The sequence below is a fragment of the Anomaloglossus baeobatrachus genome, chromosome 3 (genome assembly GCF_048569485.1).
Source record: "Anomaloglossus baeobatrachus isolate aAnoBae1 chromosome 3, aAnoBae1.hap1, whole genome shotgun sequence".
Taxonomy (NCBI): domain Eukaryota; kingdom Metazoa; phylum Chordata; class Amphibia; order Anura; family Aromobatidae; genus Anomaloglossus; species Anomaloglossus baeobatrachus.
This window is the reverse complement of record NC_134355.1, coordinates 346,824,429-346,968,607: the sequence shown is the minus strand read 5'-3', so window position 1 is coordinate 346,968,607 and position 144,179 is coordinate 346,824,429. Positions and strand designations below refer to the sequence as shown.

At 45.6% G+C, this 144,179-nt stretch overlaps 1 protein-coding gene across 1 annotated transcript; it reads right to left on the bottom strand.

The window, feature by feature from the left end:
* Positions 1-47,293: 47,293 nt before the first annotated feature.
* Positions 47,294-116,683, bottom strand: FAXC (failed axon connections homolog, metaxin like GST domain containing). Its single transcript, XM_075340107.1, has 6 exons — positions 116,220-116,683; positions 99,235-99,370; positions 58,025-58,221; positions 57,648-57,865; positions 53,586-53,702; positions 47,294-47,779 (listed from the first exon to the last, which is right to left on the bottom strand). Exons 1-6 carry the CDS (start codon positions 116,480-116,482, stop codon positions 47,490-47,492), a joined length of 1,221 nt encoding a protein of 406 aa, XP_075196222.1. The 5' UTR covers positions 116,483-116,683; the 3' UTR covers positions 47,294-47,489.
* Between the last annotated feature and the right edge of the window lie 27,496 nt (positions 116,684-144,179).

The following is a 144,179-nucleotide window of genomic DNA, read 5'->3' as shown; positions in this document are numbered from 1 at the left end:
ACAGCGTTCTGTGTACATTGTATAGTGACAGAGAGCTGCTAAGCAGTGCTGGGGGCGTGGTTGGACTAGGAGGTATGAGGTCAGTAGTTCTGTAATGATCCTGCAGATAAAACACACATTGTATTGAAACAGCAAAACACAGTCCAATAAGTGACATCCCTATAATAATCCTACATTACATGCTTTCAAATTATATAGCAAAAACTTGCTGACAGATTCCTTTAATATATTTCTATCAGTTTGTGATTTATTCCATAATAATAAGATACATATGTCTGACTCAGATTCCCTTAGTTTTTTATTATAGTTTTTACTATCTTAATTGTGAACTTTTTGCAATTTTACTATTTCGTGCAGCCATAGCTATGTCCAGCCTAACACTTGTATGAAACAATGCAGAGACATATAGGCTTGTGTTATCCGTTCTTCAATAAAGCTATTTATGCAACTAAATGTATGCAGATTTCATTATTGGAGGACACCACTCTAATCATTGAAGATCTGTTTATTTTTATTTATAGGCCTAATTATCCAGCTATTGCCTTGCACATTAAAAGATGCTTAATTCCCGTGGCTGTGGTTAGTCTCCATTTGCGGTAATGCCAATATTGTTTAGAGATACTAGATCCATGTAGATTCTTGTTTATGGACTCAGTAATCCTTATTTTAGTATTATTGGGTTTGTACAACATGAAAAGCTGATTTCCTTTTAATCTAAGTATACATAAACCATCATATCCCTGATACCAAAATCCTGTCCAATATAGAACAGGTGCCTAATGTTTATTTTCTAAATAGCTCTATAAATGTTCCATTCACCCAATGCTTTAAAACTATGTAAGCCATAAAAATACATAACTCTTCCATGAAGTTGAATAATAATCTATGGGTTCTTAGATACTTTGAGAGGCAAAGTGAGGCTTTAAGTGTTAAGTTAATGGGAAAAAAGATAATACCTCTGACATGGGAGTTATATCAATTATTACGTACCAGAGACAAGTGAATTGTTTTGCCTATTTCACCAATTTGCATGATCACATATTTCCAATGCATACATCATATCATATATATAATATCACAAAAGTGAATACACCCATTACATTTTTGTAAATATTTTATGACATCTTTTTATGGGACAACACAGAAGATATGACACGTTGATACAATGTAAAGTAGTCAGTGTCCAGCTTGTATTACAGTCTAAGGCTGGGTTCACATTTCTGTAGCCATCTTTTATCACGGATCCGTTAGATATCCGCTTGCAAAAAAGTTGTGCAAACACATATTTTTTGTGCGTGGTTAAAAAATGGATGTCAGCCAGCAGTCAGATGATAGCGCCAGTAGCTACACGGGGGGGGGCACTCCTGACCTGGAGGCATTCGGAGCTTATGAGCTGCAGCGTGACAGGGGCAGAGCAGAAGCTCCATCCGTGAGGAAGAAGATGCATTCTAGTGGTGGATTAGCTAGGACCTGTGATGACTCATGCCCATGTGACCGTGTGGGAGGAGCCGGGCAGGATCTGCCGACCAAGGATGTGTCGGAGGAAGAAGTGTCAGGTAAAAGAGGGATGAGTGGGACATAGTGGGTGCAGGGTGAGTGGCATATGGGGAGGGTCCAGACTGTGACAGAGGGGTGTTAAGGGATACAGGGTATGTGGCACATGTGATGTCAGTGTGTGTGAGAGAGGGGTAATATAATAATAATATATGGAAAAGGGTGTGTGCCGTGTGTGATTTGGGGGGTGCAGGGTGTGTGTGATTTGGGGGTGCTGGGTGTGTGTGATTTGGGGGTGCAGGGTGTGTGCACCAGTCCCTGCTGCATGATATCAGTGAAGTCCATACAGTAACCATATATCAGTAGGGATTAGGGAAAGAGGAATAGCAGCAGTCAGAGCATGGGATGGGATGGGATTGGGAAAGCTGGGTGCTGAGCTGAGAGAAAGAGGCTCTTTACCTCATCATCCATCTTTTCTATGGTCTGATATCCATCTTGTCCTCAGCTCTCAGCTTTCCCATTCTGTGATATCAAGTGTCTTATCCTGTACCCCCCAGTGTCAATGTCATTATCCTGTACCCCCAGTGTCAGTGTCATTAACCTGTACCCCAAGTGTCAGTGTCGTGCCAGCATCATTATCCTGTACCCCCAGTGTCAGTGTCATTATCCTGTACTCCCAGTGCCAGCGTCATTATCCTGTACCCCAGTGTCATTGTCATTATCCTGTACCCCTTAGTGTCAGTATCCTGTACCCCCAGTGTCAGCAGCATTATCCTGTACCCCAGTGTCCTGAACCCTCAGTGTCAGCGTCATTATCCTGTACCCCCAGTGTCAGTGTCATTATCCTGTACCACTCAGTGTCAGTATCCTGTACCCCCAGTGTCATTATCCTATACCCCCAGTGTCATTATCCTGTACCCCCAGTGTCAATATCCTGTATCCCCAGTGTCATTATCCTGTACCCCAGTGTAAGTATCCTGTACCCCCAGTTTCAGCATCCTGTACCCCCAGTGTCAGTGTCAGTATCCTGTACCCCCAGTGTCAGTATCCTGTACCCCCAGTGTCATTATCCTGTACCCCCAGTGTTATTATCCTGTACCACAGTGTCAGTATCCTGTACCCCCAGTGTCAGTGTCAGTATCCTGTACCCCCAGTGTCACTATCCTGTACCCCCAGTGTCAGTATCCTGTACCTCCAGTGTCAGTATCCTGTACCTCAGTGTCAGTATCCTGTACCCCAGTGTCAGTATCCTGTACCCCCAGTGTCAGTATCCTGCACTCCCAGTGGAGTATCCTGTACCCCCAGTGTCATTATCCTGTACCCCCAGTGTCATTATCTTATACCCCCAGTGTCAGTGAAATTATCATACGCTACATGTAATTACTCTTCAGGGGGCCTCTATATGTGATGATAGTACAGGAGGGGCCTCATTCCAAATATACGAGCTGTATGTTAAAAAAAAATCGTGATCTGCCTATAGAGCAGTATTGTCAGAATACACAGGACTAGTGAAGGGTTTATCCAACATGTAAAACTAGTGTGGAAACCATAGTGAGGCTTTTATAGGCCTCTGTCCCCACAGAAAGACTATCCACATCCAGTACAGACATTGGGGCCGATCATTACCTGGTAATTATGCAATGTGTGAAGGTGGAAAGAGAAAAGAATTCACTAGATACTCCAAATGGAAGAGTATATGGAGGGTAATGCCTTACACCTCCACATACTGACTCTTAAGGGTACTTTACACGCTGTGATATCGGTACCGATGTCGCTAGCGAGCGTACCCGCCCCCGTCGGTTGTGCGGCAAGGGCAAATCACTGCCCGTGGTGCACAACATCGCTAACACCCGTCACACGGACTTACCTTCCTTGCAACGTCGCTCTGGCCGGCAATCCGCCTTTCTAAGGGGGCGGTTCGTGTGGCTTCACAGCGACGTCACACGGCAGGCGTCCAGTAGCAGAGGAGGGGCGGATATGAGCGGCAAGAACATGCCGCCCACCTTCTTCCTTCCTCATTGCCGGTGGACGCAGGTAAGGAGATGTTCGTCATTCCTGCGGTGTCACACATAGCGATGTGTACTGCCGCAGGAACGACGAACAACATCGTACCTGCAGCAGCAACGATATTTTGAAAAGGAGCGATGTGTCAACGAGCAACGATTTTTCACGTTTTTGCGCTCGTTGATCATCGCTTCTTGGTGTCACAAGCTGCGATGTCGCTAATGGCGCCGGATGTGCGTCACTAACGACGTGACCCCGACGATATATCGTTAGCGATGTCACAGCGTGTAAAGCACCCTTTAGGCCCTGTGCGCACTGGAAAATGGCATTTTCTTAAGAAAATTCCACACCCGCGGCAAAAAGACGCACCAAAAACAGCATGTGGATTTGCTGCGATTTGTTGCGTTTTTGGTGCGGATTTGCCGCGGTTTTTCCGCGGGTTGGTCCCTGCAATTTTTAACCATTATTTAATGGCAAAAACGCAGGTACCTGCTGAAATTAAGTGACATGCTACTTCTTTTTGCTGCAGAAATTCTGCAGCAAAACCTGGAGAGAAAAAAAACGCAGTGTGCGCACAGCATTTTGATTTTCTCATAGATTTTGCTGGAGAAGGACTGCAGGAAGGTTATGAAAAAAATCTGCAGCTGTTCTGCAGCAAAATCCGTGGCAAAAAACACAGTGTGCGCACAGGGCTTAATAGGGGATTTCCCTATATGGTGGGTAGACAGGGCAGAGGTGGATTAATTTTAGTAATTTTTCCATGTGAAGATGCTGGATAACATTTTGCTTCTCTTTTAATATTATTTGGATGATGGACTTGGTGGTTTTTCTAGGACAATGTATGTCCTTGTGTAAGAAAAACTGCGACTGATTGTAAATAATAGATTCCATTATTATCTACAATAGATATGAGGCTGACCAAGAAATCCTGTGATATCTGCAGGGCACAATACAGGTTTCTTCTGCACGTACTGTTTTGGGTATGGAATTCAATAGAGCTTCAGACGTTTCCCCAGGAATCCTCTTTCACTCTTCCCTGATGACATCACAGAGCTGTTGGATGTTAGAGAACTTGTGTTCATCCACCTTCTGTTTGAAGTTGCCCACAGACGCTCACTAGGGTTTAGGTCTGGAGACATGCTTGGCCAGTTCTGCACCTTCACCCTCAGTTTATTTAGCAAGGTAGTGGTCATCTTAGAGGTGTGTTTGGTATTGTTATCAGGTTGAATACTGCCCTGTGGCCAAATTTTCAGAGGGAGGGGATGATGCTCTGCTTCACTATATCACAAAACAATGACTTTCATGGTTCCCTCAATGAACTGTAGCCCCCCACAGCTGGCAGCACTCATTCACCCAAACCATGACACTGCCATCAAAATACTTGACTGCAGGCAAGACAGATTTGTCTTTGTACTCCTTACCTGGTTGCCACCACACATGCTGACATAATCAGAACTGAATAAATGTATTTTGGTCTCATCAGACAACAGGACATGTTTGCAATAATCCATGTGTAGCGCCCCTGAATACATCAGGGTGCTACAGGGAACTGCATCCTGTCTCCCAGGGTGCAGGGCCTACCCCCCATGGTTTCAGGTTCCCAACAACGGTGTCACTAACATCCACACTACAAATCCCAACCACACCTCACACCATGACCTGTACAGACACACCAGTGGGTTGGTCAAGTGGGAGCACGGCTGCCCACCTAGGGGTCAGGCAGACTGGTGGGAGGGGAGACTGGGTTGTTGAGAGTTGGCTCTCAAAGAGTGAGGAGCTGTGGAGTTGTAGCTCCCTGGGAGGCGACAGGTTGGGTCGCAGATGGTGGTCCAGGACCACAGGAGTCGGGGACCGGTGGCAGTGACATTGGAGAGGGTGTGACGGACATAGTCTAGGAGGACTGTCGGCATCACGACCCTAAAAGAACTGACCAATATCGAGCACGGCAGGGTACAGGACCCTAGATCAGGGAAGAGCTTCAGGCACCTTAATAATTAACCTGTGTAGGATAGTCTCTTTATTAACTTTCCCCAACAGCTCATGGATTGAAGGCATTAGCACAACGCAGGGGATAGGGATCTCCAAAGCAAACAACCCACTAAAATCCCAAGTGCCAGACATCAAGAGCACAGCTGCCACACGGGTAGAGGGGCCTCAAAATATTCAAGGCAAAGGGCCACAACAGCCAATCAATTTGTGCACGGAGGCAGGGCTCCGGACTTACCAAGTGACACCGGTGGGAGTGGGACCTGGACAAGCTCCCCTCCGCAGAGATTGCGGTGCCTAAAGACTTTGGTTTGCCATCTGTGTTGGTGTCTGCTTATTCCACTTAATCTAGCACCAAGACTACCGCAGTGAGTAATCTGACCCCTGCATCCTGCTTTCCCAAGGCCAAGCCACCCGATCACCAAACCTCCTTCCCCCCACCATCTAGGGCCTTCCCTACCTGCGGAGGGACTGACACCTTGCTTCCCCCCCACAACATCTACCCAGGTACTCCCTTTGGCAGCGGCGGTACTCCCCTTACCGCAACCCGCAGGTGGCATCATGAACATTTATCCCCTGTAAATACTCCCTTTACATTTGAGTGGCCACAAGCCCTCGGGTCCGGAGACCCTCGAGCCACAGCAACCCTGGATCTGATCAGTTTGACTGCTGCAGGGGCGACACACATGTCCTTAGACTGCTTGTGTTTAGCATCTTTAGAGAAAGTTTCCTTCTGGGACGAAAGACATGCATACTAATTTGATGCAGTGTGCAGCATATGGTCTGAGCACTGATAGGCTGCCTTACCCCCCCCCCCCCCCGCCCTTTTATCCTCTGCAGCAATACTGGTAGCACTTATGTGTCTATTTTGAAAAGACAACCTCTGAATATGATGCTGAGCATGTGCACTCCACTACTTTGATCGACCATGGTGTCACGGGGTCCTTCTCCCATATCACACGATCAACAGAGCGAGCGATGACTGTTCAATCCAATAAGCATTGATTCCAAGCAAATCAAATGGTTCATAACATAATCCACAAAACAGAGAGTAAAATTGTCCAGTAATAGCATAAATGTCCCAGGGATCAATCCTCAAGCAGTCCTTTTCCAGGCAAATGGGGTTTCTCACAGTCTCTCTGGCATGCTGGCCACAGCCTCAGCTATTCCCTCCCAGAGGATCAATCTTCTTTCTTCAAGTTCCCAACAGACTGACCCAATCTCCCAGGTAAGCAGAGAGTTTACAGTAGGTGAATCTCCCGCCCCCTCTCCCAACTTAGGAACAAAAGGCTGGCAGGGGAGGTATTAAACCTGCAAATGGGACAATGTACACATAAGGAATACAGAATGGTCAGTGAACCACGCCCAAACATTAACCCACACGAAATGGTATACAATCCACAATATTCCACCATCACACATGGTGAGGCTTGTTCTGAACCTCTCTTGTTTAACTGCTGTATGGTCTTGGCCACTGTGCTGCAGCTTAGTTTCAGGGTTTTGGCAATCTTCTTATAGCCTTTGCCATCTTTATGTAGAGCAACAATTTTTTTTTTTCAGATCCTCAAGAATTATTTTCCATGAGGTGCCATGTTGAACTTCCAGTGGCCAGTATGAGAGAGTGTGTGAGCGATAACATTAAATTCCCACACCTGCTCCCCATTCACACTTGAGACCTTTGAAAAAAACGGAGAAACCATAGTAATGAAGTGCAAAACATATAACAATATTTATTAATGTATGAAATAGACAGAGACACACAAAGGAAAAATGGCCATGATATAAAACACCATAAAAACACCAATGGGGGGGGGGAAAGAATGTAACCCCAAGATGGAACAGGGGGATGATTGCAAAAATATACAGAAACAACATAGATTAGTGTAGAGTCAAATAGATTTGTGTGTCTCTGTCTATTTCATACATTAATAGATATTGTTTTATGTTTTGCACTTCATTACTCTGGTTTCTCCGTTTTTTTCATATGGCTTGGAGTATGTGCTGGGCACGAGTAGTGCCCCCTTGTGGGCACCCGTGTTTCTTAATATAGTAAGTTATGGTTATGAGGTATTTTTGTCTCATACTTGAGAGCTTGTAACACTAATGAGTCACATGACACCGGTAAGGGAAAATGGCTAATGGGACACAATTTAGCCAATTTCACTTAGGGGTGTTCTCATTTTTGTTGCAAGCAGTTTTGACATCACTTTAAGTTGAATTATTTAGAGGGCACCAAATATACACTGGTATACAAGCTGCACACTTACTACTTTACATTGTATCAAAGTGCCATATCTTCAGTGTTGTCCCAGGAAAGGATAAAATAAAATATTTACAAAACTGTGAGGGGTGTACTCACTTGTGATATACTGTCTTTGTATAATATATACGGTATATATATATATATATATATATATATATATATATATATATATATATACAGTATATCATAATTACACGTGAGATAACGAGTACAGTATATAACTGCAAATTATTGAAGAAAGTGACATTTTTAAAAAAAAGAATTACATTAAAGCATTTTCATTAAACTGTGATAGCTTTCATGCTCTTCAATTTGCTGCTATAGATTGCCCACTGACATTACACCATTCTGTTTAAAGGCCCTAATATTATGTGCTGATTAATATTGTAATCTATTAGCTCTGCTTTTTTACATCATATATTACATACTGTAATTGTGGGATCAGGTATCCATCATGCCACTAGAGGGAGCTAAATCTACATAAAGTTTAACAGCATTTATATGACGGAAGCTTTATATATATGATTTTTCAATGAGCTCCCCCTTGTGGTAGCTGCAGATTACTGCTATGACTGTCACAGTGAAGTATTGCAACGTCATGGTCCTCCCACGAGGATCCACATACCAGCCGTATACCCTGCCTCCTTGCTATTCATTGCTGTGTAAACAGAATAGTTTTTTCTCAGTGAAGTTTTCAGATCACTATACCAGAACTAAAAATACATATTTCGTAATTACTAGGGATGATGGAATACTTCGATTATCCGGCTTTGCGAATATTTTCAGAATACCTCGCCGCTATTCGACTATTCGATGCACAATGTAAGTTTATGGGAAGCCCAAATAGTTCCGAATAGTTGTTATTCGGGTTTCCCATAGACTTACATTGCGCATCGAATATTCGCGAAAAGTCGAATAGCGGCGAGGTATTCAGAAAATATTCGCGAAGCCGAATAATCAAAGTATTCGATCATCCCTAGTAATTACTAATGATGCCTTATTCATTTGATATGCTTTTCCTATCATCTTCCATTAGTGATTAAGTATATTCAATATTAACCTATTTTACTACAGGACATTATATTTCCCCTTACATGCTGCATACTGTTTTTCCAAAGGAAATAAATATATTCCATAATCTCTTGCTATTTCATTACATGGCTTGCAAGACATGTTGATCAGGGGAATGCTGTGAACAATTGTAAGCAGGTATATACATGGTTCTACACTGTGGTTTATAAATGTATCGTATTAATTGCTTTTGATCTAATGATCTTTTGTATTTACCTTTAAAGAGCTTTGTCTCCCTCTTGTGTTCAGCACTGGTCTTACACAGAAAGCACATTCCCCATAAAATATTGATACCAACCTTGTGTGCTGCTAATCTAAATATTGCTTTATAATGATACCATAAAGATAAAAACAATATCTTTATCAGTGGAATTTTTCCTATGAAGAGCATGGCTCAATCGGAGAGTGATATTATTGCCCCTTACATTTCAATCTGTTAGCAATATTCTCAGGCTTTTGCAAAGCATCCTGTGATTAGTAATAGCCGTCCATAAAGTCATGGCTTGGGGCTGGACTGTTAGTTGTCAGGTGTGCATCTGTCTTCTCTGCTTAGTGTTCACACAGTACCATTGTTGATTATACAGAAATATAACATTGAGTTGTCACTGCTTTGGAGGGTATCGGGGCAGAATATCAGTCATATCAGTCATCGCAACTGCTATGGGGCCTGATACCATAGGGGTACAAAAAAATAAATGAATCCTAAAATAGAGTCATAGCATGCACAAAGACAATAGAGGTTTCAGTGCTCCGCACCAATCTTCTGCACATTGGGGCACTCTACTTAAAGGTAAGGTGTTGCGTTTTTTTCTTTTTGTATTAAGGATTAGGAAATCAAGTATTTTTAATACAAAATTAAATTTACTGTTTATTTAGTTTTTATTTAATTCTAGTTTTACTGAAGCACTGGGGGCTGCCATCTTGGATTTGCTGTGTGTAACGACAGCCCATGTGCATAGGGTCGGAGAGCTACAACTGTCTTCTATCTCCTGCACTGTGTCTGTTTCCTGCTGTGAGCTGGACACGCCCCCTGTGCTGTCCAGAACAAAGCAGAGGGAGGAGATCACTGCCATCTTTCTGGAGATCACAGCGTATGCTGTGTGCTGCACTTTCCTACTGTCACCTGCTGGGATGTGTGAGTACCGATGCCGAGCCTTGCGGGTGGGCATGCAGCAGAGCATTGCGAGTGTGCATGCATGCGGCAGAGCATTGTGGGCGTGCGTGCAGCAGAGCATGGCGTGCGTGCATGTGGCAGAGCATTGCGGATGGGCATGCGGCAGAGCATTGCAAGCGTGCATGCAGAAGAACATTGCAGGCATGCATGCGGTAGAGCATTGCGGGCATCTGTGAGGCAGAGCATTGAGGGCGTGCGTGCGGCAGAGGATTGCGAGCGAGCGGCAGAGCAATGTGGATGGGCGTGCGGCACAGCATTGCAGGCGTGCATGCGGTAGAGCAATGCGGGCATGCGTGCTGGCAGAGCATTGCAGGTGGGCATACATGCGGCAAAGCATTGCGGGTGCGAGTAGCAGAGCATTGCAGGCGGGCATGCATGCGGCAGAGCATTGTTGGTACGGGGCATGCAGAGTGCTATGTTGGGAGCACTATGCAGCTGTCCTTGGTGACACTTTAGAAATTAGGATCACTTTGCAGTCACCAACAAAATGGCTCCGCATTGTGATCCTGCACTTCATCTTCCCTTATCCTTTTGGAAACATCCAGATTGGGAGGGGGAGGTGTAACACCACACACAGGAGAGTAGATTCCACCAACTTTTAATGCAGTTGTAATGTGAGCTAGTTCTACAATAGCTCTACAGCAGGATTTCAGCAGCTGCTCCCCCTAGTGTTTAAGAGTGGAAAATATCAAAACTTTTTTTTTAAAAAAAAAGTATATTTTGCTCAATTAAAAACAAATAATAATATTTAAACAAAACATTAAAACATTAATACTTTACATTTTTTCAGTTATTTAATTTTTTTGGGGGGGACAACACCTTCCCTATAAGAATCGGGTGGAAGATACCACTGTAAGTTCTGTAAGTTCCCATAGGAGATAGTGAGTACCCGAAAGCGGGCTTTACACGCAACAACCTCGCGTACGAGATGTCGTTGGGGTCACGGAATTCATGACGCACATCCGGCCTCGTTAGCGACGTTGTTGCGTGTGAAACGCACGAACGACCGTTAACAATCAAAATTACTCACCCAATCGTTGATCGTTGACAGGTCGTTCTAATCCGGATTATCGTTACTGTTGCAGGACGCAGATTGTTCGTCGTTCCTGCGGCAGCACACATCGCTATGTGTGACACCACAGGAATGAAGAACATCACCGTACCTGCTGCCACCCGCAATGAGGAAGGAAGCTGGTGGGCGGGATGTTCGACCCTCTCATCTCCGCCCCTCCGCTTCTATTGGGCGGCCGCTTAGTGACGCCGCTGTGACGCCGAACGAACCGCCCCTTTAGTAAGGAGGCGGTTTGCAGGCCACAGCGACGTCGCTAGACAGGTAAGTCCGTGTGACAGGTGTAAGCGATGTTGTGTGCCACGGGCAGCGATTTGACGGGGGCGGGTGCGATCGGCAGCGATCGGCAGCGACATCGCTAGCGATGTCGCTGTGTGTAAAGCCCACTTTAGTCTTGTGGAAGATTGCCACAATCATCCTTCTTTTGACAGGCCATTCCTTCAGAGAACATATGGGTAATCTTTGTTCTGAGTGCACTTTGGTTGTCACTTATGGAAGGGAGGATCTATGGCTTTGCTTATTAAAGAGTGCTCACTGGATTTTTCCAATAGAAACTGAGTAGCTCCTCATATTTCAGCTGTTCTGCCTTTTTTATTTGTCCCTCCATTCCAAAGTTATGTTCCTGAGAAGTAGTGGTGCAACTATTTCCCTTCAACCAATGGCGCACAAAGAACAGAACTTCTCTGTGTTTGCTTTTTCTCTGCTATGGCAGAACTTCTGTGGAATACACCCAGGTGGTTGAAGGGAAAATCTGCATTTTTGTTATACGGAATGGAAGGGTACACAGAAGAAAAGGGAAGCCGTTCATCAATCAGCGAAGCACTGAAAATTAAAAAAGGTACTCAGTTTAAATGAAAAAAATCCAGTGAAATGTCTTATTTAAAGGAGTTGTCCACTACCTAGCAAACCCCTTCTCATTCCTCATGTGAGCCCACATAAAAATAAAAGAGCTTATACTCCCGTTCCATGCCAGCGCCCTTCCAGCAGTTTCGGAACTCGCATTCGTGGGGCTCATGTGACATTGTTATTGTTATGTCTCAACCGAGCCCCGTGACTAATTATTGCCAGCTTCCTTCTCCCCACCTTCGGACACAGGAGTAATCAACAGGAAGTGAGTGAAATCAGCAGCGCTTGCTTCTTGTTAACTACTTAACCGTCTGAAGGCGGGGAGAAGGAAGCAGGGCCCCGGGAACACGAGTTCCAACATCTCCAGACCCTGGTCAGCACCGGAGGTGAGTAGAAGCTTTTTTTTATGGGGAATGAGAAGGAGTTGTCCAAGTAGTGGCGTCACAGCTGTCACAGCTGATTTTGAGAACTTATTGTCACTGCTTTGAGAACTGTAGCTATGATTATGAGGATATGTGTGAATACAATGTTGAGAGGGTACATTGGGTATGTATGTCTTGGATTCTAAGAGGATTCCTACCTCTACCCATGGGAAATTACATTAAAGTGTTGTTAAGGTGATACTATAGGCACATGCATATGTCAGAAACTCTGCCCGTAATGATGCCCAATGGCCACAAGATTTTTACACCAAATCATGTAGTCGTTGGTGACTATGGCTACCATGATGCCCAATCAACTCTGTTTTCTATGTTAATGTCTTACTAATAACTTTTTTTTTGTTCTCTGAATGTTATATTTTAATTGTCAATACATTTCATTGCTTTTTCATGAAATTTTTTTCTATAAGTTGTATATTTACAGTAGGTTACATTATTTTCGACTTTTGTTCTTTATTTCATAGTTGGAAACTGCTCTTGTTTTTTACCTATGGCTGTGTTGCATTTCAGTGGAAAATTGAGTGGCCATAAAGAAAACCTGTCATCTGATTCATGCTGCCCAAACCACAAGCAGAATGAATCAGATCCTGGCTACACAGTTGGAAATATAGCTAAGAGATCGCCTGACTAGTCTGGTCTCTGACAATGGTACCTGGCTGGCTCTTCCCAATTCTGCTCTTGGTAATTGACAGTCAATCACCTGCAGCCCTTGATTTAGGCAACATCAGATGACAGGTTCTCTTTAATGGGAATCTGTCAGAGGGATTTCACACCCAAACTATGTATATGTGCATGTAGTTCTTTCAAAGACAAGTCAAGTAATACGTTTCCAGGGCCAGTCCATTGGCCTTTTACTCCTGTTTGAATGATGGCTCCCTTGCCTGAAGTCACACAACATAGGGCTGTCAATGAATCAGGAGGAGGTGGCTCTGGATGTGGAATAGAGCTGGAGTGACAGAGGCTTCAGATCTACAAATTTGCTTTTCAGATGCATTTGCATATCAATTCAAACATTGATTTCTCATGAATGAAGGAACAGACTGGCCATATAAGGTCGGAGTCACACTTGCGAGAAGCTCGCACTAGTCTCGCATCGCATTACCTGGCACAGCCTCACACTCTGACAGGAGCCTCTCAGGTGCACAGAAATACATGCAGCTGGCCCGCTCATGTCAGGAGAGTGTGCGGCCGTGTCGGGTAATGCGATGTGAGACTAGCGCGAGTCTCTTACAAGTGTGACTCTGGCCTTAAGGTATTGCTGGATTTGCCTTTGAAGGAGTTACATATGCATATAAATAGCTTAGCAAGGAAATCCTGCTGACAGATTCACTTTAAAGTTAACTCATCAGAATATTACCTATTAGGGCTGGAATTACATGGCAATGTGCTTAACAGCAACTCTTAGGCTACTTTCACAGTTGCGCTAGTCGCAATCCGCCGCTTTGGAAAACAGCACAATCCGTTAACGGCTTGCGCTGTTTCCCATAGACTTGTATTGACGATGCATTGCGACTAATGTGTCTGCGTTGCATCTGCTGCGTGCTAGATCAGTTGTGGAACGCCTGACCATCGGGCGGCAGGATCGCAGCATGTAGCGTTTTTTGAGCGGCGGAATCCTTTTTTTTCACTGCGCATGCTTAGCTCTTATGCTTAATCATTGAAATCAATGTTTCTCTCTCTCTCTCTCTCAGCTGATCGGCCGGCTTTTGAGAGCGATCAGCTGATTGGCCGGCTTATGTGAACGATCAGCTGATCACCCAGCGGCCGGCCACCGGGTGATCAGCTGATCGTTCACAATAGACTGCCGCCGGTAAAACAGTGAAAAAAAACAACAATGGATCGTTGTTTAGCAGCATCAGTCACATCAGTTGTGCCACTATCTGCAACGCATCCGTTGCATCAGTCACACAAGTGATTGTGACGGATGCAAAACAACGCAAGTCTGAAAGTAGCCTTAGAGACTTTTTTGCTGTAAGAAAAAGTTATAGACAAGTTACATACAAATCGAAGTCACAAGCAACTTTCATTGAAGTTTATGGCAAGTGAGTCTCGTGTGACTTGCAACCACCCCTATGGAAAAATATGAGACTCTATCACAATCGCAGTGGATTGCAGGTCGCAATGCAAAAGCATAGGAAGTCATTAGATGCGATCACAATATGACACCGTGACACGTGACACATAGGTACAGGCCTAGTATATTTCACTACCTATGCCCTTATCAAAAAACAAGTTAATTCATTTTTTTCCAAAAAATTAATTTTAACCTCTTCACGGCACATGACGTACTGGGTACTTCATGGATCGTGTTAGGGTAATCCCCGCCGGCTACCGTAGCTGATTTGAACCACCACCCATGCCTGTTAACCACCTACAACATGATGTCAAACTGCGACAGCCTGATGTACAAGCTCAGCACGGTAGGCGCGTACTCACTGGCCGCCATCGAAGGTCACGTGACATGATCACGTGGAGCCTATGGTTGCCATGGCATGGTAGTGTGACACCCTGGCAAAACCAGGTACTCACACAGTTTAGCCCCCACACAACACCGCTCCCACACAGGGTTAAAGCAGCCGACCTGAAACCCTAGTCACCCCCCTCAGGGAAGGACAGACACACCAGTGGGTGGGACAAGGTGGAAAGGAAACGCCCACCTAGGGGTCTGGAGAGCCCGGGGCGGGAAAAACAGCAGATGAGTTTTGAGGTTCAAGCTGAGAGGAGTGAGAAGGAGAAGCTGACAGGTGTCAGGGTCGGAGGCCTCACACGTTGGCTAGGTGGCAGACGGTGGTCACCGCCAGTAGGAGACGGGAAGACGGCTCGGCAGATTCGAGGTGGACCGGAGCAGGGTTGTAGCCCGCTGATACCAACACCAAAGAACTGACCTGGAAACCGTGCACACAAGGGGGTACTCGGACCCTGAAGCCAGGACCGGCACCGACGGCCTAGCTAATTAACCGATTGAGGGCAGGATTCCAGGTCCTATCCAAACCTAAGTCCTGAAAAGTAGACAACCACCCACAGAGAGGGATAGGGCATCCGCCAGGGCCTGGGAGATCCCACGGGTCAGACTAGCACGGCTCCCAACCAGAGGACCGAGAGCAGACTCCTGTGTTACACACCGGGAAGTCTACATAAAAGAACACAAAGTGCAGAGGAAAGGGGCAGTGACCATCAGCCTGGGTGTGGGACCAGATACACCCGTCTGCAGCAGCCAGCCACCATCACTTTGGTTTACCAAAAGACTTGTGTGATTGATTCAACAGTAAGTAACTTTCCCGGCCTGACCGGGTGCGCCGGCCCCTGCCGTTATCATCCTCTGCACAGAGACACTGTCCACGGAGGGGTTAACATCCAGCTGTCAGCCCATCGCCCCTGGGGGCCCCACAACCGCAGCGGTGGTGGAACATCTCACCACACACCGTGGGTGGCGTCACAGACAATTTTAACAACCCCCGTACAAATACGTCCCCCCGTTTTATTCGAAATGTCTGCGTGACACCCGGGTCCGGTAGAGTCCCTCGAGCCATACCGCAGATCCAGATCCGAGCAGCACGGCTGCTGGCACGGAGGCGGCACAATAGCACAGGGTCATGTGATGACTCCTGTAGCTATCATGAATCACTTCCTCTTACTGCCGGCAGAGCGCCGTGTGTCAGAGTAAGGCCGGCTTCTCACTTGCGATTAACTCGCACGAGTGCATTGTGAGAAAATCTCGCATTGCACTCTGACACATGTTAATCAATGAGGCAGCTCCCATCTGCTATGTTTTTCTCAGTCCAAATCGGACTGAGAAAAAAATCGCAGCATGCTGCGTTTTGGTGAGTTTCTCGCACGAGTCTCTTCAATGCAAGTCTATGGGTGCATGAAAAAAAACGGATGTCACACGGACGGCACATACACAATCCTAGTGACATCCGTTTTTCTCAATACATTTCACGCATGTAGCAGAGAACAATATAAATGCTTCTGTACATAACATTACATGAGTAGCAGCTGCTGAGGGTAAAAACTGATTGCACACTGACAGGACACTGATAGCACACTGATGAAAAGTGAACTAAAATCGTCCAACTTTCTAGCATGAGACTCGGACCGATTTTACACGCACAAATGTGTTTCCAGCCTCAAGCAGCTTTTCTGCAGATCTCAGCTGTGCAGCTGTGATGTACAGAAATGAATGAGCGATCAGACTGCTGATCCTCATAGTCCCCTAGTGGGACAAGTAAATTAAAAAAAGAAAAAAAAATTTTTCAAAAAATTAAAAAAAATAAAAAACCTAAAAGTTCAAATCACCCCCCATTTACCCCATTGAAAATTCAAAGGTTAAAAAAATAAAAATATACACATATTTGGTATCGCTGCATTTAGAAACGCCCGAGCTATCAAAATATAAAATAAATTAACCTGATCGGTAATCTGCGTAGCTGCAAAAATAATTCCAAAAGTCAAAATTACATTTTTTTGGTTGCCGCAAATTTTGTGCAAAATGCAATAACGTGTGCAAAATGGTAGTGTTAAAAATGTCAGCTCGAGACGCAAAAAAGAAGCCATCACTGAGCCATAGATACCAAAAAATGAGAACGCTATGGGTTTCGGAAAATGGCGCAAAAGTGTGCAACTTTTTTTTTTACAAACCTGTGAATTTTTTTAACCTCTTAGATAAAGTAAACCTATATATGTTTGGTATCTACGAACTTATTCCGACTTGAGGCATCACACCAACATGTCAGTTTTACCATATAGTGAACACGGTGAATAAAATATCCCAAAAACAATTGTGCGATTGCACTTTTTTTTGCATATTTTTCCAAACTTGACATTTTATTGCTGTTTTCCAGTACATCATATAGTAAAACTCATGGTTTCATTTAAAAGTACAACTCGTCCTGCAAAAAATAAGCCTTTATATGGCAAGATTGATGGAAAAATAAAAAAAGTTATGGATCTCGGAAGAAGGGGAGCAAAAGAAATTTAAACAAAGAACAAAAACGGAAAATCGCCCGGGGATGAAGGGGTTAAATAGAGTTGGTGTGGTGTCTATAACTCACCTACAATAATCAGCAGACTAGCTTGAAATCATGGAAGAGCCATGGCAAATCTGCAGCAATCACTCCTTTTTTTAATCAGTCTTTAAGGGTATGTGCGCACGTTGCTTTTTACCTGCTTTTTACCTGCTTTTTTGCTGCTTTTTCTTCTGCGCTGTTTAATGCCAAAATGGATGTGTTCTTCTATTCAAGCAAAGTCTATGGGAATTTGGGTTTCTTGTTCACACTATGTTGTTCAAAATGCTGCCTTTTTGAGGCAGAACTTTGGTCAAAAACTCAGCTTTTCAAAGAAGCAACATGTCAATTGTTTTTGCCATTTGGGTTTTGCACTGCAAAGCTGAGTTTTTGACCAAAGTTCTGCCACAAAAAGGCAGCATTTTGAACAACATAGTGTGAACAAGAAACCCAAATTCCCATAGACTTTGCTTGAATAGAAGAACACATCCATTTTGGCATTAAACAGCGCAGAAGAAAAAGCAGCAAAAAAGCAGGTAAAAAGCAGGTAAAAAGCAACGTGCGCACATACCCTAAGAGATGTGATTGACGTACCACTAACAAGATTTCCAGTGCAATAGTGTGGGCCGGTCAATCATTCTGCATTCCATGATGAGGTTCTGCCCCAATAACTGATGTAGAAGAGCTCGAGATACTCTGATTGTGGGAAAAATTAATTTAGTGTTTTTTTTTAAAATGAGCATGCTAAAAATACTATTGAAGAGGCAGATAATGCGCTGATGGTATGTGCACACATTACGTATTTGTTACATATATTTCTCCATCAAAAACATATCTTTTGGCAAAAAAAACCTGCATCAAAAAAATGCACATTTCCACTGTGCTTTTGATGTGCATTTTTGATGCATATGTTCACAGTCATTGGGTTACAAACTATGCTAAAACTCAAAAAAAATGACAGATGTGAAACATTCAAATCCACAAGGAAAAAACAGCGTGTGCCTGAGATCTCACAAATATCATTCACTTTACCTGGACAGTAAAATTAATGCATTTTTTGTTGTGGAAAAAACACAGGAAAAAAGCGGCAAAAACATAACATGTGTACATAACTTGAGCAGGAAAAATCCTGATGACAGCTTTATTTATTTATTATACACTCATATATAGCTCTATTAATTCCACAGCGCTTTAGAGATGTGATCATCACTGTCCCCATTGGGGCTCACAATCTAAGGTCCCTATTAGTATGTCATATCCAATTACCATTAAGCCAAGGTCACACTTGCAAGTGTCTCGCATTGCATCACCCATCACAACCGCACACTCTCCAGACAGAAGCGGGTCAACTGCATGTATTTCTATGCAGCTGAGGCGCTCCTGTTTTGAGAGCATCAAGCTGTGCTGAGTGATGCATCACGCGAAAGTGTGACTCCGACCTAAGATGCACGCTTGGTTTGCTTGAGTATGCATGTTTGTTGCAGTGTGGAGGAGGTGATATGCTGCCACTGACCTTTCTTTCATCAGTTGTGTATGAGAACCCTTTGTAGGTCTTCGAGCTCTTCCTGAACCCTTACGGCTTTTCATTTGGCAATGCAGTTTGTTTTTATAGTTCTGGTACCTATTCTCCTTTCTGCACCTTAAGCCTGCTTTACACCTTACGATCCAGCATACGATATCGTATGCGATCATAACCGCCCCCATCGTATGTGTGGCACGTTTAATTTGTTGAATGTGCCGCACATATGAGTAACCCCCGTCACACGTACTTACCCGTCCATACGACCTCGATGTGGGCAGCGAACGTCCACTTCCTGGAGTGGGAGGGACATTCGGCATCACAGCGACGTCACGCGGCAGCCGGCCAATAGAAGCGGAGGGGCGGAGATGAGCGGGACGTAAACATCCCGCCCACCTCCTTCCTTCCGCATTGCCGGCGGGAGCCGCAGGACGCAGGTAAGATCTGTTCATTGTTCCCGGGGTGTCACACACTGCAATGTGTGCTACCCCGGGTACGATGAACAATCTGACATTCAATTCATCAGGAATGAACGATGTGCGTGCAATGAACGTTTTACCTTTCAATCGCAATCGCACGTACCTGTCACACACTGCAATGTAACTTACGATGCCGGATGTGCGTCACTTACGACGTGACCCCGCCGACACATTGTAAGATACATTGCAGCGTGTAAAGCGGGCTTAAGTCCTGTGTTGTTCCTCATCTCTCTGTTTGATTTTTACTGATATATCACAAATACTCACATGAATAGGAGCCCTCTTCTGTTTTGTTCTTTAGAGAAATCATGTTTTCTGTATTTATTCCTTAGTCCATAATTTTTCCTCACAGTAAAAAAATTAAAGGCTTACTTCAAAAACATTAGTGTATCCTACTACAAAACACCTTGTGATAAATCGCGTGTACATTAAAAAATTAATGATGATGAGTTGCCCAATGAGACCCTTATCTGTGATATCCTTTATATGGGGGTACTTTCCCCTGAAATATATTTTGGATGAGCTTTTAGAATTGCAAAATCTTTGTCCAGCTCAATACTTGTTAAAATGAATGATACATGTGAGTTTATTTTCATCTGCTTATTTATTGAATTTTCAAAGACCGGAGGGGAATTCACAGCCATCATTAAACATAAAGATAACTTTCTTCTATGTGAAAAAAACATACATGCTTTGAATTTACAAAATATCATCAGACGTAATTCATGAAGGGACGAAACAGACTGTAAATAATCAGGCAACAAGAAATATGGGCAAGAGAAACGTGGAGTGTAATAGTGCACTGACATCTTCTGGAGGCTTGTGGGATAGAATGTCACATTACACAGTACCATTTAAAGGGGCCATATAATTAGCCATGCGCACAGATCTATTTGTAACCCCTAACCCATTTTGTAAATTGCTTTAGTGGAAAATTCCTATACAGCTATATGTATGTGTGTGTATATATATATATATATATATATATATATATATATATAAAGTATAAATAAAAATGGAGTCCGTCTTATACTCCGCTGTTGTCTTAGTGTTGTCTTACCGGAGGGGGGCAGCAGTGGTGGTGAAGCGGGTCACAGGAGGCAGAGGTTCTGCTGGCACACGTGGCGGGTCAGTGGCTGCAGGTGCGGCGGCGTCCGTGGCTGCAGGTGCGGCGGGTCAGTGGCGGCAGGTGCGGCGGGACAGTAGCTGCAGGCGCAGCGGGTCAGTAGTGGCAGCGGAAGGCGCAGCAGGTCAGTAGTGGCAGCGGCAGGAGCGGCAGGTCGGTAGTGGCAGCGGCGGTGGGACAGTGGCTGCAGGCGCGGCGGTTCAGTGGAGGCAGGTGCGGCGGGTCAGTAGTGGCAGCGGCAGCGGTGGCGGGACAGTGGCTGCAGGCGCAGCGGGTCAGTAGTGGCAGAGGAAGGCGCAGCAGGTCAGTAGTGGCAGCGGCAGGCGCGGCAGGTCGATAGTGGCAGCGGCGGCGGGACAGTGGCTGCAGGCGCGGCGGTTCAGTGGAGGCAGGTGCGGCGGGTCAGTAGTGGCAGCGGCAGCGGTGGCGGGACAGTGGCTGCAGGCGCAGCGGGTCAGTAGTGGCAGCGGAAGGCGCAGCAGGTCAGTAGTGGCAGCGGCAGGCGCGGCAGGTCGGTAGTGGCAGCGGGGGCAGGACAGTAGCTGCAGGCGCGGCGGTTCAGTGGAGGCAGGTGCGGCGGGTCAGTAGTGGCAGTGGCAGCGGTGGTGGGACAGTGGCTGCAGGCGCAGCGGGTCAGTAGTGGCAGCGGCAGGCGCGGCAGGTCAGTAGTGGCAGCGGTGGCGGGACAGTGGCTGCAGGCGCGGCGGTTCAGTAGTGGCATCAGCATGCACAGCAGGTAAGTATTGGCAGCGGCAGGTGCGGCGGGTCAGTAGTGGCAGCAGCAGCGACGGTGGGTCAGTAGTGGCAGCGGCGGCAGGTGAGTGGTGCAGCAGATCGGTGCGGTGAGTGTCCCAGTGTGTCCGCAGTCCTGGTTCAAATGATGGCGCCTGGAGCGGCGCAAGCGCAGATGGAGCTCTCATCCAATGGCTCCATCTGCGCAAGCGCTGACTCCCGGAGCGGCGCCTGCGCAGATGGAGCTCACATCCAAGAGCTCGATCTGTGCATGCGCTGTCTCCGGCCGCCATCATTTGAAACTGGGACTGCCGACGCACTGGGAAACCTGCTGAAAAGCAGCCCACCAACACAGAGAGGCAGCCGGCACTGACAGGCACCTGGCTGCCGCCCGCACGCAGGTACAGGTACCCGGCTGCCGCCCGCACACAGGCGCTCGGCCGCCCGAATGCACCAGATCGCCGCACAGACAGGCCCCCCAGGTAAAGCTATATTCGGATTTTAAGACGCACCCCTAATTTTCCTCCCAAAATTTTGGGAGGAAAAGTGCGTCTTATAATCCGAAAAATACGGTGTGTGTGTATGTGTGTATATATATATTTATCTTTTTTTTAAATTTTTTTTTTTTTCTTTCTTTACTTTACTTCCTGAGACATTTCACATCAGTATCAAATAAGACCTCATCAGGAGTATGGCCCCACAGAGACTTCCCCACAGCTTCTATCCCACCCACTAAAACAGGACATAATCATGGGATGATTCTGCGGTCATCTACCACAGCTTCTTTCACTTCCGTCCTCTGATGACATCTGGATTTAACCCTTTAATGACCTAGAACATATATATACATCCTGAGGCTATGTCCGCACGTTGCTTTTTACCTGCTTTTTACCTGCTTTTTTGCTGCTTTTTCAACTGCAGCGTTTAATGCCAAAATGGTTGTGTTCTGCTTTTCAAGCAAAGTCTATGGGAATTTGGGTTTCTTGTCCGCACTATGCAGTTCAAACTGCAGCCTTTTTGTTGCAGAACTTTGGTCAAAAACTCAGCTTTGCAGTGCAAAACCCAAATGGCAAAAACAACTGACATGTGAATTGTTTTTGCCATTTGGGTTTTGCACTGCAAAGCTGAGTTTTTGACCAAAGTTCTGCACCAAAAAGGCTGCAGTTTGAACTGCATAGTGCGGACAAGAAAACCAAATTCCCATAGACTTTGCTTGAAAAGCAGAACACAACCATTTTGGCATTAAACAGCGCAGAAGAAAAAGCAGCAAAAAAGCAGGTAAAAAGCAGGTAAAAAGCAACGTGCGCACATACCCTAAGTCTCCCTCCCTTTGATGTGGGCATGCCCGCTGAACCCACATGTTTCCCCGCACATGTTAGCTCATCTGATGTGCAGTAGATCCACCCGCACCTGTTAACCCCTTAAAGGGAACCAAACATCAGGACTTTCGTATATAAGGTAAGGTCAGTGCAGTACTGGCACTATCAGGCACAGTCTGTACATACCATTAGTGGGCAGCTCGGATGTTTAGGCTTTGAAATCCAAGTGTGTGAAGTTTAAAAATTCATCATCTTTTTGACTGACAGTTGCACCTCTGCTGATAATATCCGGACGGGTTATGCACATGGATTCCCGCCCTCCCCCGCCGCCTGTTCCTCTCACTGGCTCTATGCAAATTTTTCTATTCAGTAACATGGTGCCGGAGTTGGTGCCTGCACATAGCGCTTATCTCCGGGCCATGTTTCTAAAGTCCGCATTACCTAGTCTTGGGCTTGATAGGGCGGTGCATATGCCCTCCCTTATTTAGATCTCGTTGTGACCACCGGAGCGCGCGCGGTCACAACAGGACTGGATAACAGCTCATCTTACCGATTAGCTGCAGCAGACGATTTCGTAGCAGACATCTGCTGCAGCTAATCGGTAAGATCTTTATCTTGTCTTGTGTGTGTTTTGAATAAAGATTTTCACCTTTTGCACAAAATACTCTTGTCCTACTATGTTGATATGTGCCGCCCCCGTGGAAGCAGCCGAGCTGCTCGGATCCAGGTTCTCAGTGGCTTGAGGGTCTCCGGACCCAGGGGTCATGCGGCCGCTCAAATGAAGGGGGTATTTACAAGGGATTATAGAGTTCGTGATGCCACCCGTGGTGTTTGGTAATTAGGAGTACCACCGCTGCAGTTGGGAGTACCTGGGGATGATGGAACGGGGCAGCAAGGTGTTGGAACCCACCACGGGTAGGGGGGAATGCCCCGGGACTCGGTGTGGGGATAAGGCCGTGGGATGCAGGGGTCATTCTTGTACTCACTCATCCATTAAGCAGACACCGACAACCGGGTAAACCAAATCTCTGGATACTGCTGCCGCTGAGGGGAGCTAGTTCGGGTTCCGTTTCCAATAGTGCTGCCTGGTGATCCGTGACCTGCCTCCTGGCACTAAGTTTACTTCTCTTGTGGTCCCGGTAGTGTGAAACTTGCCGGGTTCCGCTCCCCACTGTGCTAAGTGAGGGGAGCTTGCTCTCAGGGCTCACGCTTGGGATTTTCTGGAACATTTTGGGTGGAAAGTCCTATCCCCCTCGTTGCGCTAGTGCCCCGATTTTGGAGCGGTTGGGAACAAATCTTGAATGCTCTACACGGGTAAATTATCGGGTTGCATGCAGCTACTAACCGACCTAGGGTCCACGTACCCCGTCGTGCCTCAGTCCCGGACCGGTGATGGTGCAAGGCTGCCCTGCTCGACAGATCCAAGCCTCTTGTTATGATCCCCTGCGACTGGGGGTCCGACTCCTCTAGGCTTAAACCACCGTCTGCAACCTAGACAGTTTTCTTATAGGAGTCACTGCTCCCGACCTAAGAGCTCCTCACAGCTCGAGGACTATTCTCCACCACCACTCACTACTTCCTCCACTTCAGACTACCAACTACTACTACTGGCTACATTCCTCACCTCCCCTCCCTGACCCCCCAGGTTGGCGACTCTATTCCACTCAAGCCATCCACTGGTGTGTCTGGTGGGTGTGTTGCAGGGTGTATCTAGGATTTGATTTGCTGTTGTGAGCTACACCATTTGGTTAGGGACCCATAACCAAGAGGGAGGTGGATACTGCACGGGAGGGTAGATTGTGCAATACCCTGTGTCACGCTCCCCAGGTCCCGGCGCCGTCTGTCACTCACCGCTCCGGTTGCCGGTCCTTCTGCCCGTGGCTGCCCTCCTCACTCTCCCTCCTCTGCGTCCTCCGTGCCTCCTGCCCGCCGGTCCCGGCGTCCCCCTGTGACCCAGGACACTCTGTCTGGTCCCCCTGCATCTCCAGCACCACTTCTTGATCTGGTCTCCGGCACACGAGCCTCGCGCATGCGCATTAGGGTGCGCGCGCGCTCACTCACCTCTTCTTAAAGGGCCAGCGTCCCGAAAACAGGATATGGTCAATTACAGGTACAGGGTATATTAGGACTTCCTTTCCATGTGGGCGGTGCCTGATTAACGTGTTCCCATAGCTAGGTCTTCAGGTCCCTTTGTGCCTTGCCCTGTTTAACTCTGTCTCTTCCACAGAACCTGTCCTGCCACCATAACCTGGTCCTGACTGCTGATTGCCCAGGAAGTCTCCCGTTGATCGTCTGCTGAGGATCCCGCCATCTACTGTCAGCTTGAACCCGTCACCGATCCCCGACTTCACATGGTAACATCAGCCTTCACGTCTCGCTGGACCCGGACCCCGTCTGCGGTTCTTACCCGGCACCTAAATCCGGTTCCAGTCATCCGTCCGGCCTCCAGTGTTCGTTGGACTCTGAGACATTCCCATACAAGATCCCGGAAGGACTCTGATCCTGTACCCCTAGTGTTCTGGCTACCGTGCATCTAGGCCCTCTGGTGGGGTGATCGGACAGTCCCTGTATAGGGGTTAGCTCCGGGTTGCCTCACTGGGGGAGTCCGGTGCACGGTCCAGTGAATCCACCTCCAGGACGCTACACCCTGTGACGACCGGACAGTCCAGGGGTGTCACAGATATCTACTATGATTAGTGCTGGCACTGATTCAGCCTTATTTGGGTTGACTCTGTGTCTATTTTGATGGCTCTGTTTATGAGAATTGTGTTTCTAATGCTTCTTTTTCCAGCAACAAAATCTGCAAGGAGAAAAGAGGCAGCATGTGAAGAGAAAGTCACGATTCTCATAGACTTTACTGAGATGGTTTTTTCCTTGCTTTTACTGATTACAAAAGCAAGGAAAAACACTAGAAAAAAAACCGCAAGGCACAAGGCCTTATAGAAATGTGAAATGTAAGGTATAGTAATGTATAAGATGTAGCAAGAGGTGTTGATAATATAATGTATGTGCATAAGGCTAAGGTGTAAAGCATAGCAGTGTTGGTTCTCCCAAGTATCCGCTGTCCTCTGGAATTTGGTGCCTCAACGCGTCAGATTAGCTGCTACACTTGAAAACTCATCTGTACAAAAAAGGCCTACGGTCTGCAGTGACTCCATTGCCTCACCACCTCCGGAGCTGCCGCCTCACTACCCCATCTACTGTCTCCTCCCCATTGTGTTACAGAATGTAAGCCCGCAAGAGCAGGGTCCTCTTCCCTCTGTACCAGTATGTCTACTATAACTTGTATATGTATTTTGTATGTAACCCCTTCTCATGTACAGCACCATGGAATCAATGGTGCTTTATAAATAAATAATACTAATAATTTAATAATAATAGGTATGTTTGCACAGAACTGGGTGAAAGATTAACTCTGCCCAGCAACAGACTGCAGTGACATAGACAGTTAACAATTGGGATTAGCCAACAGTGGAAGGGGCTAAAGTGCAGAAAGAGACTGTTTTTCCAGTTAGGGAGTGTGTAGTGCAGACCTGTGATATCCCATAAAGTGGCCATCTGTGCCGCCCCTGCAGCGGTCAAACCACTCGGATCCGGGGGTTGCTGCTGCTGTGGCTCGAGAGTCTCCGAACCTGGGGGCTCACGGCCACTCTCAAATGAAAAAGGGACTATTTACAGGGGAGAGAGTTTGTGACGCCACCCGTGGTTTGCGCTAAGGAGAGTACCGCCACTGCCGATGGGAGTGTGTCGCCCTGGGCAAGCCAGGGGACACAGGTCACAACACCACCACACCCCACACTCCAGGTAGGCACATCTGCTAACCAGAAATCCTTGTTGCCTTGCTCCAGGAGTCTGTTGATGCACAACAGGGGGTGGGCCAGGCGGTTGGCTCCGCCCACCAAGGAGCTCACAACACTGGAGGCAGGAAGTTTCAGGCAGTCTAGTCAGGGAGGAGGAAGTGAAAGGAGTGAGGAGTAGCCCAGGCAGGGGCTAGAGTAAACAACCAAGAAGTGAAAGTGGAGGAAAGAAAAGGAGTAAAGGAGGAAAGCAAGAAGTGGTGACAGCGCAGAGAGTGTGCAAAGCCTGAGAGCCCAGCTGTGTGTAGGGCTAGAACAGCAAGGTCAGCGACGGCGGTGACTGTTTGGAGGGGGACAGTTTGGAAGTTCCTGGAAGGACCCCGTTGGCTGTGTGCCCGGTGGTCTGGAGCAGTGTTCCGAAGGACAGTCAGCACCAGGGCAGGGGCCTCTCGGACCCCGGCAAGGCTAGGAGTCGCCAGATTTGCCAAATCCGTCAGTGACGGGGACGCAGATCCCCCAGCAACCAAGTCCCGATTGACGGCAACAGCCCGACCATTACCGGGGAGACACCGCCACCGCCAAGGCACCAGTTTCCTCAGGGCCAGCGCCTGCGGGCAAAGTGTAGAGCTCCTCCGGCCCAGATTGCAGTCGGGGAGCGGGTAACCGGAGGGAATCCACCGCTACCATCAGACAACATAGGTGCAAGGAAGAGTAACGTCACCGTCACCTACCGGGAGTGCAGGTGCAGCCGTCTGTGGGACCGTCCTACCAGCCGTTGGTTTACCGTACAAACTGTGTCCGTGTGTCAGGCTGAGTGAGTACCACAGTGCCGCAAGGCACAGCGCTGCCCCCGCGTCCCTGCGCCCTCCAGGCCCTACACTTCACATCTCATCACCGGGCCCCGGGATCACCAACCCCTACCCACGGAGGGGCAACACAACACCTGGCTGCTCCGCATCACCATCCCCGGGACCCCCACACTGAGCAGCGGTGGTGCAATCACCACAACCGTGGGTGGCGTCACGAACTATAACAATCCCCACACCCAACAAACACCCCCTTTCACTCACGGGCGAGGAGTGTCGCTCGAGACACCCCGGGATCCGGCCCACGGCTCGAGCCACCAGGAGCAGCTGCTGGACCCGAGCAGAAGGGGTGAGCGCGGTGTGCTGACACCCTCCTCCCCGCCCGCGACAGGAGTACCTGGGGAAGATGGAGTGGGGCAGCCCTTCACGGGTAGGGAAGGCCCCGGGACTCTGGATAGGGGAACGCTGGTGCAGGGGAGTGCAGGATTAGTGGAAACCAGGGGAGGACCATGTACTCACTCAGGCGGTGTCAGACATGCTGCGGCCGCAAAGCAGACTCTGACAACAAGGTAAACCAAGTCTCTGGGTGCCGCTGTCCTCTTGGGGGAGCCCGTCCGGATATCTGTCCCCTATTGTACTGCCGGGTGGTCCGGAGCCTGCCTCCGTGCACAAATTAAAAGTGTTCTGGTGGCCCGTTGGCCTAAATATGTCCGGGCCCCGCTCCCTACTTGTTGGAATTGGAGCTGTGCTCTCAAGGGCTCACGCTTGGGATTTTTGTGGGCTGCGTGGGTTGGAAAGCCCTATCCCCCTCGTTGCGCTAGTGCCCTGATCTCTGAGCTTCATAGGGACAGTCCATAAAGTCACTATCCCCCACAGGTTAATTGCCGGGTTGCCTGAAGCTACTCCCCGAGCTAGGGTCCAGTACCCCGCCGTGTGTTCGGTCCTGGACTGGTTATTAGACTCGAGCTGGTGACCATCCTCTAAGACCAGACCAGGTCTAGGCACCCAGCCTCAATACCCTGCGATTGGGTCTCCGACTCCTCCGGTCCCAGACCACCGTCTGCGACCCAACCTGTTGCCCCCTGGGAGCCACACACTCCCAGCTCCTCACTACTCGAGGGCTACTACTATTCTCCTACTTCCTCTCCCTTTGCTCCCCTAGAGCTGACTACTCTGTCACCTCCCACCAGTCTGCCTGACCCCTAGGTGGGCGGCCCTATTCCAGCTCAGCAGCCCACTGGTGCGTCTGACATGATGTGGTGTGAGGTGTGATTGGGATTTGGATGCGGATGGAGGCAGTACTATAGGTTGGGAACCCAGAACCATGGGGGGTTGAGTCCTGCACTAAGAGGTAAAGTGCGTGCAGTACCCTGTGACGCCCTGACTAGCCCAGGGGCATCACACATCTCCATGGGATGCAAGAAGTGTAGAGTATTTCACACAAATGCTGTCATTTTCTATGTATTTTGTATACTGTAGCACAGGCCCGGACTGACCATAGGGCAATTCTGGCAAATGCCATATGGGCCGATCCCTGTAGTGGGCCGGTGCCTGTGGTGGGCCGCTGTATGTGCAGTCACCGCCGCGCTCCTCAGCATTGTGTGCATGCCAGGCACACTAGCTTCAGCAGGAGGCAGCGCTGTGCTGTGCTGGCCCTGTTGTGTGCTGCTGTTCCGGCCCGGCATGCACACACTGCTGAGGAGCGCGGCGGTGGCGGTGCCGGTGACAGCATCGTCCTCCTTCCTTCCTATGCAATTGTCTTCGCGTCTGAAAGATACAAGGACAATTGATCAGTGGGACCCAGTGCGCTGCACTTTCTCTGAGTCTAGACTGTCAGCTTGACAGTTGTAATCATAGAATGGCCAGTTCCTACTCCGTGGCGGCAAAACTCAGTCAATGAGGAAACTCACAGCACCACATCAGGCGGCCCGACAATGCCCTCCTGATCGTTGTGCCTAGGGCACATGCCCCCCCCCCCCCCCTAGATACACTTCTGCATTGATTCACAATTTGTTATGCTCCTTAACTGAATAGATTGATATCCTTAAAGTTTAACTGACATGGGGATACTGTGGTGTGCCAATGTCGCATAAGAGAGTTTTTCTATTGTCAGTAAAATAAAATTCAGACCCAAATGTTTGCAGGTACGTAAGGCAAAGTCTGATGGTATTCACGTTTTCACATTCCAGCACGTGCTCTTCGCCGCGTCTTTGCATCTTCGCTACAATCACTAAGCTCAGCAGCTTTTCAATAAAGATGAACTATAGTTTTTTTAGTGTCAGAAACTTCTACATTTGTTTTTGCAGGGTTTAACATGCTGGAACTCCATTGACACATATTGGATGTAGCAATCCTAAAAGTTAATATCAACCCAATTAAAGGGCCTTGTGACAAGACTTAGAATAATAGGAGAACCAGATGAGAAACACCATTTGCAGACATGTTTCAGGGTTTTTTCTGCTCATCAGTTCACAGCAGAAGAGAACTGGTTTCACTAGGTGAGAGGCTTTTACATCGAAGCTAAGGGGTATTTGTGGAGAAATGGCATGTAATCAGGCACTTTTATATGGGTCCATATTGGATTCTTGGATTGCTACATCCAATAGGTGGCGCTAGAGTTTCAGTCCTCCTTCACTCTAAAGAAGCTATTTGCATATTATTATTATTATTATTTATTATTATAGCGCCATTAATTCCATGGCGCTTTACAAGTGAAAGAGGGTATACGTACAACAATCATATTTAAATATTTAAATTCCCAAAGGAGCACTGCATTGCATATAAGTATTGGGTCCTCTCCCTCCTCCTAAACTCCCCCTGGCATTCACTTACAGCTAAATTTACTTGATACCTCTTTACATATGGCTTTCCACATGCTGGTCATTAGAAAAGGGGCACAGGATAGTATGGAAGTAACAACCTTTTTTGTCCTATATATTCCTTTTGTTTATTGTGTCCTATGGTTGCACATGTGCTTTAACATCTTGTCTTCCCCAGCATCCTTTCGGATGTATTCTTATCCACCAGTCATTTTTATTAGAAGTGACTTTTTGTTCTAGTGTCTATATATCCTGTATTTGCCATATGCTTTTGTGTGACCAATTAGCATTTGTATTTTATTTCTGCCTACTGTGAGTGTTGCCTCTCTTGTGAGGCTTTGTGTTTTGACTTATCATAGCCAATGTGGTACATTGTAGCCCAAGGGCTTTTTAAAAGCTTTTAACCTATTATGTCATGTGTATTGTCCTATACTTTGTTGAATACAGATTATTATTTTTGGTGATCCCGGTTTAGTAGGTTTTTTTTAACTCATTATACTTATTAGTATGCTTACTGGTTGATCCTTGATCCCTGAGTATTTGTAGTGCCCTAAGTCCTTGATCGACTGATGACATGAACAAGCTCACAACCCGTACCCATGTGTCCCGGCGCAGAAATAACAACTACAACTTCATAACCTTTAGTGGACGGGGTCGGCCACAGCTTTATTTTAACCTTAAACTTGTTTTAACCAACTTCCACTCAACACGTGAGTGACATCTCTCTTTGAACCGAAACGGTTGCCCCTCCAGCTCCTGGAGGGCATGTGCGTCCTCGGTCCCTTAACTGTTGAAAATACTGCCTGCTGTGACTTGTATCATAATCGTTAGCAAATTGAAACCACAAACAGGGAGGGTGGGTGGGGAGCTCTCGTCAGCCGATGCCGGAAGAGGAAGAAAACGGGGGTGGGGGAACCTATAAGCCCAAGGGCTGCCCCCTGCCACATTCCACAATCCCTCCTCTTTTTTTTTTTTTTAAACAAACTTTAATCATGTGCCCCTTGGTACAAAACAGCTGCCGGACACCACTCCATTCCTTCTCCTCCAACCTAGGCCCTCAGTCAGGGACTACTTGCCCATAAAGGGCTCGTACTCCATCAGACTGATGACATGAACAAGCTCACAACCCGTACCCATGTGTCCCGGCGCAGAAATAACAACTACAACTTCATAACCTTTAGTGGACGGGGTCGGCCACAGCTTTATTTTAACCTTAAACTTGTTTTAACCAACTTCCACTCAACACGTGAGTGACATCTCTCTTTGAACCGAAACGGTTGCCCCTCCAGCTCCTGGAGGGCATGTGCGTCCTCGGTCCCTTAACTGTTGAAAATACCGCCATGAAGGGGCTTGTGTACCCCTACACCAAGCCCCGACCGCCACGTAACAACAACAGTGCCTGCTCGACCCCGTCCTGAAGGCCTGACAAAAATATGTCCAAGCCTATCTCATTTAGGTGGACACCATCCGTTCCCATTAACCGCCGATTATCTCCTTCCAGTTGCCTATGACGGATCGCCACCCCAGACTTGGACCGCACAAAACGTGATAGACGACAATTAATCGTGCGGCGAGACCGCTCTATTGCCTCCGCATCCCTTGCACCCTGCCATACGACCCTGGGAATCAACTCCGACCAAACTAAAATGACCTCGCTGAAAAAATTGATGATTCTCTCAAGATCCGCCCGCATTAAGGTCATCAATTCAGCCATCTTGAGAAAACAGAGGTCATTACCGCCAGCATGAATTACTAAAATGGTCGGTGGCCGTGCAACCCTGCTGATTTCCATTGCCTCTAGCAACACCTGGTTCCATACCAGCCCACGGGTCCCTCTCCAATACACATCGATGTCCCGTAGCCCGAGCTCTTTTCCACCGGGTCTGCACGCCGCTCTTTGTGAGGCCCAAAATATGTATGAATGGCCAATCAGCCACACGTTCGGGCGACGGTGACCTGTAGAAGAAAAACCATTAGATCAAAAGTTCCGGACGAACATAACTATTTACACAGTCCGATTTCCACCTGCCAATCTGCTTCACTTTACCTATCGACAACCCTGCTCTGGACGCTTCTGTCGCTGCTCCAATTCTGAATGAATGAGTCCCGAAATCTCCTGGTGGAACCCCAATAACCGCTAAACATTTCCGCAAAACCGAAATGAATTGAAAACGCGTTAAAGGGGACCCATCAATATCGGATAAAAAGACCTGACCCTCAGTTCGACATGCTAAATATTCCGTGATTATTCTCAGTGGGCACGTATGCCCCCGTACTGGTTGCAAAACTACCCAAGAACCCAGGCCTCCTTGGTCTGTCTTTGAACGCCGAATTCTCATCTGAACCGTGCCATTGCTTACCACTACGTCATTGTGCAAAAGGCCACCAGGACGCAATTTTGAGACTGATACCAACTCCCCTACCCGCAGCGTGCCGAAAAAGGCTAAACAAAAAGCCGCACTAAAAAGCGACACTTCAAAAGGGTCCGTGCACACAGATCCCAAAGCCCCGATCAATTGACCCATCAGCTCATACGACACCGGCCGTCGATTCTCACGCCGCACATGCTGCTTCCTCCAACCCTTTAGTGCCTGCTGCACGAGAAAGATCTTTGTTACATCCGTCATTCCCCTCAGCCGTAGGTGAAAGCTAATACCCGACACCTTTTTAACCGCCGACGAGTATGGAACGCCTTTTTCCCGGAGATGAAGCAAAAAACCCACCACAAGCTCGCGGAGCCGAGCCGGGGGAAGGACCTCGGGGTTCTCCCCCGCCATGACACACCACTCCCTCCACGCCTTACCATACGAGTTCCAGGTGGATTCTGCAACTGACGCTCTGACCAGGGACATCATTCCTTCGTTACCAAGTCCCACACCAACTGGGGGCAGGGTTTGCCCACCCTGAATGCTTCTGGCATTAGACTGTGGAAATCCTGCCATTTGAAACGAGAAAGAGCATCAGCGCATTGGTTTTGAACACCTGGCATATGCCTAGAACGAAAAAACACGTTATGTTGAAGGCAGCGAAGAACCAAATGACGTAACAAATACAAAACCGGCAAGGAGCTGGATGACAAACTGTTCAGCATTTGGACGACTGACATATTATCAGACCAAAAACATACCCTCTTGTTGCTCAGCTCAAAGCCCCACAGTTCTATGGCCACCACTATTGGAAAAAGTTCAAGGAAGGCAAGGTTTCTACACAGCTCACCTTGCAACCACTCAGGGGGCCACCGAGCAGCACACCATTCCTTACCCAAAATGGCGCCAAACCCAGTGGAACCTGCTGCATCCGTAAATAATGCCAATTCCTTGTTAGATACTTGCTCCGCCTGCCAGCACGTCCGGCCGTTGTAGCTCTCCAGAAAAACCCGCCATATTTCCAAATCCGCCTTCATTGCTCTAGTAACCCGAATCCGGTGCTCAGGCCTGGACACCCCTCTCGTTGCCAATGACAACCGCCGAGAAAACACTCTGCCCATAGGCATGACACGACACGCAAACACCAACATGCCTAACAGTGACTGCATTTGTTTCAAGGTGACCTTGGAAACCGCCAAAAAGCCCTTGACCAAACCCAGCAATTTACTGATCTTATCGGGTGGAAGGCGAAAAACCATTTGAACAGAGTCCAGCTCGATGCCCAGAAAGGTTAGGCACCGAGCTGGACCCACTGTCTTTTCTGATGACAAGGGAACTCCAAAGCGTTGCATTAGGGAGCAAAAAGAATTCAAAAGATAACTGCACCTGGAACTGTCCTGTGCAACAAAAAAAAAATCGTCCAAGTAGTGAATGATTGCTCTAGATCCCGCTTCATAGCGAGCAGCCCACTCCAGAAAAGTGCTAAACAACTCGAAATAAAAACAAGAAATGGAGCAACCCATCGGCAAACATGTATCGTAATAGAATGCATCACCAAAATGACAGCCCAGTAGGTGATAACAGTCAGGGTGGACCGGGAGAAGCCGGAACGCTGATTCAACGTCAGACTTTGCCATGTAAGCACCTTTCCCCGCTTCCCTAAGAAGGGCAACTGCTCTATCAAACGATACATATGATACTGAGACTTCATCCTTAGCTATCCCATCATTCACCGAAGAACCCCTCGGGAATGACAAGTGGTGGATAAGGCGGTACGTGTTCGGCTCCTTTTTAGGTACCACACCTATGGGTGACACTCTCAAGTTTGAAAAAGGAGGGGAACTGAACGGTCCCATTACCCTACCCAAAGCGACTTCTTTTGCAATCTTATCTGCTACCACCTGGAGGTATTGAACGGCAGACTTCAGGTTCCTTGAAAACATCGGACAGCTAGAGAATACGAACGGAATAAAGAAACCGTAAGTAAATCCTACTCGTAGGCATGCCGCTGCGGACTTATTGGGGTATTGGTCTAACCATGGCCCCATCTCTCCCACTTTCACCGGGGTCTTTTCCTTCAACTGCACCTGCCGGGCGGACCTGTCTGCCAGGTTTTGTACACTTTGTCGCGGCATGCTGCCCGCCACACGACGAACACTAGTGCCTGTATTTACACAGGCCAAAGAAACGGCAGTGGCCCTCGTTAAACAGCCAGCATGCCCCCGGTCTACGCACGGCCGCTCCCCCTTGACCGTGGGATGCTGGGGGGGCAGCCGCCGGCTGAAAAGGCCTCTGTGACATCATTAAACGCAGCCACACATCTGTTGCTTTTACTCCCCAACCTATCTCAGGCTGCAAGGCGAGGCGCCTGCGAAATTCCTCGTCATAGCGGTGCCAGGCTGTACCGCCGTGAGATTTGTAAGCGTTATAAATCAAATCCATATACGCAAAAAGCTCGGAACAGCGCTCTGGGTGTTTTTGACCCATTACGTGACCCAGCACCGAGAATGCCTGCAACCATTTACCCATTGTTCTGGCTACCTTTGGTTTTCTGTCAATCCACCTGTCCGTGTTTGGTCTCCGCTCTCTGTCGATCGTGTGTTGATCAACAGACACCAGAGACCAAATATCTATATATTGGTTCGCCCATATTTTAGCTTTAGTGTCATCCTCCAAATGTGAACCTAAGGGACTTATTCCACAGAAAAAAGCTTCTTTATGAACTGAAGCCCGGGTTAAACTCTCTGACTGTGAAACCAAAGGGGCAGGGGGAGGGGGGTCACTGGAGGCTAACCTTGCTAACAGCGCTTTCACCGCTGATGCTAAACTATCCTCACTATCCCCCGTACCCCAAGCCCCAGCATAGTTAAACTCACCATCTCCAGACGCTGGAACCGGCGTGAGCCCATGCAGGGAAAGCGGCACCGCGCTGGCTTGTGATGCCTCGCGGAACGGCCCACTGGCCGACATCGACGACCTGTGTCTTCCTCTCCGCACCGACCCTGCGGAGCTAGCGGAGCTGCTTGAAGGCGACCTCCACCTCGACGAACGTGAGCGACGGGACCTGCTGCTTCCTCCTGATGATCTAGATCTGTGCCTGCTGCAGCACCTGCAGTTTGACGCCGGTGTCCTGTCCCGAGCCGTGGCGCGAGAGCGAGACCTGGAGCGATCCCTCCTGCGGTACCTCCGCTCCCCTGCACCTTGAACCGGAGACCCCTCGCCTGGGGCTGCTCTGCTGTAAAACTCGGCCGATGGGGGGGTGGAGTAGTTATCACTGTGGACCCCTGCTGTACAGTTTCTTGCTCCTGTGTGGGAGGAAGGGTTAATGTTTCCTTTGCAGAAGAGGTTGCCTGTGCAGAATTTCCCATAGTAATGTGCTGTACAGTGACTGAGCCCAATGCCAGCACTGCAGCTGTTTGTGCCTCCTCCGTGCTATGTGTGGCCCGTGAGCTAATAACACTGTCAGTGTTACAAGCCAGGGCTGCAGCAGCACACGTGTATGGGATAGACTGCACAGGGGGCGGGATTCCGGGGGGCGTGGCCACGACGCAAGAAGCAGAGGAAGCCCGAGGCTGTCTCACACTTCCCCCATTACCTCGCCGCCTGTCAGGGGAACTGGGACTCAAACGCTGAGGGGGGCGTGTCCTCCTTGCCGAGCGCCTGCCCCTCTCTACCAAAGTCTGCTGAATATTAGAAGCAAGCGCGCCGCTCACCTCACCACCTATGATATTCAGGAGGTGCTCCCTGAAGCGCGGGTCGCCGGACTGGAGGCGTGCAGCCAGCACCGCCAAAAGCTCCCTGTCAGCCATCACTGGAGAGAGGTAACGACACGCGCTGAGCTCTCGTCAGCCGATGCCGGAAGAGGAAGAAAACGGGGGTGGGGGAACCTATAAGCCCAAGGGCTAAACCATAAACCCACCAACTATAGGGTGAGCACCATGCAGGGGAGGGGGAGGGGCCCAAGCCCTAACCAGCCCATTAACACCAGGGCGCCCCCTGCCACATTCCACAATCCCTCTTTTTTTTTTTTAAACAAACTTTAATCATGTGCCCCTTGGTACAAAACAGCTGCGGGACACCACTCCATTCCTTCTCCTCCAACCTAGGCCCTCAGTCAGGGACTACTTGCCCATAAAGGGCTCGTACTCCATCAAGCATATAAGTTTTCATACAATAACTTGCAACTTTCAATAAAAAAAATGTTATCCCTTAGAACCTTATAAATTTATGGCATTTGGTCCTTATGAGGTTAATTGATGACCAGAAGCAATGTTGATGATGCCAAACTGTATGTATATGCGAATGCTTATACATTGCTTACAATGCTTATACAAGGACTACCAGAGTTGCCAATCATCTGGAAATTGCAGTACAGTCCATAAAGAAAGGAATTTATTTTGCCCTGTCTGTAAAAAAATCTTTAAGGCGTACAAGATTTGTTTTTAAGCTGAAACTTTCACAGATATTATTATGGTAATTATCTTAATTTTACAGTAAATGCAACTAATGTCTTCATATTAGAATTATGGGCTGTAAACATGTATCGCTTACAATTATAATGACTTATTATGATTTTCCAATGTTTAAAAATATACTTTATGTCCGTGCTTTTTGATTTGACTACCCAGTTCACAACATTGTGCCTCATCATCACTAACACTTCCCTCACCATCAAAATCCATGCCTTTATCAGGACCAATTCAACAAGCTCAAATACTCTATACTTATTTCCAACACCTAGTAGGACAATTTTTCTTCACTATACCAATGGGTGTAGCCTTCCCTGGGTCGAGGAATTGAGAAACAAAGTGATGGTAAGACATTAAACCTGTGCAGTAAAATGGCTATAAAATGGTTGTAGTAAGGGCTAGGGGGCTACAAAAGGAAGCAAAATCAGGCCAATTACCTTGCAAACAAATATGAATAGGGATAGATAAGAAAAAGATGTAGGATCAACCCTCAGCCTTGGCTGTTATCAAAAAGAGAGGGGATCCCACACCGTTTTTTTAATTATTTATATATATATTTTATTTATTTTTTTAAAGCCCTCTTTTGATAACTAGCCAAGGCAAAGCAGACAGCTGGATGCTTGTATTTTCAGGGATAGAAGGGCCATGGTTATTTGGCCTCTCCCAAACTAAAAATAGCAGACTGCAGCTGCACCAGAAGTGGAGCATCCATTAGATGCGCCAATTCTGGTACTTTACCCGGCTCTTCCCGATTGTGCTGGCGCTGTGGCAATTGAGGTAATACATTTGGCGTTAATGTTAGCTGTGAATTGACTGCTGACATAAAGCCCAGGGATTAGTTGGTGAGTAATGGATCAGCGTCTATCAGACACCCTCATTATTAATTCTAAAACAGCAAGTATAAAAAAGACAGATACAGGGGAAAATAAAACAAAAAATAAATAAACACTCCCCACAGTTACTCATTCACCAATTTATTACTTAAAAACATATCCTCGAATTTGAAATATAAGCCAAAGTGCAATGTCCAACAGTGTAATTTCAGCGGCAGACCTGGAATTCCTCCCAGTCGTGAGAAATTTTCGGGCTAAGTGGCAGTGACTTAAGGAGCATTGTTCTGAGAAAGTTCTCGGAACGATGCTCCATAGGAATTGAAGGGCATCGTGGGACATTACACTTTGGATTATGTTGGAACTTCTAGGATTCTGAAGTAATAAATTAGTGAACAAGAGTGTGTGGGAGGAGTCTTTATTCACTTAAACTTTTTTTCCCTGTGTGTCTGTCTTTTTAAACTCTATACTTACCGGGTTGTAATGGGGTGTCTGATAGACTCCTATCCATTACTAACCTCTAGGCTTGATGTCAGCTGTCAGTTCACAGCTGACATCAACCCCACAAGTATTACCCCGATTGTCACCGTACCAGGGCAAAGTGCCAGAATTGACGCATATAAGGGATGCGCAACTTCTGGAGCGGCTCCTATTTTAAGATAGGAAAAGCCAAATAACCAATCGTCTACCAGCCTGATAATACAAGCCCACAGCTGTCTGCTATACCTTTGTTGGTTATGAAAATTAGGGAGTAACCCACCTTGTTTTTTAAAATTATTTATATGAGTAATTTTAAAAAATGGCTTGGAATCCTCTCTATTTTTGATAACTTGCCAAGTTAAAGCTGGCAGCTGACGGTTGCAGCCCGCGGATGTGTTTCTACCTGTGCTGGTTATCAAAAATAGGTTTTAATTTATTTTTTTTAATTATTATTTACAGCAGCATACAGTAATCCCTGCATACAATAAACCTTGTTGATTGGCTGCACTGCAGCCTTTCAACAAACTTTATTAAAATACAAACAGCAAACGTGAAAACTGCGAAAACTTACTTTTTTTTAAACGTCCATGTTCATGTCCGAGCCCTGGACAACCAGTGTCTGGTATGAACCCCAAACTTTGCAGTTCAGGTTCACTCATCCCTACTCTGCCATTACCATGTCTATTACCACCTTTGTTACCTCCATGTTTGTGCTGCAGACGTTTTAGTGTGTAACATGCGCTAAATGACAATGCAAGTGCATCAGAAACATTAGATTAGATATCACATTTGCCCTAAGATTAAAGCTACACTATAGCATTAAATTTAAATATATTTATTTGGTGAGAGTGGCAGTAACGGTATACAAAGACATCTGTGAGTTTCCTTTCCACCAGGGGTGTTGCTAGTATAAAAGTTGAGGGGATTTGGCCCCCAACGTTTTGCCCCAGAGCCTGAATCTATGGGAGCAACAGTTTGATTTGTGTCAGTGCCAATGATGATGTCACTGCATTTTGCGGCCTGTGCCAGCACACTGTTCTTACATGGGAAACAAAGAGATAGAAGCTGTGGCGGACAGGTAATTAGGGGAGTATAATCTTTATTGTTTTTATATTCTGTGGTCTCAGGAAGTGAAGGAGAGGCTGCAGGAGAAGTGTACAGACGCAACGGAGCCTCGGTAAGTATGAAGCGCTTGGTTCATTCTTATTTTCTTTATTTTTCCTTTATTTTTGCTAATTTATTGTGTGCCGGATCAAACACCCAGAATCCCAGGCCCGGGCCCGACACCCGGATATCCTTTACAGTCCGCTGCACATTACTAATAGGGAAATGAAGGGGAATAATACTGTATATAGGGAGCTGTGGGGCCATCATAGTTTATACAGGGAGTTGTGGAGGCATCTCACTGTATAAAGGAAACTGTGTGGACATCATACCGTATACAGGAAAGTAAGCGGATATCATATTGTACAAATGGACAAATTTGTTGGGGTGTTCTCATTTATGCTGAGCACTCTATATACAGTACATATAGATTTTCTTTTAAGTTGAAGGGAGTGTTCATATAATTTGGGGATTAGACCTCTAAACATTTAATAGTCTAGCAATACATAGATTCTGTGATGCTTGAGTTCATGTACTGTGAATAATGCCTCTTCCAGACATCTGAGTCTTTTTTATATACAATAAAAAAAAAACAGACCATTAAAATCCATAGCAATTAATAAAGAAAACAGTACACAAGTGCAGTCACCTCTGTGTTCATTTTCCACCTCACAAAGAGGGATGAGCGTCAGCTAAACCTAGTTTTGAAAATAGGAATAGGTGGATTATAATGAAGGCAATCTGGGCTACCACCCGGGGCCTGAAGCTCCGGGGGGGCCCATGGCCAGATTGCCCTCATTGTAATGTTTTGTGCAACAACACATACCTCCTTCCCGTTCCCTTGACGCACATCTCTGGGCAGGATCTTTCCTGGAACTAGGCTGCCAACAATAGAGTACGACAGTGCTGCTCCAGGGGAGCTCCTATCATCAGTGCCATAATGTACATATTGGTATCAAGAAGTGGATATATATACCGTATATATGTATATATATATATATATATATATATATATATATACCGTATATAGAGCTATGTGGGGTCTTTATATATTTTGTATATAGGAGGCTATGTGGGGGACAATACTGTATATAGGACGCTGTGTAGGGGCTCATACTCTATATAGAAAGCTATGTGAGGCCTCCTGCTGTTTATACCAGGCTATGTGGGGGTTCATGCTGTATATTGGGGTTATGTGGATGCTCATATTGTATATTGCGGGGCTATGTGAGAGCTCATACTGTAATTAGAGGCTATATGGGGGCTCATACTCTATATAGGGGGCTGTGTGAGGGTTCATACTGTATACAGTATAGGGGGGGCTGTGTGACGGCTCTTACTATAGATAGGGCGTATTCTGTGTGGGCTCATGCTGTGTATAGGGGGTGTCAGCATACTTAATTTTGCTCTATATTAAGTGCTACAATTATTATCAATATAAAATGATAATTAGAATAAATATGCTAATATTAAATTTTAGCTGAATTACAGCCATTTGGTTCATCCTTGCTCATCAGTGTCTCAAGTGGCCGCTTGGGAAAATTAATTTCCCACCGCTGTTCTATTATGTATGGTGCTATGTTATGTATAGTGCTGCTAAAAAGGAAAAAAAAATTGCACAGCACGCTGTGCATGTCGCTGTTTTCCTCGTTTTATGTCTTCAGATGTGCACATGTGCATTAATCATGTGACCTATATGAGGGGTTGTCTGACATATCACATGATACATCAGGCCTGGGGGTCCTCTTCTAAATTGCCCAAGGCCCTGGACACTCTTAATCTGCCCCTGGGTGTAGGCTCCAAAGATGGCAATGTGATAAAGGCCTTTGATGGAAAACATTTGGGGACCCACTTTGCAGATAGCTTCCTCATGTCCAAATGTTCATGAATAGTGACACAAACACGTTCACAGGAAATCCCCATGATGTCTGCTATTGCTTTAGCAGAAAATTTGTCGATTCTCCAGTATGAGGTTGTGACAACATTGACGATTTCAGGAACACCCACTCTCGGTCGTCCAGGATGTTCCTCATCATTGGTGCTGGCCCATTATAAATTTGGCAACCCAGTCCTTAACTGTGGAATATGAAGGGCATTGATCCCCCAATGTCTGTGACATATCACCATAAATATCCTTCCTGGACTTTCTTTGCAGAAACAAGAATTTTATCACTCCTCTGCTCTCAGTTGCTGTGAAGATTGCATTAGACTCCGCCATTTTGTTTTCCCGCGTGCGTAGAACACTGTTGCCATAAGCAACAAACACAGAATTTGGAAAACATATATTAGACACATAAGGCTTTCATGTGATGTAATATTCGCTACCATACAAACAAAAAAAGATCACAAAGACAAAGACAAATCATCAACCCCTTGTATAGGTTGGAATATTGTCCTCCTTATAGGATTACTATTCTGTGTGTTGAACCAAACTAGTTTTGGACCAGTCTCCGATTTATTTAGTTGATAGTTGCCCTCACTGGTTTGACCCTTGAATTATCTGACTTTTTTCTGCCTATTAGTAGAATAAGGTTTATGATACACTTGCAATTTTTTCTGCCTAGTGTTTCTGATTGACCTCTTGGTCGCTGACTGTTTGTTTGTCCCTATGTGTTTTTATTAGATTTTTATTCTTGTCCCTATCTTTTTGATTTTTACCCAGCTTGTTAGGTTTAATCCTACTCATTATAATGGATGACATCTACTCTGCAGACACAGTGATAGGCCTCCATGACATGTCCGTGTTTCTGGTACATGTGACGTCCGTTTTCACACATACCACAGACACGGACACACGTAGAGCCATTAAAATCAATGGGTTTGTGCACACATGTATGTTTTCACACGGACTGTGTGTCCGTATTGGGCATACGTGTGTCTGTGTGCTCCATACGTAGACATGTCCGTTTTTGTCCGGTAGTATGGAAATCACACAGACTGCACACTGATGTGCTCCACGTGATAGTGTGATACGTACCGGAGAAAACACGTGTTTGTGAAATAAAATGCTTTTCTATACTCACCTGTCTCCACCGCTGATGTCTCCAGCACTTGACCTCAGACCAGAAGCAGCAGCAGTGCTGGACACAGCAGCACCATGAACAGGTAAGTATAGAAATTCATGCTGTCAGTGTCACACAAATAGTACACTGGCAGCACACGCTGAACACACACACGGACACACGCACACACATACGCACCTACACCACGGACCTTGCAAAATGTGTGTGTTTTGCATGGACGTGTGAAAGAGACTAGAAGCAGAGTGACTTGCCCCACGCCTTTGAAAGGTAACCCAGGTTTGGACTGGCCTACCATACCGTCATAGGAGCTTGTGGGCCTGGGTTGTGATTCAAGAATCGGCCCCAAAGGTTTGATAGATGACAGGCTTATTTTGCGCTGTGTTATAAGCCAAACAATTTACACTAGGGTATATATCTTTTGGGATAATTAACACAAAAATAACTATTTGACCTTCTTAAATCTATCTTGTCTGTGCAATGTAGAAATAAACATGGACCCTCAAGGTGATCATCAGGACTTCTGCTGGACTCCCATACCAAAATTAGGCAAGAAGATAACTATTAACAATAATAAATCTTTTATTCTTATAGGACTATCTATTTCTTTAAGCCAACAAAGTGATACAGGCATAATAAACATCTGTAAATTAAAAAAATCTCCTCAATCTCTTTCCCATTGCATAAAGAGTTGTATATAAAGTCTATAAGGTTCTCTTTTCAGTAGATGATACGCATATGTGACCACACACTTCCTATTATGTGGTAGACTAGACCTCTATCATGTGTGTCCTCCTAGGAAAACAATGAACCACAGTTAAAAAAAAACTGCTAGTGCCAAAATCTGTTTTTCACCATATGGTGCCTCAGTTTATAGAGATGTGACAAGACTTAATTCAAAAGTGGTAAGCAGAACAAAATGGTATTACTTGTGTTGACAAAGAAATTGTGTTTTGGCAAAAGAGGGTGGGAGAGGAGAAAGGATTTTCTTAGCAAGCAATGGCAAACTTCCTCAAGGATGATCACTACCAACAAGACAGATCAGGGATTTCTTCATGAAATAAACAGGAGACTTTTCGTGCCGTCCGCAGTCCATGCTGGTTTTTGAGTAGTGATGTATAGATCTTCACTTCTGAGTCCTGCATTGTTCATGCATTCGCCCAGTAAAGCAGATTTTAGGGATCACATCCACACAATGATAATAAAAGCATCAACACAAATGTGTCACATATTTCTAAAAAATTCTCAAGGAATGGTGTATGCCTCGTGAAAGAGGCAGTTCTAAAGCAGCAGGAAATTCAAACGCATTCCGCCCAACATCCTTTTGTCTGTTCCAACACCTAAGAGCACTATTTATAGGAATGGCAGTGCATAGAACAGAATGTAGGTATTCCAATTACTGGGTGGACCTCTGCGGTGTCCGAGCTAACAAAAATCTGCACTGGATCCATTAGGCTATCATAACTCTACTAGTAGAAGGAGTCCAACGATTTGTTAAAAAATAATTCTAAGTAATTAAAAAGGTTGTCTGGGCATATTACACTGATGACCTATCCTATCCTAAAGGCCATCCATATTAGATCAGTGGGAGTCCAACACCCCACCTATCAGCAGTAGTGATGGGCGGACCCGGACTGTAAAAGTCCGGATCCGCCCGATTTCAAAGGTGCCCGGGTGCCAGGCCTGGGATTCCAGGTGTCTGATCCAGGTGTCTGAGAATGAAGCAAGCACTTTATACTTTCCAAGGCTCCGTTGCAGCTGTACACTGCCGCCCACATGGCTGTACACTACTTTTGCAGCCTCCCTGGGCCGCTCATCATTGCCCATCCACGTGCACTGCTTTCCCCACCCAACGGCCGGCCTGGCGTCTGTGATTGGTTGCAGTCAGACGCGCCCCCAGCTTGTGTGACAGCATCTGCCTGTAACTAGTAATTGCTCATCACGGCTCAGTTATTGTCTGTCTGCATTCACAGCGGGCAGTCATGCTCTATGGCCGCTCGCTGTGACTGAGATGTAGCAGAGCTGAATCACCATGGAACCTCATGTGGATTACGTCGTACCTACAGAGATGTTTAGGGGGTTAATAAAGTGGTGAACGAGGGTGTTTTTTGCATTTTATTCCAAATAAAGGATTTTTTTGTGTCTGTTTATTTACTTTCACTTACAGATTAGTGATGGGGGTGTCTCATATATGCCTGCCATCACAAATCTAGGACTTAGTGGTTGCTGTGGGCTACCATTTACTTCTTATTACCCCGATTGTCACCCCACCAGGTCAATCGGGAAAAGTTGGGTAAAGCGCCAGGCTTGTCACATCTAATGGATACGACAACCCTGGGCGGCTGCAGGTTGCTATTTGGCCCTCCCCAGTCTGAGAATACCAGCCCCCAGCTGTCGGCTTTATCTTGGCTGGGTATCAAAATTGGGGGGGGGGGCGCATCCTGTTTTTTTTAATTATTTAAATAGTTAAAAAAAAAGCTGCATGCGGTTCCTCTTATTTTGATACACAGCCTGTGGGCGAGGGCTTTATCTGTGCTGGGTATCATAATATGGGGGGACCCTACGCCAACTTTTTTATATATTTATTTATTTTTAATGTACAGGTAGAGTCACACTGACATTGCACTAGGTCCTATGTAAGGCTGCTTTTTTGCATCCGTCACAATCAGTTGTGTGACTAATGCAATGGATGCATTGCAGATAGTGGCACAACTGGTGTGACTGATGCTGCTGCAAAAAAAAACGATCCGTTGTTTTGTTTTGGTTTGGGTTTTTTTTACAGTTCTACCGGCGGCCAGCTTTTCTGAATGATCAGCTTATCGCCCGGTGGCCGGCTTTTCTGAACGATCAGCTGATCGTTTAGAAAAGGCGGCCGCTGGCTGATCAGCTGATCTTTCACAAAAGGTAGCCGCCAGGCGATCAGCTGATCGTTCCGGCCGCTAGAACTGAATTTACAGTAGATCATGGTTTTTCACTGTTCGCATGCTCACAGTAACAAAACGATCCACCTTACACAAAAAATGTTACATTCAGTGTTGCTCCCATCTGACAGTCGGTAAACGACTGATCCGTCATGCGGCGGATGCAACGCAGGACCATCAGTCACAATCCGTTGCTAATAGAAGTTTATGGAGAAAAAACGGATTCCTGCAAAATATTTTACAGCATACCGTAATTCCTCAAGGCGACGGATTGTGACTGATGCAAAACAACGTAAGTGTGAAAGCAGCCTAAGTCAATGCTGCACCTCAAATTTGTGAGTTTTTCCTCAGCCCTACATGGACTGAGGAAAAAAAATCGCAGCATGCTGTGATTGTCTGCGAGTCTCCTATCACTCGCAGTCATACAAGTCTAAAGGCTACTTTACACGCTGCGATATCGGTCCCGATATCGCTAGCGTGGGAACCCGCCCCCATCTGTTGTGCGACACGGGCAAATCGCTGCCCGTGCCGCACAACATCGCGCAGACCCGTCACACATACTTACCTGCCCGGCGACGTCGCTGTGACCGGCGAACCGCCTCCTTTCTAAGGGGGCGGTCCGTGCGGCGTCACAGCGACGTCACTGAGCGGCCGCCCAATAGAAGCGGAGGGGCGGAGATGAGCGGCCGGAACATCCCGCCCACCTCCTTCCTTCCTCATAGCGGCCGGGAGGCAGGTAAGGAGAGGTTCCTCGTTCAGTACAATATACGCACAGGCTGACAATGGAGGAGATGGGGGATTAATCCTTCCCTCTCCTTCATAGTTGTGATCCAATAGCAGGATCGGGTCACAGTCACATGCCAATTGGCTCACACGAGCAACAGAGCCTGAGCCAAGGGTCATTAGCATATTGCATTTGATGCTCTTGCATAGCGCCTGGGTGGATCCTAGAATGTACGAGCTCCTTCCAGGTATGATGTAATTTGTCAAGTTATAGGGAGGCGTGTTCAAAATGCAGCCCGATGTTTTCCAGACTGAATAAACATTGTTTCTTTAAGTCTACGCTACGTGGGCGGGGAGTTCTTTATAATAGAAGCAGGGGACTGGGGGTAAGACCCCCAGGTGGGGGGGAGGCAGGTGAGGGCGCACCCTTGCATGATTAGAGTGGACAGGAGGAAACATGTCCACCAACCAAGCTGGTCACACCCACTAACCTGGAAGCAGCCTGTACATTCTAGGCTCACCCATAGCGCCTGTGAATGGAAGCAGTCAGCTGACATACTGCCATTCAGTGTGAGGGTGCGGCTGACTGCAACAAATCACAGACGCCGGTGGGCAGGGAAAGCAGTGCATATTCAGTGAATCTTAATAGGTGCTCCAGAAATAAATGCGCGACCTGGAAGCAGCTTGCTGCCATGACAGAGCTTTGGTAAGTACACCGCGTATGCTCAAATCTTCCTGTCCCTTCTACCTACATTATTAATCTCAGGTTTCTGATCCCCATAGACTTATATGGGGACCGAAATCCAGATCAGAACCGGATTTTTTAAAAAAAAAAGATAACAGGGACCCACTTTTCCCGATTATCTGCTAGTCCGCTTATCTCAAATCAGCAGCTTTGAGCTCCGTCAGCAGCTGGATATAGACAATGAATGGAGATGTGCTCCGCAGCTCCATTCAAAGTGCTGCGGTTGCTGTTGGGTACTGCTCCTGTTTGATATTAATGACCTATTTTCTCGAATAAGAGCTGATCTGCAGTACTTATTGGTGGAGATACTGGGTGTCGGACCTAAACCAATCTGATATTGATGACCTATCCATAAGTAAACAATATTATAAGTATGGACAACCCCTTTAACAATGTCATTGATACATGTGCATAAACCAGTATTTGGATTCAAGGTACCCATTGTAACTATAACTCATCTGCCCAGCAATAGCAACAAAAGTGCAAGCTACACAGAGACTATGGACCACCATACTGACAGCACGCACATTCATTAGACGCTATCGCTTAACTTTTTGGCTACGGTGCTATAGACACTTCAGCTACAAACAGTTGACTTACTCAAATTTCCACGTGAATGCCTGCTCCAATAGCAGCGAGACATTTGGAATAGTTATGATCAAGTTTTAAAGGCAAAGATTGAGAAACGTTTTCATCTTGGACAAGTAACACACGTATTATTATAATATTCAAATGTTAAACATCTCACGCGGATTGTATGTCCTAGTCGCATTGTCTGACAGATATAAGGCTTTTATAAACCGATGATGTGTGCAAAACCTGTACGGCTACTATAATGTTAGGACAGGGTTCTACCAGGTAACCCCCAGAAAAGGCTGTGTGCTTCACTTGCATTGCTCATGATCTGTAAAGTCATCCATTTCCAAGTCCGAGTCAAAGAGCGAATGTCCTGTAAAATCAGTGTCTGGTGTTTGCGAAATGCTGTTTTCTGTACCCTCGTCATCAAAAGTCCCTGTCCTTGAATAAAAGCTGAAGTCTTGCAGGGGAGTATGTGTCTTGCTGTCTTCGCCGCTGTCATCGGTTTCATACACTGAGTTGTCATTGTCATCGTGCCACTCTGGCCAGAATTTCCTTCTTATTCTTTCACAGTACATGGCCAGATTGATGAGTTCCCCTGCAAGAGAGAATAATACTTTAAAAGTATGTAATAAGAATTTTAACTATAATTGATTTGTTCCCAGGTTGTGCATGGCCTTAATGTTATACATGTATATATCCAACAAATGATGGGCCTGAATTATCATTTTTGTTTTTTTAAGTCACTTTTCCTTTTTTGTCTTCTTGCGTTTCATAAATTTTGAGTAAAAATCCTAAAATGCTCTTTATTTTAGCTTCTACACTTTTTTATAGAATGTCGCAAAATTTGTGAACAAATTTTTGGTGTACATAAAATCACTCCAGGAGGAACCTACTGTAGAGTACATTTATGCAAAAGACGTAATTGAGGAATCAGTCAGTCAAAAAACATCTAGAAAATCCTAACCCCATCTACAATGACAAACTTCATAAAGAGACGAACACATATAATAGCCTTGTAAAAATGCGCACATCAAAAGATGAATAAGGTGCAAATGAAAACACGAAACACTAGACAAAGAAAGTTCAAATTCCATAATGAATTGGGCCTTATATGTAGTTGTGCCTGCAAAAATTGCTCATGAGATAGATAACTGGGCGGCACGGTGGCTCAGTGGTTAGCACTACAGTCTTGTAGCACCGGGGTCCTGGGTGCCTATAGCACTACAGTCTTGTAGCACTGGGGTCCTGGGGTCAAATCCCACCAAGGACATCAGATGCAAGGAGTTTGTATGTTCTCCCCATGTTTGCGTGGGTTTCCTCCAGGTTCTCCATTTTCCTCCCACACTGCAAAGACATACTGATAGGGACTCTAGATTGTGAGCCCCAATTCGGACAGTGTTGCCAATGTATACAGTATAAAGCGCTGTGGAATTAATATTATATTATTATAACATCTAGAGTAGAATACCCCATAAATAATGGTGTCTCAGAGACAACGATTCTCACTTTGGTGTTGCCAAGAGGCTGTAATTTTGCTTTCACTGAAAATTGGGTACAGTTAACCTGCTCCATTGGCCTTGCATATAAGGGAAATAAACTGTATTTCTATACACATATCTTGATTAATACTGAACTGCCGTCGGTCATACGCAGTGTACAGAGCCTGAACAACTCCATACATTGTGTAGTGACAGTTCTCATGTACTACAGCTCAGATTTCATTCACTTCAATAAGAAATGAGCTACGGCACCTGAAAATGGACACTACACAGAGTATGATGCTGTGCTAGTTTTGTTCTGTACACTAAGATGCCAAGGTATGCAAACATTGAATATAGGAATTTGGACATGCGTTACCACTAGGGAAATAAATGTAAAAATAAGACACTTAGTGCATAAAAAGATCAGTTTTATGTGAGCTCAGCAGCCAGCATCAAGGCGTATCTCTTTGCTGGGTCCCTACCTAAATGCTTCTACCTGGGTTGAAAAGCTTACAATTTTATGGGCAGGCAATAGAAAATTATAAATCACCTTAAGCTGGCAGGAAGCAGTGCTCAGTATTAAGGCATGACCCTTAATCTAAAATGAGAAAACTGATGGCACTTCCTAATAAATAAATGTAAACAAGTGCAAACTAAACATGAAATATACTCTAACAAATATACAGCTGCACTCTGAGACGCTGAGGTATGCATACATTGAATATAGGATTGTGGACATGCCTTACTGCTAGGGAAGTCAATTTAAAATATATTTGTTAGCTAAAGTATATTTCATACAGTTTGATCCTGTTCACATTAGTCTGTTACGAAGTGCCATCAGTTTTCTCATTTTAGATTACTGGTTCTCTACACAGCATACTGCTCCTACTATAGCCGCATGTAAGAGAAGCAAGCAGCTGATGGATGGGGGTATCAGATGTCAGACCCCCACCAATCTGATATTCATTACCTATTCGAAGGATATGGCATCAAAATTGTACAGGTGCATCTCAATAAATTAGAGTATCATCAAAAAGTTAATTTATTTCAGTAATTCAATACAAAAAGGGAAATGCATATATTATATAGAGTCATTACAGACAGAGTGATCTATTTCACGTGTTTATTTCAGTTAATGCTGATCGATCATTACGGCTTACAGCCAATGAAAACCCAAAAGTCATTATCTCAGAAAATTAGAATATTATATAAGACCAACTTAAAAAAAATTATTTTACACTCCGAATTTGTGGCCTACTGAAGCACTCAATACTTGGTCGGGGCTCCTTTTGTATGAATTACTGCATCAATACGGCGTGGCATGGAGGCGATCAGCCCGTGGCACTGCTGAGGTGTTATGGAAGCCCATGTTGCTTTGATAGCAGCCTTCAGCTCATCTGCATTGTTGGGTCTGGTGTCTATTACCTTCCTCCTGACAATACCCCATAGATTCTCTGTGGGGTTTAGGTCAAGCGAGTTTGCTGGCCAATCAAGCACAGTGATACGGTGGTTATTAAACCAGGTATTGGTACATTTGGCAGTGTGGACAAGTGCCAAATCCTGCTGGAAAATGAAATTACTATCTCTAAAAAGCTTGTTGGCGGAGGGAAGCATGAAGTGCTCTAAAATTTTCTGTTAGACAGCTGTGCTGACTTTAGTCTTGATAAAACACAGTGGACCTACACCAGCAGATGACATGGCTCCCCAAACCATCACTGATTGTGGAAACTTCATACTAGACCTCAAGCTGCTTGGATTGTGGCCTCTCCACTCTTTCTCCAGACTCTGGGACCTTGATTTCCAAATGAAATGAAAAATGTACTTTCATCTGAAAATAACACCTTGGACCACTGAGCAACAGTCTAGTTCTTTTCCTTCTTGGCCCAGGTAAGACACTTCTGGCATTGTCTATTGGTCATAAGTGGCATGACACAAGGAATGCAACAGTTTTAGCCCATGTTTTGGATACATCTGTGTGTAGTGGCTCTTGAAGCACTGACTCCAGCAGCAGTCCACTCCTTGTGAATCTCCCTCAAATTTTTGAATGGCCTTTTCTTAACAATCCTATCAAGGCTGCGGTTATCCAGGTTGCTTGTGCACCTTTTTCCACCACACTTTTTCCTTATATTCAACTTTACATTAATATGCTTGGACACAGCATTTTGTGAACAGCCAGCTTCTTTAGCAATTATCATTTGTAGCTTACCCTCCTTGTGGAGTGTGTCAATCACTGCCTTCTGGACATCTATCAAGTCAGCAGTCTTCCCAATGATTGTGTAACCTACTGAACCAGACTAAGAGACCATTTAAAATGCTTAGGAAGCCTTTGCAGGTGTTTTGTGGTAATTATTCTAATTTTCTGAGATAATGACTTTTGGGATTTCATTGACTGTAAGCCATGATCATCAACATTAACAGAAATAAACACTTGAAATAGATCGCTCTGTTTGTAATGACTCTATATAATATATGTGTTTCCCTTTTTGTATTGAATTACTGAAATAAATTAACTGTTTGATGATATTCTAATTTATTGAGATGCACCTGTAAGTCCTACACAACCCTTTACAATATATAAGCCCTTATATTACCCTATTTATTACATTGATGGCTGGGCCGTACAATACAAGCACTGACCATTTCCCATTCCTATCTCCACTATTTCCTCATGGATTGTAAGCTTGCGTGAAGGGCCTTCACTCCTCTTGGCATCTGTTGAATTATGTGTGTTACTCAGTAATGTCTTTATTGTCTGTACAAGTACTCTCTGAATTGTAAAGTGCTGCAGAATATGTTGGCACTATAGAAATACAAATTATTATTATTAGTCCTGGATAACCCTTTAGTCAGGGACAGACATATCATTGGTGCAAGTTGTGCAGCCGCACAGGGGCCCAAGAGGTAAGGGGCTCATTTCTACCTCCAAAGAGCTATCGAGCTGTAAGGGCCCATTTATTGTTCATGGGGCCCTCTTTTGTCTGTGTCCGCAAGTATCTTTAATACTGTAATGTATTCTATATTCAAGTAGCTCAGAACAGTATTATTTTTATCTACTTCTACAAGGAAAAGCCAGTTACTCAATCCTATACTGATAACTCAATTTCTCACTATGGCTTTGTTTTCCATTTCCTAAAAAGAAAAATGCATCAGAAAAGTATAGGTTATATGCTGTGATAAAGGATCTCATACATCCCTGACCAATCAATGACACCAGATCATGATGTATATATTCTTATATAGCATGTACCTGGAGAGTAAGACGGCTAGGAGAAGGAGGCTCTATTACTGTAATCGATTGCCTTGGTTAGTTAAAAAGCACGCACAATACAAAATCATGCATTCACTATTTTTCCTTTAAAATAATGTTTGATGTTCTTGCTGCATATTGTAATGTAACATGCGGAAACTGTAGTTGACTATACTGTAAGTTTATTAAACAAGTTCTATTGTATTTTTACAAATGGACACTAGATGGCAGTGCTCCATCACAAACTAAAAAAATGAGAAGTTTACTGTAGTCACCTCCTTGCTCTATAGATCACATATTGTGTAAGATAATAGGAAAATATATAGCTTTTAAAAAATGCCAGAACTTCAAAATGCATCTTAAAGGTATGTATCTGGATTTTGGAGTTCTGACATTTTTTCAGCTATACTTATTGAGGGCATGGATGAGTCTCTGCGACTTGCACCCCAAGTATTATGGTGCTGCTTCAAAGAAACTTTTTCTTGATATAGACTGTCTTCTTTTTAGATTAAAAAAATAATGAATGGGTATTTTTTCCATAGTTCCAATAAAAACCTTCAAATTTCTGCCTTTCTGCTTCTGACAAATAATCTCAAACATTCTGATCCACATTTGTCAAAAATGGAGTAAACTTTGCCCCACATCTTAGTGTAGATACTTCGTCTCCCCCACTCCATATTTATCCATTGTCACTCTATGTAAAGCCTGATTGGAGCCACAGACTCAGACTGGCTGTAAGGGGAGTCTAGAGAAAAGCCGCTCACAAAGCAGGACCCCAAGAACTCTGCAACCCTTTAACCCCTATACAGGGATTTGGAATTACACAGAGCCTCAGAGATCGCTTCCTGTGGTAGGCTGTAGTCCGTGGTCGTCAGGCAGGGTCAAAAACCAGGAGATGCTAAACAGGAACAGAATCGGCAGGCAGGGGCGTAGTGAGGAGACAAAGCAGAGGTCAAATCCAGAACTGGCAGCAAGGTACAAAAACGACAGGCAGGAGGGTAGTCAAAAAACAAGCAAAGGTCAGCGCACAGGAATCAAAATACAAACAGCATATGAGCCAGGAGAACAGAACTATCACTGGCAGTGGTCATGTGACAGGAGGAGAATAAGACGAGTGTGTGGTGTCTTCCCATTGGCTGCAGGTGAATGTTGGCAACTTCAGCTGGAAGACACACGCCACCTACAGTCAGCCAGTGGTACTGCAGGTTCCAGGGAAACCCAGCCTAGTGGATGAGCGGAGCCTGTGCTCCACAGAACCTCGGGCACCGACTCCTCTCCCATCACCAGCACTATCCATGGTGGGAACATGTTGCAGGAGCGGACTCCGGTGGGGACGTGACACTCTAATGATGCAATTTGGATAGTTTACCCTAGTTCAACTTTTCTCATAGATTTAAGTATGTACTAAAGAATGGTGTAAGAAATACTGTAAAACATTGATAAATTTGGCACAGGCATTTCTAATAATAAATTGTCACAATTTGTGTAAATTTTGGGGGGCACAATGGCAATGATAAATGTCCCCCAAGGTACTTACAGGCTTCTTTACCGTGAAATTAAATTTTTAGTCTATATGTATATGGGAGAAAAAGGCTATATCAGATCGTACAGTAGTCCATATTCACAGAACATGACATTACAGCAGCCATAGTGTCCTTCACACTTGTATTTACCTTTTATTAGTCTTTCTGGTCTGGTTCCCGGTAACGTCCACATTGCCTGAGCCAAATGTCCAAATACAGTAGCATCTAAGCTTGAAAACTTTGGTCCCATGAGGTACTTTTTATCACCTAGAGGAAATCAAGTATTATTTTAAGAATTTGTTTGTAAAGGGAACCTGACAGCTGATTCATGATGCCTGAATCACGAGCAACATATATAATTTCAGTAAGGCATGATATAGCCTTAAGTGCTACAGTGTTTCACAGAAAATGGACAGTGAAAAGTCGGCTGGGGACCACAAGTCTCAGATAACTAGTCCAACAGGCTGCTAATATACTTACCTACTGCTGCCTTCTCAAGTATCCAGCACATTTTCACTCATTTTCTCAGTGACGTCTCAACTCTACAAACGATAATGTAAGTCTATGGAGTCTTGTTCTGAAGTTCCATAGACTTACATTGTAAAAGCCACTTTGGAATGGAGCGCAGTAGGGCCTGGTGAGTCTGAAGAACAGCAACATCACTGAGAAGAGGAGTAGAATGGCTCTGGATAACGTATATCAACACATACATACTACACGAAAAACTGCATGGGAATGCTTCTTTAATATTGGACTGCAGAATTTATTCTTGGGGGTATGTGTAAAGAGGCCCTTGGTTAAATACATGGAGGCTTTGATCTCACCAGTGATGAGACATGGGCTGCTGTAAAGGGAACCTATTATCTGTTGATGCTGCCAAAGCCCCAAGCAGCATGAACCTGTGAAGACTGTTATTTTTTTAGAAGATCCTGCCAGGGACCATACCAGGAGACTAGTCTAGTTTGGTGCCCCACTACAGGAGGCTTATCCAAATGCCCCTCTAATGTGGACCGCAGGTCTATCCCAGAGCGAGAGACCTGTCAATCACTTGGAACAGCAACAAACTAATTTAAATGTATTCTATACACATGGATATAATCAAAATTCTCTCCACAATATGTGTCAAAATAAATAGAACTCAGTCCAAAAATGCACTCACCACCCTGTGCATCTCACATACAAACAGAGAGTGTGGACTATAATACGCAATTAATTCAATTAAAACAATGATTTTATTAAATGATATCAATACAATCAACATTATATTAAGAAGAAAATACCACCAGTGTGGGAGTAAGAGACAGGACCAGTGCACAAATGGATGCAAATAATCCCTTTAACAACGCAGAACATATACATTACAAACCCACCACAATAGGTACAAAATGCAGATCCAGGTACTGGTTTTTAATACATATGGTTCTTGACAGGATCTTAAAATGCTCTGACATTTCAGAAAAGAATATGCTTTAAAGAGTAAAACATACCTGGTGATTTTTATAGATAGATAGATAGATAGATAGATATATAGCTATCTATTATCCATCTATCTTTATATCCCACTATCTGATCGAGAAATAGCTAGTGAGATATAAACATAGATGGATAATAGATAGATAGATAGATAGATAGATAGATAGAGTACCGACCAAAAGTTTGGACACACCATCTTATTCAAAGAGTTTTCTTTATTTTCATGGCTCTGAAAATTGGAGATTCACATTGAAGGCATCAAAACTATGAATTAAAACATGTGGAATGAAATACTTAACAAAAAAGTGTGAAACAACTGAAAATATGTCTTATAGTCTAGGTTCTTCAAATTAGCCAACTTTTGCTTTGATTACAGCTTTGCACACTCTTGGCATTCTCTTGATGAGCTTCAAGAGGTAGTCACCGGAAATGGCCTTGAAACAGTCTTGAAGGAGTTCCCAGAGATGCCTAGCACTTGTTGGCCCTTTTGCCTTCAATCTGCGGTTCAGGTCTGGTGACTGTGGAGGCCAGGTCATTTGGCGTAGCACCCCATCACTCTCCTTCTCAGTCAAATAGCCCTTACACAGCCTGGAGGTGTGTTTGGGGTCATTGTCCTGTTGAAAAATAAATGATGGTCCAACTAAACGCAAACCGGACGGAATAGCATGCCGCTGCAAGATGCTGTGGTAGCCATGTTGGTTCAGTATGCCTTCAATTTGAATAAATTCCCAACAGTGTCACCAGCAAAGCACCCCCACACCATCACACCTCTTCCTCCATGCTTCACGGTGGGAACCAGGCATGTAGAGTCCATCCGTTCACCTTTTCTGCATCGCACAAAGACACGGTGGTTGGATCCAAAGATCTCAAATTTGGACTCATCAGACCAAAGCACAGATTTCCACTGGTCTAATGTCCATTCCTTGTGTTCTTTAGCCCAAACAAGTCTCTTCTGCTTGTTGCCTGTCCTTAGCAGTGGTTTCCTAGCAGCTATTTTACAATGAAGGCCTGCTGCACAAAGTCTCCTCTTAACAGTTGTTCTAGAGATGTGTCTGCTGCTAGAACTCTATGTGGCATTGACCTGGTCTCTAATCTGAGCTGCTATTAACTTGCGATTTCTGAGGCTGGTGACTCGGATAAACTTATCCTCCGCAGCAGAGGTGACTCTTGGTCTTCCTCTCCTGGGGCAGTCCTCATGTGAGCCAGTTTCTTTGTAGCGTTTGATGGTTTTTGTCACTGCACTTGGGGACACTTCCAAAATGTTTTACATTTTTTCGGACTGACTGACCTTCATTTCTTAAACTAATAATGGCCACTCATTGTTCTTTACTTAGCTGCTTTTTTCTTGCCATAATAGAAATTCTAACAGTCTATTCAGTAGGACTATCAGCTGTGTATCCACCAGACTTCTGCACAACACAACTGATGGTCCCAACCCCATTTATAAGGCAAGAAATCCCACTTATTAAACCTGACAGGGCACACCTGTGAAGTGAAAACCATTTCCGGTGACTACCTCTTGAAGCTCATCAAGAGAATGCCAAGAGTGTGCAAAGCAGTAATCAAAGCAAAAGGTGGCTACTTTGAAGAACCTAGAATATAAGACATATTTTCAGCTGTTTCTCACTTTTTTGTTAAGTATTTCATTCAACATGTGTTAATTCATAGTTTTGATGCCTTCAATGTGAATCTACAATTTTCAGAGTCATGAAAATAAAGAAAACTCTTTGAATGAGAAGGTGTGTCCAAACTTTTGGTCTGTACTGTAGATAGATTACTTTGGAAAAAAAGCAGCACCAGCTTATCTCCAAGATAAATGTAAACCCCGATATAAATGTACAAATGAAGGCAGCACTCAAAAAAATAAATAAATAGGGACGAATTACAGGACTTAAATGGCCCATGAAGCAATGTTTCGGTTCATAGTATGAACCTTTCTGGCTTGAGAAAGGTTCACAGTATGAAACTAAACATCAGCTGGCTCAGAGAACATCAGCGCACCATCTCTCATTGAGCAATCATACTTTCAGACGCAAGTACAATTGAAGCCCTCACCTCTGGCACTACAGACTTCTGAATTCTCACAGCGCAACACACTGCATGCTGTCAGGATTTTCGAGTGCCATTGGTGACTATGGGAGGACTCAAAATTGTAAGTATTCGGTGTGTTAATATGTGGTCATATGCTGACTAGACGTGTGGCCTTGCTCCATACAAGTGAACTGAGTGAGTCCAGACACTTCTAGCCTGAATGGTGAGTTTGAGATCATTCTCTGACGCTGCACATTCATTAGCATATTATCATGCCCACAGGGGCGTACTAATAAGATAATGGATCTGATCCTAGCCAGAGGAACTAACGCCCAGGGGACTAGTCCCTGCGCTCATTAGCATACGGTAAAAGATCTTTAGAAATACTTTTTCTAAAGATCTCTTTATCTATGCTAGTGTATACAGGGACGGTTAGGCAGGAATTAGCAATATGCACCCATGGTTCTGGGTGCATATTGAACTTGACAGGTTCCCTTTAAGTAATATTTCAATTTTTTTATCCCAAAAAAATAAGGAGACAAGGGAATTCAAAATAATGATGTAAATAAAAAATAAATATATCAGTCAGTACATTGCAATCCTGAAAATAAATGATCACATGACTTTTTATACTATTACTACATTTTGAAATCTTCATAAAGACAAATTGGTATGACATGAAAAGAAATGTAGCATTAGGAACATTACCCAGAAGTCCAGCTAAAGATCTCATATCTTTCTCCATTAACTTATAAATCTCTTCTTCTGAGAAGCGTCCAATACCCTGTCCATACATTTCACGTTTTACAATGCCCTTTGTCAGGTGGCACAAAATCCACTTCAACAAGTCACTAAGTGGTCCAGGAATGGTGATCATTTTCTGAGTCTCGTGTAGATTATCCACCCACTGACAATAGGCTAATGTCCTGCAACAAAAAGCAAATGAAATAATGCAAATCTGTAAGAAAGACTTCCACCTCCATTCATACACCTGATGACTTGTGTGGCAGAGGGCTCCATCAGGTGCCAATGCTTGCTACAACTGCCCCTTTGCCCTTACAGGTATGCCCGTGTGACAGACTCACCAGTAGAAATGCTCTTCAACCATTTTAGTCACTGCTCTAGAAACAGCTCTTTCATGTGGATTGAGGTTTTTGTTCAAATTGACTCCAAGTTTTTCCTCTAAAAAGTCAATAATAAACTCAGTGCCAGAAACTCTTGTATGGTTGTACTCGATCCACGGCATTTTCCCCTGAGGTGACAGCTTCCCATCAAAGTAGTTCTATAAAAGAAACAAATAAAAATGCATTACATTCCTCAACATTACATCCAGTAACATTATAGGGGTGTCCCCAACATGGAAATGCACGGCATATCAATATCTGAAAGATGCCTGTCCCACCTCTCAAGGTGGTTTGGATACAAACAACCTGGAAATATGGGAACTGCACCAGTATGAAGAATGGGGGTCCCCAGACCTGCCATATGGGGAAGAAACGCACCTGTAAGGCATTTATAGCTGATCCTAGGGCTATTACCATACATTTCCATCTTGGGAATATTCTTTAAAGGGAACCTGTCAGGTGCAATATGCACCCAGAAACACGAGCAGTTCTGGGTGCATATTGCAAATCCCTGCCTAACCGTCCATGTATACACTAGCCTAGATAAAGAGATCTTTAGAAAAAGTAGTTCTAAAGATCTTTTATCGTATGTTAATGAGCTAGGGGACTAGTCCCCAGGGCGTTAGTTCCGCTAGCTAGTGGGCCCCATTAGCATACGATAAAAGATCTTTAGAAATACTTTTTCTAAAGATCTCTTTATCTATGCTAGTGTATACAGGGATGGTTAGGAAGGGATTAGTAATATGCACATAGAACTGCTCGTGGTTCTGGGTGCATATTGCACCTGGCAGGTTCCCTTTAACTGTGGTATAGCCAGAAATGGTACCGCGTGGGATCAGGCATGTGAGAGGCATTTTTTAAATCAAGTATTTTTGTTTGTTTTTAGACTAAGAGCAATACAGACAAAGCGTCCCGCACCGCAATCCCTAGCCCATCTGCCAAGCCCGAACACAACAGAACAAAAAATATCAAGTATAAAAGATATGTCACGGTACAGAAAGAGAATGATTGTCATTAGTTGCTGATACTGTAAGCACTCGAAGTGTAAGCAGAATTAGAACATTAGGAATATGGCAGTAAGCGGATGCTACTCCTTCCATTGCTTCTTACAGGTATTTAGAAGGAACCAAGTATGAACTTTAACAAAGGGTATTGCTTGAATAAATCATTTGAATATTACTATCAGAGGCGATCTAAACCATGTCTTTGCAGCTCTCTTGAAGCCAAACCCAATTCATCAATCCATGGAGCCCAGATTTGTTCAAAATTAGTTATGATGTTCCTTCTTAGATAAATACCCCTTTCCAGGTTCAATAACCAGTTGATTTAATGTATGAATTCTGGGTTTGTAGGAGAGTCCGATGTCCAATATTGGCTACTAGCTTCCTGGCCATAACAACTTGTGCCATGGTCATCAGTACCTTACTTAAATCCTCAATTACCCCAATACACATACAAAGCGGGAGGTTCCATGTTAGCCAGATGGACTCATATTTATCATATTTATAATTTCTATTGCTCCTTTCCAGAAAGATTCCAAGTTAGAGCAGAACCACGTCATGTGCAGTAGATTTGCTGGATGCACTTTACATCTAGAGCATATTGGGTTTGGCCACAGCCCTATGTGAAATAGAAACTGAGGTGTTCTATACACCTGGTGTAATGCATACAGGTGAGAAAATCTATGAGATTTGTTTAAGGACAGTTGTGGAACCCTTTACAGAATTTCCTGCCAATAACCTTCTTCATTGGGGCCTATTTCGCCCTCACATTTCTGTATTATCATATTCATTCTCTCCTTCAAGCTCACAAACCCTCGCCCACCCCAGCACACTCCCACCTATCACACATTGAGAAACCTGCAGGCCATAGACTCTCCGACACTTACAGACTCTCTACACTCATCACTGTCCCCTATCTCCTCACTTTCCTGTCCTGATCTGGTGTAAAGCACTACAATGACACACTCACAAGTACCCTAGACCAAGTAGTGCCCCTCACCTTCAGAAAGACCAAACACAGAGTAAAACAGCCCTGGCTCACATCCCAAACTCTATTTCTCCAGCTATGCTCCAGGCGTGCCGAACGTCTATGGAGGAAAACCCGCACACCAGAAAACTTCATCCACTACAAGTTCATGTTAAGGACCTACAACTCTTCCCTTCACCTCATCAAACAGACCTACTTCACCACCCTTATTTCCTCACTATCCAACAATCCAAAGAAGCTCTTTGACACCTTTCACTCCCTCCTCAGTCCAAAAGTACAGACCCCTATCACAGACCATCATGCTGATGACCTGGCCTCGTATTTCACAGAGAAAATAGAAAACACCGAGAGATCAGCTCCCAGCCACCAAGCGTTGTGAATCCCATTCCTCCCCATATCCCATCCAGCTCACTTTCCACATTTGACCCAGTCACAGAGGAGGAAGTCTCCAGGCTCCTATCCTCTTCTCGTTCTACCACTTGCCCTACTGATCCCTTCCCTTCACCTCTACTCCAGTCCCTCTCTCCGGTTGTCACCACTCACCTAACTAAAATCTTCAATCTATCTCTCTCTTCTGGTAACTTCCCTTCCTCCCTCAAACACTCTATCATTACTCCATTATTAAAAAAAATCCTCCCTTGATCCGTCCTGCACAAGCAACTACAGACCAGTCTCCAATCTTCCCTTCATCTCCAAACTCTTGGAGCGCCTGGTCTATTCTCGCCTCACTTGCTACCTTTCCACTCACTCTCTTCTAGATCCTTTACAGTCTGGCTTCCGCCCTTTAAGGGCGCTTTACACGCTACAATAAACCTTACGATGTGTCGGCGGGGTCACGTCGTAAGTGACGCACATCCGACTTCGTAAGTATGATTGTACCATGTAAAACCTCCGTGCAATTGCGATTGAACGAAAATCCGTTCATCGCATGCACGTCGTTCATTTCTCAAAAATGGAACGTGCGGTTGTACAATGTTCCCGCGGCAGCACACATCGCAGTGTGTGACACCCCGGGAACATTGAACGACAGCTTACCTCCGTCCGCGGCTCCCACCGACAATGCAAAAAGAAAGGAGGTGGGCGGGATGTTTACGTCCCGCTCATCTCCGCCCCTCCGTTTCTATTGGCCGGCTGCCGCATGACGTCGCTGTGACGCCGAACGTCCCTCCCACTCCAGGAAGTGGATGTTCGCCGCCCACAGTGAAGTTGTTTAGACGGGTAAGTACGTGTGACAGCTTTTAAGCGATTGTGCGGCACGGTCAAAAAATTGAACGTGCCGCACATACGATGGGGGCGGGTCACATCGCATACGATATCTTATGCGAAATTGAAAGGTGTAAAACAGGCTTAACACTCAACAGAAACCAACAATATATGAATAACTAGGTCCATATCAGCATGCTAGTCACATGAAGAATCACCAAAGCCAGATACTCTACCTACAAAAAGACCTTCATATTCAATGATATAAATATTCAAAGACCATAATGGTTCAAATGCAATATATTTTTTATTTATTAATCGTACAAAAATTGAGTCTAGGATTTCAAAGAGAACAGGAAAAGACACAGATTGTGCATAAAAACTGTAAAAACCGCAGGGGGGTGTGTGTACAAGATGTATAGTCTGAGCATCACATGATTATACAAATACACACATGAGCAACCTGGTTACATATAAAAAGCTGCATGATTGCAATAGAGTGATTATTATCACATAATAGAACCATTACCAGTTGGTATAAATAAGAAAATCTCAGTTCATAGAAAAATGGTTCACTTATATACAATAACCCCAAATACCTAAAGTGCCCAAGTGTGAGGCTGGAGCACGATTAGATCAATACATATGAGTTGATAATGCCTAAATACATATACAAAAGCACTTACTTGCGTCAGTGCGGCATTGAACAGTGGGTGTCCACAGCAGATTTAATCACCACAAGTGAGTTTTATATGGCAATGGATCCCAATTACAATTGATCAGATTCAATAGTCTGATTATAACAAGGTAGATAGAAGATTGCAACCATAGCAATAATATTGGTGCCCATGTATGGTACCCAGGACCAATAAGGGTACAATGACCTACCCAGGAACCGCTGCAAGCCCAGTACACACACACCACCCTGCACCTAAGCTTTTTATATGTAACCATGTGTGTATTTGTATAATCATGTGATGCTCAGACTATACATCTTGTACACACACACCCCTGCGGTTTTTACAGTTTTTATGCACAATCTGTGTCTTTTCCTGTTCTCTTTGAAATCCTAGACTCAATATAATTAATTAATAAATAAAATATATATTGCATTTGAACCATTATGGTCTTTGAATATTTATATCATTGAATATGAAGGTCTTTTTGTAGGTAGATTAACACTCAACAGAATCTGCCCTTGCTTTTTGACAGCAAAACGTAATGCTGACCACTCTCTGCTTAACCTTCTTGACCTCTCTGTCGCCTTCGACACTGTCGACCACCATCTCCTTCTCTCTATGCTCCATTCTATTGCCCTAAAGGACACTCTTCTTTCCTGGTTCTCTTCCTATCTTTCTGGCCATTCATTCAGTGTATCATTTGCTGGCTCCACATCTTCTCCTCTTCCTCTCACTGTTGGGGTCCCTCAGGTTCAGTCCTTGGCCCTCTTCTTTTCTCCCTCTGCACTGCTCTAATTGGAATGACCATCAGCAGATTTGGCTTTCAGTACCATCTTTAAGCTGATGACACACAGCTATACACCTCATCCCCTGAGCTCACCCCAGCTGTACTACAGGACACAAGTGACTGCCTGACTGCAGTTTGCAACATTATGTCTGCTCTCTATCTGAAATGTAACCTTTCAAAAACTGAACTTCTTCTTTTTCCTCCGTCTTCCAACCTTCCTAAACCTGACATCTCCCTCTGTGTGTGTGGCACAATGATAAATCCTAGGCAGCAGGCCCGCTGTCTGGGTGTTATACTTGACACTGATCTCTCCTTCACCTCCCACATACAATCTCTTGCCCGCTCCTGCCGCTTGCACCTCAAGAACATCTCTAGAATCCGCCCCTTTCTCACAATGAAACGACAAAAACCCTCACTGTGGCCCTGATCCACTCTCGCCTTGACTACTGTAACTCTCTATTAATTGGTCTCCCCCTAACTAGACTCTCTCCTCTACAGTCCATCCTTAATGCAGCAGCAAGGGTCACCTATCTGGCTAACCGCTACTCGGATGCCTCCTCTCTGTGCCAGTCATTGCACTGGCTGCCCATATATCACAGGATCCAATTCAAACTGCTTGTTCTCACCCACAAAGCTCTCCACAGTGTAGCACCCCCCTATATCTCCACCCTCCTCTCTTTCTATCACCCCACCCGTTCTCTACGCTCTGCAAATGCCTTTGACTAACATCCACACTAATTTGAACCTCCCACTCCCGGATCCAAGACTTCTCCCGAGCTGCACCAACCCTCTGGAACGCTCTACCCCAAGAAGTTAGGACAAATCACAACTTACTCAGCTTCAGACGCACCCTAAAAACGCATCTTTTTAGGGCGGCCTATCACATTCCCTAGCCAAACTAAATTCACATAGTCCCTCTACAACTTCTCACAACATAACTCCACATCAAACTCCATGGCACCCAAATGCATCTCAAGGCTCTGGCCAACTGGTCCAGGAAAACATTATCTATCCCCCATATTCTTGAGCTGGCTGGATTGTCATTGTAAATAAGCACTTGTACCTTGCCCCCTCCCCCCATCTCATTGTAGATTGTAAGCTCTCACAAGCAGGGTTGTCTTTTTTTCCTCTAAATATTGTATTTTCCATAACTGTTACTTGCTTATATACGATCCTCCTGAATTGTAAAGCGCTGCGGAATATGTTGGCCTATATAAGTAAAGATTATTATTATTGTTATTATCTTAGGTACACCACCATTTAGGTCAAGCCCCTCTGTCTATTATGCATGATGGAGCTGGAGTTATTTATAAAATTTAGATTGAGGTACCTCAAACTCCAAAAACTCCTTACGCAGGTCACTAATTAAAATGTATGATAGTCTAAGAATTCCATTCAAATTCCAACCCCTGAACCCCTCTAGTTAGTATAAATTAGGAAGCCATGTATTTTCCCCATAATGAGGTGTACTTTGTAATCTAATGTAGGCCTTACAATTCTCTCACCTTCCATCATAATTGGAGAATCAATAGTAGAGTTGGAAGTTAGTAAACAGAATTAAGTGAAAAACACAAATCTTTTGACAGCACACCATCAATTAGGCTATTTAAATTCTTCCATTTGGCTTCACTTATTATTACAGACTACGCTGGACCTATGATCATGCCTTAGTAGCAGATAGTAGGGCCAGGGTCGGCTCCAGGTTTTTGTGGGCCCTGGGCGAAAAAGTCTCAGAGGACCCCATGCACACACAGAAACGCACATAAACAAATACAACAGATACGCACACATATAGGCAAACATATATATACATATTAGAAGACAAATTCCCTAACATACATATAAACAGACAAAAGTATACACACAGTCATATACACATCATACATGCACACACCACACACATATTAGATACTGTATATTATTAATAGGGGGAAGCCTTGAGCACCCTGACTCACCTCCCTGCTTGTCTCTGTCCAGCTTCTCCTGGGCATGGGGCAGTGCAGACCGAGCTACATGATGGACATCACTTTAACAGACATGGTCGCGCACAGTGAGACTACTGTATACATCACAGGGGATGATGGGGGCTACAGTATATACATCACAGGAAGGTCTGGGGGCTACAATATAAAGATCACAGGAGGGGCTGGGGGCTACAGTATACACATTACAGGGGAGGCTGGGGGCTACAGTATGTACATCACAGGAAGAGCTGGGGGCTACAGTATATACATCACAGGAGGGGATGGGGCTACAATATATACATCACAGATATTCTCTTTTATATTCATTTTTTGTAAAGAATAGGTAAAGAACCCTATTTTCTCAAGAGTGTGGAGAAATACTGAATGAAGAATCCAGGATTGGCCTCTATCAATCCAGTGCAGCTGTTATCACAATTCTTTGTAATCCCCTGGTTTTATGGGACTTCATGGGTAATGCAGAAAATGAAGTCGAGATGAGATGACATTCCCTTATTTTAGTCGAGAAGAAGAAGAATTAAAGCATATATTTTGGTCATGTCTCCAACTGAGAGAAATATGACAGGAGGTGAAAGATTTAATCAACAGCATCTATGATTTTCAGGTCACACTGGAACCCAAAGCATGCTTGCTGTACTAAATAACGGCTCTGGAGAACACTGAATCAGAGCATCTAGCTTTTTCCAAAATTTTGTATCATATCAAAAAGACCACACTGACAAGTAAAAGGGTAACAATGTTTTGAAATTTTGACTTTCAGGCTCCATATATCACCATCCACTACAGATTTGAGCGTAATACTACCTTAATACCTAAGGAAACTGAGGTTTTTTAATGTGTGCAACAAAATGTTAGAAATGTTCTATCAGTCTGTAGTGGCGAGTGCCATCTTTTTTGCACTCATATGCTGGGGTAGTAGTGTGCGGGTCTCTGCTGCTAATAAGCTGAATAAGCTTATCAAGAAGGCAAGCTCTGCTGTTGGCTGCAATCTGGACTCTTTTGAGGAGGTAGTGGAGATATGAACGCTGAAAAAGTGTATGGCGATTATGAATAATAATGCACATCCATTATATGAGCTATTCATGAGACAGAAGAGCACCTTCAGTAACCGGCTAATCCTTCTGAGGTGTAAGAAGGAAAAATATAGGAAATCATTTGTGCCAACGGCTATGGGAATGTACAACAATAACATTAGAGTTAAATCATCAAGGTGAATGTCTACTTTATTTTTTCTACTTTCAGTTCACCCGCTGTGTATTACCTAATCTAATGTATAATGTTCTTCTGTCAACTCTACTGTCTTGTCAATTATGTAATTCATGTTATGATTTAAGTTGTGCTGCTGTGATACCATAATTTCCCACGGGATCAATAAAGTGTATCGTATCGTATGGTATCATATTGTAATTTTATAGACAATCATCTTGGCTATCTCATACATAAATATGACTTGCAACTACTTAGCATATGATTAGTTATGCAGATCTTGTTATTCCACGGCATTATTGTTTTGCTACTAAAAATCAAAATTGTAATTATTTTGAAAATCCACCTTTGGCTTTCAACACTGCCAGAATCCTTTTGGGCATGCTCTCGATCAGATTCAAGCATGTCTCATCCGAAATCTGATTCCAGGTCTCTTCTACACGTTTCCGATGTTGGTGCATACTGGTTTTCAGGTAACCCCTCTTTGTTATACAGCAGTGATTCATGGGTAAATGTGACAATTTGTTTAGAAAACATAAAAATGAATACATAAAAAAGATGCATTAGTCAAATCCGAAAACAATCAAATAATTGGATGAATTCTATAGAGTTTGTGTGCAAAGATTTCCTTAGGACCCCCATATGCAGTAGAGTAATGTTGGCAGAACTTACCGATATCGGTGCATGTCCAATTTTGAAATGCCAATTTACACTGCAAGATACTGGTTAACAGCATTGTTAAAAAAAAAAAAACGCTCAATGATTATTTTGCCATTTAAAAAAGGTTAGATACTTTTCGCATAACAAATGGCGTTGTGAGTTATAAATAATCAAGGCATAGATAATGTATATCTGGTGGCGAAATGTTGAACTTGATGGACCTGTGTCTTTTTTTCAACATATATAACTATGTAACTAAACAAACTGCCAATCATCTGATGAACAGGCAAATACTTTTTCATCGGGTGAAATAATTGGGTAAAATGAACATTTGTTCAGCCCAACATTCTCGGCAGTGCATTGTCTTGGGTAAACAGGATTTACACTGCTGATCGTCCAGTGTGCATCACTTACTTTGATCTGTCTGAGCCTACTTTGTCCAACTGGTGGCCAGACATAAGTTTTATCAATTGCATTCAAATGACCGTTTGGTAAAAGTTATGTCGTGCCACCGTTCGGTCAATGTAAACAGACCTTCAGAAACTTTTTAAAGGAAGTGAGAAAAGGGTTAGGCTAAGTTCACACACTGTGTTTTTTTGACGCTGCGTTTTTGGCTGCTAAAAACGCACAAAAACGCACCGGCGTAAAAAAACACGGCAAAAAACGCATGCGTTTTTACCGCGATTTGGTGCGTTTTTGGCTGCGTTTTGATGTGTTTTTGATCTCTGCGTTTTTCTGCGGTTTTCCAATGCATTGCATGGGGGGAAAAAGCAGAAAAACGCAGGAAAGAATTGACATGTCCATTTTTTTTTTAAGCTCAAAAACGCAGCTTAAAAAAACAGTTGTGTGCGGACAGCAAAAATGAAAACTCATAGACTTTGCTGGGGAAGCAAAGTCATGCAGTTTTGAGGCCAAAAACGCACCCGAAAAACGCCGCGAAAAACGCACTGTGTGCACATAGCCTTATACTGAAAAGATCTCATTGGTATAATAGGCACATTCATTGGATAGCAGGGCAGGTGGGCAGGTTGGAGGAGTAGTATGATTTTATATTCGTTGTATTTTGGAATAGATGAATGTTTTCTGACCACAAGAACATTATGTATATGTTATATATTTGTGCAATAAAAGTTAACAGATTAAAAAAAAAAAAAAATGCATTAAGGGCCTTGTGCATAATCAAGAGTTGGTGTATGTTATGTACATATTTTTGCTGCAGCTTTTTCTGCACCAAAAACCAAAGTATTGTCAGGCATTGTCAGCGTTTTTACTTCTTTTTTTTTATTCATTTGAAAAAATGAGAAACGCTGCAGAAAAAAGAAAGAATTGACATGCTGCGGAATTAAAAAAATGACCAGCAGATAAAAAAATGCAAGGAAAAAATGACAAGCAGCAGATCAAAAAATACAATGAATAAAATGCATTGTCTGTGAATCAGAATTTGGAAACCACACCTTTACATAGTTACATAGTTACTTAGGTTGAAAAAAGACCTAGGTCCATCTAGTTCAACCTTCCTCCACCAGTTCCACCTACTTTGCTGGTTCTATAAAAAGCTGCAAAGCTGCCACTTGTGATTGTGAACGAGCCCTTAACGGGTTTTTCTGAAACTTTAGTATTGAGGGCCTATCCTTTGAATCATTGTAACTCTTGGCACCTTTGATATCCAGCTGAATGGTGGGACCATAATCCTTTTATTGTTTAGCCAGGCAAAACAACATATTACATTTGATGAGAGATCATCAATATCATACTATCCAGTAGTCTTAATTTTGGTAGAACAACCCTGGACAATCATTGGGGAGGCTCGGTAATGTTCTAGGGCTGCTTTGCTGCATCTAGCACAGGGTGTCTTGAATCTGTGCAGGGTACAATGAAATATCACGGCTATCATAGCATTCTGGAGTCAAATGTGACAAGCAATGTAAGAAAGCTTGGTCTCAGTCATGGGTCAGGTGTCATGGGTACTCCAACAGGATAATGACCCAAAACACACAGCTAAAAACATCCAAGAATGGCTAAGAGCAAAACATTGGACTCTTCTGAAGTTGCTTCTAAGAGCCCTGATCTAAATCCTATCGATCATCTGTGGAAGGAGCTGAAACATGCTGTCTGAAGAAGGCAACCCTCAACACCTGAGACAGCTAGACCAGTTTCCTTATGAGTGGGCCAAAATACTGGTGGACAGGTGCAGAAGTCGCACTGAGAAATGCAGAAATGTAATTTTTGTTTGTAGTGATTGCCTCAAAAGGTTGTGCAACAAAATATTAAGTTAATGGTATCATCGGGGTAGATGGGTCAGGGGGTTTAATCTCGGTAATTTGTTGTAGGGTGCTGGATTTGTTGCTCTCAAAGTTTCCGTCGAAGTCCAAGGGAAAATGGGAGGGGGCATAAGGTCCTATTGAAGATGGTCAATGGATGGAAATTTTAGAGACGGTACCGGACTTATCCTTGAGTGAATCCCACCGTTACTCACAGATACTATTGTTACATCAAAAATATAGAACTCCAAAATTCTTGCATGACATTGGACTCAAAGGTAATCCTATGTGCAATAGATGTAAGACTCAGTCTGCAGATCTTATTCATATGATGTGGTCTTGTCCTAGGCTTGACTGGGAAGAAGTAGTTGATATCATTAACCCCTTCAGCCCCCGGGCACTTTCCGTTTTTGCGTTTTTGTTTTTTGCTCCCCTTCTTCTGAGAGGCGTAACATTTTTATTTTTCCATCAATCTTGCCATATGAGGGCTTGTTTTTTGCGGGACGAGTTGTACTTTTAAATGAAACCATAAGTTTTACCATATAGTGTACTGGAAAACGGCAAAAAAATTCCAAGTGCGGAAAAATTGCAAAAAAAGTGTGATCGTACAATAGTTTTTGGGATATTTTATTCACCGTGTTCACTATATGGTAAAACTGAGGTATCTATGTGATGCCTCAGGTCGGTGCGAGTTTGTAGACACCAAACATGTATAGGTTTACTTGTATCTAAGGGGTTAAAAAAAATTCACAAGTTTGTCCAATAAAAGTGGCGCACGTTTTGCGCCATTTTCCGAAACACGTAGCGTTCTTATTTTTAAGGATCTATGCCTCAGTGATGGCTTATTTTTTGCGTCTCGAGCTGACGTTTATAATGGTACCATTTTTGCGCAGATACTACGTTTTGATCGCCTGTTATTGCATTTTGCGTAAAACTTGCGGCGACCAAAAAACGTAATTTTGGCGTTTGGAATTTTTTTGCGACTACGCCGTTTACCAATCAGATTAATTGATTTTATATTTTGATAGATCGGGCATTTCTGAACGCGGCGATACCAAATATGTGTATATTTATTTATTTTTTAACCCTTTAATTTTCAATGGGGGGAAAGGGGGGTGATTTGAACTTTTAGGTTTTTTGTTTTTTTTTTTATTTTTTAAAACTTTTTTTTTTATTTTTTTTTTTATTTTACTAGTCCCCCTAGGGGGCTATAGCGATCAGCAATCCGATTGCTGATCGCTATCTGCTGATCACAGCAATACCGCTGTAATCAGCAGATTCAGTCACTTTGGTTTTCCCTCTGCTCTCGGCCGAGGGAAAATGAAAGTGAAACATCGTAGCAGCAGGCGTCATCACATGACCCTGTGCTACGATGGCAACCACCGATAGTCACGTGATAACACACGTGACTTCCGGTGGGGGCGGCGGTGAGTAACAAACATGGCCGCGCGCATTTAAATCTTGCTGCCAGACTTTGGCAGCAAGATTTAAGGGGTTAATGGCCGCGGGTGGAAGCGATTCCACCCGCGGCTAGCAGGCACACATGTCAGCTGTTGAAAACAGCTGATATGTGTGCCGATCCACGCCGCCTGCCCGCGGCAGGGGGCGGGGCTTAACGGGACACGATCTATGACGGATAGATCCGTCCAAGGTCGTGAAGGGGTTAATAAAGTTTATGCGGGGGGGGGGCTAGTCCGTTCACCTATGGTATGTGTGTTGGGGTATGTTGAAGATTAACGACAGATGAGTATGGCAAAATAGCGGTGTCTAGAATGCTCTAAATGGCTAGAACGCTGATAGCACAGCACTGGTTGGATTATCAGACTCCCTCCATTCCAGAATATATTAGTAAAGTGAACTGGATGATTCATATGGAAAAAGCAATTTACCTAAAAAGAGGCTGTATCGCAAAATTTGAAAAAGTTTGGGCGCCCTAGACAGACAGCTCGGGCTTGGCTTCCAGAAAGCTACAGAGATTCCGTTTGGACCTCATATGAGTATAACTTTATTGAATTAAAGAGAATTCTTATCTACATGTAGCACATTTAGAAACCCTCTTACATACTTATTTATTTCTATTTAAGGAGATGTGATTCTGATGTTATATATTATAGTGCTTATTTTTGCTAAGTTGGGGGATAATTTAGGGGGGAGAGGGGGTAAGGGGACTGTGATCCCCTAGGTCGTTATATCTGTTTTGTTGGAAAACGTTCAAATAAAAAAACATTTGATTTAAAAAAAAGGGTATCATCATTTTTGCCCAGTCAATTTTCATTAGTTTGTTTTGTATTTTAACCAAATTCAAAAGCAAAGTCATATTTTCATTAGCAATATTCACTAAATGTAAATTGAAAATTACTTTTGTCATTTTTAAGATATTTCAGTGACCATTATGGATTTTTCTTACTTTAACAGAAGGATACCAACAATTTTGTTTGTGCAGGGCAGGCCCAGTGGAACCACTGGGCCGCAGCACCAGCTCAACCTGGTGGGGCATAACTAAGCGACTACCGGATTTTCATCAGAGCCTCTGATGATGAGGGTGGGCTTAGCTGCCAGTAGTCACTAGGTGCTAATCCAGGGAGTCCCAACACTACTGACCCTAGGGTACAGAATAGGATACAGACAGTCTCTGATGTGAGCTAATGCAGACAAGGCTGGCATGGAAAAATGTAGGAGGTACGGCACACTCAGCAAGTGCAGCAGATGCAACGGCAATGGCAGGTACTGGCAGGTGTAGCAGGTTCAGCTAGGACACCAGGCATTTATGGTACAGCGGGTACAATAGGTACAGCGGGCACTGCTGATATAGACAACTGTTAACACACACACAGCATAGGGTAGAATCAACGAGAAGTTGACATGAGAACTAGCAATGCATCTCTAAACTTAGATCATGTTGCTCAAGCACCTCCCACAGGAAAGGATAAAGGGTGTCTTAAATACCTAATGCCTTTCAGCCATAGGCTGAGAGGCACTTCTGGGTTAGAGTGGGCTGTAAGAATAGGTGTGCGTGCCCTAAGAGCGCTCAAAGGAGACCTGCGTAGTTGCACAGGCCCTTGGAGTTGGCAGCAGGGACTGTGGACACAGGAGCTACACCTGAGCTGCTGGGAGGGTAAGTGTGTCGCCGTCCCCACTGGGAGGAGGGTGTAGAACAGTGCGCGGACGCCGGAAATGGCATAACAATGTGTATATATGTTTATTTAAATTTGTATATATGTTTTATGCAGCACACTGGTATGTTTCTTTATCGCATGCAATCAGGCATTTTTTGGCTATATCAATAGTGTCATAATTGCATCACCTGGCTTTACCTTAAGAGTAGAAAATGTGCCAGAAAATAATCGCTCACTTGTTAAAGGGAACCTGTCATCCTTTTGAGGTCTTTGAGTTAATATGGGCCATCTCTCCCCTGCACTGCTCCGCCCTTCTGTGGGCACGGTTTTCAGTTTTGATGTGCGCAGACACCAGAGTTTTAAATGCTGTATTTGAAACCACAGAAGGGTGGAGAAGTGCAGGGGAGAGACTGCAGGCAGAATGTGCAGGCACGGGATTTACGGCCACACACCTGACATCACAGGAGCACTAAGGAAGAAAAGGGAAGGAGAAATCTTGTATAATGAAGACCGGAGGCAGTGTTAAGTTCCGGCTATCGCACACCCCATAGGCTGAAAGATCAATGCCATGAAGCCATCATTCAAGAGGTATACAGGTATTGCTAATTTCATTTGTATACAACCTGTTTGCACATATTAATAATTTAAAAAGGTCAAAAGGGTGACAGATTTCCTTTAAAGCGAATCTGTCAGGTGCAATATGAACACAGAACCACGAGCAGTTCTGGGTGCATATTTCTAATCCCTGCCTTAAGGCCACTTTACACGCAACGACATCGCTAACGATATGTCGTTGAGGTCACGGAATTCGTGACGCACATCCGGCCTCGTTAGCGACGTCGTTGCGTGTGACACCTACGAGCAACCGCTAACGATGTAAAATACCAATACCAAATAACAATCGCTGATCATTGTCACGTCGTTCTAATCTCAAATATCGTTGCTGCTTTTGGATGCAGGTTGTTCGTCGTTCCTGAGACAGCACACATCGCTACGTGTGACACCCCAGGAACGACGAACAACACCGTACCTGCATTCTCTGGCAACGAGATGGGCGTGTCTTTCCTTCGGCTGCTCTCCACCCCTCCGCTTCTATTGGCCGCCTGCCGTGTGACGTCACTGTGCCGCGGCATGAACCGCCCCCTTAGAAAAGAGGCAGATCGCCGGCCACAGCAATGTCGCTAGGCAGGTAAGTATGTGTGACAGGAACTAATGATGTTGTGCGCCACAGCAGCGATTTGCCCGTGACGCACAAATGACGGGGGCGGGTGCAATCGGCAGCGATATTGCTAGCGATGTCGCTGCGTGTAAAGTGGCCTTTACTGTCCCAACATCTAGTAGCATACATAAAGAGATCTTTAGAAAAAGTATTTCTAAAGAACCTAAATGATATGCTAAAGATCGCAGGGACTAGTCGCAAGGGTGTTAGTTCCTGTGCTCATTCCGCAGTCTTAGCATGTTAGCACACCCACAGGGGCATGCTAACATGCTATTCAATGCCCATTGCCTGGCGTCATCATCGGCAGTAAAACGCGTACCTGTGACCATTGTCACCACTTTAGACACTGGCTTTAGGGTCAGTACACATGATCAAAAGTCCGGGCACTTCCAGTCATGATGCACTCTAGACCTCTCTGAAGTGGGGACACATATGCCTGGCTTCAGAGAGTGCATGACCAGAAGTGCGGGGCATTCTACTAATGCGCATTGACCCTAAGCCCAGTGTTCTGAAGGAGTGAAAACAGGCACAGGTACGAGCATCACCAATGATGATGCTGGGCAATGGGCATTGAATAGCATGTTAGCACGCCCCTGTGGGATATTCATGGTGACATGTCACACACATTGGGGAATTAATGCCCTTCAAATTCCACAGTTAAGAACTGGGTTGCCAAATTAAAAACGGCCACTTCAGCACCAATGATGAGGAACGTCCTGGACGACCGAGAGTGGTTGTTGTTCCATAGATCGTTGATGCTGTGCACAACCTCATACTGGAGAATCGACGAATTTCAGCTAAAGTAATAGCAGACATCATGGGGATTTCCCATGAACATGTTTGTGTCATTATCCATAAACATTTGGACATGAGGAAGCTTTCTGCAAAGTGTGTCCCGAAATGTTTGACAACATATCAGAGAAGCATGCGAGTGAAAACTTCCCGGTCCATTTGTCAGCGCTTCCGGACTGATAAGAACTTCCTGGATCGACTGGTCACTATGGATGAGACCTGAATTTATTTGCATGACCCTGAAAATAAGGGAGCAGTCAAGAGTGGAGGCACAGTGGTTCTCCTCGTCCAAAGAAGTTCAGGATTCAAAAATCAGCCACTAAGGTGATGGCATCTGTGTCCTGGGATAAGGAGGGCGTGCTGCTAGTGGACTACCTTCAAAATGGTTCCACCATCAATGCAAGGTATTAAATTGAACTTTTGGACAAATTGAAGGCACCTCTGAAGGCCAAAATGTGCGGAAAGCTGTCCAAAGGAATCTTATTCCTGCAAGATAACGCCTCCGCTCACACTGCACAAGCGGTCATGGCAAAACTGGCAGAGATGGGCTTCCAGCTGGTTGACCACCCACCTTATTCACCAGATCTAGCTCCCTCCAACTATTATCTGTTTCCAAACCTGAAGAAACACCTCAAGGGTACCAAATTTCACACCATTTCTGATGCCATGGCTGCTACGGATGCCTGGTTTGAGGCACAACTGAAATCCCTCTTTTTGCTAGGCTTACAGAACTTGGACCACCGATGTAAGAAGAGTGTTGACATTACTGGAGAGGATGTGGACTAAATGTAAAGTTTCATCATCCTATCTGGTTTCCTTCTGGATAAAGCCAAAGAGTTATCAGCAGCCCCTCGTATGCACCCAGAACTGCTCGTGGTTCTGGGTGCATATTGCACCTGACAGATTCACTTTAACTCATCTGCTGCTCTAGCACTATCACTGTAGTGATTCCCATAGGCCTTTATTTTTATGCTGTGATCATGTGCCATACATCCATGTGAGTTAATTATTATCCTCAGCAGTGATGTGGAATGAGCCCACTGAAGTCAGCGCTAGGCTGCAATGGAATTAACAGTGAGTCATTGTTACTGTTATCTTATTACACTGCCGGCTGTTATGCATTTTTATTATTATTTTCAAATGCCTAAAAATACATTTAATGATTTTTTTGCAGCAACAGTAGGATGGTAATAATTAGTTATATCCTACATAGAGATATACTGTCTGTCATAGATGCCATTATCCTCTCCCACATATTTTAGAATACCTTTGTTAAAGAGAAAAATACTCAGAGAACGTTTGTTCTTCTTACCATTGTTGGCTCCTTGCTAATTCCATTATTTACTTGCAAGAAATGTTGCCAGGTGTCCATTTGTATTGGATGCATTTACCTAATCCACAACTCCTCCATAGCACTTCCTCCTTTTAGAGATGGCATGGGAGATTGATTTACACATGGCCTCCCAAGCCCATGACTCCAGGGTAAGCCCAGCACTTGGGGCAGTGGGTCAGCACCCACCAGTGTTACACTCCCCACATAGTATGTTGTCCCCACAAACTCTCTCACACTGTATAATGTATCTTGACAGAGTATGATGACCCCACAAAGCCCGGAACACTGTATAATGTTCATAACTTACCACGATAAGAAAAATAGTATATAAGATACAGCACTATCCAACTGATAAATGTACATCACTTACTGTTGCTTCTAAATTCACTCTATAATGTCCCCTCAGACAGTATGATGTCCTGACAGAGCCCCCAACACTTTGATGTCCCCACATATTACAATGTTCCTACTTAGCACCATGTGCAATATATTCCCATACAACCTCCTACATGGTATGTCCCCACAAAACTCCCATACCCAGTATTTCGTCCTCACACAGTATGATGTCCCCACAAAGTTCCCATGCAGTATTATTCCTCCACAGAGCCCCTCACGCAGTCTGATATCTCCACATAGCGCCCCTACACAGTCTGTCCCCACAAAGCCCCCCTACACAATATGATGTGACCACACAGCTCCCTTACACAGTATTATAAACCAACACATCTCCCCATATAGATTGATGTCCTAAAAAGCTGCCCCTCTCACAATATAATGGCCCCACAAACCCACTTGCACAGTAAAAGGTCCTGACACAGCTCCCCATACAGTATGATGTCCTCATCAAGAATTCCGCACAGTATTTCCCCACAAAGCCCCACACACTGAATGTTCCCGCACAGTATGAGGTCACCATAAAGCCCCTCAACCTGGATGTCCCCACACAGTATGATGTTCATCACACATTATATCATCACAGATCCTCGACTTCCCCCACACAGTATGATATCCTCAAACATCCGCATTATGTAGTATATCACCACACAGCCCCCAATGAAGACTAATGTCCTCCTCACACATCCATTAGTTCACACCCTGATGTCCCTACACATGCCCTTTCAAGCTCAGTATGACGTCCCTAAATATGACACTTAGAGTACACTATGATGTCCCTAAACATGTGTCGCGGGCGGAGGAGGGGACGCCGCGCTCTCCCACTGCTCGGGTCCGGCTGCCGCTGCGGCTGCTGCGGCCTGCTGCTGCCGCTGCTCGGTGGCTCGAGCGATGGGCCGGATCCCGGGGACTCGAGCGGCGCTCCTCGCCCGTGAGTGAAAGGGGATTGGGTTTTGGGATAGTTTATTGTCCGTGACGCCACCCACGGTTGTGGTGATTAAGTGGACACCACCGCTGCTCTGTCTGGGGAGCCCGGGAGTGATGGTGTTGAGCAGCCAGTTGTTGATTTGCCCCTCCGTGGGTAGGGGTCTTGGTGCTCCCGGGGCCCAGTGATGGGGTTGGTATGGTGGACAGGCGGGTATGGGGCCTGTGGAGGTGCAGGGGCGCAGGGGCAGCGCTGTGCTGCACGGCACGGAGGTACTCACTCAGCCAGTAAACACGACACAGTTCTCGGTAAACAAACGGCTGGTTGGACGGGTCCCTCGGACGGTTACGGTGCTGCGGTTCCCTGCAGTTAGCGGTGACGGTCTCTTCCCTGCACCTATGTAAAGTCTCTTGGTAGCGATGGGTCCCCACCGGTTACCCACTCCTCGGCTTCAATCTGGGCCGAAGGAGCCCTACTTTGCCCGCAGGCGCTGGCCTTGGGAAACTGGTGACCTGGCGGTGGCGGTGTCTCCCCTTCACGGTCGGGCTGTTGCCTTCAATCGGGACTTGGTTGTTAGTAGACAGAGGTCCCCTTCACTGACGGATTTGGCAAATTATGGCGACTCCTAGACTTGCCGGGATCCGAAAGGCCCCTGCCCTGGTGCTGACTGTTCTTCGTATACTGCTCCAGTACCGCCGGGTCACCACCTGTCCGCGGTCCTTCCAGCAACCTCCAAACAGTCCACCTGCAGACTATCACCGCCGTCCGCTGACCTTGCTGTCTCAGTCCGGGGCACACACCCGGACCAACTTCAGGCTTGCTTAACTGTCACTTTCTGTCGCCACTCTTACTGTCCTCCTTTACCACTTCACTGTTTACTCCTTCACTTCCATAGCTGGACTCTGTTCTGCCTGGTTCTCCCCACCTCCAGGGCTGTGTACTCCTCGGTGGGCGGAGCCAACCGCCTGGCCCACCCCCTGGTGTGGACATCAGCCCCTGGAGGAAGGCAACAAGGATTTTAGGTTAGCTTAGATGTTCCTGCAGGGAATGTGGGGTGCATGTGATGTTGTGACCTGTGACCCCTGGCTTGCCCAGGGCGTCACACATGCCCCTTAGGGCACAACATGCTGTCCCAACTATTTCTTACAATATACTGTGAAATGGGAGAGTAAGAGCTACTTACCCCATCCTTTCCCCCAGATGCTTTGTCATTCCGCCTGCTGCATTCTCAGGGGCGCAGAGCCTGAGTGATTGAAGAGGGGGCTGAGGATGTACAGTAGATCAAAGTGAAAGTGAAGCACTGGGCAGGGGGCGCAGCATGGTGTGGGACACCACTGAATGCAACCTGTTGACTGTCTCAGTCTGTGGGCCACACTGGAATTCCCAAGGGGCCGCATGTGGCCTGCGAGCTGCACTTTGCCCAGATCTGCTTTAGATCATTACTGGCTACATAAATGCAAAATGTTACATTACGATTAACATCCAATTTCTGACATTGCTAAGTTTCCCATATCACAGTAACATTTTCAGACATTTCTACAGCAGTGTAGCTTATGATAAGGTTAAGATCTGACCCTAGATCAGTACCTAATAAAACATTGGTGGGATCCCAGTCAAGATACACCCAAGCAATTGGGAATGCAGGGTACTCTTTTAATTTTTGTTACAGTCAGGGTTCTTCTTAGGATGATATCAATCCACAAAACAAGTTCTGTACAGACTATGGTAATCTTTGCACAATTGTCCCTCATGGCTAAAGTAACAGTATTGCCAACAGTAATGGTCTATAAATTGTCTATTGACTTCTCCTCTTACCTACCCACAAAGAAAACTGCTGGAAAGAAGACAGGGGCTTTGAGGGAGGTGGTATTCTTCTTTATGGACAGATAGCACTGACATATCCCACTTTGTAGCACACAAAACATCTACAGCCAACAAAGGAAGGCTTAGTAGGGGAAAGTCAGTGGGCACGCATAAGGCTCGACATAAAAAATTGCCAGTTGTGTCTGTAACCCTATTCCGGCATGCACCGCGGCACTATCAGTTGCGCAGGCACAGTTCGAACTGCACGTGCACACGTAGCGGTGACGTTACCACTCTTCCCACACACGCAATGTATGTATACACTGAGCACAGACACACACATGTCTTCACACACACACACACACACACACACACACACCTGAATACTCATCTGTCCCTAGCGTTGTGGTCCCCAGCACTGAAGTCCCCAGCACTGCTCCTGCTTCCAGCTCCTCAGTGGAGTGAATATTCAGTGAGTATAATGAGCGGCGATGAGAAGTGGGAGACAGCAGAGCCGAAGACAGCACCGCTGGATACAGGTGAATATATAAAATCTATTTATTTAAAAGACCTGTGTTTTCTCCGGGGGTGGAAGAGAGAGAGAATGCACACACACACACACACACACACACACACACACATACACAGACACAGACGAGACGTACACACAGTGTACAGCCACATACAGATGACATGTACACACAGAGTACAGCCATATACACACATGTACACAGACGAGACATACCCACAGTGTACAGCCATATACACACATGTACACAGACGACATGTACACACAGCATACAGCTATACACACACACATGTACACAGACGACACGTACACACAGCGTACAGCCATATACACACATGTACACAGACGACACATACACACAGTGTACAGCCATATACAAACACATGTACACAGATGACATGTACACACAGCGTACAGCCATATAGACACACATGTATACAGATGACACGTACACACAGCATACAGCCATATACACACACATGTACACAGATGACACGTAAACACAGTGTACAGCCATATACACACACACACATGTACACAGACGACACGTACACACAGCGTACAGCCATATACATACACATGTATACAGACGACACGTACACACAGCACAGCTCAAGAAACACAACACCAGATACCAATATATAGCACACAACAAGGAAGAGACAGTGCACAGAGATGAAAGAGGTCAAATGACGCAACACATACAATACACAAATGCGGAACGATGACATACAACAGATATGTTGGAAAGCGGAAACAGTGTGACAAATGTCCACTGCTCTTGTCAGCACCACTAAGCATAGACAGATGTTCATTTCACCGCACTTCCGATGCGATAGCATCGGGCCAATTTCTAGTATTTAATATTCGCTTCTTCCTTTTCCAACTGGCAAATGCAGGCTTCCATACTTCAGGCATATGATTGATGACATGGGTATCTGCAATCCATGCTACCTGGTCGGCATCCTTGAGCTCTCAGTTCATAACACACTGTTTCACTTTCATGTGCAAAAATTGGTATTTAACCCTCAGGTCCTTCAGGTCATCAAACGGAGAAATAGAAAGTCATTGGATCCAGCAATAGAGGTTGGTTTTCTCACCTACCCTATCAGCGTAGCTGTCATTAGGTCTAGTGTAGGAATGGCCGAAATATTTTTCTATATACCTCTTGGTGAGACAAAATTTCCTTATCAAGGCTTGTTTGATGGCTTCATTATCTTAATCCTTGTCTTGAGGGAGAACTGCAAACACTTCCAGGGCCTAGCTTCTTAACTCAGGATAAGGTACCTGGCCCTTGGGAGTAGTGCTGAATCCAGCTGGTACTCTCTTGACTTGTCACTCAGTTCACTTGACTTATCTCTCTGCAGCCTCTCAGCCTGTTGTGCCATAAACTTACGCTCAGCTTGGCGGTTTCATAAAAACAAGCTGCATACGCATTAGGGGTCACATTCTCCCATTTGCTGAAAAATTGGGGTTATCCAGAGTACATTCCACTCTGAGAGCTGTGGTTGCTGTTGTACTCTGAGTCGGACGCTTCTGGAGCCAGATCCAAGACTAGATATCTGTAGAGAGATTTATATTTGCATGTTTGCCCTTTTAAGCAAAATTTATATCTATATAAATTCATGCACCCATATGTTCTTGCACACATAATAAAGCCCCCACTGATCTCTTCCACATGAATTATGCCACCACCGGTGTCCCCATACATACACACACACAAACACACTCACACACACACACACATATATATGTTTCCTCTGATAATATATATTTCACCTCATGCCCTCATAAATTCATACCCCCATATGTTCCTGCACACATAATAATGCCCCCACTGATGTCTTCCACATGAATTATGCCACCACTGGTGTCCCCATACACACACACACACACACACATATGTATGTCCACTCTGATAATATATATTTCACCTCATGCCCTCATAAATTCATGCCCCTATATGTTCCTGCACAGATAATAAAGCCCCCACTAATGTCTTGCACGCCAATTTTGCCACCACTTGTGTCCCCACATACACACGCACACATATATATTTCCACTCTGATGTTAATTTATATTCCACTAGGGCCAGGAGGGCAGCCCAGATATCGTCACCATCAGAGATAACTCTGGGATTAGGGATAGCTAGGGTTCCCTAGCCTGAGGGCCAGCCTAGGAGCCCCGTCCCCTGCTCTGCACTTACATCGTTACAACCAGCCTTTAAGTGCAATGGTGTAACGCCTGCCTGGAACCACAGACTCAGACTTGTTGTAATGGACAGGCTAGAGGAAAGCCACTCAAAAAGCAGGACCTCGAGAACCCTGAAACCCTTTAACCCCTATACAGGGATTTGGAATTACACAGGGCCCCGGAGATCACTACCTGTGGTAGGCTGCAGTCCAATGAGAGTAGTAGTCAGGCAGGGTCAAACCAGGAAATGCAGAACAGGTACAAAATCAGGCAGACAATGACGTAATCAGAAAACAAAGCAGAGGTCAAATCCGGATTGAGCAGTGAGGTACAAAAACGGTAGGCAGGAGGGTATTCAAAGAACATGCAGAAATCAAAATACTGGAATCACAAAACAGCACAGGAACCAGGAATACAGAACTATTTCTGGCAGAGACCAGCAGATAAGGGGGGGAATTAAAAGGGTGTGATGTCTTCCCATTGGCTGCAGCTGAATGTTGGTAACTTCAACTAGAAGACACATGCAACCTACAATCAGCCAGTGGTACTTCAGGTCCCAGGGAAACCCAGCTTAGTGGATGAGATGAGCCTGCGCCCACCAGAGCCACTGGCACCAACTTCACTCCTATCACCAGCACTATCCACAGCGGGAACATGGCGCCGCCTGGTGATCGAAGCAGAAGTCGCAGGAGCGGAGTCTGGTGGGGACGTGACAAATGGTTAATAAAATACTACAAACTTTTACTTCTCTGATAAAAAAGTATCCCACCACTTGCCACCAATTTGTCATTAATACCGCTGCGCACATGATTGAAGTGGTTGTAAAATAAGACATCACCTCACACACCCACTTGTCCACTAATCTGCCACTATAGGCTGACAATGAGCTGAGTGCACCACACAGCCAGTTCACACATGCAACCACTCACTGTTTTGATAGGCTAGAAAAATGCCTGCCCTGAGTAACACACTAGTGCACACACCCCCGGCACTCTCTTTCCTAAGCCCTGACAGGTACAGTGTATGCACTCTGGCACAACCAGGTAATATAACCAGGTTATACTTACCTTCTTCGGGATTGGGGAAAAAATGTATTCATTTGAGCAAACTTATGCATAACAAAATTCTGTGATGTGTTACAACAATTCTGACTTTGGACTTGGAATGCGCAAACTCAATTTAGAATATGACACATGGTTTTTGTCCAGTAGCATAAGAAAAAATGTATTTTTTTGTTGTGTTTCTATTATACTTTGCCTCTGATTGTCCCACTCCTGGTGTTGACTTACAAATACTGAGGTAAAAAAACTCACCAAATACTCAAAGTGTGGCCTAATGTAATGCCAGATTGGAGCCACAGACTCAGACTGGCTGTAAGGGGAGTCTAGAGAAAAGTCGCTCACAAAGCAGGACCCCAAGAACTCTGTAACCCTTTAACCCCTATACAGAGATTTGGAATTACACAGAGCCCCAGAGATCACTACCTGTGGTAGGCTGTAGTCTGTGGTCGTCAGGCAGGGTAAAAAACCAGGAGATGCTAAACAGGAACAGAATCGGCAGGCAAGGGCGTAGTGAGGAGACAAAACAGGGGTCAAATCCGGAACTGGCAGCAAGGTACAAAAACGACAGGCAGGAGGGTAGTCAAACAACAAGCAAAGGTCAGTGCACAGGAATCAAAATACAAACAGCACATGAGCCAGGAGTACAGAACTATCTCTGGTACTGGTCATGTGACAGGAGGGGGAATAAGAAGGGTGTGGTGTGTTCCCATTGGCTGCAGGTGAATGTTGGCAACTTCAGCTCGAAGATACACGCCACCTACAGTCAGCTAGTGGTACTGCAGGTTCCAGGGAAACCCAGCCTAGTGGATGAGCGGAGCCTGTGCTCCGCAGAGCCATGGGCACCGACTCCTCTCCCATCACCAGCACTATCCATGGTGGGAACATGGCGTCGTCTGGCGATCGAGGCAGAAGTCGCAGGAGCGGACTCCGGTGGGGATGTGACACCTAAAAGTTAAACAAAGAAAATCGGATCAAGGCAGCCAAATACGACCTCTTCAGGACTGATGATGTGCTGGTATGTCATCGGTTGTGTTGCGATAATCACCGCCAACTGCTGTGGTGAGCCAGCGGTGATCCCTGCACATGTCTGCTGATTTGAACAGCAGACATGTGCGGCTAACAGGCGCTGGTAGATCTGCAATCCACCCATGGTTGCTTGCCACTTAGATCGCACTGTCAAAATTTTACAGCGAAATTTAAATTGCCGCGGCAGGGATTGCGCTGTTCCCCGCCGCCATCGGAGCACCCATGACGTGATCACAGGGAGCCGATGATTCTCATGGTAGCTAGGGGTCATGTCATTACCCCTGATGCGACTGTGATGTAGTTCCTGTGAGAGCCGACAGAGTAGTGGCTCTCACAGGAACGCTGCATTTCTGCTGATCACAAATGTACAGCTCTGATCAACAGAAATGAACAAATGATAAGACAGTGGATCCATAAAGTCCCCTAGGGGGATTAGTAAAATAAATAAAAAATGTAAAAAAAAAAGTTTTTAAAAATATGAAAAAATAACAAAAAAACTACCGTAAAAGTTCATATCACCCCCCATTTTCCCCATTGAAAATAAAAGTTAAAAAACCATACACATATTTAGTATTGCTGCATTCAGAAATGCCCGATATATGAAAATATAAAATCAATTATTCTGCTCGATACACGGCGCGGTAAGAAAAACATTACAACTGCCAAAATTACATTTTTTATTGCTGCTGCAAAAAAGTTAAAATGCAATCACAGGTGATTAAAATGTTGCATCTGCACAAAAATGGAATAATGAAAAACGCCAGCTCAAGACATAAAAAATAAGCCATCACTGAGCCCCAGATCCTAAAAAATGAGAATGCTACAGTTCCCGGAAAATGCTGCCAAAAGCGTTACTCTTTCTTTGGACAAACTTCTGAATTCGTTTAGCCCCTTAGATAAATGTAAAAGTATACATGTTTGGTATCCACAAACTTGTACCGATGTGAGGCATCATACTGTTATGTCAATTTTACCATATAGGAAAAAATAAGTGTCGTATGCTTCACCAATTAATCGAATATAGCTGAGCAATAGTATATATAAAAGTGGTAACAATTAAAATGTAACCTTTAATATTTATTATCTAAAAAAAGGACCACATAACAAAGACAAAAACGGTTGTAAAACCAACCCAATGACAGAGCAGATTTTTATCTCCAATTGTTGTTGACAGGTTGTCAAACACAGTTCAGCAAGGTCAAGTAAACATAACTTACTACCATCTCAAAGAATGAAAAGAAAGGTTATCCAATATGTAGAGGGGGGGGGGGGCAAAATTATCACCTCACATTACCCCTCAATTGGTAACAGTCTGACCTTAAAGCTTTATGCCAGGCCCAGACACACCAAGCTGGAGGTCCATTGTTCTTAAGCTCCCTCATGACCATAATCCCCTGAGGAGTAAGCCCAATTATGAAACGAGTCGGGAGGTCTTGGAGCATTTAAGGTCAGACTGTTACCAATTGAGGGGTAATGTGAGGCGATAATTTTGCCCCCCCCTCTACATATTGGATAACCTTTCTTTTCATTCTTTGAGATGGTAGTAAGTTATGTTTACTTGACCTTGCTGAACCGTGTTTGACAACCTGTTTAGTGTTGTCACTACTATTACCACGGTGGAGGTCAACCCCTCCTTGTGGAGTTTTGTCCTATATCTGACAACAATTGGAGATAAAAATCTGCTCCGTCATTGGGTTGGTTTTACAACCGTTTTTGTTTTTGTTATGTGGTCCTTTTTTTAGATAATAAATATTAAAGGTTACATTTTAATTGTTACCACTTTTATATATACAATTGCTCGGCTATATTCAATTTTACCATATAGTAAACACTGTGAATAAAATATCCCCAAAACAATTGTGCAAGTGCACTTTTTTTTGGAATTTCACCACACTTGGAATTTTTTCCCATTTTCCAGTATACTATATGGTAAAATTAACCCCTTAACGACCGCCGATACGCCTTTTAACGGCGGTAAATAAGGGTACTTTTTCCGATCCGCCGCTTTTTAACGGCGGTCGGAAAAAAGGGTCTAGCGCCCCCCAGAGTCAGAAAATTTCCGGGGTCTCAGCTGCCGGGGGTAGCTGAGACCCTGGAGATCATGATTCGGGCCGGTTTTTCCGGTCCCCGCTCACCTGATGACCGGTATACACCGTATACCGATCATCAAGTTATAGTAAATGACCGCGCCGGTAAAAAATGATTTATCTCCCATCTGGCATGATCAAACATGCCAGATGGGAGATAAATCTTTTTCCCGGTTCCCTCCGGTCCCCCGGTGTCCCCAAAGTGCCCCCCCCGACCCCCAACCCCCTCCCGAAAATCCAAGATGGCCGCGCGCACCGCCGAGCACAGCAGCGCGCCGGCCGCATTTACAGTGTTCCTATGGTTTCTGTCGTATGTGCCATAACACATACGACAGAAACCTGCTCCCTAGGCCCTGCCGGGTCCCCCCCTACCCCCCCCCTGGTGTTCCCCGGTGTCCCCCGGTGTCATACATACCTGTCGCAGCTCTGATCCCCCGTGGCCCCCTCCTCCGGCTCCTTCACAGCAGTTGCCGGTCACATGTGCCGAGCGCGGCTGACAGCTTCCTGTGTTCAGAGAGCTGTGCTGGCTGCTCGCACTCTGCAGCTGTGACCCGGGGAGAGTGGGTGCAGATTCTTTGCACCCACTCTCCTCAAATGGAGGGTCTGCCCTCCTAGAAAATGGGGGATACGTTCCCTGAACGTGCCCCCCATATTCTAGAAGGTCCAGAGGCGACGTGGGACATCCAAATGGATTATTGTGGATTTTTTTTTTTCTTTTCAATAAATTGGTCAATCAGGGAATGTTTGGGGGAGTGTTTTTTCAAATAAATTTTTTTTTGTTGTCAATTTTTTTCTATTACTGTCAATTAGTTATGTCGGGTATCTGATAGACGCCGTGACATAACTAATTGCTGGGCTTGATGCCAGGTGACATTACACACCTGGTATCAACCCCATTCATTACCCCGTTAGCCAACGCACCAGGGCGCGGGATGAGCTGGGGCGAAGCGCCAGAATTGGCGCATCTAATGGATGCGCCACTTCTGGGGCGGCTGCGGCCTGCTATTTTTAGGCTGGGAAGAGTCCAATAACCGTGGCTCTTCCCATCCTGAAAATACCAGACCCCAGCTGTCAGCTTCACCTTGGCTGGTGATCTAATTTGGGGGGACCCCATGTTTGTTTGTTTTTTTTTAATTATTTATTTATAAATAATTAAAAAAAAAAAACAGCTTGGGGAGCCCTCCAAATTGATCACCAGACAAGATGAAGCTGTCAGCTGTGGTTTGCAGGCTACAGCTGTCTGCTTTACCCTAGCTGGCTATCAAAAATAGGGGGGACCCCACGTCATTTATTTTAATTCTTTTTTTTTTTTTTGGGCTAAATACAAGGCTAGGCATCCTTTAGTGTCACATGAAAGGCACTAAAGGGCGCCAGCTTAGAATATGCAGGGGGGTGGGACGTTATATATGTTTGACATCTATCCATTCATCCATTGTAGCATTTTACGCTGTGTGCCCACAATCAGGGTTTGCAACGTTTTGGACGCAGAGTGTTTTCCCTGCGTCCATAACGCTGCGTTGTGCAGTAGAAGCACAGTGGCAGGATTTTTAGAAATCCCGTGCCCACTGTGTTTCTTTTCTCCGCAGCATAAATCGACCTGTGGCGCAGCTTCCCGAGCCTCAGCATGTCAATTTATGCTGCGGAGATGAGTGCTTTCTGCAGGTAGAATAGAACTAAAGTCCACAGCAGCCTGAACCCAAATCGTGGGCATGGGCAGCTGCGTTCTCCCGTGGACAACACTCACATTTCTGCAGGAGGCTGACACTGTGTACTAGACGCCGTGTCGCTGGATCATGGCCACATAGCCTAAAGGCCGCTTTACACACTGCGATATCGGTCCCAATATCGCTAGCGTGGGTACCCGCCCCCATCTGTTGTGCGACATGGGCAAATCGCTGCCCGTGCCGCACAACATCGCGCAGATGCGTCACACATACTTACCTGCCCGGCGACATCGCTGTGACCGGCGAACCGCCTCCTTGCTAAGGGGGCGGTCCGTGTGGCGTCACAGTGACGTCACTGAGCGGCCGCCCAATAGAAGCGGAGGGGCGGAGATGAGTGGCCGGAACATCCCGCCCACCTCCTTCCTTCCTCATAGCGGCCGGGAGGCAGGTAAGGAGAGGTTCCTCGTTCCTGCGGCGTCACACATAGCGATGTGTGCTGCCGCAGGAGCGACGAACTACATCGTTACTGCTGCTGTAACGATAATCGAGAATGGACCCCCATGTCACCGATGAGCGATTTTGCACGTTTTTGCAACGATGCAAAATCGCTCATCGGTGTCACACGCAGCAACATCGCTAATGCGGCCGGATGTGCGTCACCAATTCCGTGACCCTAACGACTCCGCATTAGCGATGTCGCAGCGTGTAAAGCCCCCTTAACAGTGAGAAATTTGTTGCTACAGCAACAGTTTTGTGAAGTACCTGTGGATTCAAAATGTTTACTATACTCCTGAATAAAATCCTTGAGGGGTCCAGTTTCCAAAATGAGGTCACTTGTGGGGGGTTTCTGATGTATAGGTGCCCAAGGGGCCCTGCTAATGTGACATGGTGCGCGCAATTTACTTCAACTTTTCCAAAATTCAAATGGTGCTCCTTCCATTCCAAGCCCTCCCATTTATCCAAACAAAGGTTTTTGGCCACATGTGGGGTATCCCTGCGCTCACAAGAAATTAGATAACAACCTGTGGGGTACACGTTTTGTTGTTGCCTCTTGAAAAAGTGAAAAATGTGTCGCTAAATCAACATTTTTGTGAAAAAAATGAAAATTTCAATATGGCAACCTAAGCTTATCAAATTCTGTGAAGTATTCGTGGATTCAAAATGCTCAATATACACCTAGATTAAAGCCTTGAGGGGTCTTATTTCCAGAATGGGGTCACTTGTGGGGGACCTCCACTGCTTAGGCACCTCAGGGGTTCTCCTAATGCAACATGGCGTCCGCTATTGATTCCAGCCAATTTTGCAGTCAAATTACACTCCTTCTCTTCTGAGCCCTGTAGTGTGCCCAAACAGTTGATTTCCACCACATACAAGATATCAACAAACTCAGGAGAAATTGCGCAATAAATTTCATGGTGATTTTTTTCCTGTTACCCTTGTGAAAAAAAAAGCTACCTGGTTGAAGTAACAATTTTGTGGTAAAATTTTATTTTTTTATTTTCATGGCTCAACGTTATAAACTTCTGTAAAGCACCTGGGGGTTCAGGGTACTCACCAAACATCAAGATAAATTCCTTGAGGGGCCTAGTTTCCAATATGGGGTCACTTGTGGTGTTTTTTTGCTGTTTACGTACCTTAGGGGTCCTCCAAATGCGACATGGTGCCCGCAATCTTTTTCAGCCAAATTTCCTTTCCAAAATTCAAATATTGCTCCTTCCGTTCCAAGCCCTCCCATTTCTCCAAACAAAGGTTTCAGACCACAAGTGAGGTATCACCGCGCTCATAAAAAAGTGGGTAACAAACATTGGGGTCAAATTTTTGGAATTACCTCTTGAAAAAGTGAAAAAATTGATGCTAAAGCAACATTTTTGAGAAAAAAATGAAAATTTTCAATGTGACAACGTAACGTTATCAAAATCTGTGAAGTACCTGTGGATCCAAAATGCTCACTATACCCCTAGATAGAAGCCTTAAGGGGTCTAGTTTCCAAAATGGTGTCACTTGTAAGGGGTTTCTGCTGTTTAGGTACCTTAGCGGACATGTAATTGCAACATGGTGCCCGCAATCTATTTCAGCCAAATTTGCTTTCCAAAATTCAAATATTGCTCCTTCTGTTCCGAGCCCTCCCATTTGTCCAAACAAAGGTTTCTGACCACATGTGGGGTATTGGCGCGTTCATAAGAAAGTGGGTAACAAGTTTTGGGGTTCATTTTGTTGTGTTATTTCTTCTAAAAGTGAATAAATTTGGGGTAGAGCAACATTTTAGGTAAAATTTTATTTTTTGCTTTTTTTCATTCCACTTTGCTTTAGTTCCTGTGAAGCACCTGAAGGGTTAATAAACTTCTTGGATGTGGTTTTGAGTACTTTGAGGGGTGCTGTTTTGAGAATGGTGTCACTTTTAGGTATTTTCTGTCACTTAGGCCTCTCAAAGTCACTTCAAATGTGATGTGGTCCCTAAAAAAATGGTTTTGTGAATTTTGTTGAAAAAATGGGAAATTGCAGATGAACTTTGACCCCTTCTAACTTCCTAACCCCAAAACATTTTGTTTCAGAAATTGCGCTAATGTAAAGTAGACATGTGGGAAATGTTATTTATTAACTGTTTTGTGTGACATAACTCTCTGGGTTAAGGGCATAAAAATTAAAAGTTTGAAAATTGCAAAATTTTCAAAATTTTCATCAAATTTCCGATTTTTTCACAAATAAAAGCAAAAAATATCGTTCTAAATTTATAACTATCATGAAGTACAATATGTCACGAAAAAACAATGTCAGAATCATTGGGATCCGTTGAAGTGTTCCAGAGTTATGACCTCATAAAGTGACACTGGTCAGAATTGCAAAAAATGGCCTGGGCATTAAGTACAAAACTGGCTTCGTCCTAAAGGGGTTAATGGTTTCATCCAAAAATACAACTCGTCCCGCAAAAAACAAGACCTCATATGGCTAAATTGACGAAAGAAAAAAAAATTACAGCTCTCAGAATAAGGGGAGTAAAAATAAAAATGGAAAACCGCCCAGGGGTGAAGGATGTAATTGGAATGTATATACATGATATAAATATCGAAAAAGCGCCCAATGATCATTGAAAGACACAGAATATTGAATGAAAAAGATAGAAGCAAAAACAATTAAAGTAATAAATACACATAAAGCAAAGGAAATTGTCCAATCTGGACAACCCGTTTAAGGCTGACTAGTGTTTATACTGATAATAACCGTATTATACCATACAGTATATGTTTCCAAAATGGTGCTGTGAGAGATAGCTTAGCATTCAGCCATACTGATATAACGTTTCCCTAATCCCCTCATAACAACAGTAATCTCATGCTCTATACCACTACTTCATCTATTATTCACGGCTACAGATAATTTGGAAAGTCCATTATCTGCTTCTTTTGATGTGTTTTTATAGATTTATCTGATCCGAGGACACAGTGCAGTCAAGATGCCAGAGCTATTTTAGAAATGTCTGTGTCTCCCTGTCATCTTTAGTATCTTCCTGGTTCTGTAAAGGATTTATTAAGTATCCAAAATTGGGAAACCATCTATGACTTCCCTCATGAAGCTCACCATTCTTTGGGTTCTACCAAATTTTAATTTGTGTAATCAAATACATGGTCTAATGCTGTCTGTGAGCCACACTAATGGCACGTGACTGGAAAAGAGTTGTAAACTGTTATTAGCATCTTCAGACTGATATTGTCAGATAGTGCTTGTAAAGACAACACTTGTGTACTTTACTATTTGCTAAAATTTGCTGACATTTTTGAGACAGCAACGCTGATTTTGTTTGCAATTCGTTACCTTAAGCGGGCTTTACACGCTACGATTTCGCTACAGCGATCTCGTTGGGGTCACGGATTTTGTGACGCACATCCGGCCGCTGTAGCGATGTCGTGGCGTGTGACTCCTAGGAGCGATTTTGGATTGTTGCAAAAACGTCCAAAATCGCTCCTCGTTGACATGGGGGTCCGCTGCCAGTTATCGCTGCTGTCGCAGGGGCGAAGTTGTTCCTCGTTCCTGCGGCAGTGCACATCGCTACATGTGACGCCGCAGGAACGAGGAGCATCTCCTTACCTGCCTCCGGCCACAATGCGGAAGGAAGGACGTGGGCGGGATGTTACGTCCCGCTCATCTCCGCCCCTCCGCTTTCATTGGGCGGCCGCTTAGTGACATCGCTGTGACGCCGAACGGACCGCCCCCTTAGAAAGGAGGCGGTACGCCAGTCACAGCGACGTCGCTATGCAGGTAAGTATGTGTGACGGGGGTGCCAGATTTTGTGCGCGACGGGCAGCGATATGCCCGTTTCGCACAAACGATGGGGGTGGGTCGCATGCTAGCGATATCGGGCCGGATATCGCAGCATCTAAAGCCACCCTAAGAGACTGACCACCAATGTTAGGCCTCGGAAGCAGTGTCCATTTCGATTGATTTCTAATGCCATATCGGCATGAGAAATTAATCGCAGCACGCTGCATTTGGCAGCGGGTCTCGGCTCACACCCCTCATACAAGTCTATGGATGTGTGTGAAACATCACACTGCACTCGCATGTCATCCAACCGCAGCGCAATGTATGCAGAGACAGGCAGCGGTGGAGAAGGAGAAAGTGCTCCCTCCCCTTCTCCTGCGCAGCTGTAATGTGATCACAAGGTCGGATCACAGTCGCATGACCCTCGGCTCCCGATCGCAGCAGAGGGTCATTAGTATATCGCTTCCGATACTCTAGTTTCAGAAGCTACGCGCAAGTGGAACCAAACAAACACAGGGCTTGCAATGTATTTTCAAATAAGCTTTTAAGCACTACTTTGAAGCTGACTGGGATCACTGAAGTGTACTGATAGCTTCTAATGCCGGTCAGCTTCGGTGGAGTGTTTACAAGCTAGATCCGCAGCAGTGGTTGATCATAGGCAACAATCTTTAAACAAAAGGAAGGGTTGCAAGATATAATGAACAGTAAATTGCAAAAAGTGCTTGTTTTTACAATTACAATATGTGACGTACATGTACATCACACAACCAGTGCGGGTGTATAGAGGAGTTTCTAGATCTTGAACCATACTCAGCAGACTATAAATCTATGACAGCAGCAATTAAGAAGCAAGACGGCTGGATGTGCCATTTTTGGCACCCATTGCCCCCACCCTCACCTCACAATGCAATCACAGGGTGAGGATGGATTGTCATAGTCTCCTGAGATCAGCTGAAAGCCCTTAAAGGGATGCTATCAGCAGATTTCTGTAATGTAACGTGAAGACAGCATGCTGCAAGTGTTAAAACAGAGAATTCCACCCTGTGTCTGTTATCTCAAAGTCTTTTTACCAGCAATGTTAGCTTAAGCCTGTTATTTTTATCATTAGTGGGTCTCAGAAGTGTGAGTTGTAGGCCGACTCCAACCCCTCTGTCATTAGCAGCTTCTGCCTATGTTAATGTACACTGAAAATCTGATGTGGGTGGGGAGAGCTTTCTCAGCTCTGCTACATGAAAAATCGAAAATCTTTCACTGTGTCAGAACGGCTGCACACAGTAAACTAAGTGATACATCCCTGAACTCAGAGCCTCTTTGCCTACATCATGCTGCTCTCAGCTGAGGTAGCAAAAACCTGCTGACAGATTCCCTTTAAGGTCAAGACTATGATTTTACATATATACTGCAACTGCAAAACAGTTGTATTGCATTATATAAAACTAGCGATTAGATGTTTGCTGATTTAAGCCCCCTAACAAGACTAAAAAAGTTAATCAAAATTTGAAACACCCCCTTTATCTTAAATGAAAGTACAGACTTTCTTTAATCCCTTCTGGATTAAGCAATTTTTCATCACCCACCATCCTCCCCCCCCATTTCAAGAGTAAAAACAATTTTTGTTTTTACAGTCTTTCTTCCATGATGACTAGTTAAGGGTTGGATGTGAAAGGAGAGACCACGTAAGAGGCATAAGGGCGTTCAGCCGGCCCTATCTGACACGGCAACCCATCAGTTCCTCGCGATCACCGGACCACAGTGCTTAATTGCCGCTGTCAGACATTTTTTTCAGGCTTATGGGACCTGTCTTTTGGAGACAGAGGGAAAAGAAGCAGGTGGGAAGGTGCATGTAAATGTTCAGCGGCAACATGATGCACAAGCACCTGGACTTGGTCCAAACTGTCATTCTGTGCTGACACAAATCCATTAAAAAGATACCTATTTAGACCCTTCATTTGTCTATGGATTATCCAACCTCAAGGGTGTCAAAAGGCACCAAAGTGTGTGATAACCAAGACTGCAGAATGGTGAGATCTTAATAGGTGCTCGATATTGATTGTTTATCTCAAATTTGGGAAAACGCACCCAGTCAGATTAATGGTCAGAAATGTAAAATGAGAAAATGCTCGAGGGTTTGATTAGCACGTTCAGTCTGAGCATTGGTCACTGAGTGGTAGGCAGATAAAAATTATAATTCTATCTTAATTTTATCACAGAAAGTTATCCAGGATTTGGAACCAACCAAGTTTTTCAATCGGAAACAATATCTCCTGGAATGCCATGTAGATGTGCAACAATGCATTTCATAAACAATTTATTTAATGTTGGAGACTTAAGGGCCCGTTACATGCTACTATATATCTAACGATATGTCGTCGGGGTCACGTTGTTAGTGACGCACATCCGGCATCGTTTGACATATCGTAGCGTGTGACAGCTACGAGCGACTGTGAACGCGCAAAAATGCTCACCTTATCGTTGCTCGTTGACACGTCGCTCATTTTCAAAAAATCGATCGTCCTTCTGCGCGCTGGTTGTTCATTGTTCCTGAGGCAGCAGACATCGCTCCATGTGACACCCCAGGAATGATGAACTGCAGCTTACTTGCAGCCGCCGGCAATGCGGAAGGAAGGAGGTGGGCGGAATGTTATGTCCCACTCATCTCCGCCCCTCCGCTTCTATTGGGCGGCCGCTGTGTGATGTCGCTGTGACGCCAAACGTCCCTCCCCCTTCAGGAAGAGGATGTTCGCCGCCCACAGCGAGGTCGTTCGGGAGGTAAGTACGTGTGACGGGGGTTACCAACTTTGTGCGCCACGGGCAACAAATTGCACATGCGATCGCCCGAGAAATCGACGCGTGTAAAGTGGCCTTAAGGCCCTGTGCCCATGCTATGTATTTTTGCGTTTTTTTTCACGCAAAGTCTGCAGCAAAATCTGCATGTCCATTGTGAAGCCAGCAAAGTCTATGAGAATTCAGAAGTGCCGTGCCCACGTTGCTTAGTTTTCCCTTGCATATTTGGTGCAGAAAAAAAGAAATCTGTACCAAATACGCAAGGGGAAAATACTCAACGTGGGCACAACACTTCTGAATGCTCATAGACTTTGCTTGGTTCACAATGGACATGCAGATTTTGCTGATTTGTGAAAATACACGTCAAAATATGCAGCGTGGGCACTGGGCCTTAGGCATCTCAAAGAAAAAATGACACTGTTGGCTACATCTGTCCACAACTACCCGAATAAGGTTACGTGTCCACATTGCAGATTTGGTTGCAGAGATTTCTACACCATTTTCATGTTTCTTCGCAGAAAAACGCAGAGGCCAAAATGCAGCATCTTTCAATGTGTTTTAGATACATTTTTTACTGCATTTTTTACTCATTTCATTGAAGTCAATTGGTGAAAAACAGTATAAAAACCGTAGAAAGAATTGACATACTGCAGATTTTTTTCTGCACCAAATCTGCAAGGAGAAAATCCTGAACATGTGCACTACACGTCAGGATTCTCATTAACTTTGCTGGCATCATGACTTGCTTACAGTTTTATGACAAATCTGCATGCAAAAACACATCTTAAAATGTGGCAAAAACGCAACGTTTGCTTACCGCCCAAGGCCTCTGCCACACTTTTGCAAAAAACACGTACGTGTCTCACGTTCCGTTTTTCGGGTCCGTGTTCCGTTTTTAATGTCCGTTTCGCCGGTACGTGTGACATCCGTGTGATGGCGTATGCTCGCCGTGTGTGCGTGTGGAATGTCCTTTATGCGTGAGATACGTACGTGTAATGTCCTTGTACTGTCCGTTTGAAATGATGCGTTTTTTCAGTAAAAATGACGTAGGAAAATCATCATCATGAGATACTGGTATGTCTAATTTGATCTAATTGAACTGCAGGATTGGTAACATGTGTAGGTGTTTTTTCAATTAAAACCGCACACGGACGGTACGTGTAGCACACAGACATGCTACGTGTCACGTACGTGCAGGCACAGACCCATTGACTTTAGCGGGTCCATGCCTGCGTGCTGCCAGAGAAAAACGGACATGTTGTGTGTGAGGAAAAACGCACACACGTACAAACGACACGGACACACGTTCCGTGTGGTTTTACGTGTGTGTGCCTGTTACTATAGGGTAACATTGGTGTACGTGTCACCGTGCCGCCGGTACGTGCAAAAACGCACCAAACCCATACCGGCGGCACGGATGTGTGTTGCAGGCCTAACAGTGTTCCCTTCTGAAGGTGGGACGCTAGTAATGAAGTCCATGGAGAAATGGTTCTAAGGACTTTTTGGAGTAAGGGCTGGAGTGGAACAGGTATGGGGCAATTTTGACTGAGGCACAAATTACATAAGCGAGCACATATTCCTTACTTTACTGTCTCGAACTATAATTGGCCATCAAAAAAAAATGGCCACAAGTTAAAGAGTATTACTAATCCCAGGGTCACCAGCGAGAAGTGAGTCATGATATTTTTGTAGGACTCGCAGATAAAAGAGAACGATCAAACAATTTTTGGGTGGAAATATTATTATGAGCTAACTCTTGGGATCTACGGATCTCCTCTACAAGATCTAGGGAGACAGAAGACACACCTTTGACAAGAATAGTAATTGGTTCAAAGTCCTCAGGCTGAGATGGACAGAAACTTTGGGAAAGGTTGTTGGCTTTTACATTCTTAGTGGTACTTTGCACGCTGCGACATCACTACTGCGATATCGTCGGGGTCAAATCGAAAGTGACGCACATCCGGCGCCGGTAACGGCGTCGCAACGTGTAAAGCCTAGATGCGCCGATAAACGATCGCAAAAGCGTCGAAAATCGGTGATCTGTGTAGCGTTGGTCATTTTGATAATGTCACACCAATAGGAGATACAATGTTGTTTCTCGTTCCTGCGGCAGCATACATCGTTGTGTGTGAAGCCGCAGGAGCGAGGAACATCTCCTTACCTGCCTCCACCGGCTATGCGGTAGGAAGGAGGTGTGCGGGATGTTTACGTCCCGCTCATCTCTGCCCCTCCACTTCTATTGGCCGCCTGCCGTGTGACATCGCTGTGACGCCGCACGACCCGCCCCCTTAGGAAGGAGGCGGGTCGCTGACCAGAGCGACATCGCAGGGCAGGTAAGTGCGTGTGTAGCTGCCGTAGCAATAATGTTCGCTACGGCAGCTATCACAAGATATCGCATGTGCGACGGGGGCGGGTACTATCGCGCTCGGCATCGGTAGCCGATGCTAGCGAAGTCGCAACGTGCAAGTACCCCTTAAATCCAGGTCCAAAAAAAATCAAATCTTGAAAAGAACAGAACCTATCTAACTTGCCTAGTGTTGACTCTTAGCAGATTCTAAGTAAGTCAGATTTTTGTGGTCTGTAATAACAGTGACTTTATGTGTGACACCACAGAGGAAGCGGTGCCATTCCTCGAAGGGCCACTTAAATGTAAACAGTTCACAACTAACAATGTCATAATTCCTTTCAGAGCATGAAAATTTTCATGAAAAGAATGCACACTAACAAAGTTGAGTGAGAGCCGGCGTACCTTGCGTTCCAACTCCAAACTCAGAGGCATCGAGAATCCACTACATCAGGCTGAACAAAAATGTTCTTTTAATTCAGTAAAGGTATAAATAGACTCATTTACAATAATAATTTGCAAACCCAAGAAAATGTTGCAAGGCTCTCAGGGTCTTGGGTTGCACCCACTCCTTCAAAGTGTGGACCTTTAGAGGGGTCCATTCAGAAACCTTTAGTGGACAAGATATAGCTCGGCACCAGTAACACATTTTTCAAGTTTAGCGAATAATGAATTGTTTTTGAGTCTTTGGAGTACAGTACATACATGTTGGATGCAAACTGTTGTATAATGTTTCATGGTCTGGACCAGAAAGATTATATATTTTTGCCTTGAGGAGATGCAGTTTGGTACCAGATCAATAAGACATCATAATTATAATTATATGTGAGGTTCATTTTTCAAATTCAGATATGGAATTAACATTTGGAAAGTTTTTAAATGCTTCAAGTAAAGTACTGTAAAAAGCTTAAGACAAAGTAACTGATTCTAAATGTAAAGCACCAAAAAGCAAAAACACCTCCTTAGCAATGTATACTTCACCACCCCCCTTGTGAGAGGAGTATCATCAAAAGCAGTGACTTATATAGAAAAACATTATGTTAGCAAGGGTAATCCAAGATCTTTAACGACTTTGGCATCTACAAAATGTATGCAGAACCGCAATCAATAAAGGCCTCAAGCCACACAGAATTTTCTAGAAAGATAAACAAACAGGACACAATCATTTTGCAGAATCATATGGAAATACCTGTACACCTAGCTAGGGATTGTCTGGCCCACCTAGGAACTCGTGCTGGTGGTAGTCATCTTGGGCAGACATGCATATGACATCCAGACTTGAGGCTCCAGTTAGTCTAGGATTTTGTCAGCATCATGAAACTTCTCAGGCCCAAGCTTCTCCAGCATCTCCTTCTATATTGTTTTGAATGCAAGGTTAAGGCTACTTTCACACATCCGGCTTGAGCCCTGCGGCTCAATCCGGCTGTGCAAGCTATGCAACGGATGCGGTGAAAACACCGCATCCTTTGCATAAGTTTTTCCCATGCGGCCCGCCCGGTTTTTGCCGCTTGCGGCATGCTACTGAGCATGCGGAGTGGCAAAAACCGCATGCGGCGGCCGAATGCGGTATTTGCCGCATCGCGCCGCATCCGGCCGCCATAGGCTTGCATTGAGAGATGCGCCGCATCGGCCGAATGCGGCGCGATGCGGTTTTTTTTTGCCGCACGAAAAAACGTGCCAGGCAACGTTCCATCCGGCCGCCGCATCGGCTAAATCTGCCGCATGCGGCAAAAACCGGATGGAACGCAAGGCCATGCGGCACAATGCGGCACTAATTAAAGTCTATGCAGGAAAATCGCAACCGGCAGCAAAAAAAACCGGTTGCGATTTTCCTGCAAAGTGCCGGATTGTGCCGCAGAAGAAAAACCGGAGGTGTGAAAGTACCCTAACTTTTCTGACTGATTTTTAGGTGACCAAAGGATTTTTTTTCCTTTAGAGAAAGCTGTTGCCTGTATTTCAGGCTCGCCCACATATACAGGGATATGGTGTTACAATGGGGTCCATTGGATTGCTTCCATGGAAGGGCTGCTGGCCGGTGAACCAAGCCAGAGGCAAGAGAAACGAGAGTAAAGCAGGGGAATAAGCAGTAAACGAACAGAGGTGAAAATCAGGAAAGTCCATTGGGAATATTAGCAAGACACCAAGAAGTTCACTGAAGCTAGCCAGATTATAACTGGCAGTGGACAGAAGGATTTCAGGAGCTTACATAGCTTGCAACTCCAGCCGGAGCCATACTCAAGCCTCCCTCACTCCAGCTATATTACCGCCAGAAGTGCCTCCTCTTGCTTGACTGCCAATCTCTATGCTGTGTGACTTCAAGCAAAGGAGGTGTCAGTCAAGCAGGAAGAGGTAGAGCTGGGTGGGGAATAGAGCTGGCGTGACAGAGGTTTCAGATCTACATAGAGTTCTACGGCCTCATTTGCATATTCAAATTCAGTTCAAATCAGTTAAAAAAATCAGTTCAAATGCAGATTTCTCAGTAACGGAGAAACACACCAGCCATGTACAGGTATTGTTGGTCTTGTCTTTGAAACACATATTTTGCACATATAAATGGGGGGTGAAATTATGCTGACAAATTCCCTTAAAACTTACCTTCAATTGTTTGATATTTTTTTTTAGCCCCAGGACTGGAAGCTGAGATTATTTGATCAGTTAACATTACTAGTGTTAAACCTATTAGCAAACTATTAGGCCATGCCAGTCGTAATAGGCAGGTGTTGCTTACAGATCTGGGGCTATGTTAATGGCCCCTGGCAACCTTACCAATTATAAACAACGAACGTTCATGTTGCGGGATATCCATGATCTGAAAGAGGATTTTCATTTTCAAAAATTGTCTAGCATGCAATATACAGTACAATGTATGCAGTTTACCTGATATGGTAAATCAGCCATTCTAAGGTAAGTTTCCATCTTCAGGCAGAATGGGGATAAACTAGGTACACCGTTGTTTGGCCGTGAAAACTGGTGTAATATAATGGCATCTTTGGAATCAACTTCTTGCTCTTTCCTGAAAACATATATACATATAAATTAAACACAAAAATACACTAAAAAAACAAACAATGCAATCATTTATCAATGATAATTTACTCCTCAACATTGAAGTTGCAGCGCTAAGAAGAAAAATTTGTGGAATCAAGGAATTCACAGAATTGATAAACATGATAATATTATGCAAGTAATAGAAAAATGGAAACATTTTCAGGATCCGGTATAGGTACCGCATGAAGAAATGCCTGCACTTGCATGCCTTGATATGTTATCAATAATGGTTTATAATTAATAATAGTAGTTCCTAATTAATGGTTGTCTGAGGAATGTTCTGCTACGCTGAATGCATCTGAGCAAATCATCAAGATCCGCTGCTGGCAGCTAAGTTTGCAATTTCTGATAAATGGCATCCTAGATGTGCTCGATGGTAGACAAATCCGAACTCCATTTTTACATCATTTGCATAGCCTTAACATCTCTATTACTCCTGTAATGTTTATAGCACCTCGACTGTTGTTGGGGCGCTGGCAAGGACAGGCAGACACAGTTTCTGCGGGTTCAAGGTTTCTTTCCTCACAGTTCTGGTTTACCCGGAAGATGCCGGTCACTGCCATGATGAGCAACAGTCGATTCTGGATCCGTTGGAGGTCAGAATCGGTACAGTGGACGGTGGGCCCTTCCTCCTTGCGCCTTTAGAGATGGATCCCCATGGCCTGAAGCTTCTTGGAGACCCCGGTTCTTGAAAAGTGTTTGCTCCCATCCCATATGCAGGTGCTGCGGGTCCGTGGTGGGGCCTGACTTAGATCACGACTCCAGACCCTATGTAGCACTGTGCTCCGAGAACTGTGGTGCCCGGAGGGACATACAATCCCCCTGGCCTGCAGAATTTGGTGATACAACTTGAAGTTTGTTCCACCCTAGGATTCTGCATCCTGCACTGCGCCGGTCCTGAGGGAGCAATGAAGCTCTCCCCTTGGCGACCGTATTGACTCCTGCGTCCCACTGGAGCCACTGGTAAAACCCGACTGCTCTCTTCTTCTCCTGCTGGAGAACTCCTTACTGTTGTGTTGGCTCCTGACTCCCCCTAGTGGCTGCTCTTCCCCCGGTTCTCTGTCTCTAGTGGGTGGCAGCCCCCCTTGTTTGGTGACTGCCTTAAGACCCAACCCTAGCCGGTTCCCAGTGGGGAGGCCAACCTGGTTGTGTGTATGAGTTGATGTGTTGTGGAACCGGTACTGACCTCCTCTGGATCCAGGATGAGTACCGCACCTTAAGTGAGGTGCAGTACCCTGTGGCGACTGAAGACTCAGGGGCACCACAATAGCAAATACAAGAAATTTGGATAGGAAGCCACACTTTTGCAATTGGCTGTTTTCATAACTTCCACACACTTGAATACAGTTAGGTCCAGAAATATTTGGACAGTGACAGAATGTCCGTGATTTGGGCTCTGCATGCCACTATTTTAATTTAAAATGAAACAACTGAGATGCAATTGAAGTGTAAAATTTCAGGTTTAATTAAAGGGGTTGCAAAAAAATTTCCTTAGGAACTGCAACAATTTTTCAACAAAGTCTCCTTATTTCAGGGGCTCAAGAGTAATTAAACAAAGAAACTTTACCATAAATAAAATACTCAGTTTTCATACTCTGTAGAGAATCCATTGCGTTCAATGACTACCTGAAGTCTGGAAGGTGTGGACATCACCAAACACTGGGTTTCCTCATTTGTGATGCTTTGCCAGGCCTTTACTGCAGCTGATTTCAGTAGTTGCTAGTTTTTGGGCCTTTCTGTCTTAAGTTTTGTAATAATAATAATAATAATCTTTATTTTTATATTGCCAACATATTCTGCAGCGTTTTACAATTCAGAGGTTCATATACAAACAAACATAAGAAACAGTTCAAGAAAATACCATTAATACAAAAATAATGACAACCCTGCTCGTAAGAGATTATAATCTACAATAGGGTAAGGTTGTGATGACAAGGTATGGCTAAGTTCACACACTGCGTTTTTTTGACGCTGCGTTTTTGTGCGTTTTTTTGCAGCAAAAAACGCACAAAAACGCACCCGCGGCAAAAAAACGCATGTTTTTACTGCGTTTTTGTGCATTTTTTGCTGCGTTTTTGCTCACTGCGTTTTTATGCGTTTTTTATCAGTGAGCAATGTCATTAAAGATTGTTGAAAAAAAAAAAAAGGTCTGATGTCATTTCCTTCTTCAATATGTTCTTCATTCTCCGCTAGTGTATGCAGGAGAGCAGACAGCTGCAGAACTACAAGGCTCAGCATGCTCCATCCAGGACTGTATGCTGGAGGGAGAGGCAGGGGGAGCGGAACTACAAGGCTCAGCATACTCCATCCACTAGTGTATGCAGGAGAGCAGACAGCAGCTGCTGAACTGCAAGGCTCAGCATCCTCCATCCAGGACTGTATGCAGGAGTTTTTTGCCCCCCAAAAAAATGACGTGGACTTCGCCATATTTTTGTATGCTAGCCAGGTAGAGCAGGTAGGTACGGGCTGCCCCCAACCCCCAGCTGCCTATTTGTACCCGGCTGGGAACCAAAAATATAGGGAAGCCCTTTTTTTTTTTTTAATTATTTCATCAATTGCATGAAATAATTTTTTAAAAAATGACGTGGGCTTCGCCCAATTTTTGAGTCCAGCCAGGTACAACTAGGCAGCTAAGGATTGGAATCTGCAGTGCAGAGTGCCCAAGCTTTCTGGGCACCCCTGCTGCGAACTGCAGTCTGCTGCCACCCCAGAAAATGGCGCTTTCGTAGAAGCGCCATCTTCTGGCGCTGTATCCAACTCTTCCAGCTGCCCTGATGCCGGGTGGCTCGCTGGGTAATAATGGGGTTAGGGCTAGCTGCGTATTATCAGCTGGCCTTAAGCCCAAAATTCATAGAAATGGCCACCATGAATTTCTAGTAAAGATAAGAAAAAACACAACACACAGAAAAATATTTTTATTAGAAATAAAACACAACATAATTAGTGACTCGATCTTTATTGAAATAAAGAACCCCCCTCTGCAGTAATCCTGGGTCAAGGGTCCCGCGCCATCCAATCCGGATCCAATATCATCTGATCGGTTTGCTGGAAGGCTTACTTACAAGTGGTTATTTACAACGACGGTCCAGCCATCTCGAAGAAATAAGAAGTAGATAAAGGCTGCATGAGCCAGTCACCAGCAATTTTTGTGATGCTTTTGGGTACAGTGGAGTCTACTGGAGAGTTATATTCTGAGTAGTAGTGTAGGGGCTCTATATAAATTTACTTTGATTAGGGAAGGTGATAGGCCACCCTAAAAAGATGTGCTTTTAAGGAGTGTCTGGAGCTGTGTAAGTTGTGATTTGTCCCGGTTTCTTGGGGTACAGCAATGCAGAGGATTCGTGCAGCTCGGGAAAAGTCTTGGAGCCGGGAGTGGGAGGTTCGGATTAGTGTGGATGTTAGTCGAAAGTCGTTTGCAGAGAATAGAGAATGGAGAACTGGTAGGTAATATACAGAGATGAGATGTAGGAGGGTGCTGCACTGTGGAGGGCTTTGAGGGGGAGATGTTCTTCAGGTGCAAGTGACAACAGTGGGTGAGAGATTGTATATAGGAAGTGAAAGATCGGTCTCAAGAATAACACCCAGACAGCGAGCCAACTGCCTAGGAGTTATCGTGGTGCCACATACAGAGAGGGAGACGTCAGGTTTAGGAAGGTTAGTAGACGGAGGGAGAAGAAGTTCAGTTTTGGAGGCAAGACCTCCGTGCTTGTCTTTATGGATCCCCCTTGAAACACAGACAATAACTGAGCTTCATAGGAGATTGTAATTTTTGCTATTCCTCAATAATGTGATATTGCTGTACAGACGGTACGGAAAGTATTCAGACCCTTTTAAATATTTCACTCTTTGTTTCATTGCAGCCATTTGGTAGATTCAAAAAAGTTCTTTTTTTTCTCATTAATATACACTCTGCACCCCATCTTGACAGAAAAAAAACAGAAATGTAAACATTTTTGCAAATTTATTAAACAAGAAAAACTGAAATATCACAAGGTCATAAGTATGCAGACCCCTTGCTCAGACACTCATATTTAAGTCACATACTGTCCATTTCCTTGTCATCCTCCTTGAGATGGTTCTACTCCTTCATTGGAGTCCAGCTGTGTTTAATTAAACTGATAGGACTTGATTTGGGAAGGCACACACCTGTCTATATAAGACCTCACAGCTCACAGTGCAAGTTAGACCAAATGAAAATTATGAGGTCAAAGGAACTGCCCAAGGAGCTCAGACACAGAATTGTGGCAAGGTACAGATCTGGCCAAGGTTACAAAAGAATTTCTGCAGTACTCAAGGTTCTTAAGAGCATAGTGGCCTCCATAATACTTACATGGAAGAGGTCTGGGACCACCAGAACTCTTCCTAAACCTGGCCGTCCAGCCAAACTGAGCAATCGTGGGAAAAGAGCCTTGGTGAGAGAGGTAAAGAAGAACCCCAAGATCACTGTGGCTCAGCTCCAGAGATACAGTAGGAAGATGGGAGAAAGTTCCACAAAGTGAACTATCACTGCAGCCCTCCACCAGTTGGGCCTTTATGGCAGAGTGGCCTGATGGAAGCCTTTCCTCAGTGCAAAACATATGAAAGCCCGCATAGAGGTTGCAAATAATCACATGAAGGACTCCCAGATTATGAGAAATCAGATTCTCTGGTCTGATGAGATGAACTTTTTGGTGATAATTCTAAGCGGTACGTGTGGAGAAAAAAAGGCACTGCTCATCACCTGCCCAATACAATTCCAACAGTGAAACGTGGTGGCAGCATCATGCTATGGGGGTGTTTTTCAGCTGCAGGGACAGGACGACTGGTTGCAATTGAAGGAAAGATGAATCACCCCTCTTTTTTCCATATTAAAAATAAAGATATTAAAAAAATACACATGTGGTATGAAAGTCCCATCAATCAAGACAGAAAAATAATTAACATGATTGGTGAACACTATAAACGGAAAAATTCAAGAACATGAAAGATGGGACTTCTTTTATGTGTGCGCACACTGAGTTTTTTGTTGCAGATTTGGTGCAGTTTATCGTGCAGATTGTTGCCCAAATCTGCATGTCAAATCAAATTAAATCAAATAAGCTTTATTGGCAGGGCCAAATACAAATTAGTTTTGCCAAAGCACGTGTACAATAGGGACTAGGACTGTAGGGATGATGTGTAGGGACCATAGTAAGGATGGATGGGGCACATCCAGGGTGGATCCATGTCTATCCTTAAGCCAGCAAAGTCAATGAGAATTCTGAAATGCTGTGCGCACGTTGCTTCTTTTTTCCTTGCAGTTTTGGGTGCAGAAAAAAGAAGCAGCATGTCAATTGTTGGTGCATTTTTTTCCTGCGTTTTTCAGACCTTCCAGGCAATGATTTCACTAACAAACTGCATGGCACAAAAACACACAAAAAACGCTTGCATTTTTAGGTGTGTTTTTCTGCCACAAGATACATTTTTTTGGTGCAGAAAAGTTTTGCAGTGTGCGCACATATCCTAAGGGCTGCTTCTCACTTGCGAGTTTCTCGCAGTAGAGCAATGCGAGAAAATCTCGCATTGGAATCGGACACATGTTAGTGAATGATTCAGCTCGCATTTGCGATTTTTTTCAGTCCAAATCGGACTGAGAAAAAAAATCGCAGCATGCTGCTTTTTTGCGAGTTTCTCGAACCATTTTTCTCAATGATTCCCTATGGAAGCGGATTAAAAGTAGGATCACACACGCGCACCAGCGTTCACATTTGCGAGTGTGGCAGGAACTATGCTCATTAAATATTCAAGCCGCACGGCAAGTCGCATGGCGATTTTGGATGATTTGTGACCCTTTTCTTTATTTTTAAACTTCTCAAATAAAGCATGAAGATTTTTATTCATCCATATTGGTGCTGAGTCCCACTCATTTTCTATTATCATTAAATATTCAACAGATGAATGTGACATCACATTCCCAAAGGTAAATTAACTGACACATGTGTAATCACTTTTATCTGGTTAAGATGTTGCAAGAAACTAGCATCGGAAACGCGACGCACACGCGTCGCACACGCAAGCAAAATCAATAATTTATTCAGAAAAAGCATCGCACTAGCGTTGCACTCGGACCTAAGGTGAACTAAAATCAGCCGAGTTTTTTTCAGCCCAGTCGGACCGATTTTACTCGCATAGATGTGTTTCCAGCCTTAAAGGGAACCTGTCAGGTGCATTATGCACCCAGAACCACGAGCAGTTCTGGTTGCATATTGCTAATCACTGCCTAAGGCGGGCTTTGCACGTTGCGACATCGGTAACAATGTGTTACCGATGCTGCAGCGATAGTCCCGCCCCCGTCGCACGTGCGATATCTAGTGAAAGCTGCCGTAGCGATTATTATCGCTACAGCAGCTTCACACGCACATACCTGCCGTGCGACATCCCCCTGGCCGGCGACCCGCCTCCTTCCTTAGGGGGGCGGGTTGTGCGGCATCACAGCGACGTCACATGGCAGGCGGCCAATTGAAGCGGAGGGGCGGAGATGAGCAGGATGTAAACATCCCGCCCACCTCCGTCCTTTTCATTGCAGCCGGGAGGCAGGTAAGGTGATGTTCCTCGCTCCTGCAGCTTCACACACAGAGATGTGTGCTGCCGCAAGAGCAAGGAACAACATCGTACCTGTCGCACCATCGGCATTATGGAAATGTCGGAGGCTGCAGCGATGATACGATAACGACGCTTTTGCGCTCGTTCTTCGTATCAAAAAGGTTTTACACATTGCAATATCGACTGCGACGCCGGATGTGCGTCACTTTCGATTTGACCCCATTGACATCGCACGTGCAATGTCGCAACGTGCAAAGCCGCCCTAACTGTCCCTGTATACACTAGCATAGATAAAGAGATCTTTCGAAAAAGTATTTCTAAATATCTTTTATCTTATGCTAATGAGCAAGGGGACTAGTCCCAAGGGTGTTATATCCCCCGACTAGCCGCTCTCTTAGCATGTTAGCACACCCAGAGGGGTGTAATAACATGCTATTCAATGCAGCGTCACCAGCGTTGACGCACATATGTGTGCTTGCTGTGACCGGGTTGCTGAGTCCCTGGCACTTCTGGTCATGCGCAGTAGACCTCTCTGAAACCGGGAAGTATACACCCGGCTTCATATTGCACATGACCGGAAGTACCCAGCATTCAGAAGCGCGGTCACAGCGAACACAGGTACGCACGTCACCGCTGATGATGCTGTATTGAACAGCATGTTAGTATGCCCCTGTGGGCGTCCTAACATGCTAAGAGAGCGGCTATTGGGTGGATATAACGCCCTTGGGACTAGTCCCCTCACTCATTAGAATAAGATATAACATCTTTAGAAATACTTTTTCTAAAGATCTCTTAATCTATGCTAGTGTATACAGGAACAGTTAAGGGGGCTTTACACGCTACGATATCGTTAATGTTTTGTCGTCGGGGTCAAGTTGTTAGTGACAAACATCCGGCGTCATTAACGATATTGCAGCATGTGACACTGACCAGCGACCTTAAGCGACCTCAAAAATGGTGAAAATCGTTCACCATGGAGAGGTCGTCCCAAACTCAAAAATCGGTAAGGGTTGTTTATCCAGGTGGTTCATTGCTCATGCGGCAGCACACATCGCTATGTGTGACACCGCAGGAGCGAGGAACGTCTCCTTACCTGCCACCGGCCGCAATGCGGAAGGAAGGACGTGGGCGGGATGTTACGTCCTGCTCATCTCCGCCCCTCCGCTTTGATTGGCCGGCCGCTTAGTGACGTTGCGGTGACGTTACTGTGATGCCGATCATCCCTCCCCCTTGAAGGAGGGATTGTTCGGCAGTCACAGCGACGACGCCGACCAGGTAAGTATGTGTGACGCTGCCGTAGCGATAATGTTCGCTACGGCAGCGATCACAAACAATCGCATGCGCGACGGGGGCGGGTACTTACACGCTCGCTATCACTACAAATTGCTAGCGATATCGCTACCGTGTAAAGCCCCCATTAGGCCGGGTCATTACGGGGGACTACTGCGATCCTCGCATGACACTCAGCTCATGCTGGCAGTACAGCGGGAGCCGAGTGTCATGCGAGTTTCACTGTGACTGAGGTCTGATCATGCGATCGGACCACAGCTGCGGGTGGCGGGCCGCCACTGAGGATGGGCGTGCCGGCTCCGCTGCGGAGGGGAGGGAGGGATTTATCTCCCTCTCTCCTTCGTTGCCGGCTATTGCCATTCTCGCCCTGCACTCGTAGTACACCGGTGTACCGCGAGTGCAGTGCAATTTTTCTCTTGCCTCATAGGCTTGAATAGGTGCGAGAGAAACAAGAATCGCATTGCACCCACATCATGCTGCAATTTTTTTCTCGGTCCGATTAGGGCTGAGAAAATAATCGCTCATGGGTGCTGGCACAGAGGCTAATATTGATCCGAGGGGAATGCGATGTTTTATCGCATTCCACTCGCTCCGATTTTCATGCCGTGTGTCTTAGGCCTTAGGCAGTGATTAGCAATATGCACCCATATCTGCTCATGGTTCTGGGTGCATATTGTACCGGATAGTTTCACTTTAATGTCTACTCTACTAAATACTTTCCGATATCCATGTTGCTGACCTTGATTAGTCTTAAATGCTTTTCTCTAGGTCAGGGGTGGGGAACCTCCAGCCCACGGACCGCATGCGGCCCGCCATGACCTTTTATGCGGCCCCCGGGCAGATTCCCGGGGGTGGCAGTGCTCGGCCACTGCCGTGGTCTTACCGGGTGCCGGCCCTTTAAGGCTTCACATGCGCTGCTTGCGCGCACCAATGATCTCTTTCCCTGGCAGGTGCCAGCGTGCTCAGGACTGACTTTGTAGGCGGGTTTAGCGCTCTGCGCTTCCGTCCTACAGCAGCTTCACCGTTTCCTGCATTGTGCCGCCCGCTCTCCACCCCTTCTCCCGTGCAGCGTGCCTCAATCAGTGCTGTGTGCTGCCGCTTCCCGGCGTTGTGTGCTGCCCGCTCTCTGCCCCTTCTCCGGTGCAGCTCCACGTGCTGTGTGCTGCCGCTCCCCGGCGCTGTGTGCCGCTCGCTCTCTGCCCCTTCTCCGGTGCAGCGTGCAGCTCCACCTGCTGTGTGCTGCCGCTCCCCGGCGCTGTGTGCCGCCCGCTCTCTGCCCCTTCTCCGGTGCAGTGTGCAGCTCCACGTGCTGTGTGCTGCCGCTCCCCGGCGCTGTGTGCCGCCCGCTCTCTGCCCCTTCTCCGGTGCAGTGTGCAGCTCCACGTGCTGTGTGCTGCCGCTCCCCGGCGCTGTGTGCCGCCCGCTCTCTGCCCCTTCCCCGGTGCAGCGTGCCCCCTGCAGTGCTGTGTGCAGACTTCCCAGCGATGTGGATCACCCCCACTGTTGAGTTCTCTCCAGTGCTCCATAGCACCCCAAGTGCAGTGTACCCCTAGTGAAGTCTGTGCTCTGCAAGTGCTGTCTGTGCCCCCCAGTCTCCTCCTAGTGATGTCTGTGTGACCCCCCTTAGTGATGTCTGTGTGACCCCCCCTTAGTGATGTCTGTGTGACCCCCCCCCTTAGTGATGTCTGTGTGACCCCCCCTTAGTGATGTCTGTGTGACCCCCCCCTTAGTGATGTCTGTGTTCCCCCCACTTAGTGATGTCTGTGTGCCCCCCTTTTAGTGATGTCTGTGTGCCCCCCCTTAGTGATGTCTGTGTTCCCCCCCTTAGTGATGTCTGTGTGCCCCCCCTTAGTGATGTCTGTGTGCCCCCCATTAGTGATGTCTGTGTGCCTCCCCCTTAGTGACGTCTGTGTGCCCCCCCTTAGTGATGTCTGTGTCCCCCCCCCTTAGTGATGTCTGTGTGCCCCCCCTTAGTGATGTCTGTGTGCCCCCCCTTAGTGATGTCTGTGTGCCCCCCTTAGTGATGTCTGTGTGCCCCCCCTTAGTGATGTCTGTGTCCCCCCCCCTTAGTGATGTCTGTGTGCCCCCCCTTAGTGATGTCTGTGTGCCCCCCCCCCTAGTGATGTCTGTGTACAGTGATCTATATAGTCTACCAATCTTATTATCACAAAGAGTTGCCTGCGCTCCAGACCGTGACAAACCTGTAAAAGAGAGAAGCAACATAAGTATCGCCGAACATCACAGCCGCACAAAAGAGAAGCAGCTCCGGCCACCACAATAGAGGTGAGTTAACTGTTTGACCAAATATAGTTGGTTCATTTTCACAGTGATAATTTTGTGCGGCCCCCGATGGTTGGCAGAAATTTCCAAAAGGCCCCCGGCAGCAAAAAGGTTCCCCACCCCTGCTCTAGATTCTACCTTGGATCTTTGCTTGGTCCTTGAGCTTTTAGTGTATCAATATCTGCTTTTTTCTAACCACCATCAAGTTACACAGAGAAAGCTATACTCATCTATACTATAAAGCTATACTCATCTCCTGGCGGTGACTGCCAGTTGTTTTTGTATATGGCTTATACAAAGAAAGCCATCAATCACTGATAGGACCGCCCACTGGAGCAAAAAAAAAAGTTAAACTTGATTTATACTGAATATTTGCTCAGTAAACTATACCTTACCTCAATCTGCTCATCTCTCCCGACTCTATTACATGGTGACTGGTTCCGATTAAAAAAAAAAAAAAAAGTAAAGTGCAGGACTACAATTAAAGGATGCATATAGAGATTGGTGTCATGTGTGTGGTGTCATCAAGACTGGTGATGTTCACGATAGTCTTGATAAGGGGGTGTACTGCCGTCAAAGGTACCTGATTCATAAAAAGACGCTTTAAGAGGCGTATGCCTCTTATTAAATCTGGAACATCTGAAAAATGTTGTGCTCCTTTGTGTGCCTAGCCTCAAACCTTACTCAAGCCAGGTATTAGAGTAATATTTTTGGTGTATGCTACATTACGGGTCATCATGAATTAGACAAACTTTGGTGTCATGCCCCAGCTCCACCTATTTTAGTCCTAGCGTGTAAGTATGTTTTCTGCATACTTCAAATATTATGTGACGCAACATGGTTCCTAACTTCCAACTGTCCCTTGAACCTTGTTATGCTTTTGTCTTTTGACTCATTTTTGCCTCTCATCCTGACCAGTGGCGTAACTAGAGTCCAGTGGGCTCTGGTGCGAGATTTGGAGTTGGTTACCCTCTTTCGCCGATACTGAATGGTGGTCAGATGTATGGGCTCTTGTAGCATTCTAAACCCTGTAAAGAGATATGTAATACCCCCACACCCATTATGTAGCAAATGTCCCCCATGCCGTCCTAATGTCCCTTTTTCCAGGTATATATCCCCCATCCTGGTATATATGTCCCCCATCCTTGACCTCCTACAGGTATATATCTCCCCCATCCCAATCCTGGTATATATGTCCCCCATCCATGGCACATCCTGGCACAGTGGGGAAAATAAAAATTTGACATACTGCCGATTTTGCACGTTTTCCCACCTACAAAGAATGGAGAGGTCTGTAATTTTGTATTTTATTGCATGAAATAAGTATTTGATCACTTAGCAACCAGAAAGATTTCTGGCTCTCACAGAGCTGTTATTTTTTCTATAAGAAGCCCTCCTACTCTGCACTCATTATCTGTATTAATTGCAGCTGTTTGAACTTGTTATCTGTATAAAAGACAACTGTCCACACACTCAATCACACTCCAACCTCTCCACCATGGCCAAGATCAAACAACTGTCTAAGGACACCAGGTACAAAATTGTAGACCCGCACAAGTCTAGGATGAGCTACAGGACAATAGGCAGCCAGTTTGGTGAGGAGGCAACAACTGTTGGTGCAATTTTTAGACAATGGAAGAAACAATAAATGACTGTCAATCTTACTCGGTCTGGGGCTCCATGCAAGATCTCACCTCGTGGTAAGAATGATTGTGTGAAAAGTCAGGAATCAGCCCAGAACTACATGGAAGGACCTAAACAATGACCTGAATAGAGCTGGGATCCCAGTCTCAAAGATTACAGTTAGTAACACACTATGCCATCATAGATTAAAATCCTGCAGGGTACGCAAGGACCCCCTGCTCCCGCCAGCACATATCCAGGCCCATTTGAAGTTCCCAATGACTATCTGGATGATCCAGAGGAGGCATGGGAGAAGGTCATGTGGCCAGCTGAGACCAAAATAGAACTTTTTGGTATCAACTCCACTCGCTGTGTTTGGAAGAAAAAGGATGAGTACAACCCCAAGAACACTGTCCCAAGCATGGAAACATCATGCTATGGAGGTGTTTTTCTGCAAAGGGGACAGGACGACTGCACCGTTTTGAAGGGAGAATGTATCACGAGAGTTTAGCCAACAACCTCGATCCCTCTGTAAGAGCAATAAAGATGGGTTGTGGCTTTGTCTTCCAGCATGACACTTACCCAAAACACACAGCCAGAGCAACTAAGGAGTGACACCGTAAGAAGTATTTCAAGATCCTGGAGTGGCCTAACCAGTCTCCAGACTTGAAGCCAATAAAAAATCTTTGGAAGTAGCTGAAACTCAATGTTGCCCAGCGACACCCCCAAAATCTGAAAGATCTGGAGAAGATCTGTATGAAGGAGTGGTCCAAAATTGCTGCTGCAATGTGTGCAAATTTGGTCAAAAACTACAGGATGTCTGACTTCTGTAATTGCAAACCAAGGTTTCTGTAGGAAACATTAAGTTCAGTTCTCTATTGTATCAAATACTTATTTCATGCTATAAAAAAGAACAATAAATTATTTAAAAATCATACAATGTGATTTTCTGGATTTTTTTTATTCTGTCTGTCACAGTTGAAGTGTACCTATGATAAACGTTACAGACCTCTCCATTCTTTGTAGGTGGGAGAACTTGCAAAATCGGCAGTGTATATTTCCAAACCGTATATATATATATATATCTCCCCATCCAGGTATATACAGTCATATGAAAAAGTTTAGGCACCCCTATTAATGTTGACCTTTTTTCTTTATAACAATTTGGGCTTTTGCAACAGCTATGTCAGTTTCATATATCTAATAACTCATGGACTCAGTAATATTTCTGGATTGACATGACGTTTATTGTACTAACAGAAAATGTGCAATCTGCATTTAAACAAAATTTGACCGGTGCAAAAGTATGGGCACACTTCTTGATTTAAACACTCCTAACTACTTTTTACTGACTTACTAAATTGGTTTTGTAACCTCATTGAGCTTTGAACTTCATAGGCAGTTGTATCCAATCATGAGAAAAGGTATTTAAGGTGGCCACTTGCAAGTTGTTCTCCTATTTGAATCTCCTATGAAGAGTGGCATCATGGGCTCCTCAAAACAACTATCAAATGATCTTAAAACAAAGATTATTCAACATAGTTGTTCAGGGGAAGGTTACAAAAAGTTGTCTCAGAGATTTAAACTGTCAGTTTCCACTGTGAGGAACATAGTAAAGAAATGGAAGAACACAGGTACAGTTCTTGTTAAGCCCAGAAGTGGCAGGCTAAGAAAAATATCAGAAAGACAGAGAAGAAGAATGGTGAGAAGAGTCAAGGACAATCCACAGACCACCTCCAAAGACCTGCAGCTTCATCTTGCTGCAGATGGTGTCAATGTGCATCGGTCAACAATACAGCGCATGTTGCACAAGGAGAAGCTGTATGGGAGAGTGATGCGAAAGAAGCCATTTCTGCAAGCACGCCACAAACAGAGTCGCCTGAGGTATGCAAAAACACATTTGGACAAGCCAGGTACATTTTGGAAGAAGGTCCTGTGGACTGATGAAACAAAGATTGAGTTGTTTGGTCATACAAAAAGGCGCTATGCATGGAGGCAAAAAACCACGGCATTCCAAGAAAAGCACTTGCTACCCACAGTAAAATTTGGTGGAGGTTCCATCATGCTTTGGGGCTGTGTGGCCAATGCTGGCACTGGGAATCTTGTTAAAGTTGAGGGTCGCATGGATTCAACTCAGTATCAGCAGATTCTTGACAATAATGTGCAAGATTCAGTGACGAAGTTGAAGTTACGCAGGGGATGGATATTTCAGCAAGACAATGATCCAAAACACCGCTCCAAATCTACTCAGGCATTCATGCAGAGGAACAATTACAATGTTCTGGAATGGCCATCCCAGTCCCCAGACCTGAATATCATTGAAAATCTGTGGGATGATTTGAAGCATGCTGTCCATGCTCGGCGACCATCAAACTTAACTGAACTGGAATTGTTTTGTAAACAGGAATGGTCAAATATACCTTCATCCAGGATCCAGGAACTCATTAAAAGCTACAGGAAGCGACTAGAGGCTGTTATTTTTGCAAAAGGAGGATCTACAAAATCTCAATGTCACTTTTATGATGAGGTGCCCATACTTTTGCACCTGTCAAATTTTGTTTAAATGCGGATTGCACATTTTCTGTTAGTACAATAAACCTCATTTCAATCCAGAAATATTACTTAGTCCATCAGTTATTAGAGATATGAAACTGAAATAGCTGTTGCAAAAACCCAAATTGTTATAAAGAAAAAAGGTTAACATTAATAGGGGTGCCCAAACTTTTTCATATGACTGTATGTCCCCCATCCAGGCATACAGCAGGTGAATTAAGTATTTGGCAATTTTCTAAGTATATTTATAGAGGTGCTATTGACATGAATTTCTCACTATGTTGGTAACAATCCATCCAATCTACACAGGCAAAGAAATTAAATCATAGATGTCCTAAAATTTAGTTTTGTGTAATAATGAAAAATGACAGGTAAAAACACAGGTAAAAAGTACTGAACACATGAAGAAAGAGAAGTGCAAAAAGCCAACAAAAGTCATGACACCAGCTGAAATCTATCAGCAGTTAGCCACTTTGTGAAAAAGAATATCGGCCGGTTCAACTGATTGTCTATAATTCCAAGTCTCATTACCAAGGTACCACACAAACAACATCTCATGATGGGTAAAACCTGTGAGTTTTCTCAAGACCGTCACAACCTTATTGTTCCAAAATATAATTTTGGCATTGGTAACTGAAGAATTTCTAAACTACTGAAGGGTCGAGTGAGCACATCATTTCACCATAAATTGACCACGACTAGATGTTCCCTGCAAGATTTCAGACAGAGGAGTGAAAAGAATTAGAAGAAGAGTTTTCCAAGAGCCAAGGACAAAGGTATAATTGTTTCAGAGAAAACATTAAGTAAAGCACTCAATGCCAGGTGCCATTACAAAGAGAAAATCAATTATGCCAGTGCTCTTATTGACATGTTAAGAAGGATAGATAGATAGATAGATAGATAGATAGACAGATAGATAGATGGACAGATAGATAAATAGATAGATAGATGGACAGATAGATAAATAGATAGGTAGATAGATAGAGGGATAGATAGATAATAGATAGATAGACAGATAGATAAACAGAGGGATGGATAGATAGATAGATGGACAGATAAATAAATAGATAGGTAGATAGATAGAGGGATAGATAGATAGATAGATAATAGATAGATAGATAGATAATAGATAGATAGATAATAGATAGATAGAGATAGATAGATAGATAGATAAATAGATAATAGATAGACAGATAGATAAACAGAGGGATGGATAGATAGATAGATAGAGGGATAGATACAATAGATAGATAGATAGATAGATAGATAGATAGATAGATAGATAGATAGATAGATAGATAGATAGATAGATAGATAGACAGGTAGATAGATAGATAGATAGATAGATAGATAGACAGGTAGATAGATAGATAGACAGATAAATAGATGGATAACTTCATATCAGCTGAAGTCAGGTAGGAAGAAAACCAATTCATTCCCAATTCCTGCATCAATTATTTACTGACATAAATTGTAGCAGTCTGATCATCACTTTCATCCTTTTTGCCTGCCGTCCATAAATGATCAGTGTTGAACATTGACAGTAAGACTAATAAAACTGTTCCTAGGGGCCATATTACCTTTACTGACAAATAAAAACTTACATGGCTACTCCCATACAAGCAGATTGTACTCACATCAAACCCTATTCCCATTGGGGCTTACAATCAAATCTCCCCATTTAACAGATATGTACACATAAACACAGTAGGTCGTATCAGCTTAACTGTGGGCTTTATGATTGGGGGAAGCCCTAGTGCCTGGAGGAAATCCCCAAATGTATAAGGCCAGCACATACCCTAATATAGGCCTGTTATAAGAATCCCTACATTACAGCAGCAGGGCCAGTCCACCAGGAGCCTGCAGACCCCTAGGACAGTCTGTAGTGGGCTCTATTAGCAGAGTGCAGACTGCTGTAAACAGTGTGATGACAGATTCATAAGGCAGAGGTGATAATAATGCCTTTGCTAGCAATTCTCATACATTATTGTCTTTATGCGATTCTCTCATATAATAGTAGGGGTTTAGCAAATAATGATAGCATTCTGTTAGCTAAGAAGAAGAAGACGACACAGCAGCTACATAGCACTTATTGCTGGCAATCTTTGGGTAACTGTATACTGCAGTGTTATGCAATTCTATTCATGTATCACAATAATACTGACATTATTGTTACTAACATATAATACAGTGGAGCAGGGAAACCAGTGCTGCTCCACCATAACTGGGTCCACACCTAGTGTTGTTTACAGCAGGATCAGCACACCATCTGATGGGAGGAATAACACAGCCCCATTCATAACAAATGGCAGAAATGACTGAGAGCCAGCATGTCACAGCCACAGCAAACCTTCTCTACATTAACCTCATGTCTAAGAGATTAACCCTATGAAGTGAAAGTGCTTCCTTCCATCTAGAGAGGATTGCTGCTCCTTGGAAGGATACAGGGATAAACAGTGTCAGGATGGTGGGCCAGGGCATCCTCAGGATCCCCCCAGCAGCCTTACCTGATGGCCAGCAGCTCATGGAGGAGGTAAGCAGCAGCTGCCAGCAGGGCGCCCCCAGTTAGGTAAAGGGTTTTCTTCCACCAGGAGTCAGATCCCAGCCCTGACATAACGCCACCGTAATCCTGCAATGGGAAAGCGACGATGTCCCCATAAAAGGAGTAGTTGTCCTCTGCCCCTCCACACCAGCACAGGGAGAAGCTCTGATCCCGGCTCAGATCAACCACACAAGCTCTGGAGGAGACTAGACCAACACCCCAGTGCATGCTGTGTGGCCTGTCCTCTGCCCCTGCACCCCGATAGATGCATGAAAGAGACAGCGGGACCCAAGGAGGCTACATAAACAGGGAAGGAGCAGGGCAGGCAGTGCTGGTGATGATGGGCAGGGGGGAGGCAGCATGTAGGCTGGGATGTGCCTGATCTTGGCTTCCTCTTTGTGTGCTGCTGATGTCATGCTCCATCCTCACTGATGATGCTTCTGGGAAAATGCATGGGTCTGCTGGGGACTGACTGCAGATAGGCTTATCTACCTGCTGGGATAAAAGGGAAACTGCTGTGATGGAGATATAAATCACCAGTAAATGGATGTCCTTCACTTGCCCTTGTACTATCTTACTATAATTCTGTACATTTACTTTACATGGTTGCAGGGCTGTATTTTGCCTTCGTGCTGCCCTAGGCACTTTAAGTGGTCGCGCCCCTTAGTGACAACGTAACACTGAGTTTTCGCACACGACATCTGTTTAAGGCAGATCTACTCTGTAAAACATTTGAAAAAGTATCAATGAGAAACGAAGGGCACTAACCCCCCCCCCAATGGGGATCACCATGGGCACATCAAAACATAGCATGAGAATAAAATATTCCCACCACACCGTCCCCACTTATATACTGTGACTGTCACACTGCCCCTAATAAACTACACACTGCCCTCCCTTATAAATTATACCAACCACACCTTCCTCAATTATGAAATATGATCTGCACATTGACCTCACATCATGCTGCCCCCTCCTCACAATGTCCCATGCATGCTGCTCCCTCCTCACAATGTCCCATGCATGCTGCCCCCTCCTCACAATGTCCCATGCATGCTGCCCCCTCCTCACAGTGTCCCATGCATGCTGCCCCCTCCTCCCAATGTCCCATGCATGCTTCCCCCTCCTCACAATATCCCATGCATGCTGCCCCCTCCTCACAATGTCCCATGCTTGCTGCCCCATCCTCACAATGTCCCATGCATGCTGCCCCCTCCTCACAATATCCCATGCATGCTGCCCCCTCCTCACAATGTCCCATGCATGCTGTCCCCTCCTCCCAATGTCCCATGCATGCTGCCCCTTCCTCACAGTGTCCCATGCATGCTGCCCCCTCCTCACAATGTCCCATGCATGCTGCCCCCTCCTCACAATGTCCCATGCTTGCTGCCCCATCCTCACAATGTCCCATGCATGCTGCCCCCTCCTCACAATGTCCCATGCATGCTGCCCCCTCCTCACAATGTCCCATGCATGCTGCCCCCTCCTCCCAATGTCCCATGCATGCTGCCCCTTCCTCACAGTGTCCCATGCATGCTGCCCCCTCCTCACAATGTCCCATGCATGCTTCCCCCTCCTCACAATGTCCCATGCATGCTGCCCACTCCTCACAATGTCCCATGCATGCTGCCCCTTCCTCACAATGTCCCATGCATGCTGCCCCCTCCTCACAGTGTCCCATGCATACTGCCCCCTCCTCACAGTGTCCCATGCATGCTGCCCCCTCCTCACAATGTCCCATGCACGCTGTCCCCTCCTCACAATGTCCCATGCATGCTGCCCCCTCCTCACAATGTCCCATGCATGCTGCCCCCTCCTCACAGTGTCCCATGCATGTTGACCCTCCTCCCAATGTCCCATGCATGCTGCCCCCTCCTCACAATGTCCCATGCATGCTGCCCCCTCCTCACAGTGTCCCATGCATGTTGACCCTCCTCCCAATGTCCCATGCATGCTGCCCCTTCCTCACAATGTCCCATGCATGCTGCCCCCTCCTCACAATGTCCCATGCATGCTGCCCCTTCCTCACAGTGTCCCATGCATGCTGCTCCCTCCTCACAATGTCCCATGCATGCTTCCCCCTCCTCACAATGTCCCATGCATGCTGCCCCCTCCTCACAGTGTCCCATGCATGCTGCTCCCTCCTCACAATGTCCCATGCATGCTGTCCCCCCTCACAATGTCCCATGCATGTTGACCCTCCTCCCAATGTCCCATGCATGCTGCCCCCTCCTCACAATGTCCCATGCGTGCTGCCCCCTCCTCACAATGTCCCATGCATGCTTCCCCGTCTTCACAATGTCCCATGCATGCTGCCCCCTCCTCACAATGTCCCATGCATGCTGCTCCCTCCTCACAGTTTCCCATGCATGCTGTTCCCTCCTCACAATGTCCCATGCATGCTGCCCCTCTCCATGAGCTCCTAATGCTGCCTTCCTCTTTTTCATAATGACACCTCCATGCTGCCGCATTCATCATACTAAGACCACCACACTAACGCTTATGCTGAGACACCCCTCCCACACACACACTACCCCACTCTTGATATTGACTCCCCTACATTGCTCCACTCCATACTGAGCCCATACATGCTGCCCCTTCTCGATAATGAGCTCCCAATGCTGCCCCCCTCTCATTCTGAGTCCTTACACTCCCCCGCCATCGATTTTGTCATTGCACTATCCCTCAACCCTTGTCCTCTGTCTCTAGGATTGGCCCCTCTCTCCCATTCCCCCAGCAGCAGCCACTCTCCCCCGCCTTCACCAGCAGCCTCTTCCCCAGCATCAGCCTCTCTCCCCCCAGCCCCCCCAGCATCAACCTCTCTCCCCCCAGCATCCCCCAGCTTCAGCCTCTCTCCCCCCAGCCTCCCCCAGCTTCAGCCTCTCTCCCCCAGCTTCCCCCAGCATCAGCCTCTCTCCCCCAGCTTCCCCCAGCATCAGCCTCTCTCCCCCAGCTTCCCCCAGCATCAGCCTCTCTCCCCCAGCTTCCCCCAGCATCAACCTCTCTGCCCCCAGCATCAGCCTCTCTGCCCCCAGCATCAGCCTCTCTTCTCCCAGCCTCCCCCAGCATCAGCCTCACTCCTCCCAGCCTCCCCCAGCATCAGTCCCCCCAGCATCAGCCTCCACCCTCCCAGCCTCCCCCAGCATCAGCCTCCCCCCTCACAGCCTCCCCCCTCACAGCCAATCCCAGTATCAGCCTCCCCCAGCATCAGCCTCTCTCCTCCCAGCCTCCCCCAGCATCAGCCTCCCCCAGCATCAGCCTCTCTCCTCCCAGCCTCCCCCAGCATCAGCCTCCCTCAGCATCAGCCTCTCTCCTCCGAGCCTACCCCAGCATCAGCCTCTCCCAGCATCAGCCTCCCTCAACATCAGCCTCTCTCCTCCCAGCCTCCCCCAGCATCAGCCTCCCTCAGCATCAGCCTCTCTCCTCCGAGCCTCCCGCAGCATCAGCCTCTCCCAGCATCAGCCTCCCCCAGCATCAGCCTCTCTCCTCCCAAACTCTCCCAGCATCAGCCTCCCCCAGCATCAGCCTCTCTCCTCCCAGCCTCCCCCTCTCTCCTCCCAGCCTCCCCCAGCATCAGCCTCCCTCAGCATCAGCCTCTCTCCTCCCAGCCTCCCCCAGCCTCAGCCTCCCCCAGCATCAGCCTCCCTCCTCCCAGCCTCCCCCAGCATCAGCCTCCCCCCTCCTAGCCGCCCCCAGCATCAGCCTCTCTCCTCCCAGCCTCCCCCAGCATCAGCCTCCCTCAGCATCAGCCTCTCTCCTCCGAGCCTCCTGCAGCATCAGCCTCTCTCCTCCCAGCCTCTCCCAGCATCAGCCTCTCTCCTCCCAGCCTCCCCCAGCATCAGCCTTCCTCAGCATCAGCCTCCCTCCTCCCAGCCTCCCCCAGCATCAGCCTCTCTCCTCCCAGCCTCCCCCCTCCCAGCCTCCCTCAGCATCAGCCTCCCTCCTCCCAGCCTCCCCCAGCATCAGCCTCCCTCCTCCCAGCCTCCCCAGCATCAGCCTCCCCCAGCACCAGCCTCTCTCCTCCCAGCCTCCCCCAGCATCAGCCTCTCTCCTCCCAAACTCCCAGCATCAGCCTCCCCCAGCATCAGCCTCTCTCCTCCCAGCCTCCCCCTCTCTCCTCCCAGCCTCCCCCAGCATCAGCCTCCCTCAGCATCAGCCTCTCTCCTCCCAGCCTCCCCCAGCATCAGCCTCCCTCAGCATCAGCCTCCCTCCTCCCAGCCTCAGCCTCCCCCAGCATCAGCCTCTCTCCTCCCAGCCTCCCCCAGCATCAGCCTCTCTCCTCCCAGCCTCCCCCAGCATCAGCCTCCCTCAGCATCAGCCTCCCTCCTCCCAGCCTCCCCCAGCATCAGCCTCCCCCCTCCTAGCCGCCCCCAGCATCAGCCTCTCTCCTCCCAGCCTCCCCCAGCATCAGCCTCCCTCAGCATCAGCCTCTCTCCTCCGAGCCTCCTGCAGCATCAGCCTCTCTCCTCCCAGCCTCTCCCAGCATCAGCCTCTCTCCTCCCAGCCTCCCCCAGCATCAGCCTTCCTCAGCATCAGCCTCCCTCCTCCCAGCCTCCCCCAGCACCAGCCTCTCTCCTCCCAGCCTCCCCCCTCCCAGCCTCCCTCAGCATCAGCCTCCCTCCTCCCAGCCTCCCCCAGCATCAGCCTCCCTCCTCCCAGCCTCCCCCAGCATCAGCCTCCCCCAGCACCAGCCTCTCTCCTCCCAGCCTCCACCCAGCATCAGCCTCTCTCCTCCCAAACTCTCCCAGCATCAGCCTCCCCCAGCATCAGCCTCTCTCCTCCCAGCCTCCCCCTCTCTCCTCCCAGCCTCCCCCAGCATCAGCCTCCCTCAGCATCAGCCTCTCTCCTCCCAGCCTCCCCCAGCATCAGCCTCCCTCAGCATCAGCCTCCCCCCTCCCAGCCTCAGCCTCCCCCAGCATCAGCCTCTCTCCTCCCAGCCTCCCCCAGCATCAGCCTCCCTCAGCATCAGCCTCCCTCCTCCCAGCCTCCCCCAGCGTCAGCCTCCCCCATCCCAGCCTTCCGCAACATCAGCCTCCCCCCTCCCAGCCTCCCCCAGCATCATACTCTCTCCTCCCAGCCTCCCCCAGTATCAGCTTCTCTTCCCCCAAGTCTCCCCCAGCATCAGCCTCTCTCCTCCCACCCCATACGCAGATCTCCAGTCTGCATTAGAGACACCCCCACGCTCCTTATGAATCTTCAGCTCTGCAAGCACTTACCTGCTCCAGGGCCCGCCGTCATCTTCCTGGCTCACGTGAGTATCCTCTTCTGACACCGGCTTCCATCGCGGCGTCCTCTGCGGCGTCCTGCTGTGAGCTCTGCATGTGAAATCCACACAGCATTGGACGCAGCACAGAGGAAGGAGCTGATTGGCGCGCCTGTGACCCCGGAAGTGCAGGCGCCGGCAGTTCCGGGGTCGATCAGCTCTCTGTGCCCGGCCGCCGCAGTTTGTCTGCATTCGCGTCTTAATTGACGCGGATACAAATAAATAAAGGTGCGCCTCTCCCCCCCTCCCCCCTCCGAAAATACAGCGGATTTAATGAATGTGTAAAAAAAAAAAAAATTTTTTTTTTACTGCTAGAAGGTGCCGCCCCCTGCATCCTGCCGCCCTAGGTACGGGACCACGGGTGCCTAATGGTAAATACGGCCCTGCATGGTTGTTCCTTCACATTCTACATTCCAAAAGTTACAAGCAGGCTTGACCGCACATAAAAATCAAACGCCTGATTGGCACATCTGCGGTTTTAAGTAGCCACATTGAGAAGGATATGTTCACATTTCTTATATGTATATGTGCCGCCCCCGCGTCAGCAGCCTGCCGCTGCTCGGATCTGGATCTGCGGTGGCTCGAGGGATCTCCGGACCTGGGGGGTCGGGTTCGCGCAGCCACTCGTAATAAAGGGGGTTATTTACAGGGAATGGTATGGACAGTTCGTGACGCTACCCGTGGTGCGTGGTAAGATGGAGTACCACCGCTGCCATTGGGAGTACCCGGTGGCGATGGTATGGGCAGCCAGGTGTTTGACCCCTCCACTGGTAGAAAGGATGCCTCGGGACTCGGTGATAATGACAGGTAGGTGCCGTGGGGACGGTAAGGTTCACTTATGTACTCACTCAGTCCAATAACGCTGACACCGACAACTGTGGTAAACCAAAGTTCTTGATACCGCTGCCGCTTGGAGGGAGCACACCTGGATCCCGTGCCCGTTGGTGTTGCCTGTTAGCCTGTGACCTTTTCCTTGCCACCTTTTCTTCTAACTGGTCCCTTTAGCATAAAACTAGTCGGGTCCCGCTCACCAGTATGGCTAACTGGGTGAGCTTGCTCTCAGGATTCACGCTTGGGATTTTCTGGACTATGTAGGGGGAAAGTCCTATCCCCCTCATTGCGCTAGTACCCGATTTTGGAGCGGGTGGAGAACGGACCTTGAAGGCTCTGTCCTCGTCGGGTAAATTGCCAGGGTGGCAGAAGCTCCTTTCTGACCTAGGGACCACATACCCCGTCGTGCCCTGGCCCCTGCCCGGTGATGGCACAAGGCCCTTGTCACGATACCCTGTGACCGAGGTCCAGCTCTTACCAGGCCTAGACCAATGTCTACCACCTAGTAGTCTCAAGGAGCCCAGCTCCTGACCTCTCCTCTCGAGAGACACTTCACACACTGACTGTCTCCTGACACTCCTGACCTCCCCTTAACCAACCCCCCAAGTGGGCAACCCTATTCCCTTCAGGTTAGCCACTGGTGTGACTGATAAGTGTGGTGCAGAGTGTTCCTAGGATTTTGATTAGCTTGTTCTTGGCAACACCAAAGGTCAGGAACCCGTAACCAAGGAGGAGGTGAATATTGTACAGGAGGACAGATTGCACAAAACCCTGTGACGACCTGATAGGCCAGGGCGTCACATATGTATAGATATATAGACAGATTATATTCAGTATATGTATTAAATACATCAACAGACTTTAATGATTAGAACCAAGTAAAAACTGACCAGTTTTTGCACTTATTTTATTCCCACTCCTCTGCTGTCATGCAACAAGAGTGGCGAGCGCATTCAGACCAACAGAAGTCTGACGCACAATGAAAAACACACCTCAAAAACACCAAAGACAAGGGGGACACCGAGGAAACAATTACAAGCGGTGGACCCTAGGACTAGTGAGAGGGTAGATGGACACCTCCTATCCTCAGCTCCCCTCCATACTCTCCTAGCCAGTCCCTATACAGTCTCCGTAACTGTCACCGAGCAGCACCCTGAGTCCCTGGGAAATCCTATAGATGACCTGGCTAGTGAGAGGCGGGTGAGGTTCACTAGACCCACCACTGCACCAATAAAACATGAGTAGGGGAGACAAATAGAGGATAAACAACCAATATGGAGAGGCTACAACTTCTGGAGAATTCACAGCAGCTCCTTCTACCAAGGCAGCTTGCATGCAAATTGTTTTGTAAAGTCAGCAAAGCTTGCTGGGAGACCTAACTTTTAAACACAAGGGGGTGTGGCCACTGAGCAGGTGCAGCTGACCTTAACTGCAGGAGAGCATCTAGCAGAAAAACTGACATTAACTACTTCAGAACCAAAGGAAAAGAAACAACAATGCTAAATGTAGCGTCCCAGATAGAGAAAAGGGGCTCCAGTCCTCAAGCTGTCACTAGTCTCTAAAAAGATGGAGATGGACGTAACATCTCCTGAGTAATATGTTTTTTACATTTTTATAACAATATGAAATACTGTCATGAGTGTGTCGTGTCCGCATGTTACTTCTGGGGAATCTGGGATCAGGCGTCCTCAACGCTTAATTCATCACAAGTGCTCTATGGAGTCTACAGAGCATTGAAGTGGATTTACTTTCACTTGATGTAGAAGGCATTAGCATTAGGGACTTTTCCTTTCTGACTGAGATTACTCTTAGGCCATGTGCCCACGGGAGCTTTTTGCTGCGGAGTTTGCCGCGGAAAACCTGCGGATTTTTCTGGATTTTCCAGATAAATCCGCAGGTTCTAGCATGTACAGGCACTCCCCATGTTACCCTATAGGACATGGGGAGTGTCTGTGTCCACGCTGCGGAAAGTGCGGCTGCGGAATCTCCTGTGGAGATCCCTCAGCCGCACCTAACTGCATGTCAATTATTCATGCGGATTTACTTGAGGAGATCCCGGCCCTCCGCTATGGAGATAGAGGCCGGGACGTCCGCAGGTAAATCGCGTGAAAGTCCGCATGTTTCCCGCAGCTATTCCGCTGGAAACTCGCAGCTAAAAATAGCTGCGGCTGCCGGCGGGCAGCTGCGAGAAACATGCGGCCGTACCTGCGGATACATCCGCAGGTACGAGCGCCCGTGGGCACATGGCCTAAGTCTTAATCAAAGCTGCATCATCTTATCATAACTCCCGTCTGCTATATCTTCACACTCCTGGCTTCATTCCATGCTGGTAAGAGATCTTCTATACTGACCACTTTGAAGGACTCTGTCTCTGGAGAAACTGAAGTGTTCGATTCAATTGCAGCTGTGAAGTTTCTTGCTGGAGAATCTCAGAAGTGCTATTTGTTGTGTCTTTTCCCACCCGTTTATCTTAACTTCCTCGTGCTGTTTTTTTATTGCAGTCTCCTGCTGGCCTACACACTAATCAGGGTGAGTTCAATGCCAGCAAGGGCCTAGACATGATGGCAAACGGAGGAGAAGAACCTGTCTAGGGATGTTAGGGAGTGCAGGGATCAGCCTCAGGAGAGTTTTAGGAGGTGACCCTGCTTCCCTCTCCCTATTACCAGGCCCTTCCTTTACATCTTCTCTGATTTCCCCTTTGTGTTGCGTCACTCGCCAGGAGTCCTCTCATATCTGGTGTGAAATACATGGTTTCAGAGATCTGGGCCTTTTTATTAAATACCAATTGTTATGATCTTTACAAGAGAGCGTTGCTCATGTGATTCTCTGAGGGCATGTCTGCATTTGACTCTGCATTATTACCTTGTGAGTCACACCCTCTTGTACATATTCTAAACATTAGGATTGTATAAAAGACCCCTTTCTGTGGATCCATACAGTGCGTTTAACAAAAAAAAAATCAAAAAGTGAATTATCAGGGGAGCAACAAGCATAAAATTAGAGAAAAATAGCCACTTTGACCTCTGACACGTCTTGTCTAATTGATCCAACATTTGTAAAGAGTCTTTATTGTAAACATTCATCCTTTTTCATAGTATTGAAAAGTCAATTATGCTATGTTTTCCAAGGCAAATTCCATTTAGTTGCACTGCAGTCTTCACAATAGGGAATATGTTAGATGCACTACATTCAGATGTCCACCAGTCTTCAGAAATGTGCTTTAAAAAATTGTTTAACCCCTTCAGCCCCCAGGCACTTTCCGTTTTAGCGTTTTTGTTTTTTGCTCCCCTTCTTCCGAGAGGCGTAACTTTTTTATTTTTCCATCAATCTTGCCATATGAGGGCTTGTTTTTTGCGGGACGAGTTGTACTTTTAAATGAAACCATAAGTTTTACCATATAGTGTACTGGAAAATGGCAAAAAAAATTCCAAGTGCGGAAAAATTGCAAAAAAAGTGGGATTGTACAATAGTTTTTGGGATATTTTATTCACCGTGTTCACTATATGGTAAAACTGATGTGTGGGTATGATGCCTCAGGTCGGTGCGAGTTTATAGACACCAAACATGTATAGGTTTACTTGTATCTAAGGGGTTAAAAAAATTCACAAGCTTGTCCGAAAAATGTGGCGCACGTTTTGCGCCATTTTCCAAAACCCGTAGCGTTATCATTTTTCAGGATCTGAGGCTCATTGATGGCTTATTTTTTGCGTCTTGACCTGACGTTCTTAACGGTACCATTTTTGCGCAGATGCTACGTTTTGATCGCCTGTTATTGCATTTTGCGCAAAATTTGCGGCAACCAAAAAACGTAATTTTGGCGTTTGGAATTTTTTTGCCGCTACGCCGTTTACTGATCAGATTCATTGATTTTATATTTTGATAGATCGGGCATTTCTGAACACGGCGATACCAAATATGTGTGTATTTTTTATTTTTTTAACCCTTTAATTTTCAATGGGGTGAAAGGGGGGTGATTTGAACTTTTAGGTTTTTTTATTTTTTTTAATTTTTTAAAACTTTTTTTTTTACTTTTTTTTTTTATTTTACTAGTCCCCCTAGGGGGCTATTGCGATCAGCAATCCGATCGCTTTGCACAATCTGCAGATCTCAGCTACAGAGCTGAGAACTGCAGATTTGCTGCTTCACTTTCAATGCCGGCTGTATTCCGGCATTGAGAGGAAGTGACTCATGTTAGCCACAGGCATCATCACATGACCCTGTGCTACCATGGCAACCGCCGAAAGTCACGTGATCATGTCACGTGACTTCCGGCGGGGGGCGGGGTAAGTCACTGTCATGGCGGCGCCCATATACATATCGCTGCCAAGACTTTGGCAGCGAAATGTAAGGGGTTAATGGCCGTGGGTGGAAGCGATTCCACCCGCGGCTAGCAGGCACACATATCAGCTGTTGATAACAGCTGATATGTGCGCGTCTCGCCGCCGCCTGCCGGCGGCAGGGGGCGGGGCTTACCGGAACACGATCCATGACGTATCTAGTACGTCATAGGTCGTTAAGGGGTTAAAAGAACTGAAGTCCTCAGTGGTTGATACCTTTTAATGGCTAACTGAAAAGATGGTAATAATAGCAAGCTTTCCAGACTACTCAGGTCTCTTCATCAGGCATGGTATAACACAAATTCTGAAGAGTCACATATTTATACACAACAGGACTTAGAATAGTGCAGTAAAAAAAAAAACAACAAGTTATATGAAACAGAACTATCACTATGGCAGGAGGGCAAACAGTTGTGGCCATAAATATTGCTGCAGTTCAGTGTGAACGTTTTATTGTCCTCTGATAAGGGTCTGGCCCGGGCTGTGACGCGCTCGGATGGTCAGAGGAGCACATCTCTTAATTGATGTAAAAAGACATGAATCCATGAGATACATTCATTCCTACTCTGAATGTGTCAAAGGTCATCATAGGTTTGTATTCCCATAGTCTCCTGTCTCTCTGGGACTTGAAATTTCCTTTCAATAGCAGCAATTTCATGTCCATGATGCTGTGATCAGGGTTACAAAAATGTTTGGCCACAGGTAGATCCATCCTTTTTTCCTTAATTGTGTGGCGGTGAGAATTCATCCTTGTCCTGAGCTGTTGTCCGGTCTCCCCTACATACAGACCCCCAGTTGGATATTTGGTACATATAATTAAGTACACCACATTATTTATGGTGCAGCTGAAAGTACCTGGGATCTTGTCGTCCTGATGTGATCTGGGAATCTTTATCTTGTCCGTTGTCAATATAAATGGACAGGTCTTACATTTTTTCTGGTTGCAGGGAAATGTTCCTGTTGGTGTTGGAGAGGACAGGGAGCTTCTGACAATGATGCTTCTTAGATTTGGGGGCTGTCTAAAACACAGAAGTGGGGGGTGTGGAAAAATAGATTTTAATCGGGCATCTTTTTGCAGTAATGGTTGTAGTTTCCGTGCAGCTGCTCTAATAAACACCTCCAGATGTGGATTGTAGGTGACTACAAGAGGGACCCGGTTGTTTTCTTCTTTAGTTTTATAATGTAGGAGATGGTCTCTTGATATTCTGGTGGCTCTTGTAATCTGGTTTTCAATTGTTCTTGGGTGGTAGCCTTGATTCAAAAAGGTTTTTTTCTGAGGCCCTCAAGGTGATTGTCTCTTTCTGTACAGTTGGAACATATCCGATTGTACCTGATGGCCTGGCTGACCATATATGTGCTTTAGTAAGGCTCTGTGTACATCTACAATGTGCCTTTCATTTTTAATTGAAACCACAATCTTTTGCTGCATTTATCACACAAAGGACACCAATGCCAGCCAAAAGCCCCAAATAACCTTTAATGGGGTATGTCAGATCCACCATGGTGACAGCATGACAATGAAGATGTAAAAAGCGTGTCACAAGGTGCTTCACTTCTGACAGGCTAATTACCTAATAATTCTGTGGCGTAACCACTGCTAATCACACAAAACACAGCTTTGAGGTTAAAGGGAACCTGTCACCAGATCTGGGGTGTATAAGCTGCGGCCACCACCAGTGGACTCTTATATACAGCATTCTAACATGATGTATATAAGAGCCCAGGCCGCTGTGTGGAATGTAAAAAAACACTTTATAATACTTATCTAACGGTCGTGCTGCGGTGGAGTTGGGCCATATGGGCGCCTCCTTCTTCTGAAGCAGGATGCATGATGCTTCCTACGTCATCCACACACGCCGGCATTGAGGTCCTGCGCGGGACCGGCAAGTGTGTATGCACACAGGCTTTCAGAAGGAGGATGAAGATGGCCGAAAGAGGAGGCACCAGCACTGGAGAATGGAGGCGCCCATATAACCCAACTCCACCGCAGCGACCGTTTAGTTAAGTATTATAAAGTCATTTTTATGTTTTACACAGCGGCCTGGGCTCTTATATACAGCGGCCTGGGCTCTTATATACAGCATGTTAGAATGCTGTATATAAGAGCCCACTGGTGGTGGCCGCAGCTTATAGGCCCCAAATCTCCTGACAGGTTCCCTTTAAACAGTGCTAATATTAGACATAACTGAAAAGGGGGCATGTTAAACTCAAGAGCATGTGAAATGTAATGTGGCATTGTAAGTTGTTTAGTAAAATATGTATAAAGGGTCATTATAAGATTCATCAGGTTTGCATTCATATTACTGCAAAGATAAAAATGTAAACTGTTTGTAATAAGAACATATTGAAAGGTGACATCTCAGATTTTGTAACTTATGTGAGCAGACTTGCTTGTGACTCACCAAGTGGCAGGGCGGCATAGAGTGGGAAAAGTGTAAATCAATTGTTACCAAGCAGCGAGCTTTCCGCAGAGAGTATGAAAGTGACCGACCTGGTCACCAGAGCATTCTGCAGGAGTATTGACAATTTAAGGACATGGGATGCTTGTGTAAATGTAAAAATCCCGGACGACTGAGTGTTGAAGGCCAAGCAGTGAAGAGGGTCCACAGAATTCAACACGTACCCCTCATAAATCAACAAGTCACACAAGTCGAGAACTTGGCATTCCTCAACCGTCTCGTTTGGAAGATACTGCGCCAGAAACCGTATCGCGTACAGCTATTGCAACATTTACGTCCCCCCGTCAACCACTGCATCTGATACAAATTTTGGGCACTTTTAAAGCCAGCATTGGAAGAAGATGAATTTGCTTCCTGGCTAGTTATTTAGTGATGAGGCAATCGTTCAGTTAAGCGAAAAGGTGGACCGTCACAATGTCCGAATATAGGGAATAGAAAATCGCAATACCACGAAATTGAAAGGGAGTCTGAGAAAGTACATTTTTTTGTGTGCAATCTCAAAAACAAAGGTGTATTCTTAAAAGACTGGGATGGATACATTGTACCTCAATGTGTTACAGTTATGGTTGTTTCCGCAACTGACAATTGAATGCAAAAACTTCATTTTCCAACAAGACGAAACTCCACTCCATTGACATTCAGAGGTGTGTCACTAGCTTAACGAAAAACTCCCAAACTGGTGGATTGGATGCTGTGCTGGTGGCACTCTTCTTCTTTACTTGGCACTCTTCATATTGCCCCCTCACGTCTCCCGATCTAACAATATATGACTTCTTCCTTCGGGGGTATATCAAAGACATTGTTTATGTGCCGCCTTTGCCAGCAACACTGGATGAGCTCCGGGATCGCATTACCACCACTCTAATGACCATCATCAGGGACATGCTACAGCGTGTTTGGGATGAACTGGATTACCACATAGAAGTATGTCAAAAGGAGGACAAAACATGGGAGTTTATGTTCATTATTATGCCCCATTCACTATTGTGCATATAATACATATTGAAATATACCTTTTTGAAACCAGATGAATGTTTTATAATTACCCTATATAAAGACCACTGCACAACCAGCTCTGTCCTCACCTATTGTACCATCACCCATTCCCTGTAGACTGTGAGCCCTCGCGGGCAGGGTCCTCTCTCCTCCTATACCAGTCTGTCTTGTACTGTTAATGATTGTTGTACGTATTCCCTCTTTCACTTGTAAAGCGCCATGGAATAAATGGCGCTATAATAATAAATAATAATAATACCCTGTACATAACAGTGCATTCACTATGGATGCCTAGGAAAGCTTCATATTGTTCCTTAACCTGATGTTAAGGTAAGGGTCACACCATGTTGGGAATATAAACTCAGCATATACAATGTGAGAATATCACAAGTTTAAAATTTTAAGCATCATCTAGTATGCATTATGTTTTTATATGCCTATAGGAAAATGTAGTTGACTACACCAAACAAAATATTGGTACGCAGGAAGGGGGGGGGGATGCTGTGATGCACACTTTTCTATTTATTTTCTGACATGGAAGCCTATGGTAGTTATTGTTTAAGACTGTATAACACACAACAGTATTCCCTGTATCCTTATGTCACATTCATGTTTGTAATAATGCAATAATAAGTGAGAAAGATTACACTTGAAGCATGTATTTTTATGTATGTATATTTCGTTAAAGAGAGTTTCCAGTTTTGCTTACAAGAGCGGATACAGGATATTGACGGATTAATGCTAGAGCAACCAGAAATTAAAAGCATTATACAGGACTATCTGCATGTAGTTTGTGCACAAAAAGTGTGGGTATGATGAGTCACCTGGATAATTCTACCTGAAAAAAAGATTTTTTTATTTTTTTTTTCATTCCAACCCTACCAAAATTTTTCAAAACATTATATGGTGCATTAAAGGGACTGTGTCAGCATCGACTGACTTTTTAGCAGAGCATGTTCTTCCTCAATCTCCACCCCGACAGATCTGGCTTCATAAAGCCAAAGAACAGAGAAGGACAGAGAAAAAGGCATGCAGGAAGATCTATATTAATAACTAGCTATAGTACCCGGATAGTAACTGTCTTTCTCCCTGTCTGTCTCTGTGTATCTGGCTCTGTGTGTCTGTCTCTGTCTATCTATGTCTGTCTCTTTGCCTGTCTCTTTCCCTGTCAGTCTGTGTCTGTCTCATTGTCTATCTGTGTCTGTCTGTCTCTCTTTCCCTGTATGTTTCTGTCTATTTCCCAGTCTGTCTCTTTCCCAGGCTGTCACTCTCTGTCTTTGTTTGTCTTTCCCTGTCTGTCTGTATTTCTGTCTGTATCTTTCCTTGTTTGTCTCTTTCCCAGTCTGTCTCTCTTTTCCTGTCTCTCTCTGTCTTTCCCTGTTTGCCTCTGTTTGTCTCTGTCTCTTTCCCTGTCTGCCTCTTTCTCTGTCTGTCTCTTTGTCTGTGAATTTGTCTGTCTGAGCCTGTCTGTCTGTCTCTATCCGTCTCTCCACCAACATAATATCACCTCACACATAAAATTCTTATACTAAGAATGTCCTTCGTTCCTATAGCAACCAATCACAGCTCCTTTTATTGACCTACTAACTGTACTACCCGGCTTCGCCCGGGTTAATAACTGCTGTTAACAAAATAGAATGTATTAACATTCCCGGGATAGAATATATAAATAGAATGTATTAACGCCCGGGATAGTAACTGTCTCTCTGTTTCTCTCCCATTCTCTGTCTCCCCCTCCATATATATCTCTCTGTCTCTCTCTCTCTCTTTGTCTGTCTGTCTCTTTCCCTGTCTGTCTCTGACTGTCTCTGTCTCTTTCTCCGTCTGTCTCAATCTCTTTCCCTGTCTGTCTATCTCTTTCCTTGTCTATCTCTGTCACTTTCCCTCTCTTTCTCTGTCTGTCTCTTTCCCTGTCTGTCTGTTTCCCTGTGTCTGTCTCTTTACCTGTCTGTGTCTGTCTCTTAACCTGTCTCTCTCTTTCTCTCGCTTTCCCTGTCTGTCTCTTTCCCTGTCAGTCTGTCTTTGTCTGTGTCTGTCTCTTTGTGTCTATCTCTTACCCTGTCTATGTCTCTTTCTTACCCTGTCTGTGTCTGCCTCTTTCCCGGTCTGTGTCTGTCTCTTTCCCTGGCTGCATTGTGACACGCCAACATTCCATATAAGGGCGTGGCTTCGCATTCTTCTGAAGTTCTGGCTGCACTGTGGCTCCCTGCTCCATTCGCTTTAATGGAGGCAGGTTTTTTGGTGAATAACTGTAAAGAGCGGGGTTAAAATTTCCCCTTAAATCATAGCCTATGAGGCTCTCGGGGTCCAGAAGTGTGAGTGTGCAAACTTTTGTGGCTGTAGCTGCGACGGTGCGGATGCCAATCCCACACATACACACATTCAGCTTTATATATTAGATAGCACCCAGCACCATTGACTTTAATGTAAGCAAGTTTTTTTTTGTGAATAACTGTAAAGTGCGGAGTTAAATTTTCCCCTCAAAACATAGTCTATGACGTTCCCTGAGTCACATGATGTGGCTGTGCAAAATTTTGTGATCGTAAATGCGACAGTGCAGATTCCTTTAGCGGACATACACACACAAACACATACACTCAAATTTATATATTAGATTGGCCACTCTATGATGCACTGATTTTCACCTTCATGACCAAGCAAATTTTTTTTTCAAGTCTGACCAGTGTCACTTGACAGGTTATAACTCTGGAATGCTTCACTGAATCCTAGAGATTCTGAAACTGTTTTTTTCGTGATATATTGTGCTGCATGATAGTGGTAAATTTAAGAAGACAGTTTTTGTGTTTATTTGTGAAAATATTGGATATTTGCCAAAAATGTTGCAATGTACAAACTTGAAATTTTTATGTCCTTAAGTCACACAAAATAATTAATAAATAACATTTCCCATATATCTACTTTATATCAGCGCAATCTTTGAAACATTTTTTTTCTCACAATTTCACAATTTTTTTCACATTTTCACAAGGGTAAAAAGAGAAAATGGATGCAACAATTTGTTGTGCAATTTCTCCTGAGTACACTGATACCTACATGGTGGACTATTTATATTGATACACCTAAATAAAATGGGAATGGTTGGTGATATCAACATCCTGTTTGTGGCTCATTAGTATATGGGAGGGGTCAAACCACATTATGGGTGTCAGGTCCGAGCATTCCTACATGAACAGTGTCCTGGAAAGTGAATTGGTCATCGTGGGCCAGTTGAATGGCAACCAAGATATCACGATCTGGCACCCTTAGACTTTTATGTTTGGGGGTCATCTGAAGGCAATTGTCTATGCCGTGAAGTTACAAGATGTGCAGCATCTGATACAACAGAGGCTGGAAGCCTGTGCTAGCATTCCTTCTGCAGTGTTGTTATCAGTGTGTCAAGAGTGGGAGAAGAGGGTTGCATTGACAATCCAACACAATGGGCAGCACTTTGAACACATTTTATAAGTGGTCGTAAAATTGTAAATAACTAATGAACAAATAAAGTTACATTAAAACCAAGCATACCATTGTTTTTCTTGTGAAATTTTCAATAAGTTTGATGTGTTACATGACCCTCTTCCCATTGGAAAAAATAAAGTTGGATCCAAAATGGCCGACTTCAAAATGGCTGCTATGGTCACCACCCATCTTGAAAAGTTTCCCTCCACCCATATACTAATCAGCCACAAACAGGAAGTTGATATCAACAACCATTCCTGTTCTATTTAGGTGTATCCATATAAATGGTCCACCCTGTAGTGTTTGGGAGCATGGCAGGGCTCGGAAGGGAAGGCACACCATTTGAAATTTAAGTTTAGCTAGAATAGATTGCAGACACCTTGTCACATTGGCAGAGCCTCTGAGATGTCAAAACAACAGAAAACCCCACAAGTGACCCATATTTTGGAAATTACACCTCTCTGAATTTAGAAGTGTGATGAGCATCTTCAACCCACAGGTGCTTCACAGAATTTTACAATACTTGGTGGTGAAAACTAAATAGTACATTTTTTCCAAGAAAATATTGGTTTAATCCAAAATTTCTAATTTCCACACCGGCAGCAGGAGAAAACGGACCCAATTTGTTGTGCATTTTATGGTCAGAAATTACTGGGTAGGCACTTGGCAGGGCTTAAAAGGGAAGGATCAGCAGTTGGCTTTTGTAGTGTAATTTTTGCTAAAATAGATTGCGGATGCTATGTCACATTAGCAGAAACCCCCCACAAGTGACACTAATTTGGAAACTACAGCTCTCGCATTTATTTATGGGTGATTCATGGAATTATATAACATTGGGCTGTGAAATGAGTAATTACATTTATCCACTAAAATGTTGTTTTATCCCAAAGAGATGAAGCACTATTTGACTTTTGGATAAAAGATTTTTCTAAAATGCAGAGCCCCTGAATGCCAGAATAGCAGAAAACCCCCTTCAACTGACCTCATTTTGGAAAGTATATCTTTGATGTCATACACAGGTGTAGTAACTATTTACTTTATCGGTGTATCCGCAAATAAGCAGTGGATGTTGCAGAGCGAAAATTGCAAATATACTAGTTGTAGTGCCCAATACATTATAGTGCCCCATACATTGTGCCCAGTGGTTGCTTCTGGAGACATGCACTAGAATTTAAACGTCTATTAAATTAAGTATACTTTCCTCACTACATTAATGACAAGCTGGAGGATGCCAACTGCAGTTTAGGGACAGTGGGGCTCATAAGGGAGGGTAGCATTTGGTTTTGGGAGCACAGATTTTGCTGGATTTCGTTTCAGGGGAGGCATTAAGCTTTTCCAGCACCTTTGTGCTATCAGTAACATGGAAACCCATTATATTTCTGTTAACAGATAATAGAAGAGAACGGGTACTTTTTTCGGAGCTTGAGTTTAAGCCCTTATGGGCAGGATTTTGGGGTACATAACATTTCAAATGACTTTTAAGGCTGGGTTTATATTAATCTCATGGTATATGCTGAGCACTTAGATCAAGGTTTCCATATTAATCTCCGAAATGCATGAAGTAGAGGAAGCCTCCTATGATTCCACTCACTATAATGAGGTAGGCACATTTACTCTGGGCTATGTGTGGCCTCTCTTCAGTAATTTCAAAGGTGCACAAAACTATGGTCGACCGCGCTTTTGTGCATTACTAAAGACAGACCTTCCCGAACCACAGACCAAACAAAGTTCAGTGTCTCCCATCTGCCTCACCACATTGAATGTTCCATTTGGGTTTTGTCTGAGCTATGTTTTTCAGAAATTTAGATGGAACCCTGACTAGAGTGCTCTGTGCATTGCAAGAATTTTCTTTTTTTTGTTCTATGCCTTCCATGTACAACACACACACATACATATACATATATATATATATATATATATATATATATATATATATATATATATATATATATATATATATATATACATATACATATACATATACACATATATATATATATATATATATATATATATATATATATATATAAAAATTTGCCTTATTCTGTGTGTCTTGCTCCAAAATTGTGTCCTTACGGTGACAAACAGCAGATTGGCCGCTCGCCTCGCCTCAGCCCCCCCGCACGGATTGGCCGTTTGCCTCGCCTCGGCTCCGCCCCCCGCACGGATTGGCCGCTCGCCCAGGCTCCGCCCCCCACACGGATTGGCCTCTCGCCCCGGCCCCCTGCACGCATTAGCAACTCGGCTACACCCTGCCCCCCTCACGCATTGCACGCTCGCTCTGGCCCCGCCCCCTGCACGCATTCCCCGAAACGACACGGAGCCCAGACTTACAGGTGAGTGCTGTACCCCCGAGAGCCCACATCAGCGTACACCTGTGTACGCTGGTGTGGGCTCCCATGCGAGCGGGGGGCGGGGTACGCTGGTAACCATGTAGTATTGTGTTGCATGGTTACCAGCGTACACCGGCTCCCAGGTGAGCGCATCAAGGTCCTGCAGCGGCGGAACACATACACACGCACACACATCAGATCACACTCACTCTCACACACACCTCTCACATCAGATCGCATCCACACACTCAACATCCCGTGATATCGCTTGCTTCTCGACGGCGATCCTGTGCGTGCAGTGACCTTCCAGGACCTGCCGGAAGATCACATGGCCGGAAGCATGTGGTATCTCCGGATGAGTGTGAGCGCGTATGTGCGATATCGTCAGTGTGTGTGCGTGTCTGCGATAGGATGTGTGCGTGTCTGCGAGAGGATGTGTGCATGTATGCGAGAGGATGTGTGCGTGTCGGTAGAAGGCAGAGGAGCACGGCATGCAGCACAGCTGCTGGGACCGCCCACCGGAGGGCACAGGCAGAAGTGGGGTGTGAGTGTATGCGATCAGATGTGTGCGGTGCGTGTATACTGTCTGATGTGTGACTGTGGAGCACGATGGGGGGTGCACAGCATGGGGGATGGAGCACGATGGGGGGTGCGCAGCATGGGGGATGGAGCACGATGGGGGGTGCGCAGCATGGGGGATGGAGCACGATGGGGGGTGCGCAGCATGGGGGATGGAGCACGATGGGGAATGCGCAGCATAGGGGATGGAGCACGATGGGGAATGCGCAGCATAGGGGATGGAGCACGATGGGGAATGCGCAGCATAAGGGATGGAGCACGATGGGGAGTGCGCAGCATGGGGGATGGAGCACGATGGGGAGTGCGCAGCATGGGGGATGGAGCACGATGGGGAGTGCGCAACATGGGGGATGGAGCACGATGGGGAATGCGCAGCATAGGGGATGGAGCACGATGGGGAATGCGCAGCATAGGGGATGGAGCACGATGGGGAATGCGCAGCATAGGGGATGGAGCACGATGGGGAATGCGCAGCATAGGGGATGGAGCACGATGGGGAGTGCGCAGCATGAGGGATGGAGCACGATGGGGAGTGCGCAGCATGGGGGATGGAGCACGATGGGGAGTGCGCAGCATGGGGGATGGAGCACGATGGGGAGTGCGCAGCATGGGGGATGGAGCACGATGAGGAATGCGCAGCATGGGGGATGGAGCACGATGGGGAGTGCGCAGCATGGGGGATGGAGCACATTTGGGAGTGCGCAGCATGGGGGATGGAGCACAATGGGGAATGCGCAGCATGAGGGATGGAGCACGATGGGGAGTGCGCAGCATGGAGGATGGAGCACAATGGGGAGTGCGCAGTATGGGGGATGGAGCACAATGGGGAGTGCGCAGCATGGGGGATGGAGCACGTTTGGGAGTGCGCAGCATGGGGGATGGAGCACGATGGGGAATACGCAGCATGGGGAATGGAGCACGATGGGGAATGCGCAGCATGGGGGATGGAGCACGATGAGGAATGCGCAGCATGGGGGATGGAGCACGATGAGGAATGCGCAGCATGGGGGATGGAGCACGTTTGGGAGTGCGCAGCATGGGGGATGGAGCACGATGGGGAATGCGCAGCATGGGGGATGGAGCACGATGGGGAGTGCGCAGCATGGGGGATGGAGCACGATGGGGAGTGCGCAGCATGGGGGATGGAGCACGATGGGGAGTGCGCAGCATGGGGGATGGAGCACGATGGGGAGTGCGCAGCATGGGGGATGGAGCACGATGGGGAGTGCGCAGCATGGGGGATGGAGCACGATGGGGAGTGCGCAGCATGGGGGATGGAGCACGATGGGGAGTGCGCAGCATGGGGGATGGAGCACGATGGGGAGTGCGCAGCATGGGGGATGGAGCACGATGGGGAGTGCGCAGCATGGGGGATGGAGCACGATGGGGAGTGCGCAGCATGGGGGATGGAGCACGATGGGGAGTGCGCAGCATGGGGGATGGAGCACGATGGGGAGTGCGCAGCATGGGGGATGGAGCACGATGGGGAGTGCGCAGCATGGGGGATGGAGCACGATGGGGAGTGCGCAGCATGGGGGATGGAGCACGATGGGGAGTGCGCAGCATGGGGGATGGAGCACGATGGGGAGTGCGCAGCATGGGGGATGGAGCACGATGGGGAGTGCGCAGCATGGGGGATGGAGCACGATGGGGAGTGCGCAGCATGGGGGATGGAGCACGATGGGGAGTGCGCAGCATGGGGGATGGAGCACGATGGGGAGTGCGCAGCATGGGGGATGGAGCACGATGGGGAGTGCGCAGCATGGGGGATGGAGCACGATGGGGAGTGCGCAGCATGGGGGATGGAGCACGATGGGGAGTGCGCAGCATGGGGGATGGAGCACGATGGGGAGTGCGCAGCATGGGGGATGGAGCACGTTTGGGAGTGCGCAGCATGGGTGATTGAGCACGATGGGGAATGCGCAGCATGAGGGATGGATCACGATGGGGAATGCGCAGCATGAGGGATGCAGCACGATGGGGAGTGCGCAGCATGAGGGATGGAGCACGATGGGGAGTGCGCAGCATGGAGGATGGAGCACAATGGGGAGTGTGCAGTATGGGGGATGGAGCACAATGGGGAGTGCGCAGCATGGCGGATGGAGCACGATGGGGAGTGCGCAGCATGGGGGATGGAGCACGATGGGGAATGCGCAGCATGGGGGATGGAGCACGATGGGGAGTGCGCAGCATGGGGGATGGAGCACGTTTGGGAGTGCGCAGCATGGGTGATGGAGCACGATGGGGAATGCGCAGCATGAGGGATGGAGCACGATGGGGAATGCGCAGCATGAGGGATGGAGCACGATGGGGAATGCGCAGCATGAGGGATGGAGCACGATGGGGAGTGCGCAGCATGGAGGATGGAGCACGATGGGGAGTGTGCAGCATGGGGGATGGAGCACAATGGGGAGTGCGCAGCATGGCGGATGGAGCACAATGGGGGTGCGCAGCATGGGGGATGGAGCACGATGGGGGGTGCGCAGCATGGGGGATGGAGCACGATGGGGGGTGCGCAGCATGGGGGATGGAGCACGATGGGGGGTGCACACCTCCCCCCAAAAACACACACACCCCGCCACACACGCACTGCACAACACACCACACACACACACTGGGAACCACAAACACCGCCCTAGACAGACACCCACACACACACACACAGACAACTCCGCACACACACAGCACCCAACACACAAACACCGCGGCACACACAAATATACGCACATGCCGCACAACACACACATTGCACAAAACATACCTCCCACCAAAACACACACACACCCCACACCCACCGCGCAACACACACACACAACGCTACAGACACACAGCGCTCCACAAACAATGCAACACACATAACGCAACACACAAACAACACCGCTCTCACCCCCCGCCACACCCAGACAACACCCAGAACATGTACAGCGCCCTACACAAACACTTGGTAACTACACACAACAACATCTATAACAAAAATCATACATTAACTACACAATACGTAAATTCTAGAATACCCGACGCGTAGAATCGGGCCACCTTCTAGTATATAATATATGTAAATATTATATATATATATATATATATATATATATATATATATATATATATATAAATATATATAAAGCTGACTGTGTGTGTGTGTCCACTAAAGGAATCCGCACCTTCGCATTTACAATCACGAAATTTTGCACAGACGCCTCATGTGATTCGGGGAACGTCATAGACTATGTTTGGACGGGAAAATTTAACCACGCGCTGTACAGTTAGTCTTCAAAATCCTGCCTCCATTCATCTGAATGGAGGTGGGAGATACGGGCTATTAATAGCAACTGTCAGTGGCTGCTATAGGAACAAAATAAACTGTTAGTATAAGAAGCTTATGTGTGAGGTAATAAGATGTCGGTGGTGAGACGGATAGAGAGAGACTGAAAGAGACAGACGGGCAAAGAGACAGCCCTAGAAAGAGACAGACCTGGAAAGAGACAGCCCTGGAAAGAGAGAGACAGACAGACACAGAAAGAGAGAGAAACAGAGATAGAGAGACAGACAGAGAAACTGAGAGCCAGAGACAAAACACACAGAGACAGACAGAGACAGACAGAAACTCGAAGAGAGATAGTTACTATCCCGGGCAACGCCCAGGTACTACAGCTAGTATAATTATATATACATATACACAGACACACACACACACACACACACACACACACACTGCCTTGCAAAAGTATTCGGCCCCTTTGAATTTTTCAATCTTTTCCCACATTTCAGGCTTCATACATAAAAGATAAGAAATTTAAATTTTATGGTGAAGAATCAACAAGTGGGACATGATTGTGAAGTTGAATGAAATGAATTTTAAACTTTTATAAAAAATAAACTGAAAATTGGGGCGTGCAATATTAATCGACCCCTTTAAGTTAATACTTTGTAGCGCCACCTTTTGCTGCAATTACAGCTGCAAGTCGCTTGGAGTATGTGTCTGTCTATTAGTTTTGCACATCAAGAGACTGAAATTCTTGCCCATTCTTCCTTTGCAAACAGCTGGAGCTGTTTGAGCTTGGATGGAGAGCATTTGTGAACAGCAGTTTTCAGCTCTTTCCACAGATTCTCGATTGGATTCAGGTCTAGACTTTGACTTGGCCATTCTAACACTGGATACGTTTATTTGTGAACCATTCCATTGTAAATTTTGCTTTATTTTTTGGATCATTGTCTTGTTGAAAGACAAATCTCCGTCCTAGTCTCAGATCTTTTTCAGACTCCAACAGATTTTCTTCAAGAATGGTCCTGTATTTGGCTCCATCCATCTTCCCATCAATTTTAACCATCTTCCCTGTCCCTGGTGAAGAAAAGCAGGCCCAAACCATGATGCTGCCACCACCATGTTTGACAGTGGGGATGGTGTTTTCAGGGTGATGAGCTGTGTTGCTTTTACACCAAACATATCGTTTGGCATTGTGCCCAAAAAGTTGGATTTTAGTTCCATCTGACCAGAGCACCTTCTTCCAGATGTTTGATGTGTCTCCCAGGTGGCTGGTGGCAAACTTTAAACAACACTTTTTATGAATATCTTTGCGAAATGGCTTTCTTCTGGCCACTCTTCAATAAAGGCAAGATTTGTGCAGTGTACGACTGATTTTTCTCTCCCACCTCAGCTGTAGATCTGCAGTTCATCCAGAGTGATCATGGGCCTCTTCGCTGCATGTCTAATCAGTCTTCTCCTTGTTTGAGATGACATTTTTGAGGGACGTCCGTGTCTTAGTAGATTTGCAGTGGTAAACTCCTTCTCCTCCTCCATTTCAATATGATCGCTTGCACAGTGCTTACTGGGATGTTTAAAGTTGTGGAAATCTTTTTGTAACCAAATCCAGCTTTAAACTTCTCAACAACAGTATCATGGACCTACCTGTTGTGTTCCTTGGTCTTCATGCTGCTCTCTGTGCTTTAAACAGAACACAGACTATCACAGTGCAAGTGCATTTATATCGAGACTAGAATACACACAGGTGGCTTATATTTATCATCAGTCATTTAGGACAACATTAGATCATTCAGGGATCCTCAATGAACTTCTAGAGTGAGTTTGCTGCACTGAAAGCAAAGGGGCCAAATAATATTGCATGCTCTAATTTTCAGTTTATTATTTTTTACAAAAGTTTAAAATAAGCAATACATTTTCAGATCATTTGATAGTAGTTTTGAGGAGCCCATGATGCCACTCTTCATAGGAGATTCAAATAGGAGAACAAGTTGCAAGTGGCCACCTTAAATACCTTTTCTCATGATTGGATACACCTGCCTATGAAGTTAAAACCTCAATGAGGTTAGAAAACCAATTTAGTGCTTTAGTAAGTCAGTAAAAAGTAGTTAGGAGTGTTCAAATCAAGAAATTGATAAGGGTGCCCATTCTTTTGCATCGGTCAAATTTTGTGTAAATGCGGATTGCACATTTTCTGTTAGTACAATAAACCTCATTTCAATCCAGAAATATTACTCAGTCCATCAGTTATTAGATATATGAAACTGAAATAGCTGTTGCAAAAACCCAAATTGTTATAAAGAAAAAAGGTTAACATTAAGAGGGGTGCCCAAACTTTTTCATATGACTGTATACTGGTCACAAAAATAAACGGAACACTAAAATACCATTTTGTTTAAGTGTTCCCTTTATGTATATCAGCAGTATGTGTGTGTGTGTGTGTATATATATACTGTATGTGTATATATAATATATTTTGAATACAATGATAGATATATATACAGTGCCTTGTGAAAGTATTCGGCTCCCTTGAGTTTTTCAACCTTTTCCCACATTTCAGGCTACAAACATAAAGATAAAAAATGTTAATGTTATGGTGAAGAATCAACAACAAGTGAGACACAATTTTGAAGTTGAACGAAACAAAAGATTATTCAACATAGTTGTTCAGGGGAAAAATACAAAAAGTTGTCTCAGAGATTTAAACTGTCAGTTTCCACTGTGAGGAACATAGTAAGGAAATGGAAGAACAAAAGGTACAGTTCTTGTTAAGCCCAGAAGTGGCAGGCCAAGAAAAATATCAGAAAGGCAGAGAAGAAGAATGGTGAGAACAGTCAAGGACAATCCACAGACCACCACCAAAGACCTGCAGCATCATCTTGCTGCAGATGGTGTCAATGTGCATCGGTCAACAATACAGCGCACTTTGCACAAGGAGAAGCTGTATGGGAGAGTGATGCGAAAGAAGCAGTTTCTGCAAGCACGCCACAGAGTCGCCTGAGGTATGCAAAAGCACATTTGGACAAGCCAGTTACATTTTGGAAGAAGGTCCCGTGGACTGATGAAACAAAGATTGAGTTGTTTGGTCATACAAAAAGGCGCTATGCATGGAGGCAAAAAAATACGGCATTCCAAGAAAAGCACTTGCTACCCACAGTAAAATTTGGTGGAGGTTCCATCATGCTTTGGGGCTGTATGGCCAATACCAGCACCGGGAATCTTGTTAAAGTTGAGGGTCATGCAGAGGAACAATTACAATGTTCTGGAATGGCCATCCCAGTCCCCAGACCTGAATATCATTGAACATCTGTGGGATGATTTGAAGCGTGCTGTCCATGCTCGGCGACCATCAAACTTAACTGACCTGGAATTGTTTTGTAAACCAGAATGGTCAAATATACCTTCATCCAGGAACTCATTAAAAGCTACAGGAAGCGACTAGAGGCTGTTATTTTTGCAAAAGGAGGATCTACAAAATATTAGTCACTTTTATGTTGAGGTGCCCATACTTTTGCACCAGTCAAATTTTGTTTAAATGCGGATTGCACATTTTCTGTTAGTACAATAAACCTCATTTCAATCCAGAAATATTACTCAGTCCATCAGTTATTAGATATATGAAACTGAAATAGCTGTTGCAAAAAACACAAATTGTTATAAAGAAAAAAGGTTAACATTAATAGGGATGCCCAAACTTTTTCATATGACTGTATATAATTAGTAAAGTTTTGCTGCATTTACACAAAGTATTTCACAGAAAGAGAACTGTTGTTCCGTTACCATTTTGAGATCTGTAGCTTAGCTTTTTTTTTTTTTTGACAGCTGATTGGAGGCTTGTTTGTTTTTTTTAGAGGGACAAGATTATGTTTTCAGATATTTTTTTCTGGCATCTCCATAGAGAATGAATACAGCAGTGGTCAGGCGTCAAAACTGTTGCTTTGTTTTGTAACAGAGATAAAGGTTCCACATCAGGGAAAAAAAATTCCCAACCTGTCAGTGGTGGGACACCCACCAAATCAGAATGTTATCATCTACAATCCACAAGCTAGGTGCTGACTAGTGATGGGTGAACTCGCAGATATCCGGTATCAGCAGGTCCAGCCAGATTTAAAAAAAAAAAAAATGAAAATCCGGTTCAGGTCCAGAATTAATCCTGGATATCTACCCAGATTGCCAATCCCCATATAAGTCTATGGGGGTTTGAATCATGCGCTTTAGAATGGTGGTAGAAAGGGTTAGAGGGATTACAGCAGACCCATTATATTTACCAGTCTCCGCATGGCTGTAACACTACTTTCGGGGCCGCTCATTATCCCTCATGGATATGCACTGCTTCCCCCGCCTACCAGCAGTCCTGGCATCTGTGGTTGGTTGCAGTCAGACCGTGCCCTCAACCTGTGTGACAGCAT

Bases quoted from the DNA above. Each gene is read 5' to 3' on its own strand.
- FAXC (XM_075340107.1), bottom strand. From the start codon at position 116,482: ATGCACTGGGGTGTTGGTCTAGTCTCCTCCAGAGCTTGTGTGGTTGAT. The intron at 99,371-116,219 runs GTAAGGCTGCTG...ATATGTTTTCAG, and splicing joins CATGAGCTGCTGGCCATCAG to GAAAGAGCAAGAAGTTGATT. The intron at 47,780-53,585 runs GTAAATACAAGT...TCTCTCTTGCAG, and splicing joins ACCAGAAAGACTAATAAAAG to GGGAACTCATCAATCTGGCC.